Source organism: Lampetra fluviatilis, chromosome 70 (assembly GCF_964198595.1).
Source record: "Lampetra fluviatilis chromosome 70, kcLamFluv1.1, whole genome shotgun sequence".
In the NCBI taxonomy this organism is placed as follows: Eukaryota; Metazoa; Chordata; class Hyperoartia; order Petromyzontiformes; family Petromyzontidae; genus Lampetra; species Lampetra fluviatilis.
The window spans coordinates 4,684,114-4,828,292 of record NC_136344.1 but is presented as its reverse complement, the minus strand read 5'-3'; the positions used below and the strand labels follow the sequence as shown (position 1 = coordinate 4,828,292).

Sequence of the window (144,179 nt, the reverse complement as noted above, 5' to 3'; positions counted from 1 at the left end):
CCACGGCCGTACCAACTTTGACGAGGTTGCCAGTGGCACCTGGGGACAGTGCAACCATGCCCTGTCCCCTGGTTTCCATTTGAACACATGTACCCGCCCCAGCCGAAGCCTCTCGTTCGCCTTCTGGCGGAGTTCAGAATTTTGCACGGCCGCTTCCCGCGCCTCAGACAATTTGCTGATGTTAAATTTAACGTGTTCGGACAAGGTAGACTTCGCCTGAGGCGCCGAGAGCTTCAGCTGGGTCGTCACAGGGGGGTTAGCCTCGCGGCCATACATTAAAAAGAAAGGGGAAAATCCGGTGGCCGCATGGGGAGCCATCCTGTAGGCCTGCAACACACCGGCTATGCGAAGGTCCCAATCTGTCTGGGATTCGGACACCTGTTGGGACAGCATAGACGTGATGGTCCGATGCAGCCGTTCCACCATCCCGTCAGTTTGAGGGTGATACGGGGAGGTCCGAATTTTCTCCGTACCCAAGAGGTCGCACACCTCGTGGAGGAGTTTTCCCGAAAAATTCTTACCCTGGTCAGTAAGCAGCCGTTCCGGAGCACCTTTGTCGAGGACATAGCCCTGGACAAAGGCCTCCGCGATGGCTGCTGCCGACTGGTTGGCCAGGGGCCAGGCCATAGGCCATCTCGTGAAGTATTCGACCCCTGTCAATAAATACCTATTCCCCCTGGGTGTAGCGGGAAATGGCCCGAGTATGTCTAGCGCAACGAGCTCGTTAACCCGGGAAACCTTTATGGACTGCAGCGGAGGGTTGGACCCCCTAGCTGGTGGCTTTCGCTGCGCGCATTGCGTGCACGACCCCAGGAGATCCCCCACGTCCTTTGTCATGCCCGGCCAGAAGAAATCGAGCTGGAGCGTGGCAAAGGTCTTGTGAACCCCCAAGTGCAGAAGCCGCTCATGAACAGCCCATACCACCTTACCCCTCAATGCTGCAGGCACCACGAGCTGCTGGCGGCGGGTTTTTCCGTCCCAGTGCATTAAAAGACCCTGGAACAACCCCCACGAGTCAATGTTCGCCACCCCCTGCCCAACCCCCCCTGCGCGATGGCGCAGAGCGAGGAGGGAGGTGTCCTCCATTTGGAGGCGTCCCCATTCCGCGACCGACAACCCCAGCAACGAATCTCTCCCTTCTTGCTCGATAGGACCCGAAGCCGAAGGCGCATCGGCGGCGGCCACGAGGACCGAATCGGTGGTGACGTTCGGGGGCCTACAACGCCCCGAACCCAGGAGGCAAGCGCACTCCGAAGTGGGTGGCAACCGTGACAGGGCGTCAGCGTTCGTGTGGCGGACGCCCTTACGATATGTGGTGACAAAGTCGTAGTCCTGGAGAATCTCCAACCATCGAGACAACTGGCCCGATGGTTGTTGAACCCGCAGAGCGTACTGTAGGGCCGCATGATCTGTACGGACGGTGAAACGCCGACCGTACAGATATGGGCGGTACTGCTGAATGAAATAAACAATTGCCAATAATTCCCGACGGGTAACGCAGTACCGTTGTTCCGCTGGAGACAGTACCCGACTACCGTAAGCCACCACATGCTCTACGCCCCCAATGAGTTGGGACAGCACGCCCCCGATGCCCGTGTTACTTGCATCTGTATCGAGCAAGAAGGGTTGTGAGAAGTCGGGGTAATTCAACGGCGGAGCCCCCACCAGGGCATTCCGGAGGGCGTGAAAAGCAGCCTCCTCCTCCAGCCCCCAATGAAACCTGACTCCCTTGGACGTCAAGGCATGCAATGGTTTCGCGATTGTAGCGAAGTCAGCCACAAACCGTCGATAGTACGACGCGAACCCAATGAAACTCCTGACCTCTCCCACCGAGGTGGGAGTCGGCCAGGAGCTGACGCATTCCGTTTTGGCGGGATCAGTGGATATCCCCGAGCGCCCAACAATGTGACCCAAATACCGCACCGATTTGCGGAGCAAATGGCACTTCTGCGGTTTAAATTTTAAATTGGCAGCCCGCATTTTGAGAAAAACAGCACGCAGCCTCTGGAGGTGTTCCTCGAAGGATTTGCTAAAGACGATGACATCGTCCAAGTAAATTAAACACGAATCCCATTGCAAGCCTGCCAAGACCAGTTCCATTAACCGCTGAAAAGTTGCCGGCGCAGAATGTAAGCCCATCGGCAAGCGGTTAAATTGGAAGAGACCTTGCGGTGTCCGAAAAGCAGTTTTAGGTTTTGATTCGTCATCCAGAGGAAGCTGCCAGAATCCAGATAGTAAATCGAGGGTGGAAAAGAATCGCGCCCCCGCCAAGGCATCGAGCGACTCATCCATTCCAGGAAGCGGGTACGCATCTGCCACAAAAATTTTGTTCAATCGCCGAAAGTCGACACAAAACCGCAGTGAGCCGTCGTGTTTTTTCACCAAAACGATCGGTGCGCCCCACGGGCTGTTGGAAGGGGAAATGATATCGGCGGCTAGCATGTCATCAACAGCCGATTTGACATGATCCTTTTCGGCGGGACTGAGCCGAAAGGGATTTTGGCGGATTGGCGCGCTGTCACCCGTGTCAATATGGTGTCGCAGCAATTTAGTACAACCAATATCAAATTTGTGTTTACTAAAAACGTCGGCAAATTCTTTCAGGAGAACTCGCAGCTGCGCACGCTGCGTGTCGGACAGATCCACAGATCCCGCGCAAAGTGCATCCAGCCATCCGTCATCACAGTCCGAATGCGGTCGCGACGGAGGATCGGTGGTTACCTGACCCACGAGTGGTTCCTCATAGGGCGCCGGCGTTGCGTGTGCAAGCACGGTCCCTTGAGGAACCACGGCCGTTCGCGATCCTACATTAAGGACTGCAATGAAGGGGTCCCCATCCCCTTTCACCATGGTCTGAGCCGCTAGCAAATCGGGTCCATTGACCCCGGCTCGAGATGGTCCCAACAAGACCCCCCGATCCGCAACCCCTTCAGCAAACGGCCGACGCAACCTAAGAGGGACGAGCATCTGAGCCCCCGGGGGTACGCGCACAGTTTTTGTCACGAGCGCCTGCACGGTGGCAAACGCCCGACGCTCCGTGGTGGGGGAAGACAAAAATGTAACACGTCGGCCCGATGGGAGCTCGATGCACCCCTGGTCAATCAAGATACGGATGGGCATTTTGGCCAAGAAATCCGTCCCCAACAGGCACGGAACCGCGAGTGAGGAGGAAACCAAAACAGGCCCGGATAATTTAATGTCTCCAATGCAAATTTTGGCGCGGATTTGCCCAATAATGCCCAGCGAGCCCCCGTTAGCAGCATAGCATGGCACGTCAACAGGGAGCAAGGGACGACTTTGAACGGGAAGGATGTTATAAATCAAATCAGATATAATGGTCGCCGATGCCCCTGTGTCAATTAAAATCCGCACCTCTACCCCATCAATATGACCGACCACAACCGATGATCCCGCCGACGCAGCAACGACACGATGGGCGAGCTCCGACCACTGACCCGGTTGGAGCGCTCGCCGCATTTCAGAACAATCGCGCGCGATGGGCGGCGATTTTCGAACCCTGTTCAGTTGAGCGCGTGAGTGTGTGTCGGATGTGTGCATGGGCCAAACGTGTGAGGTGCCACGACTCGCCGTATTTCTCTGCTGGAGCTTGGGTGGAGACGGCGTGGCGTCCTGACGAGGTGTCGCTCCGCGCTGACGGGGAGCCCGGCATCCTAACGCAACGTGGCCTTGCAGGCCACAGTTGTAGCAGCGTGTGAGCGCCCCAGATGGCCTGGGCTGCTCCTGGCGGCTCGGTCCATTCCGAGCCTGCGGTGCCGCCGATCTCCATTCCCCCCGCCGCTCCACCCCGCAGACCTCCTCTGATGGGAGGGCGGTGGCCGCCATGGCATGGCCGGCCACCCCCTTGGCAGCTTTGCGACGCAGGGACCGCAAGCCCCCGTGGATGTGGCGCGCGACCAGCAGGGACGACATCTCTCCGTCGTCTTGAGCCAAGACGGCGATGTCCAGCTCATCGGCGAGTAGCAGCAGCTTTTCAGCCACCATGGCGTCCACTCCCTCCTCGTCCATCCGCGGGAAAGCTGCCTTTGCCAGGGCCAGGAGAGCCGTTCGGAAGGCCAGGGGCGATTCGTTGGCGCCCCGATGCCGATCGTGGAACAGCTGCCTGCAGTCCGAAGGCGGCCCATAGACGGCTGACAGCAGCTGCAGCGCCAGGTGCAGCGTGGCGCGCTTTTCCTTAGGCGCCGAGGTGAGGGTAGCCAGGGCGTCGTCGTCCAGCATCGCCGGCAGCGCGCATAGTGCCTCGGTGTCCGTCCAGTTCGCCATCTCTTGATGAGCGATGAACCGCCTTTTGAAGCCGCCCCAATCTCCATCCGCTCCCACGAACTCCTTGAGAGGCGGCAGTCGCTGTTGTAAGGCGACGTCCGTGGCTGCGGATCTCGCTCCCTCGTTCCCAGCCGACGTTACAGTGTCGGCGGGCTGTGAGCATGGCATCGCCGGTCGCTCCGTTGTTGACGCACTGGCCGGCGTTGATGATGTCACGGCTCGTGCTTGGCCCTCAGCAGTCACCTGACGCAGGCCGGCCCCGCCCTCTGCTCGCACTGTAGTGATGGCGGGAAATTTAACCGCGAGCCGCGTCGGGGTGGCGGGAAATGCCGGCGTGCGTCGGCTGCTGCCGTCTTCCCGCGCAGCCCCTCCAGCTCCCAGCCACGTGATCTCCTCCAACACGGCGGCCGCGGCGTAGAGCAGCTCCGCCAGGCGGGAGTGAGCCAGCCGAAGTCCCTCGGCCGACGCATCCCCCCCCTCCTGTCGTAGCGGCGCGGGTGTACTCGGCCCCGGCTGCTCCGATCCGACCTCGGCCATCTCTGGTGGTGATTCGGCCGCGCTGTCCTCCCTCTCCGACTCCCTGGTACGTGTCGTCCCTCGTGTGTCCATCTTTGGACGTTTTACTTCTGACACCAGATGTAGTAATTACTCAGGAGGCTTGACGACGGGATCGGAGGCACACTTATTCATTTAACACAACTTGTATACAGTTAGCGAGTATACACAGGACCTAAGGGGTAACGTCCCCTTACTCGGCTAACAGGGAGACACAACATCTAAGCCCCGCTAACCTAAGCCCAAGTCCTCCACTAGGGAGCTAGGGGAGGCTACCTGTCCCAGCCCTGGTCAAGCTGGGATCCGACCCCCTGAGTTCCCAGACCTGCTCGTCAGTCTGGGCTCTCGGGGCCACGCCACCGGCTTGCCCTGGTCGGCCCTGATAAAGACAGCGAGCCAGGGGAGCTCCGGGGCCTATTCTAGCTGGTCTTCCGTCTTCGCTGGTTAAAGCTGATACCTCGACCTCGAGCCCTCCGGCTCACCCCCTCTTATAGTCCGCGGCCCCCCCGGGAGGGGCCCGTGGGGGATGCAGGTGCGGACGTCGGTGTGGCCACCTCCTATGTGTACGGCCCTAACCACGCCCCTTGTGTTTGTTTGCCATCCGCTCCCATACACAATTACACCTCTACAAATACAACGGTCTGGACCACAGGACGGGTTCCACATGATTGGAAGGATGCTCTGGTGGTTCCATCTCTTAACAACTACAGTGTACTGGGAAAAGTCATGGCAAGGCTTATTCAACATCGGCTTGGCAGGCACGCTGAGGAGAGACTTACAGAGCCCCAATGTGGTTTTATACGCGGATGCCATATTCTCTGTCCGTCTGCTACAGCAACAATGGAGGACAGAGGATTGACGCTCATAACAATGAGCGGAATGCCGGGTGGATAAAACACAGTGAGATGTCATAGTTGGGGGTACATTTGGTGCATCTGCCAGACATCTCAGTCAGTCAACCCATGGTCGCTGGATCTGTTCCATAGCCTGCCAGCGGGCCTTCGACACTTCACGTGGCCTCAAAGTGCCCTTATCATGGCATAGGCACAGTGGTAACGTCACCGTCACTTAGAGATGAGTGGCTGGTTGTTATTGTACATTTGGGGGAGTGGTGGCGCAATGGTTAGTTCACTGGACTACAAACCTGGTAACCTAGGTTTGATTCGTGCTCACGGCCACAAACTCTAGGGATGATTATCGGAACCGGTGCTGGGCCTCCCCTCGGTCGTCTCAGCCTAAAATGAGTACCTGTGTAGTATACATCGGCACTGGGGAGACAAAGGTGGTGTCACATGATGTGAAGTCTATGCAAGCGGGGTGGAAGAATTTGTGAGCCGACGCAACATGAGGCCTTGCCGGCATGGCAAGGGCCAGCTTGGGGTAGCCCCCCACCTCTGCCAGGCCTTCGTGCACCACCATCGCGAGTCTCCGCTAGAAACTCCGCCAGGGGTGCCTTGCGTGGCCCTCTGCCATGCTGCCGGGCCCAGCCAAGGGCTCGACGGGGCCACCCCCCGGCAGGTCTCCATCTCTTCCTTAGTCTCCTCATCCCCTTTATAGAAGAAGTGTCCTTTCCTCCGAGTGAAGCCCTCCTGGGGGTACGAACCCCCCTTCCTCTGAGTGCACCAGCGTACGACACATCTCGTCCGGGCAACTATTCTATACCTCAATACCTCACAGAGGGGTTCATTTTCCTGCCCCCCCTCCCCCACCCCGAATTGTTGAATTCGGAGGTACCCTTGCAATCGTCGGTTTATATGTGTGCCTCTATGTAGGTGATTATCTCTATACGTATGTGTGTATGTTGGTGCAGGGAAGGTTTCTTTAAACTGAGGGCATCCCGTTCGGGCTGAGACCTCTCATAGAGTTAGCTACCTGCCTAACACCAGCACTCACTCACGCACACACACAGCACATCATAAACGATATAAAGGCAACGACAGCACAGACTGTGGAACGTTTATTCTTTCACCTCGAGTTTGGCTGGGCTTAGAGGAGCTTTCTGGGGTACCTCGACCTAGTGAGCCCGGCACGGTGGCACTCAAACTCAGGAATGTGTGTGTGTTCCAGCGGAACCCAATGCCTTGATATCCTCCACACACGTCCACTTTCTAGCACACCCTCTACCAGACGCCCTTTTCCAACCCCAATACCTCCCGCTTCCTGATTTCTGCACACTCCGGGACCTAACTCCCTGATTTGCCACTGATTGGGGAGGTGTCTTGCGTTTTTTTTTATAACTAGCACGAGTTACGTAATATCACTCCTCCTATCCTCCCTCAACTGCCCCCTCACTACGAATTAGCTTTTAAATTACTTCCAGTGAGAAGTGTCGGTCCCACTGGCGTTGCCCGATGTGTTGGGAATGGCGGTCTTAACAATAACCAAGTGGCAGAGAGAGAGAGCGATAAACAACAGCATGTGTATTCATTTCTATATCGTGCTTGTGCCTTCATAGCTGACAAAGGAACCCCCAGATGAAGGTTCATTTTTTGTGCTTATCAGTATTTGCATGGCTGCTTTGGCACGTATGTATGTGTGTGATGATAGTATGTGGGGGGTTGTGTGCCTCCTGTGAGGGCACCCGCCCCACCGACATTAGCAGGTAAACGTGCAGGGCTTAGCAAAGGGCATTCATTTCTCGGTGGTCTATGGCTTTACAGTAGCATTCTGTGGTCCACCCAACCTGCCGTGTGCCGTGCTGCCCTTCATAATTGATGGTACTGGCTAAACGCACATGCCCTGACCATCTGTTAAGGCTAGACGGGGGATCTTTGTCTTGTCTGTGCAGATTCCCAACGTGGGGATGTTGGCTGCAGTTTGTTGCTCCGCACTCTGCCTGGGCCTTCTCGTGCTGTGGATACTGAGCTCCCGACGCCAGGTGAGGGTAAGTGTGTGTCATAGTGAGTCGTGTACTGATTAGCGCGCTGCAATACGAACCTGGCGACTGGCAGTAGGTCTACATGAAATTGATTTCTCTAAGACGATGGTACTTTGCAACCGACTGGCTATCAACAAATATTTGTTCATGAAGCCATCCATATATACAGACACAGACACAATTTCAACCGAGACGACGTTTTTAAACTCGGCAATCATTGGAAAGATGTCATCAACCACTTTGGGTCATGACTTGATTTGTTTTCTTGTCCACCTCCACCGTCAGCAGTGTGGGTGTGTGGAGCCAGGTGCAATGCTTTGATTCATGTAGACCTACTGGCGGTGTCGGGGCCCTCTCCTACATTAACATTAGCTGTCCCGCCCATCTAGAAACCTTCTAAACAGCTTGCCCTCAGAGGCTAACCTCCCTGTTCCTGATAATGACCGCTTGTGTTGCGATCGAAACGTCGTGATATTTTATTAATTTGTATTCACTTTATTTTTATTATTTTACTGTTATTATTTTTCTATCTATGTGACTTTACCGAAAGAACCATAGAATATAGCACATTTCATCTCCGATGCAGATGACGTCTTAAAAATTGTAGAGCAGTGTTATCAGAGGCAACGCATTCCATAGTCTTGGAGCTGCATTGACAAAAGCCAGATCACCCTAAGAATATAGCCTTGCCCTCGGAATACTAATAAGGAGATAAAAACTATCTCAAGGACTTCATTGGTGTTAGTAATGATGGGCGAACCTATTGACAGCCCTGTAGGTCAATAGCAGCACCTTATAATCAATTCGATATTTGATTGGTAGCCAATGCAAGAACAAGACAAAGGGTGTGATGTGCTCGTGAAATGGTCTTAGTGTAAGCATTCTAGCAGTAGCATTCTGAACGAGCTGAAGTCTACCAAGCACCTTTTTCGGAATCCCAATCAGTAATGTGTTGCAATAGTTGTTGGGAAAACACAAATGCATAGACCATACTCTGTAAATCATCAGGTGAGAGGAATTGACGAAGCCAGGCAATACTTCTGAGGTGGAAAAATCTTGTTCTGACTACTCAATACATGTGCCTCAAATGGCAATGGCTGATCAAATTCTACACCAAAACTTATGACCTCCTGTATACATATGTAACGGGTTCCGGAGACACTTGTAGAGGTAACTTCTTTATTGCAATCCATCACTCCAACAGTCCAACACTCCAACACTCCAACTCTCCAACTCTCCAACACTCCTGATACTCTGTTACAGCCTAGGTACACAGCCTAGGTACACAGCCTAGATACTCTACTCTGGCTACGCTCTGGAACTCGCCCTCACAAGGTCGTAGAGTCGGGAGTTCCAGAGTCCCACCACTGGCTCTCACAACATCCCAGGGTCCTCAAATGGCTGGTCTTGTGTCTTGGGTCTTGAGCTACGACTGGCCCTGATCGTCCAGGGAGCTCCCCTTTTATGCCTAGTCCCCAACGAGGGGTGGGGCCGTGTGCGCCCCCAGATATCCCACAGAGCACACACAGCCCCCCCCCCCCCCCCCCGTTGGTGGCGCCCAAGCGGCTTAAGCGCCTGGGCCACCCGGGAACCCAACGCCTGGCGCCAAGAGGCTTAAGCGTCTGACCCGCCTGGGAACCCAGCGCCTGGCGCCAAGAGGCTTAAGCGCCTGGCCCGCCCAGGGTCCCAGAGCCCCCAGCAGCCCCTCCATTCTTATGTCACTACATTATCCCCCTCTACGTAGCCTCCAGCCGACCCGGCTGTCAAAAAAAATACAATTGTACAATAAATTATTTGTTAACCATTAGAATGAGTGTGTGACAAATCAAGAAAAAAATGTGAAGACAGCGCCTCTCTCCCTCCTGTGGTCACGCGTATAAAAAAAACTCCAGGCCACCGATGCAGAACAACACTGTATAAACACATATATGCAGGATGAACGCACGCCCCAATCGCCCACTATACATGATGGCAAGGTGAGTGGCGTCGCGTTGGGATGAGAGTTCATGGGCGGGGGTCATGAAAATCTTTGAGTTTGGAGCGAGTCCGAGTGGCAGGTCCATCGGTCGCGACGGAGGTGGGAGGGGACCGACGACCCGCTGATGCGCTTGTGTCCTGGGTCGCTGATCCCGCGGGCAAGCTTGTTCCCGCTGGGTCGGCCGTGGCGGGTTTCATTCCCAAGGCACCTGAGGGCGGGACAGCGGGACCTGCCCAAGAGTTAGAAGCAGCATCATCGCGGCGCGGCTCGTCAGACATGTCGCGCTCTCGACCCCGGAGAAGTGAAGGAGGTGTAGGGTTTAATGTAAGGTTTTAGACGTGACGGGTGCACGAACCAACGTCGCTTGCCATGCTGGATCCTGACACACTGCGGGCAGAGAACGCGAATAATAACAACCGGGCCTCTCCAAGGCTTAAGCAGTTTTGAGGAAGTAGCCAATGGTACCTGCGGGCAGTGGAGCCAGGCGCGGTCCCCTTCTACCCAAACGTGGCGGGACGTGCGGAGATTCCGCAACCGCTCGTTGGCAAGCTGACGGGCTTCTGAGTTATTTTGAGCAGCCTCCCGGGCATCCACGAGACGACGCACATTAGCACGGATGTGGTCGGCAATTTTAGCCTTAGGTGCGGGCTGTTTAATGCGCAATTGTACGTCGATTGGGGGGCAAACCTCCGTACCATACATAAGATAGAATGGCGAGTACCCCGTGGCAGCATGGGGCGCCATTCTATAGGCGGCCAAGACACCAGGTATGTGGAGATCCCAATCAGTCTGTGACTCAGACACCTGGTGGCTTAGCATGGAGGTAAGTGTCCTATGTAATCGCTCGACCATACCGTCAGTCTGGGGGTGATATGGCGAGGTGCGAATTTTGTGTGTCCCTAGCAGGTTGCACACATCCCGCAACAGGGTGGAAGAGAAATTTTTCCCTTGGTCGGTCAGCAGGCATTCGAGAGCACCCTTATCCAGGACGTAGCCCTGGAAAAAGGCCTCCGTAATGGCTGCTGCAGACTGGTTGGGGCGTGGCCAGGCCATGGCCCATCGGGTAAAATATTCGACCCCAACCAAAAGGTACTTACTACCCCGAGGAGTAGCGGGAAATGGACCCAAAATATCCAATGCGACGATCTCATTGACCCGGGAAACCTTAATGGATTGGAGCGGCGGGCAGGACGGCCTAGCAGGTGGTTTCCGCCGTGCACATTCTGTGCTACCTTGCACAAGGTCAGCCACATCGTTTGCCATGCCAGGCCAGAAAAATTCCAATTGGATTTTAGCTAGTGTTTTCTGAACACCAAAGTGCAAGAGGCGATTGTGGGTTTCCCACACAAGTCGCCCCCGCAGGGAGGTGGGCACCACCAACGTGTGGGATTGGGACCCCCCATCCCATTGCATGAGGACGCCTTCCCGGATGACATATGATACGGGGCCCCCCTGCCCCCTGTGACCCTCGGCATCCCTAGCGCGGCGTCTCAATTTGAGGAGGGAGACGTCTTCCATCTGAAGACGTCCCCAGTCGTCCAACCCGAGGCCCAGCAATGCGTCCTGTGGAACTTGCGCGGAGGGAGCCCCGTGGTCCCCGACCCCATCCCCGGCCGCGGCCGCAAGGGATGGGGGCAGTACCCCGTCAGGCTGCTTACAACGCCCCGCACCCAAAAAACAAGCACAGCGCCCATTGGTCGGCAGTCGCGACAACCCGTCGGCGTTCCCGTGTTGAATCCCCTTGCGGTAAATGACAGTGAACGCAAAGTCCTGGAGGATCTCGAGCCAACGCGAGAGCTGTCCAGATGGTTGGTCCACTCGCAAGGCATATTGTAGCGCCGCGTGGTCGGAGCATACTGTGAATTGCCTGCCATACACGTATGGTCTGTACTGCTTTATGAAAAAAACGATAGCAAGCAATTCGCGGCGCGTCACGCAGTAACGTTGCTCCGCGGGCGACAGCACCCTGTGCCATAGGCAACGACGCGCTCCACTCCATTGACAATTTGCGACAGCACCCCTCCAATTCCGGTGTTGCTGGCGTCTGTATCCAGAATGAACGGAGTGGTAAAATCTGGATAAGACAGGGTAGGAGCATCGACCAGTGCTTTTCGGACGGCATTGAACGATGCCTGTTCTAACTCTCCCCAATGGAATTTTACCCCTTTGGCCGTTAATGCGTGGAGGGGCTTCGCGATGGATGCGAATCCCGCAACAAATCGTCGATAATATGAGGCGAAGCCGATAAAACTCCGCACCTCCCCAACAGAGGTAGGAGTTGGCCATGAGCGCACGCAATTTGTCTTTTCGGGGTCCGTGGTAATTCCCGAGCGGCTGACAATATGGCCCAAGTAACGAACCGAATCCCTCATGAGGTGGCACTTTTGCGGTTTGAATTTGAGGTTAGCCGCCCGCATTTTAAGGAAAACTGCCTTCAATCGCGTGAGGTGTTCATCAAAAGTTTTGCTGAACACGATTACATCGTCGAGGTAGATTAGGCAAGAATCCCACTGGAGCCCAGCGAGGACCAGCTCCATCAGGCGCTGGAACGTCGCCGGGCCGAGTGAAGACCCATGGGAAGTCTGTTGAATTGGAACAGTCCCTGCGGCGTGCGAAAGGCCGTCTTTGGTTTGGATGCGTCATCAAGGGGTAGCTGCCAAAACCCCGAGAGGAGATCCAAGGTGGAGAAGTAGTGCGCACCTGCTAAGGCATCGAGCGACTCGTCCATCCTGGGAAGCGGGTAGGCGTCGGCCACAGAAATCTTATTAAGTTTCCTGAAGTCAACACAAAAGCGGAGGCTCCCGTCGTGCTTCTTAACAAGAACGATCGGCGCCCCCCATGGGCTATTTTATGGCGCAATGACATCGGCCGCCAACATATCGTTGACGGCCACCCGTACATGTTCCTTTTCGGCAGGGCTCAACCGGAATGGGTTTTGACGAATTGGAGCGGCATCACCCGTGTCGATGTGGTGGCTTAGCAATTTAGTGCAGCCAATGTCGAATTTGCTTTGACTGAAAACGTCGGCGAAATCGCTCAGCAGCGTGCGTAATTTAGCATGCTGTAATGGTGACAAATCGGCAGAAGTGGAGCAAAGCACGTCGAGCCATCCTGTGTCAGGACCTGGCTTGGCAACGGAAGAGGACTCGCCCCCTACGTGACCCACGATCACATCTTCTGGCGGGGCTGGCGTCGCGTGAGCAAGCACCATTCCCTGACAGATAACGGCCGTTTCCAATCCCGCGTTAAGGACCTGGATAAAGGGGTCGTGGTCGCTTCGCAACGAGCGTTTGTGCACACACGAGGTCCGACACCCGCTCAGCTGAACGCGAAGGCCCGATCACAGCACCCCCCATGAACGCGTCGTAGTCAAGGGGTTTACGAAACCGGAGGGGAACTAACATCTGTTCTCCGAATGGAGGCGTGGGTTCGAACCCCACTTCTGACACCAAATGTAACGGGTTCCGGAGACACTTGTAGAGGTAACTTCTTTATTGCAATCCATCATTCCAACAGTCCAACACTCCAACACTCCAACTCTCCAACTCTCCAACTCTCCAACTCTCCTGATACTCTGTTACAGCCTAGGTACACAGCCTAGGTACACAGCCTAGATACTCTACTCTGGCTACGCTCTGGAACTCGCCCTCACAAGATCGTAGAGTCGGGAGTTTCAGAGTCCCACCACTGGCTCTCACAACATCCCAGGGTCCTCAGATGGCTGGTCTTGTGTCTTGGGTCTTGAGCTACGACTGGCCCTGATCGTCCAGGGAGCTCCCCTTTTATGCCTAGTCTCCAACGAGGGGTGGGGCCGTGTGCGCCCCCAGATATCCCACAGAGCACACACAGCCCCCCCCCCCCCCCCCGTTGGTGGCGCCAAGCGGCTTAAGCGCCTGGGCCACCCGGGAACCCAACGCCTGGCGCCAAGAGGCTTAAGCGTCTGACCCGCCTGGGAACCCAGCGCCTGGCGCCAAGAGGCTTAAGCGCCTGGCCCGCCCAGGGTCCCAGAGCCCCCAGCAGCCCCTCCCTTCTTATGTCACTACACATATATTATAACAATCTATATATATATAAAACAATCTTAGACAACTTTAAGTGGGAACAAATTAATTTGAACTTTGGTTTTGTCTGCATTTAATAAGATAAAATTCTTCTGAAGCCAAGATCTCACCAGAGATAATGATGCAGACAATGAAGTGATTTCCCTTACACAATTGGAGCCTATGCGGACATGCATTTGCGTGTCATCAGCATCGCAGTAATATGGCAAGCCCAGATGTCATAGCAGTGTGCCTGGAGGTGCCATATAGGCATTGAATAGAGGGGAGCCAAGTACTGATCCTTGTGGAACATCTCATTGAACCAATATCATTGGAGATTTGTCACCACCAATTGTAAAATAATGTACGCGATTCTACAAATAGGAGTGAAACCACTGTAATGCATGACAAGAAATCCACACTGAGTGTTCCAATCATTCAAGAAGGACCCCATGGTCAATGATGTCAAACGCAGCACTAAGGGCTATCAGGACAATAACACTTGCTTGCTCCCTGACTGCTTGCAGCAATTAATCGTTGATCACCCTCTCAAGAGCTGTCTCAATGCTGTGTACAGCCCTGAAATCTGATTGAAAGAGGTCGGATAAGTTGTACATGGCAAGATGCTGATAGAATCGAGAGGCGAGAGCACATTCCAGGATCTTAGAGAAGGAAGTTGGGAAAAATGTTTGGTAAGCTTGTAGTCAAGACCTGGCTTTTTTAACAGTGGGGTGACTGCCGCCATTTTTTAAGTACCAGGAACTATATCAGTCTCAAAAGACTTGTTGAAAAGGCCAAGAACACAGGGTCCCAATGTGGAAAAGTTATCCCATAGCAGTCTGTAAGGGAAAGGATCCAGTGGACAACAGGTTGATCGAGAACCAACAATCAAAAAGGTAAGTTTGGCAGGTGTAATAATGGGGTTGGGGTAAATCAGATAGAAGGGGAACGGGGGGGGGGCAGATATTAATTAAAATGTTTGTCCTCATGCAGAAAATGATTGATGGTCGGAAATAAGGTTCGTGCATTATCCTTGCTCACTGCAATGCAACTGGGAACTATAGGATGCTTTAGCAATTAAAATGTTGACCAAAGAGACATGGGCCTGTTCTTTAAAAGCTGGTGATGTATGGTTACACCAGACTTCCTCCATGTACGTCAGCATGAAGAACAATAGCTTTTTATATCCTCATTAGCATTGTATCATGGAGAATGTTTCCTAGAAGAGATCCATGAGTTTGGAAAGGTACTAAACGGTCAAGCATAAGTGGCAGTGCAGAATTATATAATTGAGCAGACGCCTTGACAGGGAGATAACATTTCTAAGTGAGGGAAGAGCAGGAGAGGGCCTCCATAAGAGAAGTTGAGGTAATGGATGTAATGTTACGAAATGAAATTATGTCTCTAGTTGATGAACCAGGAGGGGAAAAGGGACATTAAAGATAACCATTGAATGATCAGAAATTCCTGGATCCCAAGAGAAGACACGATTTCTAAGGTCTGTCCACCAGAGTGAGTGGGCTTTTTAATATTCTGAGTGAAGCCAAAACTATTTAGAATGGCCAAAACATATTGAGCTGGTTGTTTAGGTGATGCATCAACATGTGGGTTGAAGTAATCAAGAATCAGAATACGCTCAATGCAAGTACACACCTTGGACAGGAACTCAGAGAATCCAGAAAAGAAAGTGAGGGTCAGCGTGGGAGGGCGGTACAACGACATTACCATTGGCTGGGCCCAACTAGGTTTCTAGACCAATGCCAGGCGCTCAAACGGCCAAAATATTGGTATTGACAGATGACTAAGGTTTTCTGATTTGGTGTGAATTAGTGCCAGACGACCACACCCCCCCCCCCCCCCCCCGGTCAAATGACTGGGGCTTCTCATGAAACCTGAAGGGGTGGCCATATTAAGTAAAAAATAATAAAAAGGCCTATGCCAGGTCTTCGTCACACAAAAAGTACCAAACAATAATAATTCAAATGTATAATGCTCATTCCATCCCAGGATCCCAATGTGCAATAATGATTGCAAATTATTGCTAATGAGTTAATTCCCTGCCAACGCCTGACTGGAAAGTAAACGCACATTGAGCAGTGCTCATTCGGTAGACTTGCTTGCGGGTGCCTTTAAAGGGAATGATTGGTTGGTCACAAAGAGCAGTCATCAACTGGAGTGGCATTAGTAACGAGAGATCTAGGAATAATGGGATCAGCAAAAGAGGTCTTGTGCAGGAGTTAGGAGATTATCGTGTTACGACCCGCCCCATGATGGATGTAGGGCAATTTCCTAAGGAGACCCAATGTACTACAGGGGCCAGACAGTAAATCTATTAAACGTAAACTAAGAAACGCTCAACGCGAAAAAAAAACAATCATTATGAAAAGTCAACTGCTGCTTGGCAAGTCACAACATCGCCGTCCCACATTGGCGATGTGGTCACTCCACAAGAAAGTTGTCCTGCGATGTAGATGCGGTTGTTTGGCAAGGAAGCCTCCCGCAATGACAATGTGATTGCTCGGTGACGAATCTGTCCCGTGACGGCGATGTGTTTTGCTCGAGGAGGAAGTCCCACCATGGCGACATCGCCGCGTCAGAGCTCGTCACAGACAGCCTTTATCAGGGCTCCAGCAGGGGTAGTACAGGACATCTCAGAGCTCGTTACAAAGCAGGAAAACTCCCCCAGCCAGCGCCCGCAGCTTCTGATGCTTCGTACCTTGATCAGGTCAGGTGGAAACAACAGCAGCCCGAGGACCAGGTCAGGCCAAGGTAGAGATGGCAGCAGCCTGCAGACTGGAAGCAGACCGGATAGAGATGGCGGCAGCCCAGAGGCCCGGAACACGACAGCAGCACACAGGGAGCACGCTGGCAGCGACCAGGGACAGCCTGGTGAGCAGATGGGCGAGGCCGACAGCAGGCGGCAGGACAGAGAAGCCCAGAGTGCTGCAATCGCTTAGCCAGGCCAGACCCGCGTATATAAAATAATAAAATAACTAACAATACAAATAAAAGTTCCTAAAAATTTAAGACATTCACACAGAATGGTACGAATATTGAGAATACGAGAACAAAATGAAAGCAAACAGAGAGCTAAATGAGAGGAGATGAAAGGCAGAAGAAGGCGAAAGTTATGATAGGCAAGACGAGACACCAGCGTTTCCTGCCAACCAAGGTGTGTAACGTGATGAAGGTTACAGGCAGGAATTGTATCATAGCTTGCAAATGGGGTTGGCATCGTCCCCCCCTCCTCCTCACCTTGTGAGGGGAATTGCTGAGTTTAAAAACAGTTACTCATGAAGCTGCTATGGCTGGCATTTTTCCAATCTGGTAGATGGTGGGCGTCCAAGTAGGCCGCCATTTAAACCCACGGCAGCCTTGTCTCAACCTGCTGATGAATTTCTCCCTGCGTATCTCATTTCCCTCCACCCGTGTCTCACACCCCCCCCCCAATATCTCCGCCTGGTGTCTCATATTCCACGCGTCCGAATGTTTATCTGCAGGTACAGAGCGTTGCAAACCGTCTGGGCTTGGTCCGAATTCCACGTTTCAAGTCGGGGCTGGGCGAGTACACGCAACTCAACAAGGGACAGGCCGACTGAGAGTCCCCGCACCTCCCACTCTCTCACGCCTACTGAATACAACGCACTCACCCACTCAATCACCCACTCACTCACATTCTGACCCAACCGCTCACTCTTTCACCCACTCATTCACTCAATCATCTGCACGCTCACTCACTCATTCATCCACACACTGACTCACTCATTAATTCACTCACCAATTCACCCACCCACTCCCTCATTCACCCACCCACTCACTGATTCACCCACTCACTCACTAACCCACCCACTCACTCACTCACCCACTTACTCATTAATTAAATAACCTATTTACTCATGAATTAATTCACCTACCCACCCACTAATTAAGTCGCCCACCCACTCACCTAGCCACTCACTCACCCACCCACACTCATTCACCCACCCACACTCATTCACCCGCCCACTTAGTCATTCACCCATCCACCCATTCATCCACTCATCTACCCACTCACGCACTCATCCACCAACTCACTCAACCACCCACTCACTCAACCACCCACTCACTCAACCACGCTCCCGCTCACCCATCCAATGATTCATTCACCCATCAACTCATTCACCCACGCACCTAGCCTGGCATATGCGCTGTGGTAATGTGCGTAATTTACCCACCTACTCATACATCCACCTACCCACCCACTCATCAATCAACTCATCCACCCACTAACTCATTAATTTAATCACTCATGAATTAATTCACCCACTCATTCATTCACTCACCCACTCACCCGCCAACCCACCCACCCACCCACTCACCCATTCACCCACCCACTCACCCATTCACCCACCCATCCACTCACTCATCCACCTAATCATGCACTCATCCACCAACTCAATCAGCCACCCACTCAATCAAATAACCAAACTCCCACTCACTCATCCACTCATTCACCCATCAATTAACCCATCCATTCATTCACCAATGCACCTATCATGGCATATGCGCTCTGGTAATGTGCGTAATTTACCCACCCACTCATTCATTCATCAATCAACTCACTCACCCACTAACTCATTAATTAAATCACGCACTCACTCAAATGCATTCACCCACCCACTCATTTATTCACGCACTCACTCACCTACCCACTTACCCACTTACTCATGCACCCACCAACACAATCATTCGCCCGCCCACTTACGCATTCACCCACCAACCCATTTACCCACCAATCCACTCATTCATCCACCCACTCATGCACTTATCCACCAACTCACTCAACCAACCACTCACTCAAACAACCAAGCTCCCACTCACCCATCCACTCATTCACCCATCCACTCATTTCACAACGCATCTAGCCTGGCATATGCGCTGTGGTAATGCTCCTAATTTACCCACCCACTCACTAACCCAGCCACCCACCCACTCATTCATTAATCAATCAACTCAGTCACCCACCCACTCACTCATTAATTCAATCACCCACTCATTCATGAATTATTTCACCTATCCACTCATTCATCCACTCACTCACCCACCCACCCATACACTCATTCACCCGCCCACATACCCATTCACCCACCTATTCACCCACCCATCCATTCACTCATCCACCCACTCATGCACTCAAACAACCATGCTCCCACTCACCCATCCACTCATTCACCCATCCACTCATTCACCCACACACCTAGCCTGGCATATGCGCTGTGGTAATGTCCCTAATTTATCCACCCACTCTCTAACCCAATCACCCACTCATTCTTGCATCAATCCACTTGCTCACCCACCAACTCACTCATGAATGCATTCACCCACTCATTTAGTCACCCACCTACCCACTCACTCAATCACCTACCCACTCACTCACCATCCAATCACTTATCCACCCACTCACGCTCTCATCCACCCACTCACGCTCTCATCCACCAACTCACTCAACCACCCACTCACTCAAACAACCACGCTCCCACTCAGCCATCCACTAATTGACCTACGCACCTAGCCTGTAATATGCGCTGTGGTAATGTCCCTAATTTACCCACCCACTCACTCACCCACTCAATCACCCACCCAATCAATCATTAAATTACTCACCCCCTCCCTCATTTTCAACCCATTAACCAATCAGTCACCCTACCACTTATTCATTCACCCACTCATTCTCCGACTCACTCATTCATCCATCCACTCACTCATCCACGCACTAAACCACTCAATCATTCATCCACTCACCCACCCACTCACCCACCTATCAACCAACTCACTAATTCACCCACTCACCACTCATTCATTCACTCATCCACCCACTCATTCAACCACCCACTCACTGATTAACCAACAGACTCACTCATTTACTCACCTACTTACTCACCCATCCACCCACTAACTCACTCATCTACTCACTCACTGACTCATTCACTCACCCACTTACGCACGCACCCATCCAATCACCCACGCTCCAACTTAGCCATTCACCCACCCACTCACAATACACGGACACACGTGTGTGTTAAAACACGCACGCACCTAGCCTGCACCGCCACTTAGTCGTGAACGGGTAGAGAGATACATACTCATGTAGACATGCATAGACATACATAGAGATACACATTCACATTGATACACCTTTATAAATTTCCACATGATAAGCCACTTCGTTCAGCTATCATTTTGTGACAGGTCGCTTCTGAAAAAGAGCTATATAACTCAGATGTCCTTACCTGGTAAAAAAATAATTTGTATAGTTTACACATATATCTAAAGACACAGACAAAGATCCCTCAATACTATTAAAGCACGTTTGGGGCAAGTGCTGTTAGCAGGCAGCAGCAACGCTTTTGAAGGTAGGCACGGAACACGAGAGGGTGGGTGGCCAACACCACGTCCGGCTTGCCTTTGTCTCCCCAGTGGTGATGTTTACCAAACACCACACCAGGTACTCATTTGAGGCTGAGTTCAGTTAATTGTCACTGGTGTTGGTCGTGAGCGGGATTCGAACTCGGATCGCCGGGTTTTTCCCTGCTTCGCTACCGCTCTCCACATGCACATTAATAGACAAGCACATTCAATGACCCACTTACCAACTTGACTAGTCACCCATTTACTCCCTCGCCCAGTCACTCATTCAGCCACTCAAGCACTCATTCACATCATCAGACGATTATTCCAGAACCCACCCACTCACTCATCCACCCACTCACTCAGACCTCCACTCACTCACTCAACCACCCATCCACTCACTAATTCACCCACCCACTTACCCACTCACCCATTATTAATGCTTTGCTATTTGTATTGTCATTGTACTGTTCGCCTTTTGGTATTGATGTCTGGTATAAAACTAGTGAGACAAGGCAATAAAATAGGCTGTAGCTCTGGTGTAGGCCAATCACTACCAAGAATAATGCATACATTATATTAATTGTCAAAGTACATTTGCGTGTGTCGTGAATGCAGACTCGATGCCTTGCAATAATGGGTGTTTATTTTGTGCATGGATGTCTTACCACCTCCTGTATTATTGTGAAACGTGGACCCCCCAAATGGAGCATCTTCGCTGGTTAGAAACGTTTAGGCTGGCCTGCCTACGATCAATCCTGGGTTTAATCAGCAGGCTGGATTGTGTGAGGAGCTCACAAATCCTTGAAAGATCTGGGCAAAGTCCCATTGGTGAGCTCCTCCGGCAGGCAAGGCAGCGTTGGCTAGGTCATGGAGCCCGCATGCCCAGCCACCGCATGCCTAAACAGCTTTTGTTCGGCCGGATCGAGGGAGCTCAGCGGGCGCGGCACGGCCTAGAGAAGAGATGGAGTGATGTGGTACAGGAGGACGTGGAGCTAAGTGGACTTGCCGATGACTGGTACCAGCGGTGTCAAGATCGGCCTCTGTGGAGGAGGCTCGTGAAGGACGCTACTGGGCAGTTGGAGGCAGTCGCCCTCCAACAACAACGGAGGGCGGAGGAGCGACGCTCACAACAACGAGCGGAGCGCCGGGTGGCTAAAGTACAGCAAGTTGGCACAGTAGGGGGCACAGGTGGTGCATCAGCCAGTCACCTGAGTCATCTCAGTCAGTAGACCCGTGGCACCTGGGTCTGACCCGTAACCTCCTGCCAGCGGGCGTTCGACACTTCCCGGGGCCTCAAGGTGCACATGGCCTGGCACAAGCGTCGTGGTGACGTCACCGCTACTTAGTGGCGAATGGCGGTTGTTGTATTATTGCTGGAAATGGTACAGCCTATTCTTTTTCGTCATCTTTATAACGGCAACAAAGCATTCCATGTTATTACTACATGGTATATTAAAGCGCAATACATTCACCATAAGCAACACATTTCCCGTAGAGGCATAAACACGTGTTCAAATAAATGCAATGCAAATTAATTACAAATGATCGGCACATTTTGCTTTTTATTCACTCAGAAGTTTGGAGACAGCACGGAAGGGACGGATCAGAGGGGGACAGTCTGGAGGCGGGGGGGGGCAAAACAAATACAGATAGCCCCCGTGTAGCCTTTACCGAACTGTTGGGGCAAGATTTGAAGCTTTCGTGACTGCAAGGATTCATACTCTTAGGTTTTTTTGGTAAAGTCACGTAGGTAAAAACAAAAATAAATAATAAAAATAATAGAAATTAAATAATAAATCACGACGTTTCGGAGGCAACACAAGTCTCCGTCATCAGGTGATACAGTAAATGTAGCTGTGACGGTCCCACCTGATGACGGAGACTTGTGTTGCCTCCGAAACGTCGTGATTTATTATTTTATTTCTATTATTTCTATTATTTTTATTATTTATTTTTGTTTTTACCTACGTGACTTTACCGAAAAAACCTAAGAGTATGTTGGGGCAAGCGCTGTTAGCGAGCACCACCTATGAAGGCCGGAACGGCACAGGAAGGGTTGGGATCGTGATGTTTACACACCGCTCTGGGTACACGGTTGAGGCTGATTTGACCTAGGGGAGGCCCATGACCAGTTTAGATCACCGTCACTGGTGTTGATGGTGGCCGTGACCGGGAATCGAACTCGGGTCTCTGCCGGGTTTGTAGCGCAGTGCTGCGTGCCCTTAGTATGTGTTGTCACGTAAACATAACGTGGCCAATTCGTCACTAGTACAGCACACCGGTGTGTTGTAGAGCCACGCTACAACATTTACATTCTGAGTACGAAGTTTCGCCAGTAATTAAAACTAGCTTCATCAGGCAACAGACAGATTTGTGGCGGGTTTTAACGACACATTTATATATTTACGCGCTCTAACAAAAAAACTATTATAGATGATATTGGTTGCGAAAGCTTACATGTCAAACTCCAAATATGTAGGCGCCAGGGTCTGGATCGGGATCGAACCCGCGACCTCCTGCATATCAGGCGAGGAATATGTCATCACACCACCGTGGTGCCCCTTAAGTAAATAGATAACGTATATTACTTAAAACTGTATAATCACTTCCCAAGCTCCGGAAAGCCAGTAAAACTGTGGTGGCTGGGTTGGCCACGATCGCCACTACTTGTAGCTGGCAGTACTATCTCAGGCCAGTAGAGAGCGGAAGGGAGGCCGGATCGGCTCAACAATAATGATGCGCAGTTGGCCCTGGGCAATCCCTGGGGGGAAGCATCGGGACCAACGGTTGGGACCCCAGGCCCCCGGAAGGGGGCTGGGGGATGAGCTCATTCTCCAGGACCTTCGAGAAAATTCTGGAAGGGAGGCGTGGTCAGGGGCGGAGTGAGCCGGGACCCTGTATATAAGTCAGGGCTCTGAACGGCTCGAGTCAGTATCGTCCAGCTGAAGAGGACTGAACATCTGAAGCCCTGAAGAGAAGACCCCTATCGGCAAAGCGGAACCCCTGTCTTGGGTGAGGCTGGAGCTGTACCAGTGAAGCTCCGAGCTTATAACCAGTGAAGACGTCGGTGAAGACTCAAGCCCTGGCAGGGTAGCCGTAGGAATAGCCGCAGAGGCGAGCTAGCATATCGGGTGAAGGGGCCGTGTTATCTCTTCGTATTGTAGCTCGTTGAGTTGTTAAATTGATATAATAAAGGTGTGGCCTCTAAGTGAAAGTTCCCTCCAGTTTGTTACCCACTACAAAACAAATACAGTCCCAGATCACACTTAGGCAACAGACAGTCCCTCAATAAAATTGCATGTTACAATTTAACTTCCAATACAAATCATGTTAGCAAATGTGACTGCATCCAGCACGAATCTTCACCCGCCCACTCACCCCCCCACTCAACCTCTCCCCACTCACCCCCAAACTAACTCTTCCCCACTCACCCCTCCCAATCAGCCTTCCCACTCAAACCCCCACTAACCCCCCTACAAAGGCTCTCCCCACTCACTCTCCCACTAACACCCCCCACTCGCCCCCCCCCCCCCCACAAATCCCTACCACTAACCCCCACCACTCACCCTGCCCCCCATCACCCCCCCAATCACCCACCACTCACCCTCCCCACTTACCCCCTCATCACTCACCCTGCCCCATCACTCACCCCCCCATCACTCATACCCCACCACTCACCATGCCCCTAATCCCCCCCCAATTCACCCCCCCCTCACTCACCACCCACTCATCCCCCACAATTCACCTTTCCCCCACACACCCACCTAACTCACCTATCCCACTCACCCCTCCACTCACCCCTACCAATCACCCAACCCACTTACCCCCCAACTAAATCTGCCAACTCACCTCCCCCTCCACTCACTCCCCAGTCACCCCCCCCCCCCCCACTTACACCCCAGAGGTCGCAATCGGGTACCCCATACACGTGCCCTATCCGATACCCGGCTACCCGTACCCGGCCGGGTACGGGTACCCGTTTTCGACCCTGGTGCGGCCGGGTACGGGTACGGGTAGCCGCACGTGACTCACCCCAACCAATGAGTGAGAAGGCCGTGAGTCACTGGTGAGTAACCGTTTGTCACTCATTTCCCAACGTCTTGTCTCTTCTCACAATTCAAGTTCCTAGAATCAACCCACCCGCGCCTGCAATCGGGTACCCGTACCCTACCCGATACCCGGCTGGGTACGGGTAGCCGGGTATCGGGTAGGGTACGGGTACCCGTTTGCGACTATGGTGCGGCCGGGTACGCGTACGGGTAAGGAATCAAAACCCGTTTGCGACCTCTGTTACACCCCCACTGACTCAGCCCTCAATTAACTCTGCCGCACCCACACCTCCGACTCACCCCTCTACTCACCCCTGACCCCCGAACGAACTCTGCCCAACTCACCCCCCCTCCCACTCACCTCCCCACTCACCCCCCACCACTCACCCTGTCCCCACACATAGGCCTCAGCAAGGTAAGGTAATTGACCTTTTTTACCGGGTAAAAGGGTAAAGGTGTCGACATGCCAAGGGGTAAGGTAAAGGGTAGGGTAAAGGTAGCTCGAAAGAATTACCCGGTAGGGTAAAGGTAGCGCGGAGTATTACCCGGTAAATACGGTACCTTGTTTACCGCTAAAAGCTCCGTGGCGCAGTCCATGGCCTCCATTTAATAAGTAATATTTTTAAAAAGTTTTTAAAAACACGCTTTTATGAAATGTGCTAGTAATGGCAAAACTCCACGACTCCAGGAAGTATATGAATCCAGGAAGTGGCCCCGAAGCTTGCCATAACGTAAGGGACCGTGGCCAATTACAGCCAACGTCAGTTGACCGTTGACAATAAGATCCAAGCCGAAACATAAAATGTAAAAAAGAATGTTTAAAAATCTATTTCTTATTTTTTTTATGATAGAATACAGTATTGTCATTCGTATGAAACAAGTATACGAAGTTTGCAGTCGATACCACATTGAGAAGTGGGTTAAAATTGAGTTACAAGATTTGAGGATACAACAACGACGAGTTCAAAGATAGCGTGTAAAATTGTAATCGAGAGTATTCTATATGTATATAAAGCGCTCTACCTAGCATTTACCGTTATAAACCTTTTTCATGTGAAGTACACCAGTAATTACCCTGTAATCGGGTAATCTGTACGGGGTAAGGGTAAAGGTAGGCTCGTTGCTTTTTACCTTTTACCTTACCTGCTAAAGGGTATAAGGTAGGGTAGAGTGATTGTATTGTGGTAAGGTAAAAGGTAAGGTACTTTTACCTTACCTTGCCGAGGCCTTCCCTCTCACCCCTACTACCCCCCGCCCCACTCCCCCTGCTCCCACACCGTTACCACCCCCCACACACCTCTTCCACTCACCTTCCAACGAGCTCCCCCCAATCACGACTCTCACCCACAACCCCACTCAAACCCCACTCATCCCCCCAACTTACTCCCACTGACCCCTCCAACTCACCACCCCACGCTCCCCCTCTCCTCTCTCCTCCACTTACCCACCACCACTCACCCTGCCTCCACTAACCCAGCCCCCCTCCCGGCCTCCCCGCCACTCACCCCCCCACTCACCCACCAAGTAACTCTGCCCCACTCACCCTCCCTTCCACTCACCCCCCCTCCACTCACCCCCCCTCCACTCACCAACCCCTCCCCCCCTCCACTCACCCCCCCTACTCACCCCCCCCCCTACTCACTCTCCAATCACCCTCTACCCACTCACCCCCCAACTAACATGACCCCACTTAGCCTCCCCACTCACCCCCCCCCCATTCGCCTCCCCCACACTCACCATTCACCCTGCCCCCCCCACTCACCCCTCTACACTCACACCCCCCACTCACCCGTCCCCCCACCTTATACTCCCCTACCACTCACCTCCCCCACTCACCCATAACAATCACCGCCCCCACTCATCCCGTCAACTCACACCCCAACTAAATCCGCTCACACCCTACTCACTCCCCTCATTACCCTCTCCCAAATCACCCCCCCCCCCACTTACACCCCCCGCTCTCACCTCCCACGACTCACCCAACCCTCCGCCACTCACTCCCGCTGCCACTCACTCGTCACCACTTCCTGCCCCCAATCACCCCCCCCACTCACCCCTCCGACTCACCCCCTACTACTCACCCTCTCCCCACTCACCCCCTATCTAAACACGCCCACCTCCCCCGACTCACCCCCTTATTCTCCCCCCCTCACCCCTCCCCCACTCACAGCCCACCCTCCCCCCCCACTAACACCCCCCACTAAAACCCCCCACTAACACCCCCACACTCACCCCCCACTCACCCTCCCTCACACCCCCCCCCCCCACTCACCCCCCCTCACACCCCACTCACACCCCCCACACTCATACACCCACACTCACCTCCCACTCACCCCCCCCTCACACCCCACTCACACCCCCCACACTCACACCCCACCCACACCCCGCACACTCACCCCACACACTCACACCCCCACTCACACCCCCACACTCACCCCCCACTCACCCTCCCTCACACCCCCCACACTCACCCCCCCACTCACACCCCCCCCCCACTCACCCCCCTCACACCCCACTCACACCCCCCACTTACACCCCACTCACACCCCCACACTCACCCCCCCCCCCACTCACACCCCACCCACACCCCGCACACACCCCCCCCTCACACCCCACCCACACCCAGCCACACCCCCCCACTCACACACCCACTGACCCCCCCCACTCACCCCTCCCACCCCGCCGTTTCTGGGGCACGCGACTCCCCGTGACGTCATCGGCGCGAGACGCTCCTCGCGTCGGGGCTCTGACGCTCGCTCTGACGTCTCTGCTACTACTACAGCTGCTGATGTCTCTCGTGTGAGATCACCACCACCACAGCTACTACTACTACAGCTACTACTACAGCTGCTGATGTCTCTCGTGTGAGATCACCACCACCACAGCTACTACAGCTACTACTACTACAGCTACTACTACAGCTGCTGATGTCTCTCGTGTGAGATCACCACCACCACAGCTACTACAGCTACTACTACTACAGCTACTACTACAGCTGATGATGTCTCTCGTGTGAGATCACCACCACCACAGCTACTACTGCTACTACTACTACAGCTGCTGATACTACTACTACAGCTGCTGATGTCTCTCGTGTGAGATCACCACCACCACAGCTACTACTGCTACTACTACTACAGCTACTGCTACTACTACTACTGATGTCTCTCGTGTGAGATCACCACCACCACAGCTACTACAGCTACTACTATTACAGCTGCTGATGTCTCTCGTGTGAGATCACCACCACTACTACTACAGCTGCTGATGTCTCTCGTGTGAGATCACCACCACCACAGCTACTACTATTACAGCTGCTGATGTCTCTCGTGTGAGATCACCACCACTACTACTACAGCTGCTGATGTCTCTCGTGTGAGATCACCACCACCACTACAGCTACTGCTACTACTACAGCTACTACTACTGCTACTACAGCAGCTACTACTACAGCTGCTACTACTACAGCTGCTGATGTCTCTCGTGTGAGATCACCACCACCACTACTACAGTTACTACTACTACAGCTACTACTACAGCTGCTGATGTCTCTCGTGTGAGATCACCACCACTACTACTACAGCTACTACTACAGCTACTGCTACTACAGCTGCTGATGTATCTCGTGTGAGATCACCACCACCACCACTACTACAGCTACTACTACTACAGCTACTACTACAGCTGCTGATGTCTCTTGTGTGAGATCAACACCGCTACTACAGCTACTACTACAGCTACTGCTACTGCAGCTGCTGATGTATCTCGTGTGAGATCACCACCACCACTACTACAGCTGCTGATGTATCTCGTGTAAGATCACCACCACTACTACAGCTACTGCTACTACTACAGCTACTGCTACTACAGCTACTACTACAGCTGCTGTTGTATCTTGTGTGAAATCACCACCACCACTACGACAGCTACTACTACAGCTGCTACTACTACAGCTGCTACTGCTACAGCTGCTGCTGTCTCTCATGTGAGATCACCACCACCACCACTACTACAGCTACTACTACTACAGCTACTACAGCTGATACTACAGCTACTACTACTACAGCTGCTGACGTCTCCCGTGTGAGATCATCACCACCACTACTACTACAGCTGCTACTACAGCTGCTGACGTCTCCCGTGTGAGATCACCACCACCACCACTACTACTACAGCTGCTACTACAGCTGCTGATGTCTCCCGTGTGAGATCACCACCACTGCTACAGCTGCTGCTGTTGTTGTTGTTTACCCAGGCGCAAAGCCTCGCCCTATGCCTTCTTTGTCTGTGCATATCAATGGAGAGAATAAATATAGCAGCTGTGTAAATCGATGTACAGGTTGTAACATTACAAGGCGGAGGGGGGCTTAGCCGTGCGGGCCCTGAGACTGCTGCCTCTCGGCTGATTTTTTTTTAAATTCTCGTTTTCGTTTGTCCTCAGGCCCCCTCTGTTTGCTGCACCTCGCCGAGGAGAGACTCCGCGCATTCCACTCTGGTCAGCCCACAACGCAAACCTCGTCCCACGGCACAATCGCGCCGGTGTCTATGTAACTTTAATTTACGTGACCGACTCCTTGTGTGTGTTTTGTTGTTCTGATCTCTCTCTTTGCCTCATTGCTTTTACGTACAGTTTGCACTGCGGATTGGTTGTGATACAACGGAATAATGAGCGGTATTTTAGAACCGCAGGAGGAGGACATCTGATGGGCTATCACGCTCTTTTTCACAGATGTCCAGTAGTGACTGAGGGGGTCCAGCAAGTTTCCATCAACAACAAACAATACAGACAACCATATGGTGCCACAATAGAGACAAAGGTAAGCGAGTCATGATAAATTAATGTAAATAAAGTAGTTTTTTTTTTTTGGGGGGGGGGGGGTTAGATCGCGTAAGTATATAAATGTGTCGTTAAAACCCACCACCACCCGACACAGGCCTGGTCTTCACCTGATGACGGCTGCTTGCGTTGTGGCAGAAACGTCGTGAGAATTATTTTGTTTTATTTTATTATTTTTATTGTTTCCATTCTACATGACTTTACCGAAAGAACCAAGAAGATGAATCCCTGCACTCACGAAAGCTTTAAATCGAAATTTTGTAAGGGTTGTCACGTAAACAGAACGTGGACAATTCGTCACTAGTACAGCACACCGGTTTGTTGGAGAGCCAAGCCACAACATGTATATACGCAAATATTTACGCGATCTAACCCAAATAACAAAAAACTTACGTATGATATCGGTCGCGAAAGCCTACGTGTTAAAAAGTATACAGTACAAATTGTACGCACATAAATTCCCACCGATTTTTCCACACCAAAATGCAAGCTTGGGGCAACGGAGCAAAACTAAAAAAACTGAAACATTTACAATGTGGCGCCTACCCCACACAAGGCTGGCCTGCAGCCCTTACTGCTGCTGTTATCGTCTTTGGTGATTCTCGTGTAATTTGCCTTCATCTCATAATAAAAGTTTTTGGATTAAATCGCGTAAGTGTAAATGTGTCGAAACTCTCCACCACCCGAAACGGCCAATCAGTAACGCCAAATAGTTACTACTTCAGCCCACCGGTGTGTAAAAACGTGAATCCACAACATTTACAATCTGAGTACGACGTTTCGCTGGTAATTACATCCAGCATCTGGCAAATCGGCCCGATCTGAAATGTACTCGGATTGTATATGTTATGGATTCACTCTTCAACACACCGGTGAGCTGAAGTAGTAAGTATTTGGCGTTTTGTTTATGTTACAAATCTTTTACTGATTGGCCGTGTCGGGTGGTGGAGAGTTTCGACACATTTATACTTACGCGATCTAAAACTAAATCCTTTATTTAATTATGAATATTGGTCGCGAAGCCTATGTGTTAAACTTTTCTACGTCTGTCTGATTACTTGACCTCGGTCAGTCTTAAGACTAGTCCAGCAGTGCTCTGCCAACTTTCGCGGTAGAGGTGACGGTGTTTTGCAGTAATCCGAACCAGTTGAGTCATTTGCAAATCCAGTTTTTTCTTTTACAATGTCATGTTTGGCCAATGCCAGTTTCAGTGGATTGTTTGGTGAGGTCCCGTTGGCAGTGGTTGTACAACAAGCACATGCAAAACAACTAACATTTGTAAATAACACTGGCCTTATTTGGATAATGTATGTTGAACTTTTTTCACACCGTGCCAAAGAGCCCTGCAACTTTTTGTAGTACAGGATCAACGATTACCATGTGTTTCCCAATTACGTATTTTTAGAGTAATTAAAAAATAAATAAAGGGTAGACAAAAAGTAAGCACACAATCTTTATTTTAACGAATTACACAGGGTTATTGTCATCTTAACTGGATGTAATTACCAGCGAAACGTCGTACTCAAATTGTAAATGTTGTGGATTTACTCTCCAACACACCGGTGGGCTCAAGTAGTAACTATTTGTTATTTTGTTTACGTGACAAATCCCTTACTAATTGGCTGTATCGGGTGGTAGAGGGTTACGACACATACTCACGCGATCTAACCCACAAACCTTATGAATATTGGTCGCAAAAGCCTACGTGTTAAACTAATCACGTATTAAAACGCGTAACAAATCAGATATCTAGGGTTATTTAATTTAGTTTAACAAATGTTCAAACTGACTGCCATTAACATTCTATCGAGATATAACTGCTCAACCCGATCTATTAATGCTTTGGTATTTGCATTGTCCTGTACTGCTCACCTTTTGTGGCATTGTTCTTTGTTCTAACACTGGTGAGGCAAGGCCAGAACGAAGGCTGTAGCTCTGGTGTAGGCCAACCAGTTCCAAGGATAATGCGTACATAATTTTCAAAGCATATTTGTTTGCATGCTTTACCACAAACATGATGTGTAGGTGATGCAGACTCGATGTCTTGCAATAATGGATGTCTCTTTGGTGTTTTAACATCTTAACACCTGTATTTTTGGGTCATCCCATATATACTGGTTTTAATTCTTAATCCTTATACACATCGGTGTAGTTTGCAAGTAGTTGTTTGGGTTCAGCAGTTTAATCTATGCCACCCTTTTGTTCATCAATGAAAACAAGTTTTTACAGGTAGTAAACTTTATTTATATTGTGTTTAATATATATCTACAGAATCAATCACATGGAGCAGAGAGACTCGACACAGCCTGGAATTAAAAGGCACCAATGCGCCCTTTGTTCATACAGCACGGATCAGATGGGCAATTTGAAGAAACATCAGAGAACACATACTGGCGAGAAGCCCTTTAAGTGCACTGTGTGTGGGAAGGCATTTAAAGATGCACGATCTCTGCGTATTCACCAGAGAACACACACTGGCGAAAAGCCCTTCAAGTGCACTGTGTGTGGGAAAGCATTTACACGGTCAGGAGATCTTGACAGACATCAGAAAACACACACTGGCGAGAAGCCGTTCAAGTGCACCGTATGTGGGAATGCATTTTCACGGTCATCACATCTTGACACACATCAGAAAACACACACTCATGAAAAACCTTTCATATGCACGGTGTGTGAGAAGGCATTTAAAGATTCAAGATCTCTGCGTATTCACCAAAGAACGCACACTGGAGAGAAGCTCTTCAAGTGCACTGTTTGTGGGAAGGAATTTCCACGGTCATCACATCTTGACAGACATCAGAAAACACACACCGGCGAGAAGCCCTACAAGTGCACAGTGTGTGGGAATGCGTTTACACGGTCATCGCATCTTGAGACACATCAGAAAACACACACTGGTAAAAAGCCCTTCTTTTGCGCTGTATGTGGGAAGGGATTTTCACATGCAGGATCTTTTCATATTCACCAGAGAACACACACAGTTGAGATGCCCTTTAAGTGCACTGTGTGTGGGAAGGCTTTTACACAGTCAGAAGATTTACATATTCACCAGAGTAAACACACAGGTGAAAGGCCGTTCAAGTGCACTCTGTGTGGGAATACATTTACACGGTCATCACATCTTAACAGACATCAGAAAACACACTTCGCTGAAAAGCCCTTCAAGTGCACAGTGTGTGAGAAGTCATTTTCACGTTCATCACATCTTAACAGACATCAAAAAATGCACACAGGCGAAATGCCTTTGACGTGCAATGTGCGTGGGGATGCGTTTACAAGGTCAGAAGTCCAAAACAGTCAAGAGAAGACCCACACAGACTGGAATGGCAAATCCACAAGTGAGAGTCAAAGTGCTGCAGTGACCCCATCTCTTATTAAACAGGAACCAGAACAATATCCCCCCTTTTCAATGTGGCCAGGAGTGAAGGTGGAATGTGAAGAAGTGAAAGTAAAATGTGAAGATGAAGATTGGATTCCAGGACCTGACCTCCAGTTTGATTGCGGCAGCATGAAGCATGAGCAGAACACACACTGGTGAGAATTCATTTATACGGTCAAAATGCCGAAACAGTCATGGGCAGATCCACACGAAGGCTAGAGAAAATCTTAAGTGCAGCAATGAACCAAATGAACTAGAGGTAAATCCCCCTCCCCTTACAACGTGGTCAGGAGTGATGTGGAATGGGAAGATGAATATTTGGCTCTAGGACCCGTGGATGGAGGCAGCATGAACCAGGAGGATTCGGCCTGTGAGGGAGAGATGACCCCCAGGAGTTTGTGGATGTGGAGGTGTTGATGTGATTTACGGAAAAAAACAATAGGAGCGCCCTGGACGCGTGAAGTGGGGTCGAGGAAGATCTGTAACCAAGAACGTGACCCAGAGAAGCTCCATCGTGTTCACGTTATTCACAGGCTTCTCTCCCTACAAGAATGCATGCAACTGTAGGCGTAATCCAACCAGTGAAAGCTTTCAGTAAATATGTAATTTCAGTGTAATAATGCAATATTGTCGATTTGCAAAGAAGTAGGGTTTATTTTTCGTAATATAGAAGTATAATTTTATTGTTATGCATGACACGATTTAAATTTTCTGTTAACTGTTGAACATTACCATTAAATTGGTTGTCATATGTGGCTTTGCCTTTCTGCAATGCTCCCTCTTTTACACATTTATTTTTCAGATTTCTTTAACTTCACACACACGGTATACTCGACACAACATACACATCCACCACACGCACAAATCATACACGTAGCATACATATACAGTGCGCACACAATACAAACATTCACAACAACTGCCGTTCACCACTAAGTGGCGGTGATGTCACCAAGGCGCTTGTGCCAGTCGAAGTGAAATTTGAGGCCACGAGAAATGTTGAATGCTCTGGCCGGAGGTCACTGGGCAGAACCAGGTGCCATGGGTTGATTGCAATGACTGGCCGATCAAAATCAAAATATGTATTCATAATGGATGAATTCGATGAGCTATAAAGCTCTTTTTTGCAGATGTTAAGTAGGGCCGGTTCAGACAACAAATAATAAAAAAAACGCAATAGGAGTGCAAACTAGCATCATCACAATTCATTAGCACAGGGGTGGGGAACGTCTGGCCCGTGGGCCGTATATGGCTCGCGAAACCATTTGGTCTGGCCCTGCCAATGCAACCGCAGGCGGGGACTCGAAATTCAATAAATCTAGGAGCAAACCTGGAAAAGCAGTTGTGAGTAGCAACATCAATACCAGCGAACATCACACGCCTCACCAAAGAGAAGCAGTTCCAGCCATCACATTAGGGGTGAGTTAATTAAATGTTTGACGAAATATAACAGGCTAATTTTTAAGTTGATAATTTTGTATGGCCCGCGAATTATTTTATAAATATCCAAATGGCCCTTGGCAGAAAAAAAGTTCCCCACCCCTGCATTAGCAGATAGCCCGTAAGTGGCCACTGCACATTTTGTCATTTGTTTCCACTTACCTCTCTTGTGCCAATATGCACATCCTTATGGCACCGATCTCTTGTGTCAAGCCATTCTGTTAGGTCTTCCCTGTTAGGTCTTCCTCTCTTTCCTGTTCCTTTAATTTATTCCGAACAATACACTTTAAATTTTCTTGTTCATCCTACATATGTGTCTAAATAGTGGCAGTTTATTTCTCATCACTGCCTGCATCAGGTCTTCTATGTTCAACCTTTTTCTTCTATGTTAGTCACTCTTTGGGTCCAGCTTAGATGTAGTATCCTACTATATCAATACATTTCTAGTGGCAATATCTTATATCTATCTTTTTTAATGTTCAAGTCTCGCAGGCATACACAGCTGTACTGAACACGCATGTTTTAAAGTTGTTCAGTTTATACTTGTAACTTTTTCTTGCTTGCAAAGTATAGGAAAGGTAAACAAATAACTTCAAAAACATATTTAAATGAATTAAACTTTATCTTGCCAGGTAAAGCCCACTGCACTAATCGTTTCTTTCCACAAGCGACCTGGCTACAAATGGTAGCTCAACAAAGTGGCTTATGTGGAAATATATGTGGAGTAAAATAATCTAAATGCATCTTCTTGGTTCTTTCGGTAAAGTCACGTAGAAGGGAAGTAATAAAATAAAATAATAAAAATAAAACATAATAAAATAATTCTCACGACGTTTCGGCCACAACGCAAGCAGCCGTCCTCAGGTGAAGAACATGTCTGTCGATAAGACAGAGTCTGAATGACACGTCCTAGGCTTGGAGCGTCTATTTAAGCTGGGAGGGAGGAGGAAGAGCTTCTTGACAAAAATAATTTGCATATGAAGAGGAATTTAGCATATTTATGGGAAATGCAGGAATGCGACTAGTGCTACTTGTGAAATGCGTAGGAGGTGGGCGGGCGGTTTTCAAAGTCATATTATGCCCATGCGTTATGCAGGATTAGCAGCATCAAATAAAGGGAAGGAATGTTAATAGTATGTAGCTGCAGTAACTAAACAACCACGTAAAAATCTAAAGTATAAACTACATAGTATAATCAGTATGCTAAATATACTCTCAATAAGCTGAGCTATTAACCGTAAGTAATACATTACAATTCTAGGTCGCAAAAAATATAATATGCTTCCAGATAAACTTTTTAAACTTTTTCCTTACATCACATGGGTCTATCCCGTACTATATGCTGCCATAGACAAACCCAACATTAAATTGAATACTGTATTACTATACACTACCCTATGTCTTAGAATAATACATAGTGTAATATTACACTGTATTATTCTACCCACCCAACTGTATACCACATTGCTGTATATTCACTATACAATTACGATACTATATATTACCTTATACATTGTATTAAACATTACACTTTAATACTATTTATTATTATACAATATGCTATACACTATACCATTGACTGTCACGTGAAAGGTACTAAGAGTAAGCAACAAAATATGTCAATGGGAGAGTGGTGATAGGAAGCTTGCAGCGGAGCAAAGAATCCATTCCCTGCGGAGATTACAAGATATATAGTCAATGTCAGTGAGTGGAACGCGGTCTGAAAGTCACTGTAAACGTGGACAAAATCAGTTAAGATCCTAAATGATTTATTATGTCCTTCCAATGATTGCTAAGCCGGAATCCATCTTCTCGGTTGAAATTGTCTCTGTGTTTGTATATGTGGATCGCCTCATGAACGAATCTCTCATGGTAGCCAGATGGCTTGCAGAGAACCTCTGTCTTGGAGAAGTCAATATCATGTGAACCCACTGAATTATAACAGTGATCTGCCATGGCTGAGGTGTTTGTCCTGCTGTGTTTCAAGTCTGCTTTATGTTCACGGATGCGGTCCGAGACATGTCGTTTGGTTTCTCCAATGTAACTGCTACCACAGAGGCAACTTAGTTTGTAGACGCCAGGGTACTGTATGTCTGGAACCACATCTTTTACAGACGGGACCAGATCACGGATTTTATGTACTGTGTTGAATCGGACCTAGATCTTGTGTTTAATCAGGATTTTGGAGATCTTTTTTGTGACCCCAGCAATGTAGGGTAAGGTGATGGTCTTGAGAGGCTCCTCAACAGGATCCTTCTTGATGGTTGGAGTGATGGCTTTGCAGATTGTGTAGTCGGAGTAACCATTAGCCTTAAGAGCTTGGCGTACGTGTTTGAGTTCACTGGCAATGTGTTCCTGGTCGGAAATGCATTGGGCTCTATGGTATAGAGTCTTGATGAGGGAATTCTTCTGGGATGGATGGTGGTGGGAATCCGGTTTTAGGTAAGCATCCGTATGGGTGGCTTTCCTGTAGACAGATACTTGTGTTGTGGTTATTGCAAACATGATGCCTTGTATAAAGGTGTCCGTTTTGTACCAGTTTAAAAGGGTAAAAACCTACTACTATATTTTTCCACCAGTAAAAGAGGTCTCAGTGTAAATGCTTACCCCGAGCTCTCAATACTCTGATATTGCACTGTGTTTGAGTTGTACGCCTTCTGGTGTCATCTGGTCCAACACCAATGGGGACTAGGCTCTAAAGAAAGCCGTCTCTGGTGTGGACCAATCAACTTCAAGGACAGTGCATATTATTATCATTATCAGAGTTGCTTCTTTTTGTTTGCATTTTTGACTACTTGTGTTGTAGTTATTGCAAACATGATGCCTTTTATAAAGGTGTCAGTTTTGTACCAGTTTAAAAGGGTAAAAACCTACTACTATATTTTGCCACTGGTAAAAGAGGTCTCATAGTATCGATACATTTTTAAGAATCAAATTTACAAATCACATTTGCCACGTATTGTGTCAACTTGCTGTGTTTTAGCTGCCCAGCGCTCTGCTTTTTGTGTGAACGTCACTGTCGTTGGAGGGCGACTGCCTCCAATTACCCAGTCGTGTCCTTCACGAGCCTCCTCCACAGAGGCCGATCTTGACTGTCTTCGGCAAGTCCACTTAGCTCCACATCCTGTACAGCATCAGTCCATCGCTTCTCCAGCCCGTGCCATACCCGTTTAGCCCCCTATATCCAGCCAAATAAAAGCTGTTAGAACATGCAAGATTTCTGACCCAGACAATGCAGCCCTTGCCTGTCGAAGGAGCTCACCAATGGGACTGTTCAGATCTTCCAATGATTTCTGAGCTGGCACAATTCAGCCTGGTTAAACCTAGGATGGATCCTAGTTAGACCAGCCTGAAGGTTTGCAGAAGTTACTTTAGGGGGGTCCACGTTTAGCATGCATCGAGAAGGGAGGGTATGACTGGCTGAAAAGACCCAAAGCTTTGTGTGGAGCGACAGACCAGGTACCTTCCACGCAGTGTTACGCAGCCTATGAAAAAATAATTCTGCCCGACTGATTCGGAGTGAGACCTCTGCTGTCAAACTGAAGCTGGTCAGAAGCACACTGCCCAAGTATGGGAACATATCCACTCTCTAAACAATTGACCCATCACGAATGGGGAGTTGAGGTGGTGAAGTATTATATGACACAAAATACCCACGCAGGTGCTTAGATTTGGTGGGGCTAGTGGTAAGGCCCCACCTGTTAGTAGCACGCTCCAGGTTCAGGAGCAGCACCTCAACTCCTTTCTCTGAGTGAGCAGCAATCACCATATCATCAGCATACGTAACATGGTTTACCAATAGGAAACTATTCTTCGACCGCACCCGGGCATCGATCAGCCTCCTAATGCAGCCAGATGCTACCCCTGTCGCACTCCAAGGTGAACAGGGAATGGCTCTGACTCCGAGCTACGTAGCTTTACCCGGGCCTGCCCACCATCATGAAACACCCCCACTCAACCATCCCCCACTCTCCTATTCCCCCTCCCCCTTTCGTGAGCGTGGGCGGGCAGTGGGGGGGGGGGATTCCCCCGCTCATGACGTCACAGGGCCCTCCCGCCCCACCCATGTGCCACCACGTGATGTCACGATACACCTGAACCAGGAAGTGGGTCAAAGAGTCAACTTGCTCTACTCACCTTTCACTTGGATTCGAGGTGAGATGTTTGCATCGTGGTGGTAGCTGGTTTTTGTTGTTGTTTACCCAGGAAAGACATCCGTTATTATCTTTCGTACGGATATCAATTGTCTGTCGAATCGATTTCCAGGTTGTAAAATAAGCACCTTAAATTGTTGGGCATAGTCAATGTGTAAAGGAGAGCCGACACAAGGTTGCAGGGGGTTCGTCTTTTAATCCTTTTCTCCCATCCACACCTGTCCCCAGCCATCCCAATCTCGTTCCCGCCAAGAGGCCCCCTCTTCCCGCCCGTTCTCCCCTTATATCTCCTCGATTACCCCTCCCACTAACCCTCCTATTGGTGGGAATCCTTACCCTGACACCCCTACAAATGCAAGCCTGGCCTGCTGCTCTAGTTTGCTGTAATCTTGTTGAGCATTTTTTGTTGATTTGTTTTCACGGAGTGCAATCAAAAACGATTAGCACGGTTGCCTATGTACGGTGCGAAAAAGTTTGAACAAACATACAAGCCTTTGATCTCAAATATGAAACAAAAGCGGACCGAGCATGAACAACAGGAATCTTTGACCCCCGTAAGACAACAATAATGTAACCTTAACCCGCGGTGTGCTGGTCAGCTCGTCAACATTGCGGTTATTTCTTATTTACTTATATGCATTGGGTTTAGTCACTTGCTTACTTTTTCTGTATTTTTGTGTTGTAACTTGTGCGACCCGCCCCGACTGGACATAGCTTTGTAGCTGAACGGATTCCTCCAGGATAATTAAAGATGTATAATAGTTGTAAAGCACATTAGATTAAGGTGCTGCTGCTGTACATACATCTATATAAGATGTGCAGATACGGTATTGGCAGGAGTGGAATGGGCATCTGGACGTCCTGAAGATGCACAGGAAGTCCGATGGCTATCACCCTGTCAAAAGGGGAAGCACTAAATACGAAAACAAATACGCAAAATTTCACGTATTACTCAATCGTTTGAAAAGTAAAGGAGATTGGAAAAACATACGTAATGCGTTTGTTTTCATTTCGATATGGACACATATACAGACACTACTCTTCAGCTTGACATAGTTTAGGGCCCCCCAGCATTGTCACAACCTGGCCCTGGTAAAAGACTATGGAGGATCTTTGATGGGAAGTGTGACGCGTGAGTACTGTGTGAGATGTATTTAATGTGAGTGTATATTGTGTTTAGGTGTGCTGTGTGTAAGTGTAAAATGCATGTTTATTGTTTGTGATGTGGCGAGATGTTATGGTATGAAGGAGGTTATGCGTTCGATCCCGTCCCTGACGCCTGTGTAATAAAGGTCGTTGAAGCGACTTCTGGAATCCGGTCTTTATTCGTCTTTCATTACAACACTCCTTCACGCTGCTGACAGACAGCGTGAGAGGGATAGAAAGAGAGAGACGCGTGCAGCCACGTGGCAGCCTGGACCCCCGCTCTCGCGTGGCCTCTTCCCTTCGTTCGTTCCAGTTCTGACCACGTGTTGTTCGTCTCCACCCCTATTTAATACCCGGGTCACGTGGTACGTTTCCACCAATCCTGGTTAGCCTCTATGGAATCTTCCAGACTCCACCGTAGGCTCCCGGGACCACGCCCCTGACTCGTCTCCCCATTGGCTGTGGCTAAAGCCAGCAGAACCAATCCTCTACTTACAGCTATCACCTTTCCATTACGTCAGGCACACGCCCCTAGGCTTCCCCCCATTGGCTATGGACCAGGACCAGCAGAGCCAATCATCGTGACGAGTTGTGATCCGTCAACGACCCGGATATATCCTCACATTACACCTGTATATTTAGAGATTGCATATTCTGCCCATGGTCGTGTGGATCTTTCTCGGAGTCCTCCAGTTTTTTCCTCCACGCAAAAAAAAATGCATTTAGATTATTTATCTTCTACACATTTCCACATTATAAGCCAATCCGTTGAGCTATCAATTGTGGTCAAGTCGCTTCTGAAAAATAGCTAATAGCTCAGTGGCCTTTACCTGGTGAATAAAATAGTTTTGTGTATTGCGTGCGATGTGTATCTTTCTGCTGGGTGTACTGCGTATGAATGTAATATGTATTTTTATATTAAGTGTAATGTGTATGTATATCTGATGTGTGTGTTGCGTGTGAGTGTGTAATGTGTGTATAATGAATATAACGTTTACGTATAAGTGCTTGGTGTCAGTGCCGGATTAAGCTAGTGCGGGGCCTGTAGCATATGTTTATAAAGGGGCCATAATAAACAAAACAAATATAAAAACACAATTTCAACTTGCATGGTGAAGTAATTCTATTTTTTCATTGGCTATATTGCCAGATAATATGACAAATCGCTAACCTTAAACACCCAGTTGTTCATAAAAGTTTAAGGCAGTATTGTACTATCGTAATAGAGCAAGTGCAGAATCACTGAACCGGAATTGATAGCTTGAAAGCATTTAGCGCGGGGACCTTGAAAGTGCGGGGCCCGTAGCATATGCTACTTTTGTTCCTAGGATAATCCAGCACTGCTGAGTGTATTGCATGTCGGTGTGTAATGTGTGTGTATATAGAGTGTAATATGGATAGCTGCTGGGTGTACTGTCTGAATGTTTAATGCCTGTTTGTATATTTTGTGTAATATGCATATTGTATGTAATGTATGTGTGTATATTGTGTGTAATGTGTATGTATAGCTCCTGGGTTTACTGCGTGTGAGTGTATAATGTGTGTATATTGTGTTCTGCTGGGTGTACTGCATGTAAGTCTATGCTGTGTGTATATATAGTGTGTAATGTGTATACATACTACTGGTTGTACTGAGTGTGTAATGTGTGCATATGTAATGTAGTAACTCGGCGGGAGACGACTTCACGGGTAGCACACTCTTTATTTCACCAACTTCGTTTCACAGGTGACTAACACCCACTGTAGTATCTCGGGTGACAAACACCCACTCAGCTACTCGGGCGACTAACGCCCACTGAGCTACTCGGGTGACAACCACCCACTGAGCTACTCGGGTGACCAACACCCACTTAGCTACTCTGGCGACTAACGCCCACTGAGCTACTCGGGTGACCAACACCCACTTAGCTACTCTGGCGACTAACGCCCACTGAGCTACTCGGGTGACCAACACCCACTTAGCTACTCTGGCGACTAACGCCCACTGAGCTACTCGGGTGACCAACACCCACTTAGCTACTCTGGCGACTAACGCCCACTGAGCTACTCGGGTGACCAACACCCACTTAGCTATTCTGGCGACTAACGCCCACTGAGCTACTCGGGTGACCACCCTGCCGGGGTGTCCGTCTCGACTGTGGGTCCCCCAGTCCCGACCCACGTGGGCGTCGGACCACGGGTCCCACAGTCTCGCCTCCGAGCCACACGGCCCCGGTCCCTACAAGGACAGCGGGACTAGGGGTCTCGGGGCACTATGTCTTCAACTCCGTCTTCGATCTTCAACTGATTAACAACCCCGAGTGCTCTCGCGCGTCCCCCTTTATACCCCACCTGCGGACGTCGCTGAGAGCACCCATCCTATTTGACCAATCACTGGGCGCTGGCTACGATCCTGTTTTCCCACATCTCAGCGTGCCTCACCACCCACGCCGCGCCGCCCCGTCATCCGTCACTCCCGGCGCGCGCGTCCATACCACGCCCACAACGCGTGCCCAACCCCGCACCCCGTGCCGCCCCGTGATCCATCACTGTCACAGTCGGCGCGCGTCAACACCACCACTACATCACCCCCTACCACATAGCTCGCAGCCGACCCGGCTGCTATAAAAATATACAACACCCCCTCCCCCCTGTGTGCCCCGTAACACAACAACAAGAACAACAACCAACGTAACAACACAACACAACGCGAACACTGCCATCCGCAACCATCAACCAATGCCACTACAACAACAGAACAATATATACAATCCGGCGAGTGACAATACCAAATGTGTATGCAGAAAAGAAAAATAAAAAAAATAAAAATTTCCATTTTTTTTTTTTCCGACTCGTGCAGCGTCCCATTCTTTCCGAGCGTCCCTAGAACGGGACATTACCCCGGCAGAGGGGGAACACCGGGCGAGCTCGGTGTTGAAAAATGTCTTCATGAAAAGTGTTGTGCCCTAGCCCGAGTCCGCCTTGCCGGTCCGTCGTACGGCACCAGACGCGGTTGACCGTCCGGTGGTGCCGGCAGTTCAGGAAGACATTGGCCAGGCATCGGGGACCCGCGCGTGCCGCGGGGTTCCGGTTCCCGACGGTCAGCAGCCGTCAGGCCCGAGACACCTGGGGGTGGGTCAGGTGGAGACACGTGAGGATCAGCCTGCGACACATCCCTCCCCGAGTCGACGGTCACATCACACGCCCGGTCGTTACGGCACAGAACGTGGTCACACGGTGCCGCATAGGGCTTCAGTCGGGAGGGGTGCACGTACCAACGGCGTTTTCCCCATTTAATCTGTATACTCTGGGGTCGTGCAACCCGCACAATTTCCACCGGTCCCCTCCAAGGTCTCAACAATTTGGGGGACGTAGCCAACGGTGCATGTGGACAATGCAGCCAGGCCTTATCGCCTGGTTTCCAATCGTGCGTATGCACCCTCCGTCCATGCAATCTCTCGTTCGCGATTTGCCGAGACCGCAAATTCAATCTCGCCGCCTCCCGCGCTTCAGCCAATTTGGCAATATTAAATTTGATGTGGTCTGCCAATTTTGATTTTGCACGTGGCTGGGAAATCCCCAGTTGGACGTCCATAGCCGGATCGGCCTCCCGCCCATACATAAGAAAAAATGGGGAAAACCCCGTCGCCGCATGAGGGGCCATTCGATAGGCCGCGAGTACCCCCGGCACCTGTAAGTCCCAATCAACCTGATCGTCGCAGACCTGTTGGCACAGCATAGACGTAATCGTCCTGTTCAGACGCTCAACCATCCCGTCAGTCTGCGGGTGGTACGGGGAAGTACGCACTTTCTTTGTACCCAACAGGTCGCACACCTCACGCAACAAAACGCTCGAAAAATTCTTTCCTTGATCCGTCAGCAAGCGTTCGGGGGCGCCCTTGTCCAAAACATAACCCTGGACGAAGGCGTCCGCCACCACTGCAGCCGACTGGTTGGCGAGTGGCCATGCCATGGGCCATCGGGTGAAGTACTCTACGCCAACCAGCAGGAACCTATTTCCCCTCGGTGTAGCAGGAAAGGGCCCCAAGATGTCTAACGCAACCAATTCGTTTGTGCGCGAAACTTGAATGGATTGCAGCGGTGGATTAGCCGCCAATGGTGGCGGTTTTCTTTGGGCGCACCCTACGCATCCCTTAAGAATGTTCGCCACGTCGTTACCCATCCCCGGCCAATAATAGTCTCGCTGGATTAGGGCGAGCGTTTTGTGAAAACCCAGATGCATGAGTCGTTCATGAGCAGCCAGAACGACCCTACCCCGCATAGCAAAAGGCACAACGAGCACGTGACGCCGGGGCATGTTGTCCCACTTCATCAAGAGGCCCTGTCTGCACACCCAGGAACCGACCCGCGCATCCCCTACCTCGGGAGCGTCAACTTTTCGACGTAGCGTAAGTAGGGAGTTGTCGGACATTTGGAGACGGCCCCACTCAATGAGGGGCAACGATAACAGCGAGTCCCTCCCCGTGGGAGCGTCGACACCCGCGGTGTCAGTGGCGGTGAGCGCAACTCCCGCGGGGTCGGCGACCGGGGGTTTACACCGCGCCGATCCCAGCAAACATGCGCAGTCCGTGCGCGGTGGCAACCGCGACAAGGCGTCCGCATTTGAGTGTCGTAATCCCTTGCGGTAAATCGTCGTGAATTGGTAGTCCTGAAGGACCTCCAACCATCGGGACAATTGGCCCGATGGCTGCGCCACCCGCATAGCGTATTGGAGAGCCGCATGGTCCGTACGAACCGTAAAATGACGGCCGTAAAGATACGGCCTGAATTGCTGTGTAAAAAACACAATCGCTAACAATTCACGGCGAGTCAAGCAATAGCGTTGTTCGGCGGGGGAAAGAACTCTACTACCGTAGGCGACCACCCGTTCAACCCCCCCGACCACCTGTGAGAGCACTCCCCCGATACCCGTGTTGCTGGCATCCGTGTCAAGCAAAAACGGTTGTGTGAAATCGGGGTAACACAAGGGGGGAGCCTGCACCAAGGCGTCACGAAGGGAGCAGAACGCAGCCTCCTCTTCCGCCCCCCAGTGAAACCGCACACCCTTAGCCGTCAAAGCGTGCAGGGGCCTGGCTATGGTGGCAAACTGCTTGACAAAACGACGGTAATAGGAGGCGAATCCAATAAAGCTGCGAACCTCCGTGACCGAGGTTGGCGTTGGCCATGAGCTGACGCAGTGCGTCTTAGCAGGGTCTGTCGAGATCCCTGAACGACTCACGATATGGCCCAAATACCTGACCGATTCCCGAAGCAGAAAACATTTAGCCGGTTTAAATTTAAGCTTAGCGGAACGCATCCTGAGGAACACCGCTCTCAGTCGCTGGAGGTGCTCCTCAAAAGTCCGGCTGAAAACGATGATATCGTCGAGATAAATCAAACAGGTGTCCCATTGGAGGCCCGACAAAACCAATTCCATGAGCCTCTGGAACGTGGCGGGAGCGGAATGTAAGCCCATGGGCAAACGATTGAATTCAAATAGGCCACCAGGTATCCGGAAAGCGGTTTTAGGTTTAGATTCGTTATCGAGGGGCAATTGCCAAAATCCGGAAAGCAGATCGAGTGTGGAAAAAAACTGTGCTCCCGCCAAGGCATCCAGCGACTCATCCATTCTGGGGAGCGGATACGCATCCGCCATCGAGATTTTGTTTAAGCGGCGGAAATCGACACAGAACCGCAAAGACCCGTCCTGTTTTTTAACTAGGACAATAGGAGCACCCCACGGACTAGAAGAGGGCGAAATGATGTCGGCCGCCAACATATCATTAACCGCCGTCTGCACATGCTCCTTCTCGGCTGGGCTGAGCCGGAAGGGATTCTGTCGAATAGGGGCCGCGTCCCCCGTAGCTATGTGGTGGCGCAACAGGTCTGTGCAGCCGATATCGTACTTATGTCTGCTGAACACGTCAGCAAACTCGAGTAGCAAACCCCTCAATGCTCTCAATTGCACCTTGGACAAGTTAGCAGACCCGGCACACAACGAGTCCAACCACTCTGTCCCCTCATCACTTGGAGGATGCGACTCGACACTGAAATCGGCGTGAGCAACGAGCTGTTCCTCAACGGGTAGCGGCGCGGCGTGAGCCAGCACCGTTCCCTGCGTAATTATGGCCGGCCGTGACCCCGTATTCAGGACCATTACGAACGGCTCACTGTCCCCTCTCACCATGGTTTGAGCTACCGCCAAGTCGAGGCCACTTTTGGCCCTGTTAGACGGCCCCAACAGTACTCCATGTGCCCCCGCACCCACCCCGAGTGGTTTCCTCAACCGAAGGGGTACCAACATTTGCGATCCCGGGGGCACCCGTACAGTCTGAGTTGCCAGCGCCTGCACCGTCGCACAAACCGTGCGTATTTTGGTAGGGCTTGTCAAGAACGCAACCCGCCGTCCCAACGGAAGCTCAATGCAGGCCTGATCTATGAGAATTTTGATGGGCATTTTGGACAAAAAGTCCGTACCTAGCAAACAAGGAACGGCCAGCGATGATGATACAAAAATAGGGCCCGCCAATTTGATGTCACCAATGCAAATAGTCGCCCGAATCTGGCCGATGATCCTCAGGGATCCCCCATTCGCCGCATAAAATGGCACGTCCACAGGCAGAAGGGGTCGACTTTGGACGGGAAGAATGTTATAAATAAGGTCCGAAATGATAGTGGCCGACGCACCCGTGTCCACAAGCACCCGGACCTCAACCCCGTCAATAAACCCCATTACCACGGACGACCCGGCCGACGCAGCCACTATCCTGTGGACCAATTCGGACCATTCGACTGCTTGCGGGCCGTGTACGGACCCCCCTCGCCGAAGTGAACCCCCGGCACCCAGCCGCGGACCCCCCACCGCCAAGCGGCGACCTGAACGTGCCGCGTATGTGGACCGGGCGTGTGAGGTACCGCGACTTGCCGGGTTTAGTTGGGATGACTTGTGGGCCTGGTCGTCGTCCCGACGTGGTCCCGTGGCGCGCTGACGCGGGGCCCGGCACCCGGCTGCGACGTGACCCCGAAGGCCGCAGTTGTAGCAGACGACGAGGGACGTCGTAGGTTTCGGTTGCTCCAGCTTGCGGGATGAACGTGTGGGTGAACGACCTCCCCTTCTCCACTCCCCCGGACGCGATACAGCGAAGGCCTGCTCCCGATCCGCAGCTGGCTGAGGCTCGGCGATCATGGCGGCCAGTGCCGCGTTCCCCGCCAATTTGCAGACGACTGTCGGCTTGCGCTTGAGGACCTCGTATGCGTGAATACTCGTGGCGATCGCCAGGGAGCAGATATCCATTTCGTCCGCCACATTGATGGGGACTCCCAACTCGTGGGCCAACGCCAGCAGCTGCTCCGTCACCATGGCGTCCTTCCCCTCCTTGTCCATGCGGGGAAAAGCTGCGTCCACCAAGGCGAGCAGCACCGTGCGATAGGCGAGCGTTGTTTCCCCAACCACCTTCCGCCGATCGTAGAATTGGTGGCGGCAGGTCGAGGGCGGGCCGAACACCTTAGCCATCAGGTGTAGCGCGGCCTGGAGCGTTGAGCGAGACGACCTTGGGGCCGATGTGAAGGCTGCAAGCGCGTCGTCGTCGAGCATCGCTGGCAGAGCGCGCAGGGCAGTGGTGTCGGACCACCCCGACATTTCTTGATGTGCGAGGAACCTTCGTTGGAAGGCTCCCCAGTCGCCTCCGTCTGCCTTGAACGCCGACAGCGCGGGCAATCGTTGCTGGAGGACTCGGTCGTCGTCGTCGGAACGATTTTCCCCCGCGCCACTGTGGTTGTACAAAATGTCGGCTCTGTCAGCAGTCGCACCCTGGAGAGCTCCGGCGCGCGCCGATGACGCGGGCCGCGCTGAGTGGAGATCTCCGGCCACGTGGTGTCCCCGCTTCCCGCCAAACAATGGCGGTCCCTCAAAAACGGCGCCAACTTCAAAACTTTTGGCGCGAAGCGCCTTCTGGCGGGAACCCTCCAGCCGCGCCGCCTCCTCCAACCCCGCAGCCGTCCCTCCGCCCGCTGGAACGGAGATCTCCGCCAAAACTGCAGCGGCGGCGAGCAGCAACTCCGCCAGGCGGGAGTGTGCGTCCTGTAGGCTGGTGTCGGAGGCGAGCTGAGCGTCGGCCATCGCCGCGAAGTGCTGCATCGGCGGCAACTCCTCGTCCTCTCCTCCCGAGGTTGGTGTCTCCGGTACGCCGTCGTCTTCCCGATCTCGCTCGTGGGTACGGGTAGTCTTCCTAGTATCCATTCTTCTTGAAGACAGGTTTACTTCTGACGCCAGTTGTAATGCAGTAACTCGGCGGGAGACGACTTCACGGGTAGCACACTCTTTATTTCACCAACTTCGTTTCACAGGTGACTAACACCCACTGTAGTATCTCGGGTGACAAACACCCACTCAGCTACTCGGGCGACTAACGCCCACTGAGCTACTCGGGTGACAACCACCCACTGAGCTACTCGGGTGACCAACACCCACTTAGCTACTCTGGCGACTAACGCCCACTGAGCTACTCGGGTGACCAACACCCACTTAGCTACTCTGGCGACTAACGCCCACTGAGCTACTCGGGTGACCAACACCCACTTAGCTACTCTGGCGACTAACGCCCACTGAGCTACTCGGGTGACCAACACCCACTTAGCTACTCTGGCGACTAACGCCCACTGAGCTACTCTGGTGACCAACACCCACTTAGCTATTCTGGCGACTAACGCCCACTGAGCTACTCGGGTGACCACCCTGCCGGGGTGTCCGTCTCGACTGTGGGTCCCCCAGTCCCGACCCACGTGGGCGTCGGACCACGGGTCCCACAGTCTCGCCTCCGAGCCACACAGGGCCCCGGTCCCTACAAGGACAGCGGGACTAGGGGTCTCGGGGCACTATGTCTTCAACTCCGTCTTCGATCTTCAACTGGTTAACAACCCCGAGTGCTCTCACGCGTCCCCCTTTATACCCCACCTGCGGACGTCGCTGAGAGCACCCATCCTATTTGACCAATCACTGGGCGCTGGCTACGATCCTGTTTTCCCACATCTCAGCGTGCCTCACCACCCACGCCGCGCCGCCCCGTCATCCGTCACTCCCGGCGCGCGCGTCCATACCACGCCCACAACGCGTGCCCAACCCCGCACCCTGTGCCGCCCCGTGATCCATCACTGTCACAGTCGGCGCGCGTCAACACCACCACTACACATATATTGTTTGTAATGTATATCTGCAGAATCAATCAAAATGGAACAGAGAGACTCAACAAAGCCCACTTCTAAAAGGCACCAATGCAGCCAACGTTCCTACAGCACAGATCACATTAACCACTTGAAGTCTCACCTGAGAACACACACAGGAAATAACCCCTTCAAGTCCATGTTGTGTGGGGAAGGCATTTAAACAGGTATCACATCTTAAAAGACACCAGAAAACACACAGGCGAAAATTCCTTCAAGTGCACCGTGTGTGGAAAAGGCTTTGCACAGTCAGGATCTCTTCATATTAATCAGAGAACACAAACGGGTGAAAAGCCATTCAAGTGTACTGTGTGTGGGAGTGCATTTGCACGGTTAGCAGTCCGAAACAGGCATGATAAGATCCACAAGGAAAGGAAGGTGAAAGCACCAAGTGAAAACAAAAATGCTACAATGAACCCATCTCTCAAGCAACAAAAAAATTAAGAAACCCTCAGATTTGAAACGTGGCCAGGATTGAAGGTGGAATGTGAAGAAGTGAAGGTGAAATGTGAAGTGAAGGTGAAATGTGAATATGAAGATTTGGTTTCAGGACCCGACCTCCAGGTAGATGGAGGCAGCGTGAAGCAGGAGCATTCAGACTGTGATGGTGAAAGATGACCTCCAGGAGTTTGTGGATGTGTGGATGGACCTTTTTGGATAGAGCAGAGGAGGAGGGCCCTGAATGTGTAAAATGGAGTCTGGGAAGACCTTTAACCAGGAGCGTGCCACAATGAAGCTCCATAGCATTCATATTAATCACAGGCTTCTCTCACTACAAGAACGCATGCAGCTGTAGATATAATCAAACCATCGTTGAACTTTCAGTAATTACGATCTTATTGCAGTGCAGTTGTGAAATATTCTTGATTTTCAAAGTAGTAGCAGTGCCTCTTTACACACTTTTATTTAACTTGGTGTTGACTTAAAGCTTTTGTGACTGCTTTCAGGAATTCATATTCTTTCGGTCTTACGGTAAAGTCACGTAGATAGGTTCAAAGAAAATAAAAAATAAACTACGACGTTTCGATCGCAACACAAGCGTTTGTCATCAGGAAGAGGGGGTTAGCTTCTAACGGTGAACTGTTTAGAAAGGTTTGAAATGGATGTAGCCCAAATGTCAGCAGCGAATGTTAATGTAAGTACTTTGAAGGTACTTTGTAAACCCACTGGCTATCAACAAAGATTTGTTCATGAAGCCATCCATATATATAGACACAGACACAATTTCAATCGAGAAGATGGGTATAAACTGAGCAATCATTGGAAGGACGTTATCAACCAGTTTAAGTCGTAACTAGCTGTGATGTTCCCATTCTACCACCTGATGTTATTTGTTATTTTCGGCTCTCTGATTTTACATTAACAGGTTAAATTTCTCACCCTAACACAGCCACCTCGCTCCCCGAGCTCGAGGTTTTTGCTTTGCGATCTGCCATTAACATGCTAATCTCTCACATTAGCATAGCCACCTCAGGGCGATCTTACATTATCATGCTAGTTTTTACTGGGCAGCCCTATGATTGGTGGGAAAACCCACAACTGTCGCGGTCGCTGCCCACCACTTACATTAACATTGGCTGCTGACATTTGGGCTACGCCCATTTTAAACCTTTATAAACAGTTTACCCTTAGAAGCTAACCCTTTCTTCCTAATGATTATTTGCTTTGGACCTATCTACGTGGCTTTACCAAAAGACCCAAAGAATATAAATCTTGAATTGTCACGCGAGACGAGTCTGTGCAGACAACTTCAGCTATCGCCTCTGGGTTCCACTCTGTTTCCAGGCTATTCTCGTTTAAACCCTTCCCTCCAATCACTTCAAACGCTTGCCTCCCAACCAATAACTTTGGAGGCCTCTTTCCAATCGGAGACCTTGGCCCACTATTGAATAACCGTTATATTATTTCAAGTCTTTGATGCTTAATATTTTCAGATCTACGAAGCCTAACGAGCTGACGTTTTTTGCACAGACTTGTCTCGTGTGATAATTCAAGATTTCATTTTAAAAAGTCTGGTTCAGGCCTCGTCGATCCTGTGCCTGTTCGTGATTTTCACTGAATTTGTCATTAATACTCGTACATTCTGCCCTACCATTTCAAATCACGAATGGTCACGCCCAGCTACGAGGGGAAACATCTTGTCTAATCAAAGCGGCTGCCGTTGTTGAGGAGCCTCTGTCCAATGGAAGGCGTGCTTATATCACCACTCGTCATGGCCCCGAAGCAGCCGCTGTGGTTCCCTCTTCTTTTGCGCAAGACTAACAATTAAATAAATACTATTGCTATTATTAAATAATTACATAGTTATAATCGTAATAAATAGTATCGTTTGCTTCGTCATGGTCCTTCCGATGCGCAGAGTGCAAAACGCTTATACTCAAGTTGAGCGAGCAGGTGAGAACCGTGAACATGATTTAAAATTAAATGCCGTAATGTTATCCCTATTTTGATTGGCTAAATGTTATAATTATGATTGTTGATATAAATGCTTTAAGTTAAAGTGATGAATCTGTGCACGTTGAATACGGTGTCGGGATATGCACTGTTGTGCATATGCGTGCATTGTTATAGCATTGCAGTCTATATGTCTAACCATCTTTTGTACTTGATGATCGCAAATACGACAAACGTGTATCAGGTTCTAAATGTCATTTCACTACTTTGCAATCGGGGTGATCGTTATTGTAATAACCATGCTGCGTGCTATTGACCTTTCATTACGTAGACTGTTTTTGCCAGTGATGTGCGGTGAGGTCAATGGCTGGGGAGGCACTGGCGAGTATCAGACCCTTAATTTACACATGAACCCGGTAGAGGTAGCTTAAATTCACCATTCAATTGGCTGATTGCACAATGACTATTGGTTAGGCGACCGTATGTTTCATATTTCATATCAGCATTCTTTACAACACATGCATACAGGTAAGTTACGTATTCAATTCACGTTTTATAGGCGAATGCAGTTCCACTATTCTTAATGAAAATATATATTGCATGGTCTTACCTTTACTTGTTAATTAAAGCCAATCGCCTATCCTTCTGGACAAATATGTCAGTGACTTTGTTGTAGATGTTTTAAAAGTTTCTACGTCTCAATAGAGATGATTGCCAGGGATGAAAGTCGTCCTTGGTCAGTCCGATTCCGACTGTTTTGAGTCGTTTCAAAGCAGAGAACGACCTTTCAACAGACGCTGTTGTAGCTGGTATAGTGAGCACCAGCTGGAGTAACTTTGTCGCCTCGGGAACCATCTGCATCAGATCATTTTCGGCCAAAAAGCTGAGGAGCTGTCCGGGTGATTTGCATTCGTTCCTCACCATTTGTGAACTATACAATCCGATAAGATCAGCCTTTAGTCTAACAAACTTGCATATTTTGATAGGCTCTGCAGTTTGGTGTCATCGAAATGTTATGACATTTAATACAATTTCGTGCAATCGACCAAACCAAGGAAAGTTGGCTCACCGAAATGATCAAACTTAGCTTTCATTTGAACACTTATATTGTCCAGAATGTTATAAAAAAAAAATTCCTGTAATCTCTGATCAGCTGTTTACTTCATGCATTGTCTGTCAGGCCAAGTGTGACGCATTTCTGCTCGAATCGATCATAGAAACGCTCAAACTCTTGTCTCTGGCGTTGCACAACTCCCATTGTCGCAGATTCGCACACAGCAGAATCTAATGTCCATTACTTTATTTTGCAGCACACGAAAGAGTGCATCGGTTTCATAAAAAATGCCCTCATGCCATGTAGAAGCAGGTTGATGCTTTGACAGCCAGAGATTATATCCGGCAGCCATCAGCAGCGTGTCATTGTCCCAACCATCGGGATTTTCGCTCATAATCCGGAACACAGCATGCAGATCAGATTGGTACATGCTGATCATCTGCACTAGTCTCGAATTTGAGCTCCATCTCGTGGGCGCTGCTCTTGGTAAACGTTGCTGCACAACATCATCCAGTAGGTGGATGCGCTTGGTCAACTCATTAAAAAACGTCACAAGTCCCTCAACTTTTAAAAAAACTTTTACACTCAGGCATACATTTTGCTGAATGCGAGAGCACCAGGTTCAATTTGTAAAGCAATTTGGCTTTGAATGTGAGTTGTCGATTTTTCATGTTTGTTGAGGCTCCTTGGTAGATTTTTCAAGTCACAAAATCCCGCATTAGTCCAAACGTCGGTAGTGGGGAACAGAAGGCAGGGAAAGCAGTAAAGGCGATCCTTCGAAGCACAGCCACACAGCCAGTCTTATTGTTGGTACCACTCCATTTGAAACGACCGTGTTATTTTCTGTCCCTTCGTTTGAAGTAGGTCCTTCAGCTCAGGCATTGGTCTTCCATTGTTTATCACTCCCTGTTTTGATTCAAAGTCCAATTGAGACATTTTTAAGGTTAAATATAACGTTTGTCATTTTTGCAGCTGCTCGAATTTTTTTTTGCTAGAGCTAGCCTCACGTGGAGGTAGAGCGAGCGCCAATTACGTGGGCTCAAGATATGAGGCAGATGTAATGGCTGCCTCCCCTGGTGCTTTTTCATTGCAGTTTTATGAGACCAGCGAGCCTAAATATCTTAATACATACGTGAAATAAGTTACCTGGACTATGGAAGGCGAGGACATGTAATGAAGGGGTCTACACACATTACATTGGTGACATACAGATAGTAACAGGCATGCGCTTATTGCCCACGCCCCATCCAGTTTGAGGGGTTGCGCAATCAGAGGGGAGGCTGAGCGCGTCGCTGCCTCACCTCTCGTCTCTCCCTGTATTTGCAGCGGAGCTCCGCAAATTTGGCGATGTTGACTATAACAAGTAAACCCGTAAAAACAAAGTTTTTCACTATAAATCCTTTATATGCGTGGCGGCTAGAGTCTTCTCGTCCTCTGGCTTGAGATGGCTGCCACCTACGGGTCAGATGATTGTCTGCCAGTATTAAGCAATTGGTAATTAAATATTTAATTTGTTTTCCCTAAACAGTGTAAAATTTTGGGAATTTTTTTTCACGAACATTCATTGTCTCGCACAACGAGTCTGTGTGGAAAATGTCAGCTCGATTGGATCACGGGAAGTGGGTTAAAAAACGACCGAAAGATTTGCACGGTCGTAAGCAAGCACGCAAGCACGCAAGCAAGCACGCAAGCAAGCAAGCAAGTGAACTTAATATAAAGGATTTAAAAATGAATGGAATCATACAGAAATGATATTTATAACAGATCAATGGAATAATCTTAATATTTATTTTGTTATTATTTTTACTTTTCGTAACCGCTATTTTCACTGGAGTATGACAGGTGAGGCTCTGCCTCCCCTACCTCCCCTGATAGCAATGCATATACTTTCATTTACAGTTACCAATCTCACAGTAGTGAGATGTTAACTACCTCGCCTGGGGGTCGGTGGGTTCCATGCTGACCCTCGCATGTTCTCCCCGTGGTCACATTGATTTTTCTCCAGGTCATCTGGGTTTTCCCTCCACATGTGTAATGAACAACTTCCGCGACACGTCGTGTAGAGGGTACTCTCTTCTTTATTCACATTCGGGCACACCACAGGCCAACCTTATCTTCATTCTCCGAGTACACGTAGATGTAATAACAGCCATAGAGGGTTCACGTGGGGATTGGCTTGCCGGTCCTGCTTGTAGCCAATAAGGGTTGAAATAGGGACCATGGCCCATGCGTCATCACGACAGGTCATCAGGAGTGATTGGCCTAGCCATTCGGGGCCCCAGCCAATGGGGAGCCGGATGTGGGGCGTGGTCCCGGGATTGACAGGGAACCATCGAGAATGGTCGAAGCTGTCCATGTACGATTGGCTGGGGGAACCACGTGACGAAGGGATTAAGAGCGAGTGGAGGGGAACGATCGGGGGCAGACTGGAACTAACGAGAGCAGGGTCACGCGCGGACGGGGGCTGGGGTTGCCACGTGCGCGGTGGGGACTTAGTGCGTGGTCTGTCCTCTCTCCGTTGTCTGCCAGCAACGGAGAGTGAGAGAGCAAAGTGTATTGTGGAGTGGAAATAAAAGGACCGATTCCGAAGCCGTCTCTGGAAGGATTATTACACTGGTGTCAGAAGTAATTCTGCGACTGTTTGGACGATCATCAAGATGTCTAAACACCTCAGAAAAAAGAACCTGCCCGTGCCTCTGTCGGAGGAAGAGGCCGAGACAGAGGAGGATGAGCTGTTGGGAGCTACAGCCCTGGTGCCGCCGACTGACGACGCTCGCCTCGACGCCTCTCAGCGTCGAGCGCGGGAAGATGCGACCACCGCAGGACCGAGAGACGAATGGCGGCTGATGGCGGAGCAGATTGAGTCGTTGCGCGCAATTCTGCTAAGCCTGGTGACCGCGGTGGCGTCCTCACCAGCCGTGGGTCGCCAGATCGCCGATCAGCTGGATGCCGCGGGAAGGGGTCCTGCTATAGAAGCGGGACCCGCCATTGCTCCTGCCACGCGGGAGGACGCCGTCGTCTTGGGTGGGGCGGCTGCGCCGGAGTCGTCGGCCGCCATTTTGGGCGCGCCTGCTACCACGCGGACGCCGGACGCCATTTTGTCTGTACCGAGCGGAGAGCGGGAACGGCGGCCGGAGACGCCCGCGGCACGCGCCTGCCACCGCGGACATCGCCTTCCACAAATAAAAGAATTTATCGCCGGGGGCGATTGGAGTACTTTTACGTGGCGCTTCGAGTCGACTTTTAGATCTGTCAACTGGACGGAGGAAGAAGCGCTGGGAGCGCTACCTACGCTGCTCGATGATGTGTCTCTGGGAGTCTTCCGCTCCATTCCGGCGTCCAAGAAGAAGACACTGCAGGATGCGTTCACAGAGATGGCGGAATTTTACGACCCGCCGACATCGGCCACCAGAAAATTTATGTCGCGTCGCCGGGCACCGGAGGAATTGGCCTATCGGGGGGCGTTGATGGCGATGGCCATGGCCGCCTACCCCGACGCAACGGCCGAGCATTTGGATCCACTCATCCTTTCCCGCATGCTGGAGTTGTCTCAGGAGCTCAACATCTCTCTACCAGTGTGCGGCCACGAACCGCTTTCATCGCGGTGGGTGGCGCGCTGCCTGGACGCTAAGTTTAATCTCAAGCGGTGGGACCAGATGGCGGCGTGGACGGGGAAACCCGAGATCGATGGGCCGCCTCTGGGGTGGTCTCCGCGACTGGTTGTCCACTGCTCCGACGACTCGGGCGACGACGACATGCTGGCTGCTGCTGTCCCGCGTAGGATTCCGGGCCGGCGGCTGCGTGACCAGCGGGACGACTACACGGCCCGACCGCGTGCGAGGGCCGGGTCGTCCGACCACCGGCCGACGTCGGCCGCGTGTTTTAAGTGCGGCAGACGGGGCCACTTCGCCCGTGACTGCCGCTGCCGACCTCTGCTGTCGCGTCCTCCGCCAAGGGGACATCCATCTCATCTATCTGCCGCGGAACTGCAACAACCTCGGGCGAGTCGGCACAAATCGGACACCTGGCAGGTCATGTCACATCACTCATCCACTCGCACTCATTCTTACACTCCTAAGGCCGATTTTACTTCTCCTGCTCCATTGACACGCTCTGCTACACAGTGGAAGAAATTGGCTCGCAGGATTGTGGCTGCGGCGTCGGGCTCGTCGACGGTACGTGGTACCATCGACGGCGTTGACGTCCGTATCTTGGTGGACACTGGCGCATCGGCTACCATCATTTCGGATGTAATTTTTCATTTGTTGTCCATTCCTGCGTCGAGAATACGCAAGGTTAATGATGCGTGTGTTGCCGCCAATGGGGGGAGCATGGGTATCTGCGGACAGGTGGATGTGCGCATCGCTATCGGAAATATTACCGCCGCAGGACCTGTGTTAATTTCTCGCTCGCTAGCTGTTCCATGCTTGTTGGGGACGGATTTCTTGCGCCGGATGCCGTTGCGAATACGGGTCGACCAGGACTGTTTGGAAATGCCGGGGGGTCGTAGGATGGCGTTCCTGCCTTCCCTGCTGGCCAAGGCGCCTACAGGTAACGCAGTTACTGCTGTAGTTGCGGCTACGGTGGAAGTTCCATCGGGAGCGCAAATGCTCATTCCGCTACGTTACCGAAAACCGCTTCAAATGGGAAGGGGTGCGAAAGGCGTGCTATTATCCCCATCGAATTCCGTATCGAAATCCTTTTCTTTGGCGGCGGCACAAACGATTGTGCGCCCAGGTCAGGCACCTTTCATACAGGTCTTGAATGGGGGACCTGATCGCGTTGTTGTTCCGTAGGGATCGGTGCTGGCTCACGCCACTACCGATTTCGCCTCTTGTGAAAAACCGCCGCGCGCTCGGATGCCTGCTGATGGGTCTCCGCATGATCGTTCACAAGAACGCTGGATCGCGGATTTATGCGGAGAGAATTCTTCCTTGTCAAATGAACATAGGAACGCCTTGCGTTCGCTGTTGCTGCAGTACGCTGATGTGTTCAGCAGGAATGATTTGGACCTCGGACGCACATCGCTTTTGTCGCACCATATTGAAACCGGTGCATCGCCACCTGTCTGTATGCACCCTCACCGCATGAGCCTGGCGGAAAGGGAACACGTGCGTGGGGCGGTAGATGAATTGCTGGTGGCGGATATTATCTCGCCATCCAACAGTCCTTGGGGCGCGCCCGTCGTTTTGGTTAAGAAAAAAGATGGTGGTAAGAGGTTTTGCGTTGATTTCCGCCGGTTGAACAAAATCTCGGTAGCGGACGCGTACCCCTTACCGAGGATGGATGACTCATTGGATGCTTTATCGGGTGCTAAATTCTTTTCCACCCTTGACCTGTCCTCGGGCTTCTGGCAGCTTCCCCTCGATGACGAGTCAAAACCCAAAACGGCATTCTGCACGCCGCAAGGCCTCTTTGAATTTAATCGGTTGCCGATGGGCCTGAACGCGGCTCCGGCCACGTTTCAGCGGCTCATGGAGTTGGTGTTGGCGGGACTGCAGTGGGAAACGTGCCTCATATATCTAGACGATATAATTGTCTTTAGCCGCACGTTCGAGGAACACCTCCAACGCCTTGAGACAGTTTTTCAAAGAATGCGGGCGGCTGACCTTAAGTTTAAACCGAAGAAATGCCACCTCCTGCAACACTCCGTCCGTTATCTGGGTCATATTGTCAGTTCGGACGGCGTATCCACTGACCCTCTGAAAACGAAGTGTGTACGTGAGTGGCCCACACCCACCTCAGTGGGTGATGTTCGGCGGTTTATTGGATTCGCTTCCTATTATCGCCGCTTCGTTAAGAACTTTGCGACGTTGGCAAAACCATTACACGTTCTGACTGGCAAAAATCAAAGGTTTAAATGGGGGGCGGAGGAAGAAAGTTCCTTTATGGCACTTCGGGACCACCTCGCCACGGCGCCTACGTTAGATTACCCAGATTTTTCACAGCCGTTCATCCTTGATACGGATGCTAGTGATATCGGCATTGGGGCCGTTTTGTCGCAACGTAAGGATGGGGTTGAGAGAGTGGTGGCGTATGGCAGCAGGGTTCTGTCCCCCTGCGGAAACGCGATATTGCGTGACAAGGCGGGAACTTTTGGCAATTGTCCATTTTGTTCGATTGTACCGACCGTACCTGTATGGACGGAAATTCCTGGTCCGCACTGATCATGCGGCTTTGCAATATTCCCTCAAGTTGGATCAGCCGTCAGGCCAATTGGCCCGGTGGTTGGAATCGTTACAGGAATTTTTCTTCGATATAACGTACCAAAAGGGAGCCCGTCATGCGAACGCTGATGCGCTCTCAAGGCTGCCGCCCGTTCCTCTGTGCACTTGCCTGACGGGCACGCACCGCTGCGCCGCACCGCCCACGTCGCCCTGCCCGGTTATGGGGGCGATAGCGAATGAGGACGACGCAGGGGCGAAAGCGAAAGAGGAGGACCAGCAAGTGTCGGTGGACACCGATGACACCTTACGGCTGCCGCACGCGGTCTGGTTGCGCGAGCAGGAGGCCGATGCCTCGCTGTCTCCACTACGTAAATTGGTTGGGAAACAGAAATCGCAATTGGCGGGCTGGAAGTGGCAGATGTTCCGGGGTAAGTCGGGATTGCTAATGTGTACCGACGGGGTGTCTGACCGACCACGCTTGGTGGTGCCTACTTCGCTTCGCTACGACCTGCTCTGTGCTCTGCACGCTGATAAGTTGATGCACCTTGGCGTCCAAAAGACTGTGGCCGCGATGCAAAAGGATTTTTTCTGGGCCGGTATGACGGCGGACATCAATGATTTTGTCCGCTCATGCCATGACTGTGCGAAAAGGAAGCCGCCTCGGAACCGCTATGTACCACCGTTGCGTTCCATTGAAGTGTCCCGTATTAACGAATTAGTGGCTCTCGACATTCTGGGGCCGTTTCCCCCGTCGGCTAGGGGCAATAAATACCTTCTGGTCGGGGTGGAATATTTTTCTCGATGGCCGATGGCCTGGCCTCTGCCCGACCAAACGGCAGCGTCCATCACCGACGCTTTCTTGAACGGGTATGTCATGGACAAGGGGGCACCTGAAAGGCTGCTCACAGATCAAGGCCGGAATTTCTCCTCTAAATTGCTTAGGGAAGTTTGTGACGCGCTAGGTACAAAGAAAGTTCGCACCTCCCCATACCATCCACAAACAGATGGTATGGTGGAACGATTCAATCGTACCCTTTCCGCTATGCTTTGTCACATGGTCAGTGAAAAGCAAACCGATTGGGACTTGCACATACCAGGCGTTTTGGCGGCATACCGCATGGTTCCGCACACGTCCACGGGATACTCACCGTTTTTTTTTATGTATGGCCGTGAAAATGTTCCACCCATCGATGTGCAACTGGGTACGCCGAGTAAACAACCGTCCCGCTCCCTGCCTGACCACGTGCGTGACTCGCTTGAACGAGTAACGGAAGCGCGAGAGGCTGCCCGGTGTGCGACGGCCCGTGCTCAGGCAAGGAACGAGCGGTGCGCACGTCGATCGCATACTCGCATGCCTTGGTCAGTGGGAGACCTGGCGTGGCTCCACTGCCCCCAGGTACCAGCGGGCACATCCCCTAAACTGCACAGGCCATGGCGGGGGCCTGTGACGCTCGTAGACGTTCGGAACTCGCAAAGTATCCGCGTTCAATATGGCAAACGTCGGTGGTATGTTCATTCCTCGCGACTTAAACCCTATGTTGACGCGCGTGTCGGTCCTTCATCCCCAATAGCTGACCTGCCGGGTTCTGCTGGGTCGACTACACCGCTGGACACGCCCGTTGATCCCAGGGGGGATTGTGTTGTGCCTCCTGCAGATGAACAGGTTCTGAGGGCTGGGGAAGCCCCCGCTGCCCCCCCTCCAACGGGGCCCGCCCTGGACGTGACCAAGCACCAACAACCGACTTCTTCTTCGAGCCTGCCACCTCCTGTCCATCCGGAAGCAAAGCGACCTTGCGCTGGGAGCGGAGAGGGTCCCGCGTCGCGTACGCGGTCGAAATCTCTTCCGTTTCGTTAACGTTTGATCGTTTCTCTCATTCCCTGTCGTTACCGCGCTGCAGGGGCGCCCTAATGTATGTTGTGATTTTTTTTATTTTTTTTATTATTAGGGGTGACTGTTTTGAATGTTGTTAGGCGCGGGGGCGCCGGTTCACCCTCAAATTGTTAAACGCACCTTGGTGCCCTAATAAGATGTTGCGGAATTGGTTCTTCACCCTTTTCCCAGCCGAGACGTCTAAATTTTTTCACCGGGGGGGGGGGTGATGTAATAACAGCCATAGAGGGTTCACGTGGGGATTGGCTTGCCGGTCCTGCTTGTAGCCAATAAGGGTTGAGATAGGGACCATGGCCCATGCGTCATCACGACAGGTCATCAGGAGTGATTGGCCTAGCCATTCGGGGCTCCAGCCAATGGGGAGCCGGATGAGGGGCGTGGTCCCGGGATTGACAGGGAACCATCGAGAATGGTCGAAGCTGTCCATGTACGATTGGCTGGGGGAACCACGTGACGAAGGGATTAAGAGCGAGTGGAGGGGAACGATCGGGGGCAGACTGGAACTAACGAGAGCAGGGTCACGCGCGGACGGGGGCTGGGGTTGCCACGTGCGTGGTGGGGACTTAGTGCGTGGTCTGTCCTCTCTCCGTTGTCTGCCAGCAACGGAGAGTGAGTGAGCAAAGTGTATTGTAGAGTGGAAATAAAAGGACCGATTCCGAAGCCGTCTCTGGAAGGATTATTACATAGATATTAGCATCCTTACAGGCTACACGTGGTCGATCCCACAGCGTGGTTCCGTCCGTCCACTCCCGGCCTCGCCGCTGGTTGACGGCGTGCAGGCGAGGGTGGTGGGACTTTGCAGGAGATCTGCCACGTGGCCGAACGACGGAGAGAGATGACGGCGAGCAGCGACGCAGTCTGGACCCATGACTCCACACACCGATCACGAGTCCTCCTCCGCCCCCGCTTATATTGCCACAGGCGTGGCTAGGCTCCGCCTCCGGCCACACCCTCTCGGCTAGCCCCGCCCTTTACCTTTGGCCCAGATACCTCTCCCTTTGGGATTGGATTATGTTTATAGTGGTGCCTGTGTAGTGACTGTTTTTCACTGTATGGTGCTGGGGCTTGCGAAGCCACGGCTGGTAATGTGTTGTCATTACGGGCAGCCCGGGTTACGGGATGTCGTACCAGCCCTCGCAGGGCTTGGGTGAGCGCCGGTTAGCGTGGAGACACCGCGAGCAGTGTGCGGTGCAGGCTTCTGGTGAGGGAGCGAGGGAGCGTCAGCCAGCCAGGGTTACCTTGGGGCATGATACGCTGGTTGACCTGCTGTCACGTGACCGGACGATATTGGATGGGCGCCACCGGTGGACGGGGGCCGTGGGGCAGTCACGTGGTCCAAAGGAGCTGTCGGGAACCTTCGAGAAGGAGCTCGAGAGGCCTGGAAGGTGGGTGGGGTGAAGGGCGGAGCCAGCCCCAGCCCGGGGGCATATAACGAGGGCTCCGTGAGGAGCTCAGGGTTCTTCTTGTACTGGTGTTACAAAGATCCACGTTGGGGAGAAGAAGCCTCTAGCCACGCAGTCCGGGACCCCGTTTGTGGTCCGGACTGGGATAGCGAACCGCGTCTAGTTTTGCCGTAGCGTGGTTAAATGGGGATTAACACGCAACACAACACAATCTACACTCGGGTCTAGATCGTGTTGTGTTGCGTGTTAATGCAGAATGAAGTGTTGTTCCCAAGATAACGTCTGCGACTCAGTTGGACTCACTACACCTGTACCAGTGCTCCCCTTTTCCATCCAGTAGATGTCACTATGTCATTACACATTTATAAACATGTGCTTCGAGTATTTGGCTGCTATAAATTTCCACCTGATAAGCCACTTAATAATTTTTGGCCAGGTCGCTTCTGAAAAAGAGCTATATAGCCCCACTGGGCATTACCTCGTAAAATTTAATAGTTTAAGTTTCAATAGTTTTCAGGGTTAACAAAAAATTAGGTAGGCGAGCATGGGCAGGATTATGATGCACACGAGGGCCCTGAGCTCATCCATGCTGCTGCTAGAGAAGGGGACGTGCATCTCAGCCGCCAGCTGCTGAGCCTCGTTGCTTGTGTGGCCCCATGGTGAGCAGCAGCGGCACGAGCACCCAGGCCATGAGCCTTGTGTTGAACACCCCTACACTGGGCAACATGGCTCACTCTCTCCCAAGTCCCTCTTCCTGGACTTGAGCTTGAGCCTCTTCCAGAGGGTACGCAGCTGTTGCAGGTCCCAGCTCGCCATCCTCCCTGCCGTCGGGGGGGAGGGGCACGATGCCAAGTCCAGAAGGCACGCCTCCCTCACGAAGAAATACTTCGAGTAGTACTGGGTGCAGATGCATCTCAGCATGTTTGCCATCTGGTGGTGCTGCTGACTGCTAATAGTGGTGATGGTGACTATTGATGATGACCGGTGGTGATGACAACTCTTATGGTATAGTGATAGAGGTAGTGATAGGTGTTGATGGTAAGTGATGGTATAGTGAGAATGGTGATGGTTATGATAGTTGTGATGGTATAGTAATTGTGGTATTGGTGATGTTATAGTGCTAGTGGTAATCATGGTATAGTGATATTGGTGATGGAAGTAATGTCAGTGATAGTAATAGTTGTGACAATTAGAGGGTTGATAGCGTTGATCACAACAGTCGTGATGGTGGTGATGCTTGGTATGAGCGAATCAGGTAGTTAATGTTGACTAAACAAATTCGCCTCTATCCCATCTGTCCATCCAATATATTTTAACACAGCCCATCAGCCCCACAACTTCTGCCAGTGCATGATAATATCAATGTCTGCCAGGTGTGGCTGTGCTAGGCTTGTTTTTAATGAGCCAGTACCCCCTCCACTTTGCAATAGTTTTACTCAACCATGGTGGAAGCACCCACATACAGCGAGTCCTCCACTTACCACGGGGGTTGCGTTCCTGCAAATTGCCGCTTGAAGCAAATTCTCGTTAAGTAGGAATAATGGTGAAATGTTTCCATTCCAGCCCATATTTTCTTCAAAGTTGGCTACAGTACACTGTTTTGCATGTTTTTTTTAATGTGTTGTGTTTTTTGTATTTCTATGAATATGATACGTGTGACGGTCATTTATCTAAATATAACGTGTGTGAGAGAGATATGAAGGGTGAAAGGATGAAGGGAGTGAGATGGCGCAATGCATACAAAGATGCTGGAACAACGCCTGAGGAGGACACACCATGCATCGCAGAGCGCATCAGTCCAGTACCAGCTTCCAGCATCACCAAACAACGCTGCCAACACCGACGCCCATCCAGAAGAGTAGTCCATCACGCGCTGGGCTCGCGTTGTGGCAAGTAGTCCGTCATGCACTAGACTTGTGTAACAGCTAGGAGTCCATCACATTCTAGATCCCTCGCGATATAGCGAGTAATCCATCATGCACTAGATTTGCGATATAGCGAGTAATTCATCACGCACTAGATTTGCGATATAGCGAGTAGTCCATCACGTGCTAGACACCTTGCTTTATAGCGAATAATCCGTCACGTGCTAGACACCTCGCGATATAGCGAATAGTCCATCACGCACTAGACTTGCAATAGTCAGTAATCCATCACATGCTTGACTCACGTTATAGCGAGTCGTCCATCACGTGCTAAACTCGTGATATAGCGAGTAATCCGTCATTGCATGAGGCTCGCGTTATAGCGAGTAATCTATAAAGTGCTAGACACCTCGCTTTATAGCAAGTAGTCCGTCACGTGCTAAACACCTCTCGTTATAGCGAGTAGTCCGTCACGTGCTAAACACCTCGTTATAGTGAGTAGTCCGTCACGTGCTAAACATCTCGTTATAGTGAGTAGTCCGTCACGTGCTAAACACCTCGTTATAGTGAGTAGTCCGTCACGTGCTAAACACCTCGTTATAGTGAGTAGTCCGTCACGTGCTAAACACCTCTCGTTATAGCGAGTAGTCTGTCACGTGCTAAACACCTCTCGTTATAGTGAGTAGTCCGTCACGTGCTAGACACCTTGCGATATAGCAAGTAGTCCATCATGCACGAGACTCACATTATAGCGAGTAGATCATCACACACTAGACTTGCAATATAGTAAGTAATCCATCACACACTAGACTTGCGATATAGTGAGTAGTCCATCACGTGCTAGACTCGTGATATAGCGTGTAGTCCATCACACACTAGATTTGCAATATAGTGAGTAGTCCATCACGTGCTAGACTCGTGATATAGTGAGTAGTCCATCACACACTAGATTTGCGATATAGCGAGTAGTCCATTATGCGCTAGACTCGCGTTATAGTGAGTAGTTCATCATGCACTAAATTCGCGCTATAGTGAGTCCATCATGCACTAGACACGCGTTATAGCAAGTAGTTCATCATGCACTAGACTGGCGCTATAGTGAGTCCATCATGCACTCGACTCACGTTATAGCAAGTAGTTCATTATGCGCTAGACTCGCGTTATAGTGAGTAGTTCATCATGCACTACATTCGCACTATAGTGAGTCCATCATGCACTAGACACGCGTTATAGCAAGTAGTTCATCATGCACTAGACTGGCGCTATAGTGAGTAGTCCATCATGCACTAGACTCGCGTTATAGTGAGTAGTCCATCATGCACTAGACTCTCGCTATAGTGAGTAGTCCATCATGCACTAGACTCGCGTTATAGTGAGTAGTCCATCATGCACTAGACTCGCGTTATAGCGAATAGTCCATCATGCACTAGACTCACGTTATAGCGAGTAGTCCATCATGCACTAGACTCACGTTATAGTGAGTAGTCGATCATGTACTAGACTCGCGTTATAGTGAGTAGTCCATCATGCACTAGACTCACGTTATAGTGAGTAGTCCATCATGCACTAGACTCGCGTTATAGTGAGTAGTCCATCATGCACTAGACTCACGTTATAGTGAGTAGTCCATCATGCACTAGACTCGAGTTATAGTGAGTAGTCCATCATGCACTAGACTCACGTTATAGTGAGTAGTCCATCATGCACTAGACTCGCGTTATAGTGAGTAGTCCATCATGCACTAGACTCGCGCTATAGTGAGTAGTCCATCATGCACTAGACTCGCGTTATAGCGAGTAGTCCATCATGCACTAGACTCGCGTTATAGTGAGTAGTCCATCATGCACTAGACTCACGTTATAGTGAGTAGTCCATCATGCACTAGACTCGAGTTATAGTGAGTAGTCCATCATGCACTAGACTCACGTTATAGTGAGTAGTCCATCATGCACTAGACTCGCGTTATAGTGAGTAGTCCATCATGCACTAGACTCGCGTTATAGCGAGTAGTCCATCATGCACTAGACTCGCGTTATAGCGAGTAGTCCATCATGCAATAGACTCGCGTTATAGCGAGTAGTCCATCATGCACTAGACTCGCGTTATAGCGAGTAGTCCATCATGCACTAGACTCGCGCTATAGCGAGTAGTCCATCATGCACTAGACTCGCGTTATAGCGAGTAGTCCATCATGCACTAGACTCGCGCTATAGTGAGTAGTCCATCATGCACTAGACTCGCGCTATAGCGAGTAGTCCATCATGCACTAGACTCTCGTTATAGTGAGTAGTCCATCATGCACTAGACTCACGCTATAGTGAGTAGTCCATCATGCACTAGACTCGCGCTATAGTGAGTAGTCCATCATGCACTAGACTCGCGCTATAGTGAGTAGTCCATCATGTACTAGACTCGCGTTATAGCAAGTAGTCCATCATGCACTAGACTCGCGCTATAGTGAGTAGTCCATCATGCACTAGACTCACGTTATAGTGAGTAGTCCATCATGCACTAGACTCGCGTTATAGTGAGTAGTCCATCAAGCACTAGACTCGCGCTATAGTGAGTAGTCCATCATGCACTAGACTCGCGCTATAGTGAGTAGTCCATCATGCACTAGACTCGCGTTATAGTGAGTAGTCCATCAAGCACTAGACTCGCGCTATAGTGAGTAGTCCATCATGCACTAGACTCGCGCTATAGTGAGTAGTCCATCATGCACTAGACTCGCGCTATAGTGAGTAATCCATTATGCACTAGACTTGTGTTATAGCGAGTAGTCCATCACGCACTAGACTCGCGCTATAGTGAGTAGTCCATCACGCACTAGACTCGCGCTATAGTGAATACACTATCACTGCTAGACTCGTTCCTGCTAGACTGATCTTAAATATATAATTTATGATGTGTTTTAAATGTTGCATGTGCAATATTAACATTTTAAAATAAAATAATGGTTATGTTTGTCACATTGCCTAATCAGGAGGGCTGATGGTTAGGGTGTATCGAGTTGCGCTGGTGTTCGACCACGCAGAGCCCTGGCTGTTAGGAATGTCAGGTTTTTATTACTCCCTGAGCTGACACCGACCACCCCAGGCAGAGGAGTTACAGCCGTGGAGCAGGCTACCACAAAGAACATCAACCGAATAAGAATCAATACAAGATCACCCACACATCCACTCACACCTACGGTCCCTACCGCTTCCCCGAGACACACACAGAAGCTTTTTTTTGGGGGGGGGGATGGGAGGGGGTCGTCTACCCCCCTAAGCAACTCTACTTCAGTTCCCACGTTCCTCCTCCAGGGGTTTCCCCCTCCCCTATGCAACTCTACTTCACAAGAGTTCCCGTCCTCGGACAGTGGGAGATGTCCGTGGGCAGCCCAAGCGGCCATCCCGATAACCCGATGGTAACCGACTTCACACTCACCCTCCAGTGTAATGACGTCCTGTGACGTCAGGCGGACCTTCCGGTACAATGACGTCATGGGAAGTGACGTCACGTCCCCCGGAAGTACTTAAGCTGAAACCCGTGACGTGAGCAGGGTCGTGAGAGCCAGCGAACGTGAGAGTGGAAGTCAGGACCAAGGGGAGGGTAGCCTGGCACGTGGCTAGAGTGACTGCTTCACCTGGCTGGCCGATGTTGGCTTATCCCTCGGCCGGTGCAGAGGGAAGAATCCCCGGGTAGTGCGTGCATATTATCCTCTGCGGCGTGGCTGGCTCTGCTCTTGGCCATGACCACCTTCCAGAATCCTCGAACAGGATCTGGCCCCCGACCACGTGACCACCCCTAGCCCCCACTTTGGGGCCCTTGGTTGACTTAACCGGTCACGTGCCGTATCGGGTCAACCAGAGTGCCATGGCCAATAGTAACCCATTTCCTACAGCCGGCACTTCCAAACCCTATCCTGTAAAGCTGGCACTGCAAGCTTGATGCCATCCAGCGCTAACACTCAGGGCTGACCAAGCCCCTCCAGGGCCATCCTGCGATGTCACTACGCATTTATAATCAATGACAATTTTTACGCATATGATCAGGAGCGATTATTGTCAATTGTAATGGATAGTTATTTAGACTCTATGAATTCAAGATAATTTATTTAATTAAATCAAACAATAGATTGGCACGTTAACAAGTTATTATTGATGTAAAACTTTCGTGACTGCAGGGATTCATATTCTTGGTTCTTTCGGTAAAGTCACGTAGAAGAGAAGTAATAACATAATACAAATAAATGTTTTTTTTAATAATACAAATAAAACAAAAAAAGTATTTTATTATTTTCCTTCTACGTGACTTTACCGAAAAATGTTTTATTTGTACTATTTTATAATTTCTCTTCTACATGACTTTACCGAAAGAACCAAAAATAAGTTATTGGCATTTACATTGTCTAGGCCTCTAGGGGTATAAATCAATCGTGATAACATTTACTGATTATCTTTTTATCAGTTGCAGGCAATTGTCAGGTCTTAGAAATCAGATCTTACCGCAGGATACAGTTCTCAAAATTGAGAAATATGAGGCACGAGTTAGGAAGGAAGCACTCAGACTCTTTTTAATCGAAGCAACATTGATTTGAACTTAGATTGACATCGAAAAATTGAGTGTGGCACTATAGTACACATGCAAATATACGTACTCGTCAATTCATGCTAAATGGTTAGAAAAGTATCAATGATCAAATCACAATTATGCTATAAAAGTAAACCAGGCTGACACCTCAAAATAACAGTATTCATGCAGACATACGTGCTCATAAATGCATACTAAATGGTTTGAAAAGCCTCAATGATCTAATGCGTGATGTGGAGTGGGTGTGTGTGTGTCAAGGTGGCAGTTGTACATGCAATTAACTAATTAAGATGTGCAGAATGGGTGTGAGTCAATTCATGTGTGCTTGTGCGAGGTTGGCATCACAATCTGTAAGGAGTGTGGTTATATGATGAGTGAGTATATAAGTCAGTGTTCATCTTCTAACTTCTCTACCAGAAATTACTGCTGAATAGTAGGCTTGGTCTACTGCTGGAGGGTGCTGCGACCATGCTGCCTGCTGCTTGTTCATAGGATTGTCTGCACGTCACGCTTGATCTGCAGCTTAGGCACACTGCGGCCTCGCTGGCCGGCATGCAGGTTGCTCATCAGCAGGTTGGTCGCACGTCGCGACACCTGCCCTGGCACATTGTGAGTTGGTCACCACTAGTCTTGGTTTGTGAGCACCCTTTGCAGTCCACGCTCGGAGGTCAACGGCGTGCAGGCAGTCACAGGTTCAGGTAGAAACTGCACCTGACAATTTGGACACACTCCAAGCCTCTTCACACCTCATGCAATGTCAGTCAGGCTGACTTGACTACAAACAGAGCTCTCCAGTCTATAGCTTGAACAATATTTCTGTGCACACTTAATATTGGTGCGTAACTCAAATATCCACTTGAGTAAGTTGCTTTATGCCGCAATAGACGTGTTGCCAACACATTCCCTGGCACCTCTGACCTGAGTACTGTTTTATATAAAGAATATTCATTTGCACCTCAATAGTATGCTACTCAGAATATCTTTTTATAAGGGAGAGCTGTATGAGGATCCACTATGGATGCTTATCAATGATTTTCCTCGCAAAACAACTATACAGAGTTTGACTGCAAGAGACTCAACATGTAAAGAAGAATATAAAGAAACATTGAACAGCTTTCAGGAACACTCTTTAGTCTGCCTTAGCAAGACTCAAACTCTTTGATACTCGGAGCCTTTGCGCTTGCAAGACTTATTAATGTGATGTTTGTCTTGTTATATAGAAATATCTGCCTTATTTAATTTATTCCCGAGGCCATTTAAGAGTATGAAGCTGCTCCTAGTCACACCCTCGAGCATCCATACGATCATCCTGAGTTAATCTCTGATTTTGGCTCTGCAGACATTCTGGAGTCATAAACTCGTTCCTGTTTCCGCTCTCCTGCCCTTCGGAGGTCATCTCAAGATCTGTGTGAATACCGACCTACTTTAATTACTCTTGTGATGTCTAATGGCTAATGAAAGTTCGCTCTTAGTTTTGGTTATCCCATGGTGTATGTCTGTTGATGTGTCGCACATGCATTGAGGTGTGAAAACAGCCTCCCTATCTCGTTTATGTCTTGTTTCTCCTCTCCTATTGAGCCTGGTTGGCAGTAGCGGTTATCTGAACTGGTCCTGGTTCCCACCCCCCTTCCCCCAAGGTCGACTCAGCCATAAAATGAATACATGATGCTGCATGTAAAGATCACCACTGGAGAGACAAAGGCGGTCGGGCGTGGCTCCGGTTATACACCCTTGAATACATATAAATTATTTGGTCGTGGAAAATTAGCATAAACATCTACATATTGGCCTGAATGCTCCTGATCAACACTTCATCATGAACTGACATAATTCTATTGTCAATTTTCACATGCGTAACCCAGACCTTATAGCACTTTTTTATGATCGTGAATTTTAATAAGATCATGCAAAATGGTAATATTTCGCCTTTTGGCCCTTGGCTGCATTGTCATGTAGTGATACATCATATCATCAAGGTCACAATGTAATACCATGATGTTTTTGAATATTCATATGCGGTCATCACAAATGCCAAGACTTGTTACTAATTTAAACAGCTCAAGATGTTGAGTGTGGCAGGTTTCCTATCATGGGCACTTTAAAAGCAGCATAGTGCCCATTCATGGTCTTTCTGGTAATGTCTGTGTTCGATCAAGGAAAGAGTTTGACAGGTTCGTGCTACTTATTATCATCCCAAGCTATCAAGCCTGTTCTGATTTCCAATGTCTGACTAGTCCTAATTAGTTGTTTGCCCCATCTGGTTTTTCAACTCACAACGTAATGAATGCACATGTCTACAAGGAACTATGAAATTCAAAATAAACATCACATTTTAAAATTAGTGTGGGCGACAGGAATTGTTTTATACAGATATTTATGGTACTGGTAATGTGTGGAATTTCATTGTGATATACTGTGCAGTGTCGATCTAGCAATATGTATTACGGTCTTGATCTGTGGGGAAGGTGGGCGACCCTAGCCGGGGTCCAGCAGACTCCACCACAGAAGAGAGGGCAGCTTTGTTGCTAAGGCCTTAATAAACCCACCGACATGGTCTTTATGAACCCGCCAACATGGCCCTGAAGGGCCCAATGAAAACAACCGTTAGGAACCCCCTACCCACACCCCTGTTATAATTCTCCCCGACACTACTGCTTTAAATTCCCCCGACACTGCCATTATAAACCCCCCTCCGACGGCACGGCCATTATGAAGGGGGGTGCTGGTAGTGCGGTAGGCTCCACTCCATAGAGAGCACAAGCGTGGAGTTCACACGGCCAGTTAGACCAAGCATAGCGGACAGACGTCACGGCCCTGTTGGTGCCAATGCAGGTGGAGATGTCGAGGAAGACACTGTGGTCTTGTACGTAGAGGATTGGAGCTCGTTGCCAGTCTAGGTCTCGACACTGACTGAGCCCTTGGGAACAGCAGATCTGCGATTGAGAGGAGAGTAGAGGATGGGAGGGGAAAAAGAGGGTAGACGTTCAGAGAGGATGGAGGAAAGGAGAGGAAAGGAGGAAGAATAGGGGGGAGGAGAGAGATTATGATTATACAATGCTTAGAAACTTGTAGCAGGGTAATGTGCAGTGAACCTCAGTTGAAACATAAACGATCTTTGATCGTACTGGAATATAGCAAAGCACTTAAAACAATGCGATAAAAATAGTAATACACAACAACAAAGGTATACGAAACCGATAACACGAACATCATGTAATATGACCTCTGACCTGAAAGTCGCCCCGTCCCCATTTGCGGTGGATCAGCTTCTGTCCATATTTGATGACGAGCATCTGGGATTTCAGGTTCACAGTGGCCACCTCTGGGAAGGGGCCCTGGAATATGGAGGAACTGTGATTGTAGGCAACAGCCAGTGCACCTAGCAGCAGACGGGAGGCAACCTCCTGCTTGTAGCGCGGGTGGATCCTACACAGAGTGATACATCATATACTAAATTAATATATACTACACTACATTATATACTGTACTATTCTACACTACGTTATATACTACACTATTTAATACTATACACTACATTACATACTACACAACACTATTTACTACACTAAATTATATTATATACTGCACTGTATATTATACACAGCAGAACTCCATCAATTTGCTCTCCAACAATCAGAAAATTCCTTTAAGTCAAGGCAACCCCGCAGTTTGCGGAAACTCCTGTTGTCCACGGGGTCAGTGATCAAAATATCTGCGGCAAAATGGTAGAGTTTTGGATATTTTCTGAGCAGCTAATTCTTATTGTAATCTACAGTGCACCGCTTGCTCCTCAGATTGTTATACTATTTGGAAAGCAATGTGCATTTCCTAGAGGCCAGCTAGCCTCTATGGAGTCTCCTCTATGAAGGGCGCACTTCAAGTGCACGATGAAGTCTGCTTTTTGTGCAGGCCTGCCCGTCAGTTGGCTAGATAGAGGAGGGGAGGGGAAAGAAGGGAGGGGAGTCATCTTAATGTAATGTAGTAACTCGGCGGGAGACGACTTCACGGGTAACACACTCTTTATTTTACCAAACTCGTTCACAGGTGACTAACACCTACTTTGTATCTCGGGTGACAACCACCCACTTAGTATCGCGGGTGACAAACACCCACTTAGTATCTCGGGTGACAAACACCCACTTAGTATCTCGGGTGACAAACACCCACTTAGCTACCCTGGCGACTAACGCCCACTGAGCTACTCGGGTGACCAACACCCACTTAGCTACTCGGCGACTAACGCCCACTGAGCTACTCGGGTGACCAACACCCACTTAGCTACTCGGCGACTAACGCCCCTGAGCTACTCGGGTGACCAACACCCACTTAGCTACCCTGGCGACTAACGCCCACTGAGCTACTCGGGACACTCCCTGCCCGGGGTATCCGTCTTGACTGTGGGTCCCCAGCCCGACCCACGTGGGCGTCGGACCCCGGGTCCCACAGTCTCGCCTCCGAGCCACACAGGGCCCCGGTCCCTACAAGGACGGCGGGATTAGGGGTCTCGGGGCACTAGGTCTTCAGCTCCGTCTTCTGGTCTTCAACTGGGTAACTCTCCCCGAGTGCTCTCGCGCGTCCCCCTTTATACCCCACCTGCGGACGTTGCTGCGAGCACCCATCCTATTCGACCAATCACTGGGCGCTGGCTACGATCCTGTTTTCCCACATCTCAGCGTGCCTCAGCACCCACGCCGCGCCGCCCCGTCATCTGTCACTCCCGGCGCGCGCGTCCACACCACGCCCACAACGCGTGCCCAACCCCGCACCTCGCGCCGCCCCGTGATCCATCACTGTCACAGTCGGCGCACGTCAACACCACCACTACATCACCCCCTACCACATAGCTCGCAGCCGACCCGGCTGCTATAAAAATATACAAACCCCCCTGTGTGCCCCGTAACACAACACAACAACAAGAACAACAACTAACGTAACAACCCAACACAACGCGAACACTACCATCCGCAACCATCAACCAATGCCACCGCGACAACAGAACAATATATACAATCCGGCGAGTGACAATAGCAATGTGTATGCAGCAAGAAAAATAAATGGAAATTATTATTTTTTTTTTCTCTCTCGACTCGTGCAGCGTCCCATTCTTTCCGAGCGTCCCTACAACGGGACATTACCCCGGCAGAGGGGAACACCGGGCGAGCTCGGTGTCGAAAAAAAACGTCTTCATGAAAATTGTTGTGCCCTAGCCCGAGTCCGCCTTGCCGGTCCGTCGTACGGCACCAGACGCGGTTGAACGTCCGGTGGTGCCGGCGGTTCAGGAAGACATCGGCCAGGCATCGAGGACCCGTGCGTGCCGCGGGGTTCAGGCTCCCGACGGTCAGCAGCCGTCAAGCCCGAGGCACCTGGGGGTGGGTCAGGTGGAGACACGTGAGGATCAGCCTGCGACACCTCCCTCCCCGAGTCGACGGTCACGTCACACGCCCGGTCGTTACGGCACAGAACGGGGTCACACGGTGCCGCATAGGGCTTCAGTCGGGAGGGGTGCACGTACCAACGGCGTTTTTCCCATTTAATCTGTATACTCTGGGGTCGTGCAACCCGCACAATTTCCACCGGTCCCCTCCATGGTCTCAACAACTTGGGGGACGTAGCCAACGGTGCATGTGGACAATGCAGCCAGGCCTTATCGCCTGGTTTCCAATCATGCGTATGCACCCTCCGCCCATGCAATCTCTCGTTCGCAATTTGCCGAGACCGCGAATTCAACCTCGCCGCCTCCCGCGCTTCAGTCAATTTGGCGATATTAAATTTGATGTGGTCTGCCAATTTTGATTTTGCACGTGGCTGGGAAATCCCCAGTTGGACGTCCATGGCCGGATCGGCCTCCCGCCCATACATAAGAAAAAATGGGGAAAACCCCGTCGCCGCATGAGGGGCCATTCGATAGGCCGCGAGTACCCCCGGCACCTGTAAGTCCCAATCAACCTGATCGTCACAGACCTGTTGGCACAACATAGACGTAATCGTCCTGTTCAGACGCTCAACCATCCCGTCAGTCTGCGGGTGGTAGGGGGAAGTACGCACTTTCTTTGTACCCAACAGGTCGCACACCTCGCGCAACAAAACGCTCGAAAAATTCTTTCCTTGATCCGTCAGCAAGCGTTCGGGGGCGCCCTTGTCCAAAACATAGCCCTGGACGAAGGCGTCCGCCACCGCTGCAGCCGACTGGTTGGCGAGTGGCCATGCCATGGGCCATCGGGTGAAGTATTCTACGCCAACCAGCAGGAACTTATTTCCCCTTGGTGTAGCAGGAAAGGTCCCCAAGATGTCCAACGCAACTAATTCGTTTATGCGCGAAACTTGAATGGATTGCAGCGGTGGATTAGCTGCCAATGGTGGCGGTTTTCTTTTGGCGCACCCTACGCATCCCTTAAGAATATTCGCCACGTCGTTACCCATCCCCGGCCAATAATAGTCTCGCTGGATTAGGGCGAGCGTTTTGTGAAAACCCAGATGCATGAGCCGTTCATGAGCTGCCAGAACGACCCTACCCCGCATAGCAACAGGCACAACGAGCACGTGACGCCGGGACATGTTGTCCCACTTCATCAAAAGGCCCTGTCTGCACACCCAGGAACCGACCCGCGCATCCCCTACCTCGGGAGCGCCAACTTTTCGACGTAGCGTAAGTAGGGAACCGTCGGACATTTGGAGACGGCCCCACTCAATGAGGGGCAACGACAACAGCGAATCCCTCCCCGTGGGGGCGTCGACTCCCGGCGTGTCAGTGGCGGCGAGCGCAACTCCCGGGGTGCCGGCGACCAGGGGTTTGCACCGCGCCGATCCCAACAAACATGTGCAGTCCGTGCACGGTGGCAACCGCGACAAGGCGTCCGCATTTGAGTGTCGCAATCCCTTGCGGTAAATCGTCGTGAATTGGTAGTCCTGAAGGACCTCCAACCATCGGGACAATTGGCCCGATGGCTGTGCCACGCGCATAGCGTATTGTAGAGCCGCATGGTCCGTACGGACCGTAAAATGACGGCCGTAAAGATACGGCCTGAATTGCTGTGTAAAAAACACAATCGCTAACAATTCACGACGAGTTACGCAATAGCGTTGTTCGGCGGGGGAAAGAACTCTACTACCGTAGGCGACCACCCGTTCAACCCCCCCGACCACCTGTGAGAGCACCCCCCCGATACCCGTGTTGCTGGCATCTGTGTCAAGCAAAAACGGTTGTGTGAAATCGGGGTAACACAAGGGGGGAGCCTGCACCAAGGCGTCACGAAGGGAGCAGAACGCAGCCTCCTCTTCCGCCCCCCAGTGAAACCGCACACCCTTAGCCGTCAAAGCGTGCAGGGGCCTGGCTATGGTGGCAAACTGCTTGACAAAACGACGGTAATAGGAGGCGAAACCAATGAAACTGCGAACCTCCGTGACCGAGGTTGGCGTTGGCCATGAGCTGACGCAGTGCGTCTTAGCAGGGTCCGTCGAGATCCCTGAACGACTCACGATATGGCCCAAATACCTGACCGATTCCCGAAGCAGAAAGCATTTAGCCGGTTTAAATTTAAGCTTAGCGGAACGCATCCTGAGGAACACCGCTCTCAGTCGCTGGAGGTGCTCCTCAAAAGTTCGACTGAAGACGATGATATCGTCGAGATAAATCAAACAGGTATCCCATTGGAGGCCCGACAAAACCAATTCCATGAGTCTCTGGAACGTGGCGGGAGCGGAATGTAAGCCCATGGGCAACCGGTTGAATTCAAATAGGCCACCAGGTGTCCGGAAAGCGGTTTTAGGTTTAGACTCGTTATCGAGTGGCAATTGCCAAAATCCGGAAAGCAGATCGAGTGTGGAAAAAAACTGTGCTCCCGCCAAGGCATCCAAGACTCATCCATCCTGGGGAGCGGATACGCATCCGCCATCGAGATTTTGTTTAAGCGGCGGAAATCGACACAAAACCGCAAGGACCCGTCCTGTTTTTTTACTAGGACAATAGGAGCACCCCACGGACTAGAAGAGGGCGAAATGATATCGGCCGCCAACATATCATTAACCGCCGATTGCACATGCTCCTTCTCGGCTGGGCTGAGCCGGAAGGGATTCTGACGAATAGGGGCCGCGTCCCCTGTAGCTATGTGGTGGCGCAACAGGTCAGTGCAGCCGATATCGTACTTATGTTTGCTGAACACGTCAGCAAACTCGAGTAGCAAACCCCTCAATGCTCCCAATTGCACCTTGGACAAGTTAGCCGAACCGGCACACAACGAGTCCAACCACTCAGTCCCCTCATCACTTGGAGGATGCGACTCGACAGTGAAATCTGCTTGAGCCACGAGCCGTTCCTCAACGGGTAGCGGCGCGGCGTGAGCCAGCACCGTTCCCTGCGCAATTACGGCCGGCCGCGAGCCCGTATTCAAGACCATTACGAACGGCTCACTGTCCCCTCTCACCATGGTTTGAGCAACCGCTAAATCGAGGCCCCTTCTGGCCCTGTTAGACGGCCCCAACAGCACCCCCTGTGCCTCCGCACCCACCTCGAGTGGTTTCCTCAACCGAAGGGGTACCAACATTTGCGATCCCGGGGGCACCCGTACAGTGTGAGTTGCCAGCGCCTGCACCGTCGCACAAACCGTGCGTATTTTGGTAGGGCTCGTCAAGAACGCAACCCGCCGACCTGACGGAAGCTCAATGCAGGCCTGATCTATAAGAATTTTGATGGGCATTTTGGACAAAAAGTCCGTACCTAGCAAACAGGGAACGGCCAGCGATGATGATACAAAAATAGGGCCCGCCAATTTGATGTCACCAATGCAAATAGTCGCCCGAATCTGGCCGATGATCCCCAGGGATCCCCCATTCGCCGCATAAAATGGCACGTCTACTGGCAGAAGGGGTCTACTTTGGACGGGAAGAATGTTATAAATAAGGTCCGAGATGATAGTGGCCGACGCACCCGTGTCCACCAGCACCCGGACCTCAACCCCGTCAATAAACCCCGTCACCACGGACGACCCGGCCGACGCAGCCACTATCCTGTGGGCCAATTCGGACCACTCGACTGCTTGCGGGCCGTGTACGGACCCCCCTCGCCGAAGTGAACCCCCGGCACCCAGCCGCGAACCCCCCACCGCCAAGCGGCGACCCGAATGTGCCGTGTTTGTGGACCGAACGTGTGAGGTGCCGCGACTTGCCGGGTTTTGTTGGGATGACTTGTGGGCCTGGTCGTCGTCCCGACGTGGTCCTGTGGCGCGCTGACGCGGGGCCCGGCACCCGGCTGCGACGTGGCCCCGAAGGCCGCAGTTGTAGCAGACGACGAGGGACGTCGTAGGTTTCGGTTGCTCCAGCTTGCGGGATGAACGTGTGGGCGAACGACCTCCCGTTCTCCACTCCCCCGGACGCGATGCAGCGAAGGCCTGCTCCTGATCCGCAGCTGGCTGAGGTTCGGCGATCGTGGCGGCCAGTGCCGCGTTCCCCGCCCATTTGCAGACGACCCCCGGCTTGCGTTTGAGGACCTCGTACGCGTGAATGCTCGTGGCGATCGCCAGGGAGCAGATATCCATTTCGTCCGCCACATTGATGGGGACCCCCAACTCGTGGGCCAACGCCAGCAGCTGCTCCGTCACCATGGCGTCCTTCCCCTCCTTATCCATGCGGGGAAAAGCTGCGTCCGCCAAGGCGAGCAGTGCCGTGCGATAGGCGAGCGTCGTTTCTCCAGCCACCTTCCGCCGATCGTAGAACTGGTGGCGACACGTGGAGGGCGGTCCGAACACCTTCGCCATCAGGTGTAGTGCGGCCTGGAGCGTAGAACGGGACGACCTTGCAGCAGATGTGAAGGCTGCAAGCGCGTCGTCGTCGAGCATCGCTGGCAACGCACGCAGGGCAGTGGTGTCGGACCACCCCGACATCTCCTGATGAGCGAGGAACCTTCGTTGGAAGGCTCCCCAGTCGCCCCCATCCGCCTTGAACGCCGACAGCGCGGGCAATCTTTGCTGGAGGACCCGATCGTCGTCGACGTCGGAGAGATTTTCCCGCGCTCCGCTGTAGTTGTGTAAAATGTCGGCTCGGTTGTCAGGCGCAAAATGGAGAGCTCCGGCGCGCGCTGATGACGTGGGCTGCGCTGAGCAGAGGTCTCCGGCCACGTGGTGTCCGTGTTTCCCGCCAATCGATGGCGGCCCCTCAAAAACGGCGGCAACTTCCAGACTTTTGGCGCGAAGCGCCTTTTGGTGGGATCCCTCCAACGTCGCTTTCTCCACCAACCCCGCAGCCGTTTTTCCGCTCGCCGGAACAGAGATGTCCGCCAAGACAGCGGCGGCGGCGAGTAGCAACTCCGCCAACCGGGAGTGCGCGTCTTGGAGGCTGGTGTCGGAGGCGAGCGGAGCGTCGGCCATCACCGCGAAGTGCTGCATCGGCGGCAACTCCTCGTCCTCTCCTCCCGAGGTTGGTGTCCCCGGTACGCCGTCGTCGTCCCGACCTCGCTCGTGGGTACGGGTAGTCTTCCTCGTGTCCATACTTCTTGAAGACAGGTTTACTTCTGACGCCAGTTGTAATGTAGTAACTCGGCGGGAGACGACTTCACGGGTAACACACTCTTTATTTTACCAAACTCGTTCACAGGTGACTAACACCTACTTTGTATCTCGGGTGACAACCACCCACTTAGTATCGCGGGTGACAAACACCCACTTAGTATCTCGGGTGACAAACACCCACTTAGTATCTCGGGTGACAAACACCCACTTAGCTACCCTGGCGACTAACGCCCACTGAGCTACTCGGGTGACCAACACCCACTTAGCTACTCGGCGACTAACGCCCACTGAGCTACTCGGGTGACCAACACCCACTTAGCTACTCGGCGACTAACGCCACTGAGCTACTCGGGTGACCAACACCCACTTAGCTACCCTGGCGACTAACGCCCACTGAGCTACTCGGGACACTCCCTGCCTGGGGTATCCGTCTTGACTGTGGGTCCCCAGCCCGACCCACGTGGGCGTCGGACCCCGGGTCCCACAGTCTCGCCTCCGAGCCACACAGGGCCCCGGTCCCTACAATGACGGCGGGACTAGGGGTCTCGGGGCACTAGGTCTTCAGCTCCGTCTTCTGGTCTTCAACTGGGTAACTCTCCCCGAGTGCTCTCGCGCGTCCCCCTTTATACCCCACCTGCGGACGTCGCTGCGAGCACCCATCCTATTCGACCAATCACTGGGCGCTGGCTACGATCCTGTTTTCCCACATCTCAGCGTGCCTCAGCACCCACGCCGCGCCGCCCCGTCATCTGTCACTCCCGGCGCGCGCGTCCACACCACGCCCACAACGCGTGCCCAACCCCGCACCTCGCGCCGCCCCGTGATCCATCACTGTCACAGTCGGCGCACGTCAACACCACCACTACATTAATTATAAAGCAGAAAATCCATCTGTTTGTTTGTGTGAAGCAGCAAAAACTCTCGAACGCTGAGCTCTGGCTTTATGAAATTTGCACAGCTTATGCTGTCTGGAATTTCTAAGTCAACGTGACTTTTTTCAACTCGCTATGTCATTCCCTTCCCGAGTTGCAAAAATCGACCTTACATGTCAGTGGGTTAAGGCCCCCACAATACCCCCCCTCCCAGTGTTACCACGTGATACATTACTCACAATACCCCTACAGTGTTACCATGTGATGCATTACTCACAATACCTTCAGCGTTACCACGTGATACATTTCTCACAATACCCCCACGGTGTTACCACGTGATGCATTACTCACAATATCCCCAGTGTTACCACGTGATACATTACTCACAATACCCCCACAGTGTTACCATGTGAAGCATTGCTCATAAATTCCAGACAGCATAAGCTGTGCAAATTTCATGACGCCAGAGCTCAGCGTTCGAGACCTTACACATGAAATCGACCTTGCGTATAAGTGATTTAAGGTTGAATGTCCTCGAGTGAAAAACATCCGATTTAGAAAAAAAATCTCGCCACGTTCATTCTTAAGGATTTTGTTCAGTCAGATAGTCTTATAATTGTAAAAGTATTTTAACTTTGTGTTGCCTCATCACGTGTTTCATTAGTGAAATATTTACAATGTAAGTTTGTGTAAATTCAAGGAAACCTTTTTAGATTTTTGAATAAGGAAACGCTCAGGTAAATCAATATTGCTGAGCCGAATCAACACAGAGTAAAAATTGAGTGTTTGCTAGATAACGTGTTTGTGACATTCCCTACAAATTCCATACATTCCGTACATTTCGTTGCTTATAATCGACGAATATTTGTGACAGCAATGCCCACAAAGAAGAGACCCATTTTTTTTCATCAAACTCAAATCAACACAAAACGTTAAAAGCTGTCACGAGCAGAACAATCGGAAGAGCAAAGACAAGCACGTGAAGTGCACAAAACTCAACAAGCTGTTCGACGATGCAACGAGACTGCTGAAGAGACGAACGAGCGCCGAACGTCAGAACGCCTACGAGCTTCAAACTCGAGAGCTATTGAAAGCGAGGAGCAGCGACAGCAACGAATTCAAAGTGATTTAAATGCTCACCAGAACCGAATTTTGGCTGAAACTGTTGAAGCTCACAAATATCGACTCCAGCAGAAGAGAATTCGACAAGGCGCCTCACGGGCAAGAAACTGGCTATATTTGAAGGACAAAGCATTCAATTATGATCCTGAATTGGATTATTCAAACTTTCCTCCAATTGTCGTTGGTAGCATGACTTTGAAGTGCACTTTTTGCAATGCGCTGAAGTGTGAAGGCGAGACACCAGGATCGTGCTGTTCCGGTCGAAATATTTGGTTGCCAGAGCTTCCGGAATTGCCAGAGCCATTGCAGAGCCTTATGAATGGTGATCATCCAAAGTCGAAATAATTTCTAAGCCTGATCCGCAAATACAATTGCAGTTTTCAAATGACTTCGTTTGGAACATCTGTGCCTATGCCTCAGTCAACTCGATTCATGCCAACTTTTAAAATTCAAGGTCAAGTGTTCCACAAGGCTGGCTCTCTCCCATCGCTGCCCAACGAAGAGTCAAAATTCCTACAAATTTACTTTCTTGGCGACAAAGAAACTGAAGCGCAACGTAGTTGTGCTGTGATTCCTGGCACCAACAAAAGTTTGATGGCTTCCTTGCAAAAGATGCTACACGAAAACAATCACTACGTTCAGTAATTCAAAATGGCACTTGATAATAATCCAAGTGAAGACCTAAAGATCGTCATTAAGGCAAACAAGAAACCAGCACAAGGCCATGCACGTGTTTTTAATGCACTGGTAGTCAATGAAGTCGCCATCGTCATTGCTGGAAATGATTTTTAAATACGCGATATTGTTTTGACTATGCGTAACAATGACCTTAACAGTGTTTCCGAGACACATTTCGTATGATGCCTTGCAATATTCGCTGATGTTTTCATGAGGCGAGGACGGATATGCCATCAACATCCATCAAGTTCAGCCAGGAACGTCAAATAAAGCCAACAAAATGGTGTTTGCAATGTCGTACTACGCCTATCGATTGATGGTGCGATCGAATGAGAACCGATTGCTAAATTACCGACAGTTACTGCATCAATATTTGGTTGACATGTATGCCAAGATTGAGATGGAAAGATTGCTCTTCATCCGATTGAACCAAAAAAAGTTTCGTGTCGATTATTACATTCACTTGAAAGATGCGATTGTGAACGATGGCAATGCAGAAAATCACGGTAAGTTTTTTGTTATTTTGTTATTTTCTTTGAACCTATCTACGTGACTTTACCGAAAGACCCAATGATAGGTTAGTGATTTTGCCATCAACATATACCGGAGGGCCACGAAACATGAATGAATATGCACAAGACGCCATCACCTCCATTCGTCATGGAGGCAAGCCGTCATTATTCATCACGTACACGTTCAATCCGAATTGCAAAGAGAAGGAAGATAATTTGATTAACGGCCAATCAAAAACGGACCGACATGATTTGGTGCAAGAATTTTCCAACAGAAGCTCATCAAAATCATTAATGTTCTCATCAAAGGCGACGTTTTTGGCTCGTTTAAATATTGGCTTCATTCCATCGAGTGGCAAAGGAGAGGTCTTCCACATGCACACATTTTGATGTGGTTGACGAATGGACTCAAAACAAATCAAATCGACGAAATCATCTCTGCAGAAATTCCCAATCCCGACACCGATAAGAAGCTTCACGACATCGTCATTAAAAGCATGGTACATGGTCCTTGCGGCGCTTTGAATTGGCAGTCTCCATGCATGATCGATAAGATGTGCAGCAAGATATTTCTGCGTCAATTCAAAAGGAAATGCAAACATTAACAGATGGCTACCCATTGTATCGTCGCCGAAAACCTGAAGACAGACAAACGACAACCATCAAAATGAAGTCGGAGGATGTGGAAATTGATAATCGCTGGTTCGTTCCGTACAGTCCTTTGCTTCTGAAGATGTTCGATGCCCACATCAACGTTGAGTGCTGCAACTCAGTGAAATCGATTAAATATATCCTCACGTATGTCCACAAGGGATCCGATCAAGGAGTATTTACTATGCCACGTAACATTGTGGAAATTGATGAAATCTCGGTGGACCAAACAGGCCGGTACATCTCCAGTAATGAAGCGACATGGCGCATTTTCGGATTTCTGATCCACGAATGATACCCAACAGTCATGCATCTTCGTGTTCACCTCGAAAATGGTCAGCGCATCTATTTTAATCAAGGCAATTTTCAAAATATTCCGGCCAATCCACAAAACACAACAGGGACAGGATTCTTCGAGCTATGCAAAACAGACAATTTTGCAAAAACACTGCTCTATTGCGAAGTTCTGATGTATTACACATGGGACAAGTCAAAGAAAATCTTCAGTCGACGCAAACAAGGTGCAATTGTTGCAGGACATGTCGGAATTCTATCTGGCGACGCTCTAGGCCATGTTTACACAGTCCACATGAGAAACTTCGATTGCTACTACTTGAAAATGTTGTTGCACGAAGAAAAAGGCCCAACTTGCTTCAAGGATCTCCGAACAGTCGATGGAGTTGAACACAACACGTGTCATGCAGTTTGCCTGGCATTGGGACTACTGGAGAACGACAATCAATGGGACGAGACATTGAAGGAAGCGAAGGAATCGGATTCACCATCAAAAATCAGAACTCTCTTCGCAATCATCCTGTTGTTTTGTGAACCATCAAATCCTAAAGTACTTTGGGAGAGCCACAAAGACTGCATGTCTGAAGACATTTTGAATAGACTTCGACGAGATAATCCTCAAATGACTTTGGAATTCACTGATGACATCTATAATGAGGCACTTATGATCATTGAAGATACATTTTGGAGATGATTGTAAAGTCTTTGTCGGAAATCGGCATGAAAAGTCCTTCACGACAGAAAGCAGTGAACATGACTCGAGAAATGCTTTGAGAGTTGTCATATGACTCTGACAAAATGCTGGATTACGTCACGTTGAACGAGCCACTGTTGAATGCAGAGCAACAAACAATTTATCAAGAGGTTCTACGACGACATTACAACAACGAAGGCGGAGTAATTTTCATCGATGTACCTGGAGGAACCTGAAAGACTTTTTTTATCAATTTGTTGCTAGCCCGCATCAGAGGAGAAAAGAAAATTGCACTTGTTGTTGCATCTTCTGGCATCGCTGCAACGTTGATAACTGGAGGACGAACAGTGCATTCAACGCTTCAAATCCCGATTGACTTGGTTCATAATGAAGCGCCCGTTTGCAACATCAAGAAAGGAAGTGGAAAGGCCAAAGTACTGTTAGAAGCTAAAGCGTTATTTTGGGATGAAATATCGATGATGCATAAGCACGGATTTGAGGCAGTCAACAGAACACTGCAAGACATTCGTGGCAACAAAAATCTTATGGGCGGTTTGATTGTTGTCCTTGCTGGTGATTTTCGCCAAACGTTACCAGTGATTCCAAGAGGCACGATGGTTTATGAAATCAAAGCCTGCCTGAACTCATTACAGCTTTGGAGAGACGTCACAACAATGAAGCTCACGACCAACATGAGAGTTCACCAATCTGATATCTATGAATCCAAGAATTAATCTGAGTATTTGCTCAACATTGGCAACGGCAAGGAAGCAACAAGTGAAACTGGACAAATCAAGCTCTCCGAAGAATTCTGCAAAATTTGTCTTACTCTGAAGAGTCTCATCAATTGCGTGTATCCAAACATTGGAGCAAATCTTCTGAATCGCAAATAACTTAAGGCACGTGCAATTCAGACACCACTAAACGTCAAAGTCGATAAAATCAACAAATCTATTTAATAAATGATTCAAGCACTTTCACAAACATTTTTCTCCATTGACAAATGTATGAATGAAGACTAAGCGACAAGCTATCCGGTAGAATTTTTGAATTATTTGAATCCAAACGGAATTCCACCACACAAATTAGTGCTGAAAGTTGGATCTCCCATCATGCTGTGAAAAAAATTGGATCCACCGAAACTGTGTCACGGATCAAGACTGACGGTGAAGGCATTAAATGCTCATGTCATCGAGGCATCGATTCTAACTGTTCCAATTGAAGCCGAGCACGTCTTCATTCCAAGGATTCCCTTGAATCCAACTGATTTGTCATTTTCATTCAAACGATTACAATTTCCTGTTCGGCTTTCATTTGCAATCACCATTAATAAACCGCAGGGTCAGTCACTTAAAGTTACGGGCTTGGATTTGACAGACGAATGCTTCTCACATGGACAGCTGTATGTTGGAATGTCAAGAGCAAAGGATCCAACAAAATTATACATTGTCACTGATGAAGAAACAAAAACCAAAAATGTTGTGTACGGCCAAGTGTTTAAATAATCACACTATGAATAAGTAATTTGTGATGACTGAATTAGTGAAATGTATTTGTTTTGGCTTTTTTCTTTCGTGCAAGCATTCATTCTATTCAGGGTTTTTCAGTGAAATATGAGGGAATATGAAATTAATAAAAGACAAGAATCCAAGTCCCGGGCGAAGCCAGGTAGTAAAGCTAGTGGACCATAATTAGTGAATCAGTCACTCACCACCCATAGTCAGAGTTGCGGTCACACAAGTCGATGGTCACGGCCATGAAGGTTTTTGGCATATTCGAGTTCGGGGAGAAACCGTAGTCTGCAGACTGGTGCCAGCGAATGCGTGGATACGAGTCCGTGTCGTCATCTGGGTTACTGGTGGAGATCTAAAGACAAGGGGAGACAGACACCCGGAGAACAATACGGGTAAAGAGATATGGGGAAAGAGAAACGAGGAGAGAACTGTTGAGAGATATGGGAAGAGAGACAGCGAGGGAGAAGAGACAGGGAAAGATACGCAGAGACAGACATGGGGTCAACGATGTTGAACGAGATGGGATAAAGGCCTTGGGGCGAGATACAGAAATAATGATTATAAGGATGAACCAATATTATAAACACTCGTGTCATTTTGTATTGCCATTAGGGGCTCACCCAAGAGAAACCAGGCCACATTGATGAACGGGTTTCCCAAAAGTTGATGACAAAAAACAAGCACGTAAAAATAACCCTTTTCAGCCATGGTGATAAAGTCAAACACTTAAATCATGCTGATCATTATCATTTACCGGCAATGGTCAATCCACTTACCTGCGCAAATCCAAAGGGCAGAAGCGGGTCTGTGTTGCCATTGGTGGCTGTGTAGAATTCCTGACGCCAGTCGTTAATCATCGCTGGGAAGCTGCAGTTGTAGAGGTCAGTGTTGTATCCAGTGTTTCTCTCACCTGCTCAAGGAACAAGAAATATAGAAGTGCATGTACACGGTGGCACTTGCTTACAACACCGCAATATCTCAAAGAGCCTTATATTAACATTTCAACCATCTCATTGCCCCGCAACAGTCGACCCTCGGGGACCAAACCGTTTCAGTTGTCCCTGTAGGACTCAAGGTGAAAGCAGCACCGGTCTGTAAATTGTCAAAGACTCATGCAAGAATCTCATAGACGCATAGGGAGATCCATAGACTCACACAGATATACAGCCAGACCTCAGCATTCAATATTCGTTTCTGGAGAAGTTAGCACTAATTGATGCAGCACTAAAGGTATCATTATACATTGTATACTACATGGGGATGTGTTTCCGGACAGCATTATTTCTTACGTATGAGCAATATATGAGGGCTTCATTGGGGTAGAAGTAATATTGCTTATAATACAGATGGTAAACATTTTTTCATAAGTAAAATAATAATACAATTTAACGTCAGTAAGTATTATGTACTGTACTTGTACAAGGGAGCGGTGGGATACGAGGTTGGGGAAGCTGCTGAGCTGCCAGTCCAGGAATTTCTCAAAGACCCCCAGGACCTCCGTAATCTTAGTGATGCCCTCTGTGTAAATTTATGTGGTGAGGTTTATTTTAGGTGGATCCTGAGACTCTTTATCACCTGGCTAAACAAATCGATTTTTTAATGTAATCGTGACGACGAATCGTAATAATTGAATCGTGGGGAGTGGGGTCTGTTTGGCTCAGTGTACATCGCTCTCATTGGCTGAGTGAATGATGGGGGCGGCTACGTTTTATCGGCCAGCACTGCTGCATGTTCTTACGTGTGTAGTGTAATAGCGCTGGTTGGTGGACAGCAGCAGAAACTGTGGTGGAAAGATAGTACACATGCCGGTGAGGGCATGCACGGGGTGTGGGCAAAGGGGAGGAACTAGCGTAAGGGTCACGGAGGACCCCGTCTGGAGGCTCTGGAACCTGCTAGCGGGTTTGAGAAGGGAGGTGCGGTCAGGACAGAGCCAGGCCATGCTGGGAGCATGAATGGAGCCAAGAGTGGGTGGCTCGAGGCTGCCGGTTCTGGGAATGGACTCATCTCGTCGTTGCTTTCGTCTCGTCGCCGTCGTCGCTGCCATCTCTGCTAGATATTGCCCTTTGAAGGATAGTAGTTGGCTATCTCAGTCAGCACCGTGAGTGTTAGATGGCTAGTATTATGCACAGGCGAGCTCCTGTGGAGAGTGTGCGGACGAGACCGTGAAAGTTGTTAATAAAGAAAGCGCCTCCTAGAAACTCTGTCTCTGAATCGTTGACACTACACTTGTAAGCAATGTTTAGATATTTTTATTAACATTTTTTGGAAGCATTTTATCCAAATCAAAGAGCGCTTTGACGATTCGGTATTCTACGGGGTTGCGCTAAGCCCAAGTCTACCTGTACATACACGGAGACCCATACACTCACACATTAACAATTTAACATTTTAAGGCACATTTTGGGCGCTGAACCAGTACCTCCTGGACCCATTTGGAATACAGGAGGTCTGGTGAGCTGGTTCTGTCTCCACCTCAAGAGGTGGACAGTGTCCTCCTCCACTCATGGTAGGAAACTGAACAAAAGAATGAAGGGGCATTGAAAAGTGGTTGATCTATGTGGGAAGCAGTGAGTCTTAGGCAAATGCAAGCTGCGAGTTCCAGGAATGGTGGTGGCAGCTTACACTTCTACCAAAGATAGATAACCATAGATGATGACATCTGTGTCATCAGCTGGGCAAGACTTATGAGTCTGATGCATTATATGACCTGTCCGAGGTGCTGGCTAAAGTGCCCCCTTGGGATAAAAGCATCTTATTTGGTGACTTTAATGCGATTACTTGGGCAGAAGTGATTGGGAGGCATGGGCCAGATCAGCTGAAAAACAACGGTAAGAGAATGAGACTTTTTGTGCAGCCCATGGCCTTGTAATCACTAACACGCTGTTCTAGCATTGGTGCATTCACATGTCATCGATGTATGCCGGGTCGAAGAAAGAACAACTGGTGGACTATATAGTGATGGAACAGTGAATTAGGCCCATTTCCTTGACACCAAATTACCATCTCTGGAGCTGATCTGCCAACTCACAAACCACTTTAACATATAGGCTTTTGTGACCAATATTATAATAGATGAGAAATCACTCTTTACTCCCATCAAAACCTAAGTTGCAGCACCCAAAAATGGAAAAAGAGTGATTTCCAATCCAAGATAATGTATTTTTTGATTATTTTAGAATTCCTGTAAAGTGCTCGGATGGATAACCCCTTAACTGAAATAATATAATGGGGCAAGGTGAGGTTGACCCTGTTTGGGTTGCTGTCTCAATATTGGAGGAAATAGGCAGAGCCTAAAACCATGTAAAACACCAGGCAGAGATGGCCTCTCAAGTGAACTTCTGAGGAAGATTGGCTATGGTGTGCTGGCTGCCCTATATGACATCATTACAAGTGCCGATAGTACAACATGGGTTTCACAGGATTGGAAGGATGCCCTTGACCCTCTACTCAGTTATTAACTACCTTTATCGTGGTGGGAAGGCCCAGGTAAAGCTGCATGGCTGGTAGTCAGAGCGATTCCCTGTTCACCTTGGGATGCACAGGGTTTTATTCTGGCCCCTACACTATTTTACATCTTTGATGACACAGTTTGGGAATCGTTACATTGCTGTACAGATACATCTCCATCTAGTATAGATACAATGGGAGGCGGTTTAATGCCCAGTTGCAGGAAAGGGGTGGTTGCCTATTTGTCAACCATGTTATGTATGCTGATGATCTCGTGGTTGGTGCTCACTCTGAGAAATTGGAGACTGGTGCGAAACGTTGAGTGTGCCACTCAGAGGTGTGGCCTGACCATCAGCCTGACTAAAACAAAGCACCTGACTAGGTATTTTATTTATGTAATACTCCACTCGCTAAATGTAATGGGTTCTGGAGACACTTGTAGAGGTAACTTCTTTATTACAATCCAACACTCCAACACTCCAACAGTCCAACAGTCCAACTACTCTGTTACAGCCTAGGTACACAGCCTAGGTACTCAGCCTAGATACACTACTCTGGCTACGCTCTGGAAGTCGCCCTCACAAGGACGTAGAGCCGGGAGTTCCAGAGTCCCACCACTCACTCTCACAGCATCCCAGGGTCCTCAGATGGCTGGTCTTGGGTCTTGGGTCTTGAACTACAACTGGCCCTGATCGTCCAGGGAGCTCCCCTTTTATGCCTAGTCCCCAACGAGGGGTGGGCCCGTGTGCGCCCCCAGATATCCCACAGAGCACACACAGCCCCCCCCCTCGTTGGTGGCGCCAAGGGGCTTAAGCGCCTGGGCCGCCTGGGAACCCAACGCCTGGCGCCAAGAGGCTTAAGCATCTGGGCCGCTTGGGAATCCAGCGCCCGGCGCCAAGGGGCCCAAGTGCCTGGGCCGCCCAGGGTCCCAGAGCCCCCCAGCAGCCCCTCCCCTCCCATGTCACTACATTACCCTCCTCTATGTAGCCTCCAGCCGTCCCGGCTGTCAATAATTAGAAAGTTTAAATTAACGAAAGGGAGAGAGAGAAAAAAATACGCGAGCCTCAACAGGAAAAGAAAAGAGAACAAGAAAGCAACCATAAATACCATAACCAACCTGTACACTTTACACTATATACAAGCGTCAATCAACAAAAAGGTGAAGCAATGACACGTGAACAAACGACCCGCGGCACACCTAGCCCTCCTCGGGATCCGCATATAAAACGGGGAATTAACAACAACAAATGTACAGATTCCGACGCGTTAGATGCACAACCACCGCATGGATGGCAGGGTTCCACACCACCCTGCCAGCCTCCCATCCGTCAGGTGGAGAGAAGGCGAAGACCAACATGTCGAGCATCCCTCTACACACACTAATCCGGACGTCTGTCTATGTCCCGGGTCGAGAAGTCGTACTTCAGGGCCGACCCATGTACTGGGCAAAGAAGTCGCACTTCAGGGCTGCTCCAGTATCTACATTTTAAAAAATATATATATAAAATTGACATGACACAAACAAAATTAATCTGCCTGCTCCTGTCCAGAAATGGTGGCCGCACGCGCGAACCGCATCTCCAAGGCATCCCGTGCTTGCGTCCCAGCAGCCCTCAATGAGGACCACCGCCGACATTACATGTCACTCGTTAGCACCCCCCGCCTTTCCGACGTGGCGTCTCCATCTTAAAACCACGCACGTCGGCCATATCGGGGGGGAATTTCCATGTTACCACCCCACCGCCTTTCCGACGTGGCGTCACAACCAGTAGCACGCGTCGGCCATATCGGGGGGGGGGGCTTCAACCCAGTCTCTCTCCAAGACTCGCATCGCAGCATATAGCTGTACCGACCAAGCTGAGACCCAGTCTCTCTCCAAGACTCGCATCGCAGCATATAGCTGTACCGACCGAGCTGAGACCCAGTCTCTTTCCAAGACTCGCATCGCAGCATATAGCTGTACCGACCGAGCTGAGACCCAATCTCTCTCCAAGACTCGCATCGCAGCATATAGCTGTACCAACCGAGCTGAGACCCAGTCTCTCTCCAAGACTCGCATCGCAGCATATAGCTGTACCGACCAAGCTGAGACGACCCATCATTCACTCACTGCACAACATGCACCCTAACAACTGAGGGATACAGTCCCAACGTAATGGGACAATTACACCTGAACACTATGAATCTCCAGCCCACTGTTTCCACGTGCCTCGGAGTGTTTCAATCTCCGGGCCGTCAGGGTGAGCCTACAGCTTCAGACGCACCACGGAGGGTCTCAACCTCCGGGCCGTCAGGTCAAGCCGTCAGCCATTGCATGATGGAACCACACTCTCCGAGCCATGTGAGCGCACAGCCCACTAGGCTAGACATGCCACGGAGTGTTTCAATCTCCGGGCTGTCAGGTCAAGCCGTCAGCCATAGCATGACGGGACCACACTTTCCGAGCCATGTGAGCGCACAGCCCACTAGGCTAGACATGCCACAGAGTGTTTCAATCTCCGGGCTGTCAGGTCAAGCCGTCAGCCATAGCATGACGGGACCACAACTCTCGTGTTAGACACGCAACACCCACTGGGCAATCCTGGTCAGGATCTGCACCCCAAGATATTTGAGAACCAGCACGACAATTCCAAATCCCTGGCAGCATGTCACCATCTCAAGATAAATGCCCCATACAGTCTATACATCATTAACAATGACAGCACAAGCTATACATTAGCAATCACGAACAAAGCTCCATACAAACCATACATTGTTAACAATCGCAAGCAAAGTTTCGCACCCACATTGAAAACACTCACGAGCGAAGCTCCACACAGTTTACCCAACAACAATCACGGCTCCCCGACGAAAACGAAGAAAATGTCAACAAAAATCATTAATCTGGAGCGCGTAAATGGACGAAGTGTCAGGGGCCTGGTCTCCCGACCTCCAACCTTTGGCCAGAGCAGAGGCGGCGACCAGCGTGTCGATCGATGGGCCGGCCCCGGCGCTGGTTACAGTAAGAATGGCGCTCTCACTGTCCGGTCGCAGCGCTGATGACGCGGTATGTTAGGTTGAAGCCAGCTGTCGTCCGGCGGTGAAGGTCGCAGCGCTGATGACGCGGCGTTGTTTGGTTTGACCGCGCTGGGCCTGGAAGTGACGTTGCTCCCAGCGGTCATTGCTCCTCCGGTGGAAGTGATGTCATTCCCGGAAGTATCCCCCACATCCGCGGCGGGAATGCCGGTGGCGTCCACCATGCCCGTGGTGGCGGCGGGCTCGGGCGAGCGCTGCGCCTCCTCTCTCCCTCCCGCCATCGCCCGCGAGCGCCGCACCCGCCCAGGAGGGAGGCGGTGGCGCAGTGCAGCTCTGCGAGGCGAAGCAGCGCCTCCTCCATCCCTGCTTCCGACGCTGTGGAGGGGACGGTCGGCGGAGCAGACAGCTGCTCAGCCGGCGGTGCGGCGTCGTTGTCGGCCGGCGTTGGCCGCCCCATCGCTGCTTGCTCCTCGACATCGCCGCCAGGACTGAAGGCTTACTTCTTGTCTCCATGGCCACTTCTGACTCCAAATGTAATGGGTTCCGGAGACACTTGTAGAGGTAACTTCTTTATTACAATCCAACACTCCAACACTCCAACAGTCCAACAATCTAACTACTCTGTTACAGCCTAGGTACACAGCCTAGGTACACAGCCTAGATACACTACTCTGGCTACGCTCTGGAACTCGCCCTCACAAGGACGTAGAGCCGGGAGTTCCAGAGTCCCACCACTCGCTCTCACAGCATCCGAGGGTCCTCAGATGGCTGGTCTTGGGTCTTGAGTTACAACTGGCCCTGATCGTCCAGGGAGCTCCCCTTTTATGCCTAGTCCCCAACGAGGGGTCGGGCCGTGTGCGCCCCCAGATATCCCACAGATCACACACAGCCCCCCCCCCCGTTGGTGGCGCCAAGGGGCTTAAGCGCCTGGGCCGCCTGGGAACCCAACGCCTGGCGCCAAGAGGCTTAAGCATCTGGGCCGCCTGGGAACCCAGCGCCCGGTGCCAAGGGGCCCAAGCGCCTGGGCCGCCCAGGGTCCTAGAGCCCCCCAGCAGCCCCTCCCATGTCACTACACAGGAAAGGGGTGGTTGCCTATTTGTCAACCATGTTATGTATGCTGATGATCTCGTGGTTGGTGCTCACTCTGAGAAATTGGAAACTGGTGCGAAACGTGGAGTGTGCCACTCAGAGGTGTGGCCTTACCATCAGCCTGACTAAAACAAAGCACCTGACTAGGTATTTTATTTATGTAATACTCCACTTGCTGAACTTCATATGAGTATTCAGGCATTTGTAGAGAGATTGGAGGAGTTACCATATTTGGGCAGTGTGCTTATGAAAAGCAGAGGTATCACTTTGAATCAGTCGAATGGCATTATCGTATTATCAGCTGCTTTAACGCCGTGTGGAAGATATCTGGCCTGTCACTTTATACGAAGTTTTGAGTCTTCTTGGCCACAATTATGACGTCTTTCTACATACTTGTGAAATGTGGACTTCTTTAACATCTTAACTTGACCAAGAAGCTTCTATTTTGTGGGATAGAGGAAGTTACATGGGCACGGCACAGGCTAGAGAAATGGTGGACTGATGTGGTGTGAGAGAATTTGGGGCTGATTACTAACACCAGCAGTGTATATATCGGCCTATATGGAGGAGGCTATTTAATTATGCTAATAGGTAGTTTAAATCAGTCGCCTTCCAACAACAGAGGGTGTTAGATTGATGGTCCAACAATGAGCGCAATGCTGGGTAGCTAAAATGCAGCAAGTTGGCACAATGGGCAGCACAGGTGGTCCCAATCATCTCAGTAAACCCATAACACCTGGGCCTGTCCCGTGACCTACCAACGAGCCACTGACACTTATTGTGATAGTCTGAAAGTGCACCTAGTCTGGCAAAAGCGCTGTGGCAATGTCAGTGCCATTAAGTGGCAAATGGCAACTGTTGTTGTGTATGTATGAGTGTATGTATGTGTTGATGTCACTGACCTTGGTACCAGATTACCCCTTTGAGGCTCATTTTGAGCAGAGGGTTAATCATTGCGTTCCACAGCACGGTCGGTTCCAGTTGATCACTACACTCAAAGACAAAGACAACGATCCCTGATGTAGCCTAGATAAACTGTTGGGACAAGTGTTGTTAGCAAGCTCATGATAAGGTGACGTGGCCAGCACCACGCTGATAAGCTTGCAAAGATAAGATAGACTGCGAAAAGGCTTATACTGAGTGTCCATCACTTGATTAACTTTGCTTTTCCTAGACATTCAGTAGAGCATAAACGATGTAAAACATTACTTAAAATTTTGTTATATATGCACACGCCTTGATGTGTACATATATAATTTGGGCAAAAGGTCCAAGGTCCAAAAATAGTCCAATTGTCGTGAGTCATTCAATTGCTTCTGATATTTCTTTTTCACTGGAAAACCGAGTCGTGTTGCTAAGGTAAACAGCAATTAACGATTTAAAGCTTTCGTGACTGCAGGGATTCATATTCTTGGTTCGTTCGGTAAAGTCACGTAGAAGGGAAATAATAAAATATTAAACAACACAAGCAGCCCGTGTTGTGGCCGAAACGTCGTGAGAATTTGATTTTATTATGTTAAATTTTTATTATTTTATTATTTCCCTTCTACGTGACTTTACCGAAAGAACCAAGAATATAGCAATTAACGAGTTGTGATGCGTGTAGATGACGTGGTGATGCCATGTCCACATGACTTACTGCCTGATACCTCATTCAATGAATGAGTGAAGACGCGTAGAGATGATGTGATGACACCGTGTCCTCACTGTGCACTGACTGACGTCACATGCAATGAATATGCGGAAATGCCTGTAGATAATGCGTGGCCCCAAGCCAGACGTAGATGTGTTGTGAGGGCAGCGTATCAAAACTTGGCTCTAGCGCGACATGGCAAATAGCCTTTAAACAACAACAGCAGCTGCAACAGCAGCAACAACAACAATAGTAACAACAGCAGCAAGAAGAGCAGCATCAACAAGAGCAGCAACAACACCAGCAGCAACTAGAGCAATAAGAGCAGCAACAGGAATAAGAGCAACAACAGCAACAACAACAATCACAGCAGCAACAAAAGCAGCAACAACACATTGGGATGATGATGCTGCAACAAAGGCTACGCCAGCCTTGGATTTCTTCTGGAATCCAGTCTCAATGTGCGTCGCAAGGGCCAAAACTGGGTCTCAGCAGCTGTGTCTAGGCCAGAATCCCGCTTGTTCTTAAGGGATCACTGAGTTTATAGGTCGTGCATAGGAGTGATATTGGTCTATAGCTTACCTGGTCGTCAGTTGGCTTGCCCGGTTTGGGTATTGCAATGATCATCACCTCCCGCCATGCTTTTCGGATGCGTCTGGTTTCCATAATATTGGTGTACAGGGTTGCCAGCCATTGGAGTCCCCTAGGGCCTAACTGATGAGGGAATTCTGTGGGGGGTATCATCTCTGCCAGCAGCTTTACCTTTATTCAATGTATCCAGACCATCACTTCCTCTGTGCTGATGGTGGTCGGGTCTTGTGAATAATTTGAGGCCAATGCCTGGTTTAATTGGCGAGGTACTCTTGCTTTATGTTTTTGTCAAGTGGTCCTTTAGTGTTCTTCACTATTTTGGAGGCTATAGAGTCGGGCAGGACTTGTGCGGTCGAGTCTTCTGCTTGGTTAGTAGCACCCAGATGTCGTGGTAGGGAATAGGCATGGTGGCTAGAGTGTGTGAATTCCAGGCCTTCAATCCACTCAATCAACTGCTGATGTCTGACTGAGTCTAAAGACTCTAGCAGGGCCTTTCCAACCTATGGGCTGCCCGACTGGTTGTACTGTTGGATCAGATCCTGGATCCCTTTTGTCCAGCAGGGAGTGTATTCTTCAGGAAGCTTTGGGCGATGCTGTTCTTGGCAGCTGCAGTAAGGACGCCAAAAAAACGGTAATAACATTCCAGGATCGCCGGAATTCGACTCATTACTCTTTCTACAGCTTCCTTATAGTGGTTCCAGTCAGATTTGACCAGGTTCAGCCTTGATAATCGTTTTGACTAAATAATGGGGATTTTGATGCCGATGTGGGTGATGATGGCCCTATGTTTACTTTTGGGAAAACTTGAGAGTATTTGGCGGGATACGTCAAGTGTGCTCCCACTTTCATCTTTGGAAACGATGGTGAGGTCCGTGTTGTCATCGCATTTCCAGCGAGCAGAATGTAAAGTTGTTTGCTGCCTGGAATCGAAAACCAGGTGTAGATGTTCGGCAGATATCCCGTCGGTGAGGTCTTCACCGTCAGCCTGACCTACTGCATAACCTCACATAGTATGGCTGTTAAAGTGACCAATGTATAGGGCTCAGATTGGTGCACTTGGGAGTGCTGGCTTTGGCCATTTTGAATTAGGGGCTTTGTACACATTGGTGATGTGCAGTTCCCCCTTGATATACTGCTGCCCAAGTCAGGTATTGAGCCTAACCCTAGACCAGGGCTCCTCAACTTAGGATTAATCAACGCACGCTCCATAGTTCACAAGACAGCACTGATCTCGGATCTGATTAATGACTGTGGACTCGACATATTGGCCATTACCAACACCTGGGTATATGACGACTCACCAGACGTAATTAAGCAATTACGTGATGTGCAAAATGGCATTACCGATTATTCACCCACCCATCACAACGATATCATATAGAGACTGGAAGCGACTTAACCACATGCTTTTATTTTATTTGTTATTTTTATATTCAACTTTATTTTGTTTCTACCTACGTGACTTTACCGAAAAAACCAAAGAGTGGTTACCGTTTGGACATCTGGTCATCACCGGTGTGTCTAAATCTTGTATTGACGGTTGATTCATTTGCAGCTCAGTTCGAAAATGACACCACTGCTGTTCTTCATGAACTCGTGCCCATTCGAATAAGCACAAATAAAATGGGGAAAGTGCGCAGTAACTGGCTGTCACCAGGGGCGATCACTGCTAAGCGGAGGTGGAGGAGGACGATTTCAAGACTCCGACTCTCTTGCACAGCCACCTGCATATCTGCCAACCAACTCATTATTGAGTCTCGCAGATTGTTATATTCTCTGCGAATAAATTGGTTGGCTCATGACCCCCATATTCCGTAACATGTCGTGACGGGTCTGCTGCATTCCAACCACCCATCAACTAGTTAACCTATTTTGCACATTCCTTGCAACATTCTTCACCAATAAAATAGTAATGATCAAGTTGCCTGCTTCAAACTTGAAAGCAATGCAGTCTGTCATCTGAGTTTAATCAACCTGGAACCAATGCAAAACTCGAGACCCTGGCACAAACTTTGGTGGTAGAGATGTCGATGTTCATCACTCCCCTGCCAAATAAGACGTCGCTACGCAACTATATCCACATGCCAATTATCAAATCATGCTCAGACGTGCTTACTTCGCTGATTGTACACCTGGCAGATATTTAGTTCAGCGCAGCCTTTTCTCCAGACTGGTTCAAAATGGCACTGATAACGCCGCTCCTGAAATGAGTTGGTTTGAGTCATAGTGACTCTGCACACTATCGCCCAATCAAATCTGAGTACGATTTCTAGGGTTATATAGTGCCTTTGTCTGAAGCAGTTACTTCTGCACGTCGCTGCAATGGGCATATTTAACCCATTGCAGTCGGCATACTGGAAGTTCTGCAGCACTGATATGGCTATATTAAACATCACTGATGACCTCTACAAGATCATGGATGATCAGTGCACTGCAACATTGGTTGGTCTTGATCTCTGTCTTCGACACTATCAACCATTATATACTCATCAGGCGGCTGAGGTCAAAGTTCAGTGTTTCAGGTATGACACTGGAGTGGATTAAGCCATACCTACACATCGTCGATCACAGTTCGTAAAGCTGGGTGACGAACTTCATTGCCGATGCCGTGTCTAGTTTTTGTACCACAGGCGACCATCCTCGGGTTCTTCCTAATTTCAACGTGTCTCTCCAATCACCGATGTCATCTTATCGTATGACACCAGGTGCCATCAATATGCTGATGATACACAATTGTATATCACAGTGAAGTCCAAGTTAGATATGGAGAGCATCGGTAACCTCGAAGATTGCATGTGAGTGGTACACGTGTATTTTGTACAAAATCGGAAGTTCTAACGGTTGGCACTCAGGCTCATGTTAAACAAATGTGGGAGGTGGGAGATTAGGTGTGGTGGTTACAGACTCCAAGATTCAGTTTTCTACTCATCTAAAGAGCCTGGGCACCACACTCAATCAGAAATGTTTTTTGATCACCACATGCAAAATATAGTCAGGTCCTAAAATTTTCATATCAGTGCTCGATGATATATTCGACTGTGATGAGTCGTGCCATAGCCAACACGGTTACATGTAGCATAACATCAACATGGCTCGTTTATTGCAAGTCAGTACTCTGTGGGACGTCTGGCAATTTACTTTTACCAAGCAGCAGTGTGTACAAAATACCTTGGCCAGTGTCATGATGAGTACTGCAAGATCCAACCATGTTCGTCTAGTGCTCGCCAAGCTGCATTGGCTTCTGGGTGCCGAATGAATACATTATAAGGTTGCACGCATTACACACAAAGTGCTTGCCGCAACTGAACTACAATTCCTTGCTGATCTCATGAAGGAGCATAGACCATCACGCGAATCTGGTCATCCTCCCAGCGTTTTTTTGCTAGCCATCAAACAGACGGCCACCGCATCGCATGCTTTCAGACTTGCTTCTGCTGCTGTCTGGAGTGCCCTTCCCTCTGATATTAGGAACCCACTGGAGCTATGCACTTTTATTTCTAGATTGAAAACTAATTTATTTAAAATTGCCTTTTTTGTTTAGTTTGTTGTCCTTCCCGGGTACCTCTGATTAGCACGGTTGGCTACGAACAATGCAAAATAAGTTCAACATACATACATAAACAATCACCCATTCACTCTTTGTGATTATATATGCTCCCTATACGGGTCTATGTGTCTTTATACAAGTCAATCGCTTTCTATTACACGTACTTGCTTTGAGGCTGTGTGTTCAGTCCGCAGAGTGCCAGGGCTCGGGGTGAGGACCAGGATTCGATGGGGGTGCCCCCCCAGCAGGATTGCACCAACCCCACAGGGACACCCAGAGTGCGATGTAGGTTTCGGCCAAAGAACCAACAGACGGCAGAGAAAACGGTGTATTCTCCCATGCCCAGGCGGGCTAGACACACAGAGAGACGTAGACATACGCAGACATGGTCAACGATTATCTGTGTAACCTCTTAACAATCTGGTAAAGCAAATGCCATTAGCAGGCTCCTATTTAGGCTGACACGGCACGTGAGGAGGTGGTTGCCTCGCAACATGCCCGACTACGCCTTTATCTGCCTAATGCTGATATTAATACAGCACGGCAGGTACTCATTTAACTGTCAGTCTATCTAGGGGAGGTCCAGGACCAGTTCAAATATTCACCACCAACGTTGGGTGTAAGCGAAAATTAGTTGCACATTTTTGAGAGCGAATTGGTTGCACAATTGATGTTCTCCGTGTGGATGTGCCTTCAGGTTCTCCCCTAGTTGTGGGACTCATTGCCATTATGAACAAAATAAAATTAAATACGTTCTGGAAATAAATACAAGTGTTAAGACGTTCACACACCAAATAAAGAAAATGCTTTACCCTTTCGGGCACCTCCAATTAGCACAATTGGCTATGCATGGTGCAAAAGAAGTTCAAGACACATAACAACACATACTTGTGACATTTGTGGTTAATTCAGACTTGATGCATTGTAATAGGTGTCTATTTGCTGTTTAAATATTTTAACACCTGAATTTATTGCCAGAAAGGGTGTCTTTTATTTGTTTATCATCTTGATACTGGTGTAGTGAGTCAAACTGATTCGCAGATGTTGTTCTTTAGAGGCCACCCATTTATTGTAACATCAACACATAACACCAAGATACAGCCTAGGGTGGTGACCACCCAGCTAACTACCCTATACATAGAAGTTATGGATACGAAGGGTCGGGCCTTCACTCGGGTCCCGACCACGTGTTGATGTCTCGTAGAGCTTCCAGTTTGTAGACGTAGAGCTTCACCTTGTAGAATGCAGCGACCCCGATCCCTCTCAGAGACCCGCTTTATATCCGCCACGGGTCGGGGCTGCTCCGCCCTTGGCCCCGCCCACTTTCTAGAGCCTTCCAGCTTCCTCTCGAGAGCTCTCCCCAGACACATGATCACCCCGAGTCCCCCCACTTGGGGGCCTCTCTGTGAACACTCCAGATCACGTGTCTGCGGGGTCAACCAGAGTGCCTTGGCTCGGGGCAACCCTGCCCCTGGGCTGACACTCTCCTACTCCCGCTTGTGGGAGGCCGCACTACACGCTATGCGTGGTGCCCGTGCTATCCCAGCGCACACCAAGCCCCGCTAGGGTTGGTACTACACCCGTCTATGGGATGTATGCGATGACAGTGCATCGCATGCCGTGGCCTTCTCAGGCCAGCACCATACAGTGACATTCCCGATGTCACTACACTGGCAAAAAAAAGGTGCCATAGATATAACTACTTAACCTAAGCTATTAATACTTTTTCATTTGCATCGTCCTTGTGCTGATCACTTTTTGGCATTCTTTAGTCTATAGCACCGGTGAGACAAAGCCATAAAATATGCTTTTTCTGGTTTAGGCCATTTTATTTCAACGACAATGCATACATAATCAATGATTTACTACAAGTATTTGTGGTTAATACAGACTTGGTGCCTTTTAATAGGTGTCTATTATGGGTTTTAACATCTTAACACCCGCATTATTGCCAGAAAAGGTAAAGTCCTTTTTATCATCGACAAAATGGCAAAACGGGTCTAATAAATACGAACAATCTTGATTTAAAGCTTTCGTGACTGCAGGAATTCATATTCTTTGGGTCTTTCAGTCAAGTCACGTAAATAGAAAATAATAGATCACGACGTTTCGATCGCAACTCAAGCAATCGTCTTCAGGTGAGAGAGATATACCAAAATCAATAGAGATTCTATAAACCACCTGGTTGCGAAAACCAACAATATCATCACTGATTCGACATCTCTAATCGAACCAACCAAGCGGCTCTCTCTAAAATCCTCTGCTGCTAGACCACCCAGATTTAATGGCTTACCAAAAATCCATAAAGAAGGTACACCACTCCGTCCTATCATCTCATCATTAACTCACACACCTACACACTGGCCCAATTTCTGTCTGAGACCTTGCTTCCATTCACTGGCAAGACCACCTCAGCTGTACTTAATTCAGCTCATTTGGTTTCTCTTATTAAAGAAATCTCATTATCTCCAGGTGATTTGCTTCGATATGGTCTCTCTTTTCACCAAAGTTCCTGTGTCTGACACTATTGCAATCATTGAAGATTTGGTCCAACAAGGACTGAATGCTGATGTACGAACCCTGGTGAGACACTGTCTTACCAACACTTACTTTACCTGGAATGGTACATTCCACAAACAAGATTAAGGTACCACAATGGGTTATCCCTTATTGCCAGTGGTCACCAATATCTTCATGGAAAAATTTGAGACAGATGCCATCCAGGCATCCACGCTACGTCCTTCCTTGTGAAAGAGATACATAGATGACACATTCGTCATCTGGCCACATGGCCTGCTAGCACTGAACCAATTCTTCAAGCACATAAATTCCATACACCCAGACATCAAATTCACCATGTAAGTAGAAAAGGATGACAAGTTAGCCTTCTTGGATCTTTTAATCGAAAAAGACCAGATGTGTCACTGGGACACTGTCTACAGGAAAGCCACCCACATGGATGTCTATCTAAAACCTGACTCCTTCCACCATCCAGCCAAGAAGAATTATCTCATCAAATCTCTACACCACAGGGCCCGTTGCACCTCCGACCAGCACCACCTAGCCAGTGATCTGGAGCACGTATACCAAGCCCTCAAGATTAATGGATATTCAGACCGCACAATTCACAAAGCTGTCACCCCAACCGTGGGGGAAAAAAAACATCTGAAGACCCAATCAAAACCATCACCTTTCCATACATAGCAGGGGTCACTAAATAAAATTCGTGATCTGATCCCATCTGTTAAGGATGTGATCCCTGACATGCAATATTTGCGTGTCTCCAAACTGAGTTGTGTCTGCGGCAGTAGTTACATAGGGGAAACTAAGCGACATGTCCCGGACCGTGTTCGTGAAGACAAGGCGGATTTGAAACACAGTAGGACCAATACCTCAGCCGTGGCTGATCATAGTTTTAACGCTGTGGGCTCACACAATATTGATTTTTTTAAGACGAAGGAACTCTGCAAACCCACTGGCTATCATCAAAGATTTGTTCATGAAGCTATCCAGATATATAAACATAGACACAACTTCAACCGAGAAGATGGGTACAAATTGAGCAATAATTGGAAGGACGTGATTAACTAGGTAAAGTATTAACTTGCTATGATGTTTCCATCCTATCTATCGATGTTAACTGGCTCTCTGAGTTTCATTACTCGGTTGGATGTCTTTGTATTGACAGGCTGGGTGTCCACTACCCCAGCTTCTTTGATTGGACCATCTCTAGCTTCACCCACCTACCTTGATGCACCCATCTCAGGACAGGCTAATCTCTCAAAATACAAAGGCCACTGCCCCAGCCATTTTCATGCTAATCTCTCACAATACAAAGGTCACTGCCCCAGCCTCTGTGGTTAAACCAGCTCCACCCACCTACCTTGATGCACCCATCTCAGGCCGAAATAAGACATTGGCTCAGCAACTGTCTCTCTCTCTCTCTCACCTGAAGACGATTGCTTGTGTTGCGATCGAAACGTCGTGATCTATTATTTTCTATTTTACGTGAAATGACCGAAAGACCCAAATAATTTAGATATGAACAAGTTCACTGCCTGTTCCACTCAGTGAACAGGGACATGTTTCTTAGTCAGCTGAAGGCTATACTCACTGCAGTTTCCTGTATTAAATCTCAATACAATACTGGTACCAGATATCAATAAAATTAAAATCTTGCCACACATATGCTAATTCCTGGACTGTCTGTGTCTAACTCCGAGAGGTGATCAATTTTGAACACGTACCGGCTGTGGGGAGACTCCAGGAAAGTTCGACTGATGAGAAGTCGTCAAGGGGCTGGAGCGATGTATTCAAGGAGACAGCAAACAGTCGGACGAGAGGGAAGTTTGCGGCTTGAGCCAGCTCCCAACTCGCGTTCACCACCTGGACATGGGAACACGCAGGCATAGATACGGGAAGAACAGATACAGAGAACCAGAGTTAGATTCTAGCTCGCGTTTAGTCCTGAGTGACCTAGTGACACAGAGACATGGGAACATATAGACACAGTGCAACAGGGACACGGGAGGCATGTGAAGACTAGACACAGGGTCCAAAGGACCCATGTCCTTTGGGTCTCTGTGTGTCCATGTACCCGTGCCTCCATAGGCACGGGTACATGGACACACAGAGATCCAGAGACGTGGGGAAATCGATACGCAGAGATAGACTGGGTCACAGAGACCTAGAGACACAGATGCATAGACTGATGAGAAGTCGTCAAGGGGCTGGAGCGATGTATTCAAGGAGACAGCAAACAGTCGGACGAGAGGGAAGTTTGCGGCTTGAGCCAGCTCCCAACTCGCGTTCACCACCTGGACATGGGAACACGCAGGCATAGATACGGGAAGAACAGATACAGAGAACCAGAGTTAGATTCTAGCTCGCGTTTAGTCCTGAGTGACCTAGTGACACAGAGACATGGGAACATATAGACACAGTGCAACAGGGACACGGGAGGCATGTGAAGACTAGACACAGGGTCCAAAGGACCCATGTCCTTTGGGTCTCTGTGTGTCCATGTACCCGTGCCTCCATAGGCACGGGTACATGGACACACAGAGACCCAGAGACGTGGGGAAATCGATACGCAGAGATAGACTGGGTCACAGAGACCTAGAGACACAGATGCATAGAGATACAGGGACGCTGAGACACAAAAAACACGGGGACAATGTTACAGGAACAATAAATGAGACACCGAGATACTGGGACGCGGATACATGCCGACACAGGGACATGGGGACACGGATAGAGATATACACTGGAATAATAGACACTGATACATAAAGATTTAGAGACCCAGAGTTAAGGTCAATGTCGTGTTTACTATCTAGTGACACATGGACATGGAGACAGAGAGGAACAGGTATATGGAGATACGTATAAATAGACACGGATACAAAGGGATGTGGAAACATGGCACGCAGAGACGTATGGAAATAAAGACATGGGAAGAATAATATGAGGGAAAAAGGACTCAGACACAGGGACAGGGAAACACGGGGACATAGAGTAACAGAGGCATAGAGCAAGGAAACATGAAGACACGGGGACATAGAGATATGGAGACACTGACACATGGGCACACAGACATGTAAAAAATAGACATGAGATAAAGGGACACAGGGACATTGAGACACAAAGACATGGAAACATAGGGTCATGGCGACATGGGGTGTTGTGTGTGATGATGCTGTGTATGCTACATTTAATTGGAGATGATGAGAGACATTCGCTGTATTAACCAGGGTGGCCTGCTGGATTAGAACCTCTGCAACAAGCACCACCATTGTGTCCAGTTTGTAATGCCTGAAAAACGTGTTTAGCCACCTTGAAGTCGCCACCTTACAAATAATATTCAATGGAATATTGGATGCCCTGGTACAAAATATTACCGCTGCTCTGGTGGAATGGGTAACCAACGCCACTGGATGTTCCTTCTCGGCTTTTCGAGGTTGCGTTTACCTTGACTGAGTTCCCATACAAGACAAAGAGCTACTACGACTCTCGATGGCCTGCTGTCCAATAGAGACAAAGGCCGGCGGGCTGGCAAGGAGCAACCGATGCTAGCCTATCATGCCTCTCCAGAGACATGGCTCTCAGGAGCCTGGACATCACCACCAAGGAACCCACCTGGACTCCGTGGAAGTGTGTGTAAATGGCAAAAATATCTGAAAGGCATAGTTTTATGGACGCTTCCACTCTCAAACACTACCTAGAAATGATTGGCAATAGCTCGTATGCCACAGAACAGTGGGTCTTAACTAGCCTTGATGCACCAGCAGGAGAACTCCCTCCAGTGGCTGGCATAAACTTTGTCCGTGGAGGCTCTGCTTGACATCAAAATGAGGTTCTGCACCTGCCCTGAAACACCAAGGTTCTTGAACGTCATCCATTAAATGTAGTCAACCGAAAACGCGTGGCATCTGAAAAAAATGTATCTTGCCTGACACAGGGGTCCATAGCCTCTATCATTAGAGAGCGAAACTTGGAAGAATCTTTGCGATTACTACAGCTATTATATTGTCACAGCAAATGAGAATTCATGTCTATTGGACCCAGTTAGACATTGATCGAGAATGCCATGAAATGGGTCCCATTTACATAGTAGAGCCCACTGAAGTGGACTCATGTGAAGTTTTGTCAAGGGAACCATCTCCGTGATGGAGTCCATGTGTGCTAGAATGACCAGGATGTTTCTTGCCCTGATCACCAGAGTGGCTTGCAGCTAGCTCTCAAAATTGTTGCCTAAAAGAAACACCTTTTTGTCCAGAAGTCGCATCTGACCCTGGTATTTCCAGATGTTCAAAGTGACGTGTTAGAGTTGCTGATTTGTTTGATGGACACTTTCAAGGTAAACCACCCAACGTTAGTTCTCGAGGAGTCGAATATCTACAGTGAGGGAAAAAAGTATTTGATCCCCTGCTGATTTTGTGCGTTTGCCCACTGACAAAAATTATCAGTCTATAATTTTAATGGTAGGTTTATTTCAACAGTGATAGACAGAATAACAACAACAACAACATCCAGAAAAACGCATGTCAACAATGTTATAAATTGATTTGCATTTTAATGAAGGAAATAAGTATTTGAGCCCCTATCAATCAGAAAGATTTCTGGCTCCAGGTGTCTTTCATAGAGCTTGTTACCTGTATAAAAGACATCTGTTCACAGAAGCAATCAATCAATCAGATTCCAAACTCTCCACCATGGCCAAGACCAAAGAACTCTCCAAGGATGTCAGGGACAAGATTGTAGACCTACACAAGGCTGGAATGGGCTACAAGACCATCGCCAAGCAGCTCGGTGAGAAGGTGACAACAGTTGGTGCGATTATTCGCAAATGGAAGAAACACAAAAGAATTGTCAAATCTCCCTCGGCCTGGGGCTCCATGCAAGATCTCACCTCGTGGAGTTGCAATGATCATGAGAACGGTGAGGAATCAGCCCAGAACTACACGGGATGATCTTGTCAATGATCTCAAGGCAGCTGGGACCATAGTCACCAAGAAAACAGTTGGTAACACACTACGCCGTGAAGGACTGAAATCCTGCAGTGCCTGCAAGGTCCCCCTGCTCAAGAAAGCACATATATGTAATAAGAGCCATGTATGGCTCACGTGGCGATTGGCTTGCCGGTCTCGCTTTGTAGCCAATAAGGGGAGAGCCAGGGAGCATGGCCTCGGCGTGATCACGGCATGTTAGCTAGGGTCATTGGCTTGGCCAAGTTGAGCCTCAGCTAATGGGAAGCCGGATCAGAGGCGTGGTCCCTGGATTGACGGGGAATGATCTGGAACGGGCTGGGCGGACTACGGAGGATTGGCTGGGGAGTATCACGTGACCGAGGGATGAAGAGGGAGATAGACGAGGGAGTCGGGAGCAAACCTGGGAACGAAGAGAGCAGGAGCCACGCGCGTACGGGGCTCTGAGTGCCACGTGCGTGTGTGACTGAGCTGGTTGTCTGCCCGCTTCCCGTTGCCTGTCAGCAACGGGGAGTGCGTGTAACTGTGGAAGTGAAAAATAAAAAACTGATTCCAAGAGCCGTCTCGAGAAGGTTTATTACATATACATGCCCGTTTGAAGTTTGCCAATGAACATCTGAATGATTCAGAGGACAACTGGGTGAAAATGTTGTGGTCAGATGAGACTAAAATGGAGCTCTTTGGCATCAACTCAACTCGCCGTGTTTGGAGGAGGAATGCTGCCTATGACCCCAAGAACACCATCCCCACCGTCAAACATGGAAGTGGACACATTATGCTTTGGGGGTGTTTTTCTGATAAGGGGACAGGACAACTTCACCGCATCAAAGGGACGATGGACGGGGCCATGTACCGTCAAATCTTAGGTGAGAACCTCCTTCCCTCAGCCAGGGCATTGAAAATGGGTCATGGATGGGTATTCCAGCATGACAATGACCCAAAACACACGGCCAAGGCAACAAAGGAGTGGCTCAAGAAGAAGCACATTAAGGTCCTGGAGTGGCCTAGCCAGTCTCCAGACCTTAATCCCATAGAAAATATGTGGCGGGAGCTGAAGGTTCAAGTTGCCAAACGTCAGCCTCGAAACCTTAATGACTTGGAGAAGAGCTGCAAAGAGGAGAGGGACAAAATCCTTCCTGAGATGTGTGCAAACCTGATGGCCAACTACAAGAAACGTCTGACCTCTGTAATTGCCAACAAGGGTTTTGCCCCCAAATACTAAGTCATGTTTTGCAGAGGGGTCAAATACTTATTTCCCTCATTAAAATGCAAATCAATTTATAACATTTTTGACATGCGTTTTTCCGGATTTTGTTGTTGTTATTCTGTATCTCACTGTTCAATTATACCTACCATTAAAATTATAGACTGATCATTTCTTTGTCAGTGGGCAAACGTACAAAATCAGCAGGGGATCAAATACTTTTTGCCCTCACTGTACATCGGTTTCTACTGGAGTCTGGGACTTAATTATACTCTGATCATAAGGTCCTTCACATAGGGGTAAAATGTGAAAATATATCTCTCTCAATTGTTAGCCAAACCAAAAAATAACTGGGAGACAGACTGAGAGGAAAATTAGTCCTGGGTCAACCAAGGCTGTCACACCCAGGACAAAAGCTCACAAGATCGATGCATGCCAAACTGTTGATGGGATACATCAATGGGTAGTCTTAAGAGATTGTGGAAAAATTCCAGTTTTGGGTATATGGGCAAGATTTTCCGAAAACCCAGTGCAACCAGGAATAATGAATAGCCCACAGGGACCTAGACAAAGCAGGACCGGCAAGCCAATCCCCACGTGAACCCTCTATGGCTGTTATTACACATGTGTAGATGTGTAATTGTAAAGATGTATGGGCACGGATGGGTAACAAACACAAGGGGCGTGGTTAGGGCCGTACACAGAGGATGTGCTCACACCGACGTCTGCACCTGCATCCCGCACGGGCCCCTCCCGGGGGCCGAGTGCTATAAAAGGTGGTGAGCCGGAGGGCTCGAGGTCGAGTGTTAGCTTTAACCAGCGAAGAGTGAAGACCAGCTAGAATAGGCCCCGGAGCTCCCCTGGCTCGCTGTCCTTGTCAGGACCGACCAGGGCAAGCCGGTGGTGTGGCCCCGCGAGCCCAGACTGACGTTCTTATAAGAGCCGGTCTGGAGACTCAGGGTGCCGGGATCCCAGCTTGACCAGGGCTGGGATAGGTAGCCTCCCCTAGCTCCATAGTGGAGGACTCGGGCGTAGGTTAGCGGGGTTAGACGTGGTGTCTCCCTGTTAGACGAGTGAAGGGGACGATACCCCTTCAAGTGCTGTGTACTCCCGTTACTGTATACAAGTTGGTATTAATAAATAAGTGTGCCTCCAACCCCGTCGTCCAAAGCCTCCTGCAACTTACTACATCTGGTGTCAGAAGTGATCGTTCACCAATGGACACACGAGGGACGACACGTACCAGGGAGTCGGCGATGGAGGACACCTCGGCCGGCTCGGCACCAGAGATGGCCGAGGTCCGATCCGAGCAGCCGGGGCCGAGTACACCCGCGCCGCTACGACAGGAAGGGTGTGGTGCGTCGGCCGAGGGACTTCGGCTGGCTCACTCCCGCCTGGCAGAGCTGATCTACACTGCGGCCGCCGCGTTCGAGGAGATCACGCGGCTGGGGGCTGGAGAGGCTGCGCGGGACGACGATGGCAGTCGACGCGCAGCGCCATTTCCCGCCACCCCCACGCGGCTCGCAGTCAAATTTCCTGCCATCGCTACAGTGGGAGCAGAGGGCGGGGCCGGCCCGCGTCAGGTGACCGCCGAGGGCCAAGCACAAGCCATGACATCATCAACACCGGCCAGCGCGTCGACACTGGAGCGACCGGCGATGCCATACGCGCAGCCCGCCCCCACTGTACCGAGTGCCGAGAACGACGGAGCACGATCCACAACCACGGACGTCGCGTTACAGCAGCGACTGCCGCCTCTCAAAGAGTTCGTGGGCGTGGACGGGGACTGGGGTGGCTTCAAGAGACGGTTCCTCGCTCATCAGGAGATGGCGAACTGGACGGACGGCGAAGCACTACGCGCGCTGCCGGCGATGCTGGACAACGACACCCTGGCTACCCTCACCTCGGCGCCTAAGGAAAAGCGGGCCACGCTGCACTTGGCGCTGCAGCTGCTGTCTGCTGTCTACGGCCCGCCTTCGGACTGCAGACAGCTGTTCCACGATCGCCATCGGGGCGCCAACGAATCGCCTTTGGCTTTCTGGACGGCTCTCCTGGCCCTGGCGAAGGCAGCTTTTCCGCGGATGGACGAGGAGGGAGTGGACGCTATGGTGGCAGAAAAGCTGTTGCTACTCGCGGACGAGCTGGACGTCGCCGTCTTGGCTCAAGACGACACAGAGATGTCTTCCTTGCTGGTCGCGCGCCACATCCACGGGGGCTTGCGGTCCCTGCATCGCAAGGCCGCCAAGGGGGTGGCCGGCCATGCCATGGCGGCTCCCACCCTCCCATCGGAGGAGGTCTGCGATGTGGAGCGGCGGGGGGAATGGAGATCTGCGGGACCACAGGCTCGGAATGGACCGAGCCGCCAGGAGCAGCCCAGGCCATCTGCGGCGCTCACATGCTGCTACAACTGTGGCCTTCAAGGCCACGTGGCTTCAGGATGCCGGGCTCCTCGTCAGTGCGGGGCGACACCTCGTCAGGACGCCGCGCCGCCTCCACCCAAGCTCCAGCAGACAAATACGGCGAGTCGTGGCACCTCACACGTTTGGCCCGTGCACACATCTGACACACACTCACTCGCTGAAACAAACAGGGCTCGAAAATCGCCGGGCGTTGCGTCAGAATGTTCTGAAATGCGGCGAGCGCTCCAACCGGCCCAGTGGTCGGAGCTCGCTTATCGTGTCGTTGCAGCGTCGACGGAGTCGTCGGTCGTGGTCGGTCACATTGTTGGGGTTGAGGTGCGGATTTTAATTGACACAGGAGCATCGGCGACCATTATATCTGATTTGATTTATAACATCCTTCCCGTTCAAAGCCGTCCTTTGCTCCCCGTTGACGTGCCATGCTATGCTGCTAACGGGGGCTCGCTGGGCATCATTGGGCAGATCCGCGCCAAAATTTGCATTGGGGACATAAAATTATCCGGGCCTGTATTGGTTTCCTCCTCGCTGGCGGTTCTGTGCCTGTTGGGGATGGATTTCTTGGCCAAAATGCCTATCCGTATATTGATCGACCAGGGGTGCATCGAACTCCCGTCAGGCCGACGTTTAACATTTTTGTCTTCCCCCGCCATGGAGCGTCGGGCATTTGCGACCGTGCAGGCGCTCATGGCGAGATCTGTTCGCGTACCCCCGGGAGCTCAGATGCTCGTCCCCCTTAGGTTGCGTCGGCCGTTTGCTGAGGGGGTTGCGGATTGGGGGGTCTTGTTGGGACCATCTCGAGCCGGGGTCAATGGACCCAATTTGCTTGCGGCTCAGACCATGGTGAAAGGGGATGGGGACCCCTTCACTGCAGTCCTTAATGTGGGATCACGAACGGCCGTGGTTCCTCAAGGGACCGTGCTTGCACACGCAACGCCGGCACCCTATGAGGAACCGCTCGTGGGTCAGGTGACCACCGATCCTCCATCGCGACCGCATTCGGACTGTGATGACGGATGGCTGGATGCGCTTTGCACGGGATCAGTGGACCTGTCCGACTCACAGCGTGAGAGGCTGCGAGTTCTCCTGAAAGAGTTTGCCGACGTTTTTAGTCAGCACAAATTTGATATTGGTTGTACTAAATTGCTGCGACACCACATTGACACGGGTGACAGCGCGCCAATCCGCCAAAATCCCTTTCGGTTGAGTCCCGCCGAAAAGGATCATGTCAAATCGGCCGTTGACGACATGCTAGCCGCCGATATCATATCCCCTTCCAACAGCCCGTGGGGCGCACCGATCGTTTTGGTGAAAAAACACGATGGCTCACTGCGGTTTTGTGTCGACTTTCGGCGGTTGAACAAAATTTCAGTAGCCGACGCGTACCCGCTTCCTCGAATGAATGAGTCGCTTGATGCCTTGGCGGGGGCGCGATTCTTTTCCACCCTGGATTTACTTTCTGGATTCTGGCAGCTTCCTCTGGATGACGAATCTAAACCTAAGACTGCTTTCCGTACACCGCACGGCCTTTTCCAATTTAACCGCTTGCCGATGGGCTTACATTCCGCGCCGGCAACTTTTCAGTGGTTAATGGAACTGGTCTTGGCGGGCTTGCAATGGGATTCGTGTTTAATTTACTTGGACGATGTCATCGTCTTTAGCAAAACATTCGATGAACACCTCCAGAGGTTGCGTGCTGTTTTTCTCAAAATGCGGGCTGCCAATTTGAAATTTAAACCGCAGAAGAGCCATTTGCTCCGCGAATCGGTGCGGTATTTGGGTCATATTGTTGGACGCTCGGGGATATCCACTGATCCCGCCAAAACGAAATGCGTCAGCTCCTGGCCGACTCCCACCTCGGTGGGGGAGGTCAGGAGTTTCATTGGGTTCGCGTCGTACTACCGACGGTTTGTGGCTGACTTCGCTACGATCGCGAAACCCTTGCATGCCTTGACGTCCAAGGGAGTCAGGTTTCGTTGGGGACCGGAGGAGGAGGCTGCTTTTCCCTCCCTCCGGGATGCCCTGGTGGGGGCTCCGCCGTTGAATTATCCCGATTTCTCACAACCCTTCTTGCTCGATACAGACGCAAGTAACACGGGCATTGGGGGCATGCTGTCACAGCTCATTGGTGGCGTAGAGCATGTGGTGGCTTACGGTAGTCGGGTGTTGTCTCCGGCGGAACAACGGTACTGCGTTACCCGTCGTGAACTATTGGCGATCGTTTATTTCATTCAGCAGTACCGCCCGTATCTGTACGGTCGGCGTTTCACCGTCCGTACAGATCATGCGGCGCTGCAGTACGCCTTGCGGATTCAACAACCATCGGGACAGTTGTCTCGATGGTTGGAGATTCTCCAAGACTACGACTTTGTCACCACATATCGTAAGGGCGTCCGCCACACGAACGCTGATGCTCTGTTGCGGTTGCCGCCCACTTCAGAGTGCGCTTGCCTCTTGGGTTCGGGGCGTTGTAGGCCTCCAAACATGACCACGGATTCGGTCCTTGTGGCTGCCGCCGATGCGCCTTCAACTTCGGGTCCTATCGAGCAAGAAGGGAGGGATTCCTTGCTGGGGTTGTCCGTTGCGGAGTGGGGACGCCTCCAAATGGAGGACACCTCCCTCCTCGCTCTGCGCCGTCGCATCGGGGGGGTTGGTCAGGGGGCGGCGAACGTTGACTCGTGGGGGTTGTTCCAGGGGCTTTTAATGCACTGGGACGGGAAATCCCGCCGCCAACGGCTGGTGGTGCCTGCAGCATTGAGGGGTAAAGTGGTGTGGGCTACGCATGAGCGGCTCCTGCACTTGGGGACTCACAAGACCCTTGCCATGCTCCAGCTCGATTTCTTCTGGCCGGGCATGGCAAGGGACGTGGGGGATCTCCTGGGGTCGTGCACTCAATGCGCGCAGCGGAAGCCACCAGCGAGGGGGTCCAACCCTCCGTTGCAGTCGATAGAGGTTTCCTGGATTAACGAGCTCGTTGCTCTGGATATTCTCGGGCCATTTCCCGCTACACCCAGGGGAAATAGGTACTTATTGACAGGGGTCGAATACTTCACGAGATGGCCCATGGCCTGGCCCCTGGCCAACCAGTCGGCAGCAGCCGTCGCGGAGGCCTTTGTCCAGGGCTACGTCCTCGACAAGGGTGCTCCGGAACGGCTGCTGACTGACCAGGGTAAAAAAAATTCGGGGAAACTCCTCCGCGAGGTGTGCAACCTCTTGGGTACGGAGAAAATTCGGACCTCCCCATATCACCCACAAACTGACGGGATGGTGGAACTGCTGCATCGGACTATCACGTCCATGCTGTCCCAGCAGGTATCGGAATCCCAGACCGATTGGGACCTTCACATTGTGGGTGTGTTGCAAGCCTACAGGATGGCTCCCCATGCGGCCACCGGATTTTCACCTTTCTTCTTAATATATGGCCGCGAGGCTAACCCACCTGTGACGACTCAGCTGAAGCTCTCGGCGCCTCAGGCGAATTCTAAATTGTCCGACCACGTTAAATTTAACATCGGGAAATTAACAAAATTCGGAATTCCGCCAAAAGGCGAATGAGAGGCTTAGGCTGGGGCGGGCACAAGTGTTCCAATGGAAACCGGGAGACAGAGCATGGTTGCACTGTCCCCAGGTGCCACTGGCGACCTCGTCGAAGCTGGTGCGGCCGTGGCGGGGGCCCATGGAGGTCATACAGGTCTTGCGGCCGCAATGTGTATGCATCAAGTGGGGGAAGCGTCGGTGGTACGTGCACCCCTCCAGGTTGAAACCGTTCATTGCGCCGCCCCGTATTCCTCACACACACACGCATGGCCAAACGTGTGAGGGGTCCGCCGACTCCCCGGCTTCGCTACTTTCGCCTAACCTGACACCGACTGTTCCATCTCCAGGTGCACCAGGAGTGATGTGTCCACGACCGCCAACCCCTCCCGGGGGGGGTCGGGGGTCACTCAGCAGCGAAGCCAGACACTCTCCCACCCGGACTGTCGACACCCGCCACTGGGCGAGCCAGGGCGGGCCCTTGTGACGGGCCCGCCGCGAGAACGCGCGCCAAAACGCGCAGACTTTTGTGAGGTCAGCCGTTGGAGGGCCCTTGCGGAAGGTGGGGGGGGGGGGCGTCCGGGGTGCGTGTATATATGTTGGTTTTACGGAATGTGGTATTTATTCAGAGGGGGTGCGTCGGGTTATTTTTCTGTTCCTGTTGTTGTTGTTGTTGTTCTTGTTAAAATTACGCGAGGCACACACGGTTTTGAGGGGGGGATGCACCTTTATTGTGATTTTGTTGCAGCCGGGGACGGCTGCGGGCTGTACAGGGGGGGGGGGGGGTGATGTAGAGGTGTAATTGTAAAGATGTATGGGCACGGATGGGTAACAAACACAAGGGGCGTGGTTAGGGCCGTACACAGAGGAGGTGCTCACACCGACGTCTGCACCTGCATCCCCCATGGGCCCCTCCCGGGGGCCGAGTGCTATAAAAGGTGGTGAGCCGGAAGGCTCGAGGTCGAGTGTTAGCTTTAACCAGCGAAGAGTGAAGACCAGCTAGAATAGGCCCCGGAGCTCCCCTGGCTCGCTGTCCTTGTCAGGACCGACCAGGGCAAGCCGGTGGCGTGGCCCCGCGAGCCCAGACTGACGTTCTTATAAGAGCCGGTCTGGAGACTCAGGGTGCCGGGATCCCAGCTTGACCAGGGCTGGGATAGGTAGCCTCCCCTAGCTCCATAGTGGAGGACTCAGGCGTAGGTTAGCGGGGTTAGACGTGGTGTCTCCCTGTTAGACGAGTGAAGGGGACGATACCCCTTCAAGTGCTGTGTACTCCCGTTACTGTATACAAGTTGGTATTAATAAATAAGTGTGCCTCCAACCCCGTCGTCCAAAGCCTCCTGCAACTTACTACACTTGTAAGGATGCTCGGGGATACTGGATGCAGTGGAATCGTGGTAAAACAAGCAATTGTGGCTAACTCCCAATTAACGGGTAAATACCGTGTCTGTTTTAATGGATGGGACAGCACGCCCGTGTTCAATAGACAAGATTGAATTGATGTCCCCTTACTTTTCAGGAGTTGTTAATGCCATGTGCATGGAGGAACCTCTGTATAAAGTCATGGTAGGTAATATCCCAGGTGGGACAAAACTAGAAAGGGTATAAAGGCATGATAGAGTAAGGGATCAATCAGAGCTCACGCCGTTACAACGAGAGCAGGCAGAGCACGTGACGAATAATCAATAGACAAGATTGAATTGATGTCCCCTTACTTTTCAGGAGTTGTTAATGCCATGTGCATGGAGGAACCTCTGTATAAAGTCATGGTAGGTAATATCCCAGGTGCGACAAAACTAGAAAGGGTATAAAGGCATGATAGAGTAAGGGATCAATCAGAGCTCATGCCGTTACAACGAGAGCAGGCAGAGCACGTGACGAATAACCCATCAAGTAATTACGGATTGGGTTGTACCATCATTTGGCTGTCGCCTGATGAAGCTAGTTGTAATTACTTGTGAAACGTCGTACTCGGATTGTAAATGTTGTGGCTTGGCTCTCCAACACACCAGTGTGCCGTACAAGTAACGAATTGGCATGTTCTGTTTACGTGACAACCCTTACTAATTGTCTGTGTTCGGTGGTGACGGGTTTAATGACACATTTATATATTTACGTGATCTAACCCAAACAAAACCTGTATTATGGATGATATTGGTCGTAAAAGCCTACGTGTTACAATTAGTAGGATATTACCGGAAATGTATTCCAAGATTCGCTGAAATAGCCAAACCTCTGACCAATATGACCGCTAATTCCCAACCAAACCAATTGAAATGGAAGGAGGATGCCAGTGTAGCCTTTGAAACATTGAGAGGAGGTCTCACTGGAGACAAAATTCTGAAATTGCCCGATTAAGGGAAAACCTCCATGTTGCATAGAGATGCGTCAGACACAAGTTTGGGAACTGATCTGCTGCTGCAGGAGAATTATGGTGACAATTTTCCCGTGATGTATGCCAGTCGGAAATTGTTACCAAGGGAGACACGGTACTCAACTATTGAGAAAGAGTGCTTAGCATTGGGGTGGGGGTCCATACGTTTTGGATGTACCTATATGGCAGCGAGTACATATTGGAAACAGATCACAAGCCCTTCATTTCCCTTAACAGCACAAATTGAAATTGACCGAGTGATTTGATGTGCATTGTCATTGCAACTATATCCGTACACCTTACGCAAGTATTAAAGGTGCTGACAATATTGGTGCCGACTACTTGAGTATATGTCAATAGTACCTGCCTAGGGCAAGCCGGAGTGTAACTTCTCTTTCACACTCGCGGGAGATTAAGTCAAATCAAACGTTGCCTCTCCTGAGGAGGGAGGCAGTGTGATGAGGTGAAAGTTGAGGATCACATCCCTGGCTTCCCTATGGTGTCCGTGATAGCTGGTGGACGGGTTTTAGTTGAATGGGTGTGGGGAAGGCCAATTATGCTAATTTACCGGCGATTAAAGGGGCGAAGGAAACCAAGCCAGAGATGAACCAGCAGCCATCATCAGCCACCAGCAAGAGGGCCTGATCGTCTGTTGGAGTCTGGAGGAACCACACCGAGTGCAGCAAGAGGGCCTGATTTACTGCTGGAATGGGGAGGAACCACAACCAGGACTACGATAGCTTCAAGCAGTGCAGCCCCAGAAGCTGCGAGTGCTGTACCTGGGGCTGAGTGATGTTTTGAGAGGTGTGGGTCCAGTCTCTACTGCTGTTTATCATCGCTACTGCGTGCAGTGCCGGATTATCCGAGTCGTAAACGTAGCATATGCTACGGGCACTGCACTTTCAAGGGCCCCGCGCATAAATGCTTTCAAGCTATCAATTCCGGTTCAGTGATTTTGCACTTGCTCTATTGCCATAGTACTACACTGTCTTCTTAGGTTTTTTCGGTAAAGTCACGTAGGTAAAACATCAAAATGAATGAAAATAAAATAAAATAAAATAAAAAATCACGACGTTTCGGAGGCAACACAAGTCTCCGTCATCAGGTGGGACAGTCACAGCCAGATTAGCTGCATCAAGTGAGGCAATGATTCAAGATGTAATCCCTTAAAAGCGAGTTGAGGGGGGGAGGAGAGGGAGGGGGGAGCTCATCAGACTATGGTAGCCAATGAATGGAACGTATCGGGAGGGAGGGGGGCGAGGCCAAAAGGGTGGGCGACGGCGTGCAAGCGATTGTGCGCAAGCGGCTAATTACTGCACACGCCAACACAATGGAGCGATTATGTGCAAGCGGCCAACTGCCGCACACGCCAACACAATGGGCAGAGAGGGGGAGGGAAGCTCTAATACACATGATAGACAAAAGAACGAAAATGCCCATGTTAATACCAATGCTGGCTGAACAATGAAGAGAGTACTGTTAAAAAATAACTGGGGATGTTAACACTCGGTAAAGTAAAGTAAAATAGTGCCTGTCAGATAAGATGGTCCAAAAAATTGTAATTAAGTCTTTTTTGCGTGGTTGATAACATCTTTCCAATGATTACTAAGTTTGTACCCATCATCACGGTTGAAATTATGTCTGTGTTTGTATATTTGTATGGCTTCGTGTACAAACCTTTGATGGTAGCCGGGAGGTTTGCAGAGAACCTTGGTCTCGGAAAAGACAATTTCATGAGAGCCCACCGAGTTGTAGCAATGATCGGCAACGGCAGAAGAATCAGTTCTGCCGTGTTTCAGATCTGACTTGTGCTCGCGGACACGATCAGAAACATGACGTTTCGTTTCTCCAATGTAGCAATCACCACAAATGCAACTCAATTTGTAGACTCCAGGATACTGTAAGTCAGGAACGACATCCTTCACAGATGGAATCAGATCACGGATTTTATGCACTGTACTGAATCGGACTTGGATCTTATGTTTGTTTAGAATTTTGGAGATCTTTTTGGTCACGCCAGCTATGTATGGTAACGTGATGGTTTTGGTCGGAGTTTCATGTGGCTGTTTCTGTGTGGTGGGAGAGACAGCTTGGCTGATAGTACGGTCAGAGTATCCGTTCATCCTGAGGGCCCGATGTACATGTCTTAATTCACCAGTCAGGTGGTGTTTGTCAGAAATGCCATGGGCTCTGTGGTATAGCGTTTTGATGAGAGAATTCTTTTGAGATGGGTGGTGGTGGGAATCCGGTTTCAAGTAGGAATCTGTGTGGGTGGCTTTTCTGTAGACAGAATGTCCCAAGGATCCGTCAGGCCTCCTCTCAAACAGAATATCCAAGAATGGTAGTTTACCGTCTTTCTCCACTTCCATGGTGAATCTGATGGATGGGTGTCTGGAATTGATGTGGTCCAAGAAGTGGTTCAATGCTGGGAGGCCATGTGGCCAGATGACGAAAGTGTCATCCACATACCTCTTCCACAGGGAAGGACGTAGGGTGGATGTCTGGATGGCGTCTGATTCAAACTTTTCCATGAACATGTTGGCTATAACTGGTGACAAAGGGGAGCCCATAGGGGTACCCTCATTCTGTTTGTAGAAGGTGCCATTCCAGGTAAAATAGGTGTTGGTGAGGCAATGCCTAACCAGCGCAGGTGCATCAGAATTCAATCCATGTTGGACTAAGTCCTCAATTATTGTTAGGGTGTCTGGTACTGGGACTTTGGTAAACAAAGATACTACATCAAAGCTGACGAGGATGTCATCAGGAGAGAGTACCATGTCCTTAACCATAGAGACTAATTGGGTTGAGTTGAGTACTGCCGAAGAGGTCTTGCCTGTGAAAGGGAGCAGAGTATCTGATAGAAAACGGGCTAGTTTGTACGTAGGAGAGTTTATCGTCGACACAATGGGTCGTAGCGGGGTGCCTTCCTTATGGATTTTGGGAAGACCATAGAGTCTGGGAGGTCTTGCAGCCGATGGTTTTAGAGAGGGACGTTTGCTTGGTTCGATTAGGGAAGTCGAACTCGTGATGATACTGTTGGTTTTCGTCGTTAGGCTTTTAGTGGGATCGTTTTTAATTTTGGAGTAACTCCCATCATTAAGAAGGTCCAGGATTTTGTTGTTGTATGAATCTTTATCCATGATGACCGTAGCATTGCCCTTGTCTGCCGAGAGGATGACTATATCATCTCTCTTTTTTATGTCTGCGAGTTCAGAGCGTTCGTTTTTGCTGATGTTACTAGTGGGTTTCTTAGCATTCTTAAGAATCGTAGCTATTTCAGCTCTTGCTACATCCGCATGGATGTGTCCTATGCCTCTGAGGGCTACATCAATCTGGGAAATCATATCCTCTACTGGTATATATTTAGGGGTGACGGCGAAATTTAGTCCCTTGGCCAGTACCGTTTTTAGAGTGTCAGAAATTGGGATGTTACTCTGATTAATCACGGTCTTGTTAACATCCAGCTTTGCGATGTGTGGCTCTGGTTTCTTCTTAGATAGGAGGTTGAATTTGGAAATCAGGTTAGCTTTGCATTTGGCTGACATTGAGTCAGCAGAAGCAGAAGTCATGTTATCAACGTGGTTCCAATCAGAAGGTGACATTTTTTGTGTTAGCATTAAATGTGTTTGTAAGAGAGTCTTGTCTAAATTATCGAGTTCAGATCGGAGTAACCTTATTCTCTCCGAGATTAGTGATAGGCTGGCTTTAAATAAGATCTGTTTGGAGTTCGGTGAGGACACAGCAGCGGATGTGAGTGTGAATTCTGATGCACCTGCGCTGGTTAGGCATTGCCTCACCAACACCTATTTTACCTGGAATGGCACCTTCTACAAACAGAATGAGGGTACCCCTATGGGCTCCCCTTTGTCACCAGTTATAGCCAACATGTTCATGGAAAAGTTTGAATCAGACGCCATCCAGACATCCACCCTACGTCCTTCCCTGTGGAAGAGGTATGTGGATGACACTTTCGTCATCTGGCCACATGGCCTCCCAGCATTGAACCACTTCTTGGACCACATCAATTCCAGACACCCATCCATCAGATTCACCATGGAAGTGGAGAAAGACGGTAAACTACCATTCTTGGATATTCTGTTTGAGAGGAGGCCTGACGGATCCTTGGGACATTCTGTCTACAGAAAAGCCACCCACACAGATTCCTACTTGAAACCGGATTCCCACCACCACCCATCTCAAAAGAATTCTCTCATCAAAACGCTATACCACAGAGTCCATGGCATTTCTGACAAACACCACCTGACTGGTGAATTAAGACATGTACATCGGGCCCTCAGGATGAACGGATACTCTGACCGTACTATCAGCCAAGCTGTCTCTCCCACCACACAGAAACAGCCACATGAAACTCCGACCAAAACCATCACGTTACCATACATAGCTGGCGTGACCAAAAAGATCTCCAAAATTCTAAACAAACATAAGATCCAAGTCCGATTCAGTACAGTGCATAAAATCCGTGATCTGATTCCATCTGTGAAGGATGTCGTTCCTGACTTACAGTATCCTGGAGTCTACAAATTGAGTTGCATTTGTGGTGATTGCTACATTGGAGAAACGAAACGTCATGTTTCTGATCGTGTCCGCGAGCACAAGTCAGATCTGAAACACGGCAGAACTGATTCTTCTGCCGTTGCCGATCATTGCTACAACTCGGTGGGCTCTCATGAAATTGTCTTTTCCGAGACCAAGGTTCTCTGCAAACCTCCCGGCTACCATCAAAGGTTTGTACACGAAGCCATACAAATATACAAACACAGACATAATTTCAACCGTGATGATGGGTACAAACTTAGTAATCATTGGAAAGATGTTATCAACCACGCAAAAAAGACTTAATTACAATTTTTTGGACCATCTTATCTGACAGGCACTATTTTACTTTACTTTACCGAGTGTTAACATCCCCAGTTATTTTTTAACAGTACTCTCTTCATTGTTCAGCCAGCATTGGTATTAACATGGGCATTTTCGTTCTTTTGTCTATCATGTGTATTAGAGCTTCCCTCCCCCTCTCTGCCCATTGTGTTGGCGTGTGCGGCAGTTGGCCGCTTGCGCATAATCGCTCCATTGTGTTGGCGTGTGCAGTAATTAGCCGCTTGCGCACAATCGCTTGCACGCCGTCGCCCACCCTTTTGGCCTCGCCCCCCCTCCCTCCCGATACGTTCCATTCATTGGCTACCATAGTCTGATGAGCTCCCCCCTCCCTCTCCTCCCCCCCTCAACTCGCTTTTAAGGGATTACATCTTGAATCATTGCCTCACTTGATGCAGCTAATCTGGCTGTGACGGTCCCACCTGATGACGGAGACTTGTGTTGCCTCCGAAACGTCGTGATTTTTTATTTTATTTTATTTTCATTCATTTTGATGTTTTACCTACGTGACTTTACCGAAAAAACCTAAGAAGATGATTCCTTGCAGTCACGAAAGCTTCAAATCTAGAAGTACTACACTGCCTTCAACTTTTATGAACGACTGTGTTTAAGGTTAGCGATTTGTCGTAATTATCTGGCTGTATAGCAAATGAAAAAATACAATTACTTTACTATGCTAGTTACAAATTTGTGTTTTAATATTTGTGGTTTCTTTTTATTTAGGGCCCCTTCATAACTTATGCTACGGGCTCCACACCAGCTTAATCGGCACTGACTGCGTGCATGCCGTCGTGGCTGTAATCTGCTCAGTGATGCGCTGGGGCGCACGTTACGGAAGACTTCTCCCCCACCCCCCTGCTAAAAACTGATTACCATAAAGGGAGCACTTGATGCTGAAGCATAATAAATTAATGTTGAGAGGCTTGATGCTGAAGCATAATAAATTAATGTTGAGAGGCGTTATGCAGCTTTATACCACGCGAATTTCATAATTTAAAATTGGGGGGAAAAAACTTTCTGAAACTATCGTCTCTCACATTTGTAAAACTGGAGATATTCCCACTGCCAGCACGATTATCCATGACGTGCATAACTCAACATTTTTTACCTCGAGGTGAACACTTTGACGGTAGGCTATGCAAATGTTGCCAGTATGGGCTTAATATAACGTAGGTAGAAACAATAATAGATCACAACGTTTTGATCGCAACACAAGCAATCGTCATCGGGTGGGACAACCACAGCAAGAAAATTTTTTTGTTGAAGTCGGCGAGAGATCTGCCGTGGCATGAGGTTATTTCGGTCTCGGCAGTAGGGGGGGAGAGAGAAGGAGGGAGCAGGCGGGGCAGAAAGTGGACCCCGCAGCAGCCCCGGGTCACTGGAGTAAAGTGGTCCACCGCAGCAGCACTGGAGGGGTCGGCTGCAGGGGGGGGGGGGCGGGGAGTGAAGGGAGGGGGGAGGAAGCAGGGCAGCACGGACAGCGAGAGAAAGACACACAGAGTCGTAAAAAACAGCTGACATGGGCAGGTAGGATGGAGACATCACAGTCTGTTAAGACTTTACCTGGTTAATAACGTCCTTCCAATGATTGCTCAATTTGTACCCATCTTCTCGGTTGAAGTTGTCTTTATATATCTGGATGGCTTCATGAACAAATCTTTGATAATAGCCGGTGGGTTTGCAGAGTACCTTGGTCTTGGAAAAGTCAATTTTGTGTTATCCCACTGCGTTAAAACATTGATCAGCAACGGCAGAGGTATTGGTCCTACCGTGTTTCAGATCTGCCTTGTGTACGCTGAGGTAAATTTTTCAAAGTTTCATGTCCCCCCCCCCCCCCATCCTAATGTGTGCACTTACTACTATAGAGTCCATAGATATTAATATTATAGCGCTTGCATAGTATTGTTGGAGTGCGGGGGGATGGTGGGGGGGGGGGGGGGTAGCGGCCCAGCCCTCAGCCTGCCAAGGTGCCAACTCGTCCGGCTGGGCAATGTAGGCGAGGCCGGAAGCTCTGCACGGGACTAGGCATCACCACGCCACTCTGTCAGGTGAGTACTTTGGGCTATAGAGTCGATAAAAACTGCTATAAAGTCAGCATGTACTACTTTAGTGATAACATTTACCACCACAGTCAGTATGCATTGCTGTAATCATAGCAGGTACCACCACAGTCGGTATGAGACATTGTGCTTCGATACCAAGACAACACCATAAAACGATTTCCTGACACAAGCAGAGCATATGATGCCCTACAATACCCCATTATACTTTGACAAGTTCAAGATAGGTACCACGTCCAAATTTCTCAAATTATCAAAGCTACACGACAAATACATCCTCACAAAACTGTCTCTTCTAAAGTCTTATATTCCTTCATGATCATGGACACAGAAGGAGGAAACCACATTACGGTGCGCCAACCAATTCTACTAAGTGTGTTCTTTACATTTAACTTAATAAAAACGCCTTCGTATAAAACAGTATGCTCATTCCAGGGACACGATCACTGCTGACGTACATGCAAACGCTCAGAATATGGGCAGATTCGTTATTTTGCCTTCATCCTTCACAGGTGGATCAAGATACATACATCCAGGTTGAGCTTTCTCCAAACCAAAAGGCAACAAACACACATGACATCATTGCAAGGGTCTTCACACTTAAAATTGATGAACTCATCAGGCTTATTCCGACTAAGGAAGGCGGTTTCTTTGGAAAGACAACATGTAACTTGCACACCATAGAGTGGCAAAAACGTGTCTTCCTCATGCTCAAATTTTGCTATTGATGACGGAAATAATTCATTCAAGTGACATTGACACATTTGTCAGTGCTGAGATACCTGACCCCCATCAAGACCCTGTCCTATTTGATGTGGTCTGCAAGCAAACGGTCTATGGCCCATGTGGGCAGTTCAATCATATTTCGCCATGTATGCAAGACCGCAGGTGTACGAAGAAGTATCCATGCAACTTCTTGGAAGACACTCAGTCAGGCCATGCCTATCCTCCATATCGTTGCAGAAATGGTAGATTTTAAACAACGCTCAGACCTGCCACTAACTCTGACATGAAGGTTGACAACCAGTGGATCGTTCCCGACTGCTCTCTTCTGTTCAAGATCTTCGAGCGCCACATTCATGTGGAATTTTGCAATTCTGTGCAAGCCATCAAATGTTTGCAAATACATCAACGGTTTTGACATGCCTGTCTTTGCCTTACAAAAAGACAGGCCAAGTGTGGATGAGGTTACACTTTTTGTCCAAGGAAGATACATCAGGAGCAATGAGGCCATTTGGATCATTCTTGCCTCCCCCATCCACGAGCGTTCCCCCACAGTCGTCCATTTGTCAGTTCAACTCCAAAATGGTCAATGCATCTACTTCACAGAAGAAAATGACCAACAACAGGCCCTGGCTCCACAAGATACCAACCTGATGGCGTTCTTTGTTTTGTGCCAAAAATACCCATTTGCTGCCAACCTGCTCTAAAAGTTCCAATGTGTGTGTGTAAGTTGATGTGTCTTTTTGGCCCAGGCAATGCCGGGTACTCCCGCTAGTCTTACCTATAAAATACATTTTTTGTCTGTGTGTGTGTTCGCACACTTGCGAAGGATTTGGCTCTCAAACGGTGGGGCTTAGGTAAGAAAAAATTAGTTGGTATCACGCCGTAAGCCCCGTGGTGGGCAAGCGCTAATTGTTTTTCACATCCCTCAACTTTTAATTAGTTAAATGAGCAATTTAGTGCGATGTATCTTTATTTATTTATTTAGTATACCACTAGGCTGACGGGAGGTTTTCCCTGGAAATGCACATGCGTCATCGGTGGAGGGGGGGGGATTTATCTTTCACCTTCATAATGCAAATAAACGCTGAAGTAAATTCTTCAACGTTTAATGTTCCCCCTCCCCCACCCCAATGTGTGTGCTTACTACGATAGAGTCTGTAGATATTAATATTATAGTGCGTATATACTATTATTGTAGTGCGGGCGAGGGGATGGTGGGGGGGGAGGGGCGGGGGTAGTGGCTCAGCCCCCAGCCTGCCAAGGTTCCACCTCGCCCGACTGGGCAATCTAGGCGAGGCCGGGGGCTCTGCATGGGACTAGGCCTCACCACGGCAATGTTAAGTATTTTTTTTCTTACTCTTTGGTCTTTTTTCTTGCTTCTTTCGCTAAACTCACGTTGATAAAAACCTATTATTTTAATAATCACCTTGCTCATATTACATTAATAATGTTTGTGTGCAGACAACTAATATTTATATTTATTGCTTCTTTCACTACATTCACGTCCATAGAAACCTATTATTTTAATAATCACCTTGGAAATATTACAATTTTTGTTTGTGTGCTAACAACTCATATTTCTAAATTTACTTGGCGAATATTAATCGATTATTGTGTCTAAGTCCTTGTGTGCGTGTCTGTGTGTCAGTCGATGTGTGTGTAAGTGAAAATAAAAAATAAATTGTGTGTGCGTCTAAATCGATGTGTGTGAGTCGATGTATGTGTGTGTGAAAGTCCATGTGTGTGTGTTAGTCCATATGTGCGTGTGATTCGATTTGTGTGTGAAAGTCAATGTGTGTGTGTGTAACTTTATATGTGTGTATCTAATGTCGATGTCTGTGTGTGTCAGTCGATATGTGTGTGTGTAGGGTGTTGTGTGTGCGTCTATATATGTGTGTGCGTGGGTCCATGTGTGTGTGTATTTGTCGATATGTGTGTAAGTCCATATGTGTGTGTGTCAGTCTATGTATGTATGTGTGTGAGTCCATATGTGTGTATGTGGGTCAATGTCTGTAAGCGTATGTAAGTCGATGTGTGTGTCTGTCTTTTTCGCCCGGGCAACGCCGGGTACTTCCTGCTAGTAAATATATATAAGATAAGAATTGCACAGCAAAAATAATTGTCATTAACAAGTTGTACAGCGACTGAAAGGTATGTAAAACAACATGCAAGAGAGTCGATACTCAACACTTCTAACGTGCACTTATAGCCTCTAAACGAGTGCTTATGAGCCATTTGGTAATGGTGTTTAAACAACATTATTGGATAGACGTACAGTTTTTTAATTGTTTGAGGCTCTAGATGTTATAAATTTATAACCCTTACATAGGATCGCTGTGGCCTTAGCTGCAACTAATCCTGAGGTGCAGAAATAATTGTATGTACACTAGAACCCTTCTTAACGATGGTAATTGATTCCACAAAACCGATCGTGAAGTGATTTGGTCGTTAAGCGAGTAGATGTTCTCACTTCAAAGCACAGCAGACACACTGAATGTAAACAATGCCCCAAGGCTCATGAATGGACATCGCTGATTGGCCACGATCTGGTCAGACCACTTTGTATCTCGCCAATTGGCCGAAATTGGCAGTCGCGTGCTCGTCATTAGCCCGTCGTTAACAGGGGAATGGTCGATAAGCAAACACATTGGGCTCTATAGAGGCCCGTCGTTAAGCGAGTAGTCATTAACAGGGGTGGTCGTTAAGAGGGGATGTACTCTATATTGAACTTATTTCCCACCATACATAGCCAACCGTGCTACTCAGAGGTGTGAGCTTTATGGGTCGGGGTGGGGGCTATCTGCAGCGCATTCCGTGGCCAGTGGGGAATTGCTGGTGGCAAATAGAGGATGAAGAGAAACCTTACCTGCTGTACAGTCATCTGCATGTTGCTCTGCCCCCCACAAAGCCACACTTCTCCGAACCAGATGTCGCGAATCACAACCCTCACCGCTTCCCTCTCAGTGCCCCTCCACACAGGGCTCCGCTGGGTGGCACTGAGAAAGAACGGCCCCCCAGCATCCATGGGGTTCAGAGTCACGGACCACCTGTGTGACTCTACACACACAAAGACACACATACATAGGTACGCCATTTAGCCTTGTAATATCTAGTTAAACTTTTAACGCGCCCCCAATATTCGCTAACGCAGTTAGAGAGAGAATGACCAAGATGCACGAGGAGCAATAGATAAGCAGGAAGGCAGCCACGGAGTGAGCCGATGCCAACAATTGTCCAAGCTCTGCAGTCCTCTATATATGGTGTATTGGCCAATTAATGTGGGAGAAAAATAAAGTACCTGGAGAAACCTTTCCTCATACACAGTCTTCGGGTCTTTGATTCATCGTTGCCGATGTTAAACTTGAGCTTTTAAACACCCATGCTTTTCGTTGCCTTCCCTTTATGACCCATTTTGCTTTCAATCAACAACCCAGATGACTCTTGCAAAAGAGGCAACGATGTATCATGTTTCACAATGTGTTTATTTCTCTCTTGGTTTCATAAAGGGTACTGTCTAAATGAGCGGTGATATTGCATACATATCATGGGTACTGCTGCCTTGGTGCTTTGTGAAAATGGTTTTACCCTTTGATCAACTGAAATGTTAAATCTAACAACTCTTGTGTGAAAGAACCGTTTGTGAGGAATTTGGTTACCCACATTGGTCAGCACATTTTCCTCCTGAAAGTAATTGATTTTTCATCATCATTATCATCAGTCATGATTATAGCATTTCTGGTGTAAAGCTTTTCCAAGCCACCGCCACCATTAATGATTTTGTGATGCAACAATCCGTCCAGCACTGGTACATGAGGTGAAGTAGTCACTCCAACTCCTCGGTGAGCATCCTCTTGGACCCATTTTATTTTTGGGTGTGTCTCCATTATTATTCTTGACCGTCATTCATCGTCCCTTATAGCCATGTGCCCTACCCAAGCCCACTTATTTTTCTTGACACCTTTTCGTGACCTTTGGTTTATAGCACTGGTTCGACAAGGCATTACATAGGCTGCCTCTGGTGTAGGTCAACCAGTTTTAAGGAAAATGCTTACCAAAGCATGTTTTGCGTGTTGCCACAACTATGTGTGGTTAATGCAGATTTGGCGCTTTGTAATGTGTGTATATTTGGTGTTTTAACACCTTAACACCTCCTATATTATTGCTAGAAATGATACAACTTTTTTTATCATCTGAATTCTGGCCGAAAGGGTCCCGGAAATATATATACACATAGCTGACATAGGCTAAATAGGTGCTCACTGACACTACTTGCCCCAACAGCCCAACATACATCGTGTGTTCCTGTTTCCATTTATTTGTTTAACTGGGTGGCAACTCAAGAGACAAGGTGCCTGAGCGCAGCACAACTTATAATACCCAAAAAATTGTGTAAGCTTGGTTCAAGATTAAACTTAAACTATAAAAACTATGAAACAAATAGTATTGTACCATTTAAGGCTCACTGAGCTATATAGCCATTTTTCAGATAGCGGCCTGGCCACAAATTATAGCTAATCTAAGTGGTTTATCAGGTGGAAATGTATAACAGCAAAATTCATCGCATATTTCTAAATGTGAAGGGGAAAACTGGAGGATCTGGAGAAAAATCCACGCGAACCACAGGAGAACATGCAAACTGTAAATCTACAGGCATCGGAGTCGGGTTCAAACCCATGACCTCCTGCATACCAGGTGAGGCAGATAACATATTGCCACCATGACGCCCCATCGTGTCACTCCAAGTAAATAAGCGATTCATCAAGACTTTGTCATCCTAAAGTTAGGAGATATTTGAGGGTTGGTCAGGACCAGTTGTGAGTCAATTGTTACCGATAATCATGATACCTCAACCACGACCAGCTTAAGCGCACCAAATAATAATGTCATGCCGGCAATGTTGCATGGGAATTTTCTTCTTAGTGGCTGATTGGCTGGTGTAGTGGGAGTGATGAAATAACCCCAAGCAGCAGTTTTAACGTGAGCGGTATAATCAAACTTTTATTCTCATATCTACTGTGTCTTACAATTAAATTCTGATAATGACATTGATGACCTTACTACAATTTTTGTTTGATAACGGTATTTTATATACTCAAACCCCAGGGTCAGGGCCCTCTAGCGATGCAAGGATAAAGGAGCATTGGCTCCGGGCTTGGCACAAACGAGGGCGCCTCAACGCATATGTTTTATGTCACTAATGAATAAGGAGCCTCCAAGTTGCAGCATGGTGGAGAGAGAGACCTGCCGACACGATGCTCCTGTGCACTTGTAACAAGTCCTTGCTCCTGTTGTAGAGTCTCACGACCACCTTGGCTCCCACGCTCCCGAACCCCCACACGAAGGCACCACGCGGTCCCCTCTGCAGGACCATGTGGTTTCCATAATAGGAAGCCAAGCGGAACGTTTCAACCACGAGCGTGGAGGTAGGTGGGGCTGGGGAGATGCATAGTGACAATAGTTAGTTTATGACGGTTGTGATCGTGCTGGTGATGCTGAGGCTCTTTGGTGAGCGTGCTGGTGATAATGCTGATCGTGATAATGGGTGGTTATCATTGTGATGGTGGTGTTGATGGTTGTGAAATGATTGTGGTGATAATGGTGATTGTGACTGAGGTGGATGTAGTGGCGGTGGCGGTAGTGAGGAACGTATTGATGGTGGTGGTCGTATTGATGGTAGTAATGAAAGCGGAGATGGAGCTGATGTAATGATGATGGTGGTGGGGATAGTAGAGGGGGTGCTGGCAGATTCAGGTTTGTGTCAAGCACTCACAGGTGTTAGGAGGTTCACGTATGCGATTCGCCACCAAGCACTCCACCATCGCCGCCTCGATCAGCACCAACAGCACCACCACCAGTACAGGAATATTCTTCCTGCTGACGTCAATGCAGGTGGGGGCATATATTTACAGCGACTGGATGCTGCTTTCCACTTCGTCGTTAATTCCACTAGAAATTCCTAGTATCAGCTACCTCATGATTGCAAATATACATGGGGATTATATAACAGCATGTCTGTGATGTATATAGCTTTGTCTGTTTGACATGTGGCAGCTAAAACCTGAGAAGCGAATTAACACAATTGATTCTGATGGCTTTGTATTGTAGATAATAATTTCACCCATGGTGAGGTACTATCTCTTTTCATTTTGCTAGGAAAGGCCCACTGAGCTATATAGCTCTTTTTCAGAATCCACCTAGCCACAAATGATAGTTCAACGAGGTGGCTTATCAGAAAAACATTTATAGCAGTCAAATACTTGAAACGCATGTTGATTCTAAATGTGGAGGGAAAAACCGAAGGACCCCGAGAACATTCCACGAGACTACGGCAAGAGAAACATGCAAACTCTAAATACTGTACAGGCTGTTTAAAAACAATAGACCCAATTTCAAAGCAGTATATTTCACGATGGCAACATTTTACAATTACACAAAAAGTTACAAATGGCTTAATGAGTTATCAAGATTGACTAACCATTAATAAATGCTCTATGTGCTCTCCACCTGCTGTACGGACAACATCGAGATGATAGTTGAATTCGTCCCAAACGCCTCTCAAAGTGTCTTTTTCCACTGAAGTTACCGCTGCCGTGATTCAATTTTTGAGGTCATCCAGATTAGTCGCTAATGGTGGCACAAAAGCACGGTCTTTGACGTATTCCCACAAGAAAAAGTCGCAGGGTGTGATGTCTGGGGATCTTGGGGGCCAAGAGTATAGCGCCAAGTCTTGGGGTCCAGTGCGACATATCCAACGTTGAGGCAGTGTGTCTTGTGAATGACTGAGGCTAGGGGCTGTTTGTGCGCTGGGAGAGGCATGTAGCAATAATCATTTGATATTCTATGCCCCGCCCTTTCAAGTGGTAAGAGTTTCATTTATGGGCGGTTCATGGTTGAAGAGATATAGCGATTTCAAATTGGGTACATTTCTTGTAAACACCCTGTATACATCTTCTTGGTTCTTTCGGTAAAGTCACGTAGAAGGGAAGTAATAAAATAATAAAAATAAAACATAATAAAACAATTCTCACGACGTTTCGGCCACAACGCAAGCAGCCGCCCTCAGGCGAATAATTCTTCGCCTGAGGACGGCTGCTTGCGTTGTGGCCGAAACGTCGTGAGAATTGTTTTATTATGTTTTATTTTTATTATTTTATTACTTCCCTTCTACGTGACTTTACCGAAAGAACCAAGAAGATGAATCCCTGCAGTCACGAAAGCTTTAAATCGAAACCCTGTATACAGGCGTCAGGGTCAGGATCGAACCCACGACCTCCTGTATACCGAGCGAGGTAGTTAACATCTCGCCACTGTGGCATTCCAGGGAGTCCTGGGACTCCTGTATGATATTTGAAGCAGATATTAGTAAGGATTATTGAAAGGAGAGTTAACATGCTGCCACCACCACCCTCACTGGGACAAGCGGATTGAGAAACGAATGAATGAACCTTCAACTCTAACACATGCACACTCACGTTCACGCTTGCTCACTTTCACCAACACACATATGTGCACCCATGCAAACACAGACACACACATTCATTCCCAGTGTAATTTTGGGACTCATTACATTACGTGGTATATTGCTACATTTAACCAAATAGTCGAAAACATAGTCTTGTGGTTCTGATTCACTTTTATGAAATGCATTAAACCATCTAATAATAGCATTTTCTGGCCGTAGGAACAATGTTTATCTGAATATTCTAAAAGCAACTAAGTACAAACTGTACTTTAAATTGTTGTTGGATATCTTGGAAGTCAGTGTTCTGTTGGGATACGAGGCAAAACTCAGGAGGGCTCCGAGCTTACATTTTAATCCTGTATAAAAACCTGAAAGACCCACATGCAAAATGTGGTGCTTTTATCCATTCAGTAGCGGTAACTTTGCTCAGCCACCAATTACTACTTTACTTGAAAAATTGTTAATGCAACAAACGTTGTATTGAATTGTATTAATTTCCACTGCAGTGACAATATGCTGGGCACTATTCACGCAGCAATTTGAATTTAGTACAGTAGCATTATTATATAACTTCGCAAACGTTTCTCTACATTTCAATAGACGGGTATATATCAAGTGTTAAGATGCATGTTAGTACAAATAAAATACGTAAATTATCACCCCTCTAACGTGCAGCATAGTAGACGTATTGGGAATTAGTGTAAAATATGTACAGCTCAACATCCGGCATGTGTCTTGTTGTTCACTCGACAGAGCCATAGGAAACGCATCACCTCCTTTGGCGCCGCTCCCCTTGCTTACCTGGAGTCGCCGGGATGTTCATGACCTGCCCGTGACGTCATGGCTCCGTGGACTGCAGATTCCACAGAACCCCAAAAGTGGATTCTGGTGTTCACAGTAAGAACATCACATCTTTGAGTGAACACGAGTGTTGCAAACACATTTTATAAATCGGTCTAATGATTCCCGTATCTCTTATGTATAAAAGTGAATTTTTGTCTGTATGTGTGTGTATCCGCCTTCTCCGTAACGCTTTCATCTGCAAACTATTAAGTCACGTAGAAGGAAAATAATAAAATAAAATAAAAACATAATAAAATAATTCTCACGAAGTTTCGGCCACAACGCAAGCAGCCGTCTTCAGGTGGAGAACAGGTCTGTCGAGAGACAGAGTCATTCAGGTATAAAATAAATTCAATCACGACGTTTCGGGCGCAACACAAGCGTATGTCATCAGGTGGGACAACCACAGCAAGAAACAATTGCTGAAGTGGGCAAAAGGGCTGCTGTAACAAGAGGCTATATAGGTAAGAGAGGGGGGAGAGATAGAGAGGGGGGTGGGATAGGGGGAGGGGAGTGCTGCTGTGGTTGTCCCACCTGATGACGGATGCTTGTGTTGCGCCCGAAACGTCGTGATTTAATTTATTTTATTTTATACCTACGTGACTTTACCGAAATAACCAAAAAGTATGGATCCCTGCAGTCACGAAAACTTCAAATCTAGATCACACCAGTTACTCATTTTGTGCTGAGACAACGTAGGGGATTCCCAAGCGCAGGCCAGATACTCGTCACTGGTGTTGTTGGCTATGAGTGGGAATCGAACTCGGGTCGCCAGATTCGTAGTGCAGCGCACTAACCTCTCCACTACCGCTCACCATATTTAAACACACAACAAATAAACATTCACACGCACCTCCCTGCATTACCCCGTGTCTTCTACATGTCCTTGTGTCTCCGCATAACTGCATCTCCGTGTCCTTTTATACGCATATTCCTGCCTGTCCCTGTATCCTCGTGTCTTTCCGTGCCTCCCCGTGTATTTCTGCGTCTCTGTCCTCACCCAATACAAGTATCCCTCGATTTATAAACGTTCAGTTTTCCGAAATATCGCGTTTAGCGAAATTGACTATGAACACTTTTCAATTACGAAATAAAATTTCCGTGTGAATAAAATATTACATGGCACTCGCCATGAGATCAAACAAGAACCACCCTTGAGGCTGCGTCATCCATTCCCGACATTGTCACGGTATTCCTACAGTGCAACAGTAATGCCTATTATTTATTATTTATTTTTTACCTACGTGACTTTACCGAAAAACCTAAGAGTATGAATCATTGCAGTCACGAAAGCTTCAAATCTAGAATTAATGCCTACACAGTCATTCCATGCTGATCGTTTGGCGAGTTCCCTGAAAAGGGTAATTTGTTTTGTTTCAAATTATTATGATTATTCAATCGTTGTAACATTTACGTTCTTATTTATTTTATATTGTGAAAAGTGATATATGTGTATATTTTTAGGTGAGGAGTAGAGTTATAATGACTGTCCGAAAAACATCCCAAATTTTTTTGCATTAAATTAATATGAAAACCATTCTGCTTCAAGAAAGTTCATTTTTGCCGTGTTTTTTCCGGAACGGATTCCTTTTGTAAATCTAGGGATACCTGTAGTTATATGTCTCCCTGTGTCCCGGTGTCTCCCTCCATATCCCCATCTCTACCAGTGACTCCCCATGTGCATCTCTCTGTATGTCTCGCTTCTTCTCCCCGTGTCCCCCTCGTCTCTCTCCACGAGTGTCTGTCTCCGTGTGTCCCTGCATCTCTTCGTGCCTCTACTGGATCGCCTCGTGTATCTCACCTCTTTTGGTTGCCCCTGACGTGAACGACGGGAGCGGAGACTTGTAATGGGGATATGTCTCCGATTCTGAGAGAAACACTGAGAGAGAATCACGGGGGGATAGAGACACAGGGAAGAGAGAAACAACGGTAGACTTGTAGTAAAGAGAGACACCTGGCCATAGAGAGAGGAGGGAGAGAGAGATTTACAAAGTAAAAGTGTAATGACAGGCAGGTGAGGCATTTGGGGAGTGGTTCTGTGGGGGTATACAGGTGTGTGGCCAGGTATGTGCGGACCTCATTTTTTCACGTTTGCAATTTTGCAGGTTTGCTGAGCATGTATGTGAGTTCTTGGGGGAGGGGAAATCCCTCACCCCAAAAAATATGATATGGCAAGGTAGATGTGAACCTGCTGGGGTTGCAGTGCCAGCAAATTGCTGAGGGAGGGTGGCCTTTGTGTGCAAACTGACCTATATGACATAATTACAATAGTCTGGACCATGCGATAGATTCTGCAGGATTGGAATGATGCCCTGGTGGTCCTCATCTTCACGAGGACAACTACAAGGGCATCTCAGTGTGCTAAGAAAGGTCCTGGCAATGAGTATTCAGCATCACCGAACCAGGCACGCTGAGGAGAGCCTTGCGGATCCCCACTGTGGTTTCAGGCCAGGGTGGTCCTGCACAAACGCCATATTGTCTGTCCATTTGCTACAGCAGATATGTATGAAATTCCAACAGGACCTCCATCTCTGCTTTATTGAACTGGTCAAGGCCTATGATACCATCAATGCCAGACTCGTCGCACTTACAATTGCAAAATGAAAAAAGTTGGGCAGCAACAGCTGTTGCGCCGACCTTTCACCACGGAGACACGTCATGGCTTCACTGCCCCCAGGTCCCTCCACATGCTTCTCCGAAGTTTTATAAGTCCTGGCAAGGCCCAGTCAAGACCCATTTACATCCTTCTGCTGGGTACCGCAAAGTATTCGATCAACATTGAACCTCGTACATTAGGAAAACACAGTCAGGCCTCCAACTTGGAGTGTCTTGGCCTACAAATATTCGTCCAAGGTGTGGGGAATGGAAGTCTTAACATTAACCAAGTGACAGAAAGAGAGCCATGAACAATATCGCGTGAATTCCACATTGAACCTGCCCCTGCGTAGCCAACAAAGGGACTTCGAGATGACAGTTCCTTTATGTGCGTATCTGCATTTGCACAAACGCGTTTGGACGTATAGGTGTGTTGTGATGTTGATATATTGGAGGTGCACCTACTGGGAGACGCCTGCCCCGCCGACATTAGCACGTAAAAGTGCATGGTTTAGCACAGGACATGGCCCGGAGGTTCAAGGGCTCCACAACTTGTCGCTTATTGTGACGGGTGATCTGAACCCGTGGCTTTTGAGCGATTGTAATTGCGGCAGCGACGAATAATGAGGAAGGAGGCAATGTCTTTATTACAGAAGGACAAAGTTATTCTCTCCGGGAAACGACGTCATCGTGATAATTATCACCATCGTTATCCTAATTTTTTTGTATTTAATTAATTGTTTGCTTGTATCTTTATATAATACAAATAGTTATAATGGCGCAGTCCAATAATAATTGTCTTAATAATTTAGCCAGGCGATCGTGGTGGATATGCTGAGGCACGTTACTGTCTGTCTGTTTCTGAGCAAGCTGTCTAGAATTGGGCAACACCTCGCCCAATGTTTACCCAGGCAACTGGAGAGCAGCACAGAATAAGTGTTTCAACCCTAACATTAAAACGAACAATAACATTTAAGAATTACAGTTCAGAGACATATAACATATATACTATTAAAAAGAAAAATAACAAAAAACTTTGATCAATGGTACTCATACTAGATCTGGTAGAATCTACCAGTGCCCAACGAGGCTATTATTAATGCGTTTGAAACACTATGAGCACCAACTGAACGCCGCGAGGGAAATGTTGCAATGTATGAACGACTTGAATGCCATCGATCTGGATGAGTAATTCAGCACTGTCGAGACAACAGCTAGGGTTGGTGAATAATGCACAGATGTTTTTTGTTAAACTCTCTTCACGTGGGCGTTTACGAGAAGCCATACCCTGGTTTGCTAAGGGAATGCAGTACAGTAAAATATGGGATAGTGCTGTCGCCTTGCAGGCGTGGGTTTTCTGTGCATTTTCCGTTTTTTCTCCCATAGCTAAAACAAATACGCATTGGCCAAACTGGTATAGACTACATCCCAATGCTGAAAAAATACCTGCAAATTATTAGTTTTGGATTACGCCTGGGAACATCACCCCCTACTGTAGAGAATTGGCAGGACCTTTCTGAAAACGAGCCATAAGACCAAATTAGGCTTTCCTGCATATTTGGAGTTCGCATGTTAGCATAATTCAAAAAAATCTTCAAATATAAATACAGACACATCTTCTTTAGTCCATCTGCGTCCTGACTTTCCCTACCAATGTTATCCAGTATCATTTGTTTAAGCAAGGAAACTCTGCAGGTCCCGATTCAGGCATAAGCTAAGTTACTGCAAAAGGCCTAACATTGAGGGGCCCCGAAATTCGAAAACATATGTAATATGAAGCTTCAATTTTACATTATCAGTTGTAAAAATAAGATAAATGAGAAAAAAAAACTCTCCTATGGTTATTTTTATTCTGGTATGACAAAAATGTAGAGACACTTGGCCTCTTAAACTTGGTTGGCATAGCTTAAGGCTCCAGAATTGAAACTTGAAATTCAGGATCCCATCAACAAAGTAAATCTTGTTCAACAGATGACACTATATTAACAGATGTTGTTGGCAAGAGCACTCAATACAAACGGTTGGACCCCATGAGCGAATTAATTAATACATTAACTATTGAATGGATTTAACATTACATCCTCGTGGGATTCACGATTAATAGCAAAAGAGATTCACGCCCCTTTTTATTTTATGGACGACGGCCTGCCTCCACCGTGTTTGACCATACTTCACCACGCTGGTTAATGTAGGTTAGTGATATCAACTCGCCATTGTTGTTGACCGTGAATTTGCATTTAACTTATTGCAAACCGCGTTCAGAGCGCTATAAACTAAAAACTAGTTTTTTTACCAACTAGGGCTCGCTGAGCTATACAGCTCGATTTCAGAAGCGACCTGGCCACAAATGTAGCTCAACGAAGTGGCTAATCATGTGGAAATTGATTGTAACCAAATACTCTGAACGCATGTTTCTAAGTGTCCTTCGAAAAATCGGAGGACCCGGAGAAAAATCTATGCGACCACGTGGAGAACATGCGAACTCCAAATATGCAGGCGTCGGGATGGGCCGAGATCGAACCCACGACCTCCTCCATACCAGGTGAGGGAGTTAACATCTCACCACCGCGGCACCCTGGTGCAGTGCGAGTGGTGCAGTGCTGTGCTCCTCCAATTAAAGAGCAAACATTGATTAAATGTGTGTTCAAACCTCCTCCAGCCTTGTTATTGGAATCATGCTTTCGTTCAAAATCAACTGCCTATTTTTTGGTTTGAATAAAGTGCAATGCTTCGCTATATCCACCAGGTGGCGCTACCGCACCGCCGTGATTAGATTTGATATTGACGTGCATATTTTAACTTTATGGTGGGAACCCGGGGTGCCATAAACCCCCGGCTCTCGCATAAACTGCGTTGCGACGTCATTTTATGTCTGTTGAAGGCGAACGATACGGCAATCTATTCCTCTCCACGAGCTCTACACGACGCGCTAATACAAGTTTCAAAGTTTTTGTTTCAAATGCGCATTCGTCCTCGCTGCGCGTTGACGCCATGACAACAGAATGACCGTGACAGGTGGGTCACGGCGTTTATGTGCGCGGTGGGACGGAGTCGTCAAAAATTATTAATTAATGACGCTTTTTACTTCCGTTAATTCGGGACCCCAGGGTCCCACCATGAGGTTAATTTTAATAACATGCGTGTTCAGTACAGATGTGTATGGATTTTCTGTTTGCGCTCAGTCACATATTCACTTTAAGATGTTTTTTGTTCATGTTTTTTGTTTGTTGCGGTTGCACCCGATTCAAGAGCCGAATGGCTCACAGGGCTATACCTAATAAATTAACTTGAACTTGATGTTTGGGAGACTTGGACATTGAAAAAGACAGGGATATGATATTTGGCATTCTAAATGTATTGCTACAGAAGTATACTGCATCTATACTGGACCCAAAGATTGACCAACGTATAAGTAATAAAACAAGTTGCACATAGCATAAGACCTGATGTAACCAGTGATGAGAAGCAAACTGACACTATTTAGACACAACAACATGTAAAGTATGTTGTTCGGAAAAATCGAAAAAAACGGAAAGAGAGCAAGGCCGAACAGAGAATGGCCTGACGACAAAATAGATCGGTGATAGAATGATGTGCACTTCTTGAGCTTATTGGTACAATACAGAGGAAAGTGGAAACAATGACGAAATGTGCAGTGGACACATACGTGCTATCTTCCCATTGATCGTGATGATGATGATGATGATATTTTAATAGATGCTTTAGTCTATTTTATTAAGCAACGAAATATGTCAATGGGAGAGTGGTGGTAGGAGACTTGCAGCAGAGCAAAGAATCCATTCCCTGCGGAGAAAACAAGATATATAGTCAATGCCAGTGAGTGGCGTCTACAAACTAAGTTGCCTCTGTGGTAGCAGTTACATTGGAGAAACCAAACGACATGTCTCGGACCGCATCCGTGAACATAAAGCAGACTTGAAACACGGTAGGACAAACACCTCAGCCGTGGCAGATCACTGTTACAATTCAGTGGGCTCACATGATATTGACTTCTCCAAGACAGAGGTTCTCTGCAAGCCATCTGGCTACCATGAGAGATTCGTTCATGAGGCGATCCACATATACAAACACAGAGACAATTTCAACCGAGAAGATGGATTCTGGCTCAGCAATCATTGGAAGGACGTAATAAACCATTTCGGATCTTAACTGATTATGTTCACGTTTACGGTGACTTTCAGACCGCAGTCCACTCACTGGCATTGACTATATATCTTGTATTCTCCGCAGGGAATGGATTTTTTGCTCCGCTACAAGTCTCCTACCACCACTCTCCCATTGACATATTTCGTTGCTTCCTCTTAGTATCTTTCACGCGACGGTCAATGGTATAGTGTATAGCGGATTGTATAATAATAAATAGTATAAAATTGTAATGTTTAATACAATGTACAAAGTATTATATAGTATCGTAATTGTATAGTGAATATACAGCAGTGTGATATACAGTAGGGTGGGTAGAATAATACATAGTGTGATATTACAATGTATAAGGTGGTGTATAGTAATACAGTATATAATTTAATTCTTTGGTTCTTTCGGTTAAGTCACGTCTAAAGATAAAATAATAAATTAAATAACAACATATTACGACGTTTCGATTGCAACACAAGCAATCATCATCAGGCATAAAAGAAAAAGCAACAAAAATCTAACTAGAAAACTATAGATAGACATACAAGCAGACAGACATCACAAGGACACACAGAGAGAGAACACATATCGGCACAAAGAGAGAGGTCGTTTCTGTGACAGGGCCTTAAATATAGAGAGGGGGGCGGGGGCGGAGAGAGGGAGGGGGCAGAGAAAAAATTCGCATACCAATGAGTAGACGACAACGTGATGCTGGGGTGTGTCATTCAGACTCTGTCTTCTCGACATACCTGTTCTCCACCTGAGGACGGCTGCTTGCGTTGTGGCCGAAAGGTCGTGAGAATTATTTTATTATGTTTAATTTTTATTATTTTATTATTTCCATTCTACGTGACTTTACCGAAAGAACCAAGAAGATTATTCATCTGCTTGCCTCACTTAGAGTTCCAATACTTTTTTTTCAGGAGGGTCCCGTCGATATTTCCATGCATAATCCCATTTTAGTTATTCGTAGGTATATTTTTTCAGCATTGAGATGTTTCGGCCAAACAAAGTTAAAATGCATATTTTTTTTAGCTATGTGAGGAAACCGAGAAAATACAGAGGAAGCCCATGCACAACAGGGCGAGAACATGCATAGGAGCCGTCCATAAATAACGTCACGCACGTAGGGGGGAGGAGGGTCAGACATTTGTGACGATGTGTGACGAGGGGGGGGGGGGTGAAAAATGTGACGTCACATCAAAATGCGCAACTTAAAATAAACAGAGACAACACGTTTTCCTTAAATAAATACACTTTTTAATAAATGTTTTCTCTTACAACATCAGAGTGTAGCGCCACATTAAATACGCACTACAATAACAATAGTTAAAAGAGATTTGAAGCGTGTTTTAATTTTGGGGGGGGGGGGGCAGAGCTTTGTGACGTCATATTTGAGGTGGGGGTTGACTCTTTGTGACGCCGTGTGACGAAGGGAGGGGGGGGTCAAAAATCGTCAAAAATCGAAGGACGTCATTTATAGACGGCCCCATACTCCACAACATAATTGCCGTCACGATGCCCCAGCCTTTGTGAAATCCGTGGTTTTACACCAATTAACAAGACTTTGCCAATAGTTTTTTTAAACACGTGTAATGTTCAGTCGCCGAGGTATCTCATCATAATTGTAACACGTTTGGAAATCTATGCAAACGCAAAGATTATGCAGCACTATCCAACATTTGATCGTAAATATGTACAGTACCATGACTACTGTAATAGCCCAGAAATGTGTGTAACGCCCGTGACGTCACTCCACGTGCCGCACCCCTCCCCCCCGTCATTAATAATAAAATAATCATGAGCAAGTGGATTTTCACACTCACGCGGAAGAGGGTCGAGCGGAAAGATATATTTTTTCGCAAAATCGCTTCAAATATGACGGTTCTTTACAGAAAGTGACGCTGAAAAATAAATCTACGCAGCACAGTGCTACATCCATACGTGACGTTACTGTAAAGGAGCCCTCCGCTCATTAATAATCATGAGTGGAGAAACATTTTTTAACGCAAATTCTCTTTAAATTTGACGTTTATTTATTGAAATGTTATCAAATAATTAATTCGACGCAGCAACAAAGTGCTTTTGGTGTCTGTTTATTTCTTCAGCACTTGAAACAAAAGGTTAGTCAAATTTTTACTTCTAAATTATGATAAAACTTAACAAACGCTGGCGATTTGTGGAATAAGCATTCACTTGACATGTCGCTGGATTATCTATGGCGACATGACAAAAATGTTGCATTGAACATGGCTCTGCACGACATCAACGCGATTCTCAAACAACATGGATTGTCTTGCGCATCAATTGGTATTCCGCAATCGATAGGACATCCAATCAAAGCACTGGCAAGAAGAATAAGAAGCTGAAACTAGAATTTGCTCCCTTAATGGGCAAAAATTTGAAGCTTTCAAAGCAATAATGAGAGCTGTCGACGATGAGCATGTCCACAACAGACTTTTCTACTTAGATGGTCCTGGCGGCTCTGGAAATACTTTTTTGTACTCCACGTTGCTGTCATTTGTTCGTGCAAAAGGTCAAATCACTCTTTCTTTTGCGACCACTGGAATCGCAGCGACTTTACTGAAAGGCGGACGAACTGTTGACAGCGGATTCAAGCTTCCAGTTCCCCTCCTCGACACATCTTCTTCGTCGATGAGACTGAATTCGCCACAAGGCGAAACCCTACGACAAGCTTCACTCATCATCATTGATGAAATTACGATGCTGACAAAGCATAGCCTTCGATGCATCGATCAGCTGTTGCGCGACATCATGCAGATTTAAAGGCCGTTTGGTGCAAAAGTCGTCGTAATCGGTGGCGATTTCAGACAGACTTTGCTGGTTGTAGCAAAAGGCACCCGTGTTGATGTAATCGAGTGCTGCATCAAATCCAGCGTGTTATGGCAGCGTTTGACCAAATTGACTCTCACGGAAAACCTTCGGAGTGATGGTCAAAATGAGCATAGCAATTGGCTGCTGAAAGTTGGATTGGGAACTTTTCCCGAGATATCTGGAGTGCCGTTAGGTTCCAATGAAATTTCACCTCAAATGATGACGGTTGATGATCTGGTCACCACAATGTACGGTCAGAACTTGAAACACATGCCTGCTGAATAGCTTGTGAAAAGAGCAATTCTGGCACATACCAACAAGGACACTCTCGAAATGAACCGAAACAGCATCACACAGGTGTCCAGAGATCTCCGAATGTATTACAGCTCTGACTCGATCATGTCGGAAGATCCTGCGGACGCATTTAATTACCCTCCAGAATTTCTTCACGATCAAATGCCTTCAGGAATGCCGCCACACACATTGGCACTGAAAACTGGCGTTATCAGCATGCTGCTGCGAAATCTGAACCCGAAGAACGGCCTTTGTAATGGATCGCGTTTGATGGTCAAATAATTACAAAATAACTTCATCACCGCAAGAGATTGTATCGGAATGCAACCGAGGCGAAATCGTTTTCATCCCGAGAATCGACCTAGCTCCAAGTGATGTCACTCTTCCTTTCGTATTGAAACGACGACAAATTCCGATAATTCCTGCTTATGCAATGACGATCAACAAGTGTCAGACTTTTGAAAATGTGGGCATTTATCTCAATGAACCCATATTTTCTCATTTACGTGGCTCTATCTAGATCTAAAAATCCTCAGCGGATCAAAGTGTTCATCAAGGATCCTCAACTGCAGGGGAACCTTTTGAACAGTAATAAGAGATTCACACAATATATTATACCAAGCAATGTTGCAAAGTCCTGATTTTATTTTTTTAAGTTAAGAAAAATGTATTTAGTACAACTATTCCTAAAAAAATTACAATCACACAAGAACACGTAAATATAAATCTTTAATATTACAGCTTCCATGCTAGGACGGGCAAAAGGCTAGTTTAATTTAAAGGTTATAATCACATCATGACGTCCTTTTTACTTCTATGCCTCAATAGCGTTACGGAGATCGCGTAGCGTGAGGGTTCTGCCTTTGTAGTGACGGTTGTAAGTTGACGCCGAGGAGGGGGAAGGAGGCGCCTCGACCCCCCCCCCCCCCCATGTAGAGTGACGTCAGCCGCTAATTATTATGAATGGGGGGGGGGGGTGTCCATTTGGAGGACGTCACCTTATAATGATTATTAATTAGGGGGGCTGCTCGATGTGGAGTGACTTCACCTGCTCATGATTATTGAGGGAGGAGGGTGCTCCATGTGGAGTGCAGTCACCTGCTCATGATTATTAATGAGGGCGGCTGGTCGATGTGGAGTGACGCCACGAGCGTTAAGGGCATTCCTGGGTGATTATAGTAGGGATAGTTTTGGGGTTTTTATGATCCTGTTACAACATCGTTTAATACGTTGGACGTGTTTTTGCGATCAAAAAAGGTGGCGTTACTTGATGCCAATTGTGACACTATTCTTTATCGGCAAACAAGTAAAGGCGTTATGTAAATATTACATAATTTCCCACGTCACGCCTTCATAATAACGCTTGCTGCCGTTTTTGTCTGCTCGGAGAGTTTCCCTTGAAAAAGAGCTGTATAGCTCAATGGGTTATTTACTCTGGTCAAATATTTATGAAAATCAAAACAAATCTAATTTGATTTTAAACTTTCGTGACTGCAGGAATTACTCTTTGGTTCTTTCGGTAAAGTCATGTAGAAATAAAATGAATTGAATAATATAATTTCGACGTTTCGATTGCAACACAAACAATCGTCTTTGTGTCTATGTTGTGTGTCTCTCTCTGCTTGTGTGTCTGTCTATGTGTATCCGTGTCTGTGTTTTGTTTCTCTCTAAACTTTAGTTCTACCTGATTACTATTGCTTGTGTTGCAAACGAAACATCGTATTATATTATTTAATTTATTTTCTTTCTACGTGACTTTACTGAAAGCACCGAAGATCAAATCTAATGGGTTTTTTTCAGGTTTTTTTGGAGGAATCAATCATTTCGGAATGCATCCCGATAATGAAATGTTTGACTAAAAATCATCGCCAAGAAGGATTGTGAAAAACCACTTAACACATGATCACTATTCCTCAAAAGTAGTCTTTCATCGTGGATCCCCGTCTCCACGTGTGAGTGTGCATTGTCTTCCTTCCATCGGACTCCCCCCCCCCAGATCCATCAACCACCAAACGCCTCCTCGTTTCACGTGAGCAGCAACTGTATCTATTCATCCACCAGGGGGGTCTCACATTCAGAAATTACAGGGGAAGAGAACCACGAACAGCACTGAGTGTTACAAGGATTACATACTAGGTGCGTCCAATGTATTACAAAGCCAGGACCCATGCTTAAAGAGGAACATGTTGCACTTGTGTTAAATATTGACTACCAACTCTCTTCCTATTTTATAATGTGTTTATATCGGGTTAACGATAACCCTCCACCACCCAGAATCAGAATATGTATTTCTTCTGGAGAAATCCGACAGAGCCAATCGAATAAATTTGTCACATTGCAAAATATGGCAATTTATTTGGTGTTTAAGCAAACCGGAAGGTTGAAAACAAGCATTTGCTTACAATGTTGCACTGCAGTGGTATAATAATGAGCACACTATACTTGAAATCCGTAAGTCGCCGGCGGAATATCTCTTTTGTGGCCGTGCAAACAATGGGCACGTTTATATTGTTTGTTTGAGTCTCCCCCTGCTATTGAATACAACCAAAGTTAGTATATCAGCAGCGTCGCAGGTGGTGGTGTATAGTCTGGTTACTCCTAGCCACACTACTCCTACGCTAGTGCCACGGTGGCGAGATGTTATTTCCATCACCTTGTATACAGGAGGTCGTGGATTCGATTCCCACCCGTATGCCGGTATATTTGGAGTTTGCATGTTCTCCCCGTGGTCGCGTGGATTTTTCTCCTGTTCCTCCGGTTTTTCCCTCTCTATTTACAAACATGCGTTTAGATTATTTGGCTGCGATACATTTCGACACAATAATCCACTTCTTTGAGCCTTCATTTGTGGCCAGGTCGCTTCTGAAAAAGAGCTAATAGATCAGTGGGATACCTAGTCAAATAAAACAGTTTAGCTTAGTTCACCTGCTAAAATACGTCTGGCCAGCGTCGCAAAGCAGGCCATTGTACCTCCTACCTAATCTTCCTACATAATCCTCATTGAAACCCATAACAGCCTGGTTGCAGTTATTTGGTGGACGTTGCCAGTGAGAATTTGATCATCGCTTGTAGCTGGGGTTGGCAACGTCCCCAACTCCCCACGACTTTTATTGCTACCGAGGGCGAGGACTATTATTTTGGTTGAGTACTGGAATAGTACCCGGATATAGTACGAGGACCATTGATTATATTTCATGTTTTATTTATTCTTCTTCTTAAACAGTATCTATGTTGTTTTTTCTCTAAACTGTGATCAAGGTACTTTGCAAACCTTCGGGCTACTATCAAAGGTTTGTTCATGAAGCCATCCAAATATATAAACATAGACATAACTTCAACCGAGAAGATGGATACAAGTTGAGCAATCATTGGAAGGATGTTATTAACCAGGTAAAGCCTTAACTGTTGTGGTTGTTTCCATCATACCTGCTGGGTACTAGTCTATGTTTAAATCCTTTATATTAAGTT

At 48.8% G+C, this 144,179-nt stretch overlaps 3 protein-coding genes across 5 annotated transcripts; 2 read left to right on the top strand and 1 right to left on the bottom strand.

The window, feature by feature from the left end:
• Positions 1-27,965: 27,965 nt before the first annotated feature.
• Positions 27,966-34,053, top strand: LOC144952788 (uncharacterized). 3 transcript variants are annotated; one of them, XM_078883260.1, is made up of 4 exons: positions 27,966-28,313; positions 28,613-28,666; positions 28,901-28,988; positions 31,355-34,053. In XM_078883260.1, the coding sequence occupies exon 4, from the start codon at positions 31,365-31,367 to the stop codon at positions 32,544-32,546; it is 1,182 nt and encodes a 393-aa protein (XP_078739386.1). In that variant the 5' UTR covers positions 27,966-28,313; positions 28,613-28,666; positions 28,901-28,988; positions 31,355-31,364; the 3' UTR covers positions 32,547-34,053. The 3 variants fall into 3 exon arrangements, with proteins under 3 accessions (XP_078739386.1, XP_078739384.1, XP_078739385.1); XM_078883258.1 differs by having other exon boundaries at positions 27,970-28,313; positions 31,280-34,053; XM_078883259.1 differs by lacking the exon at positions 27,966-28,313 and adding an exon at positions 28,359-28,375 and having other exon boundaries at positions 31,280-34,053.
• A 19,555-nt stretch (positions 34,054-53,608) lies between these two features.
• LOC144952807 (uncharacterized) lies at positions 53,609-60,342 on the top strand. The gene is made up of 3 exons (XM_078883274.1): positions 53,609-53,615; positions 54,690-55,804; positions 59,596-60,342. The coding sequence occupies exons 1-3, from the start codon at positions 53,609-53,611 to the stop codon at positions 59,608-59,610; spliced, it is 1,137 nt and encodes a 378-aa protein (XP_078739400.1). The 3' UTR covers positions 59,611-60,342.
• Positions 60,343-70,352: 10,010 nt separating this feature from the next.
• SIAE (sialic acid acetylesterase) lies at positions 70,353-130,831 on the bottom strand. Its single transcript, XM_078883254.1, has 11 exons — positions 130,791-130,831; positions 128,298-128,401; positions 127,769-127,960; positions 125,394-125,584; positions 102,080-102,218; positions 97,997-98,183; positions 92,964-93,049; positions 85,287-85,420; positions 84,708-84,862; positions 70,905-71,100; positions 70,353-70,607 (listed from the first exon to the last, which is right to left on the bottom strand). The coding sequence occupies exons 1-11, from the start codon at positions 130,829-130,831 to the stop codon at positions 70,353-70,355; spliced, it is 1,680 nt and encodes a 559-aa protein (XP_078739380.1).
• Between the last annotated feature and the right edge of the window lie 13,348 nt (positions 130,832-144,179).

Coding starts and splice junctions, on each gene's coding strand:
- LOC144952788 (XM_078883258.1), top strand. CDS start 31,290: ATGGAGCAGAGAGACTCGACACAGCCTGGAATTAAAAGGCACCAATGC.
- SIAE (XM_078883254.1), bottom strand. CDS start 130,831: ATGACGTCACGGGCAGGTCATGAACATCCCGGCGACTCCAG. Junction 98,184..102,079: donor CTGGAGTCTCCCCACAGCCG/GTACGTGTTCAA, acceptor CTGTGTGTCTAG/CCCGCCTGGGCATGGGAGAA. Junction 70,608..70,904: donor GGGGACGGGGCGACTTTCAG/GTCAGAGGTCAT, acceptor TCTCAATCGCAG/ATCTGCTGTTCCCAAGGGCT.